The sequence below is a fragment of the Pongo pygmaeus genome, chromosome 4, assembly GCF_028885625.2.
Source record: "Pongo pygmaeus isolate AG05252 chromosome 4, NHGRI_mPonPyg2-v2.0_pri, whole genome shotgun sequence".
Lineage (NCBI taxonomy): Eukaryota > Metazoa > Chordata > Mammalia > Primates > Hominidae > Pongo > Pongo pygmaeus.
The window spans coordinates 153712417-153847500 of record NC_072377.2 but is presented as its reverse complement, the minus strand read 5'-3'; the positions used below and the strand labels follow the sequence as shown (position 1 = coordinate 153847500).

Sequence of the window (135084 nt, the reverse complement as noted above, 5' to 3'; positions counted from 1 at the left end):
AATAAGGCTGCAATGAACACGTGGGTGCGAATATTTTTATGATGTGGCTATTTCTATTTTGTTCTTTTTTTTTTCATATAGCATCTTGCTCTGTTGCCCAGGCTAGAGTGCAGTGGTGTGATCATAGCTCACTGCAGACTCACTCCTGGATTCAAGTTGATCCTTCTGCCTCAGCCTCCAGAATACTTTGGACTACAAGCAGGCACCACCACACCTGGCTAATTTTTTATTCTTTGTAGAGAAAGGGTCTTGTTATGTTGCCCAGGCTGGTTTTGAACTTCTGGGCTCAAGTGATCCTCCTGCCTCAGCCTCCCAAAGTGCTAGGATTACAGGCATGAGCTAACACACTCAGCAGCGGAAGTGGTAATTTCATTTTCTTTGGATATATACCCAGAAGAAGGGTTGCTGAGTTATATGGAAGTTTTATTTTTAATTTCTTTAGAAACCTCCATACTGTGTTCCATAATGACTCTACCAATCTACATTCCCAACAATAGTATACTAGGCTTCCCTTTTCTTGACACTCTTACCAACATTTGTTATCTCTTATCTTTTTGGTAATAGCCATTCTAACAGGTGTGAGGTGATATCTCATAGTGGTTTTAATTTGCATTTCCCTTATGATTAGTGATGTTGTGTCTCTTAATATACATTTTGGCCACTTTTATGTCTTCTTTAGAGAAATGTCTGTTCATATCCTTTGCCTGTTTTTAAATCAATTTATTTGTTTTTTGCTGTTTAGTTATAAGAGTTCTTTATAAATTTTGGATATTAACCCCTTATCAGGCACACAGTTTGCACATTTTTTCCCAGTCTATAGGTTGCCTTTTCATTTTGTTGATTGTTTCCTTCACTATAATGAAGCTTTTCAGTTTGGTGTAGTACCATTTATTTAGTTTTGCTTTTGTAGCCTGAGCTTTTGGTGTGATATCCAAAAATTCATTGCCAAGACCAATGTTAAGGGGCTTTTTCCCTGTGTTCTCTTCTAAAATTTTATGGTATCAGATCTTACATTTTGGTCTCTTATTCATTTTGAGTTGATTTTTATGTACGGTGTAAAATAAGGGTCCAATTCCATTTTTTTTTGCATGTTAAAATTTGTTTTCCCAGCACTCTTTTTGAAGAGACCATCCTTCCCTCCTTGTGTCCTCTTGGTGCCCTTGTTAAAAATTAGTTGAAAGAGTTTAAGAGGTATTGACATTAATTCTTCTCTGACTGGTAGAATTCAGCTGTGAAGCTATTTTGGTCCTAGGCTTTTCTTTGTTGGAAGGCTTTTAATTGCTTCTTCAATTTATTTGTTATTGGTATGTTCAATCTCTCTATTTCTTCCAATTCAATCTTGGTAGTTTATTTATTTCTAAGAATTTATTGATTTCTTTAAAGTTAACCAATTTGTTGGCATGTAACTGTTCATAATAGTCTCTACGATCCTTTGAATTTCGGAAGCATTTTTTGTAATGTCTTCACTTTTCTTTTTCTTTAAGTCTTTTTTTTCTTAGTCTACCTAAGGGTTTGTCCATTTTATCTATTTTTTTAAAGAACCAACTCTTAATTTTATGGATTATTTTCCTATAGTTTTTCTGTTCTTTCTTTGACTTATTTCTATTCTGAACTTTATTATTATTTTTCCTTCTAACAACTTTGAATTTAGTTTGTTTTTCTTTTTCTGGATAATTGAGGTATAATGTTAGGCTATTTATTTGGAATCTTTCTTCTTTTTTAATACAAGCATTTATTGCTAAACTTCCCTCTTAGAACTTCATTTGCTGCATTCCATAAGTTTTGATATGTTGTGTTTCCATTGTCATTTGTCTCAAGACATTTTTGAATTTCCCTTTTGATTTTTTTCTTTGAACCAATGGTTGTTCAGGAGCATGTTGTTTAGTTTCCACATATTTGTGAATTGTCAAGATCCTTCCTGTTATTGATTTCTAGTTTCATGCAATTTTGATCAGAAGCAGTACTAGATATAATTTTAATCATCCTTAATTTATTAAGACTTATTCTGTGGCCTAGCATATGGTCTATCCTGGAGAATGTTCCATGTGCACTAGAGAAGAATGTATATTCTCCTGCTGTTAGGATGGAAAGTTTTATATATGTCTATTAGGTCCATTTTGGTCTCATGTGCAGTTCAAGTCCAGTATTTTCTGGTTAATTTTCTGTCTGGTTGATTATCCGTTATTGAAAATGAGGTATTAAAGTTCCCTAATTTTATTGTATTGCTATCGATTTCTTCCTTCATGTCCATTAATATTTGCTTTATATATTTATGTGCACCAATGGTAGATGCATATATATTTATAATTGTTATGACCTCTTGATGAATTGACTCCTTTCTTATTTAATAATGATCTTTGTTTTTTGCAACAGTTTTTGACTTACCGTCTACTTTATCTGATATAAGCATAGCAAGCTCTCTCTCTTTTGGTTGCTATCTGCATGGAATATCTTCTGTCATTCCTTTACTTTCAGCCTATGTATGTCTCTACAGCTAGAATAGGTCTCTTGTAGACAGCTTACAGTTGGATCTTTTTTTTTTTTTTTTTTTTACCCACTCTATGTCAGCCACTTAATGTCTTATTTTTTCTTGAGATGGGGGTCTTACTGTGTTGTCCAGGCTGGTCTCAAACTTCTGTGCTCAAGGAATCTTCTCACCTCAGTCTCCTGAGTAGTTGGAATTATGGGTTTGTGCCACCACATCCAGCTTAATGTTTAATCTGTTTACGTTCAAAGTTATTACTGATAAATAAGGACTTACTCCTGCCATTTTTTAAATTGTTTTCTGGTTGTTTTGTAGATCCTTTGTTTCTTTCTTCCTTTCTTACTGTCTTAGTGATTTGGTGATTTTCTGTAGTGTTAAGTTTTTATTTCTTTCTCTTATTTGTGTATCTGCTGTGGCTTTTTGTTTTGTGGTTACCATGGAGCTTACCTAAAACATCTTGTAGTTGTAATAGACTATGTTAAACAGATAACAACTTAACTTTAGTTGCATATGAATACTCTAGACTTTTATATTCCCCCCATTTATATTTTTGCTGTCACAATTTACATCATTTTATATTGTATCTTCCTTTGTACTTTATTGTAGCTATAGTTATTTTGACCATTTTCAGTTTGAATCTTCATACTAGCAATTTGAAAGATTTACATACTACCATTATAGTAATGAAGTGGGGAATACTTTATTTCTTTTTTATTTCTGAGGGATAACTTTGTGGGTATAGTATTCCAGGCTGGCATTTTTTTCTTTCAGTACTTTGAATATATTATCCCACTTTTCTCCTGACTTTCAAGGTTTCTGCCAAGATATTCACTGATAGTCTAATGGGGATTCCCTTTATGGCACTTGCTGCTTTTAATATTCTGCCTTTGTATTTTGACATTTTGATAAAAATGTGCCTTTGGAATAAATTTGGTGACTTTTGAGCTTAATGGGTCTGAATGTCCATATCTCTCCCAAGACTTAAGAAGCTTTCAGCAGTTATTTCATTAAATAAACTTTGCATGTCTTTTTCTCTTTTCTCCCTTTGAAGTTCATAATCTGAGCATTTGCTCAATTAATGGTGTCCCATAAATCCTGTAGGTTTTCTTCACTCTTTAAAATTTTTCCCCTTTTTCTTCTAACTAGGTTTTTTCAAGAGACTTTTTTTTTTTTTTTTTTTTTTGTCTTGTAGGCCCTTTTCTTTTCTTTTTTTTTATTATTATACTTTAAGTTTTAGGCTACATGTGCACAACGTGCAGGTTTGTTACATATGTATACATGTGCCATGTTGGTGTGCTGCACCCATTAACTTGTCATTTAACATTAGGTATATCTCCTAATGCTATCCCTCCCCCCTGCCCCCACCCCACAACAGGCCCCGGTGTGTGATGTTCCCCTTCCTGTGTCCATGTGTTCTCATTGTTCAATTCTCATCTATGAGTGAGAATATATAGTGTTTGGTTTTTTGTCCTTGCGATAGTTTGCTGAGAATGATGGTTTCCAGCTTCATCCATGTCCCTACAAAGAACACAAACTCATCATTTTTTATGGCTGCATAGTATTCCATGGTGTATATGTGCCACATTTTCTTAATCCAGTCTATCATTGTTGGACATTTGGGTTGGTTCCAAGTCTTTGCTATTGTGAATAGTGCTGCAATAAACATACATGTGCATGTGTCTTTATAGCAGCATGATTTATAATCCTTTGGGTATATACCCAGTAATGGGATGGCTGGGTCAAATGGTATTTCTAGTTCTAGATCCCTGAGGAATCGCCACGCTGTCTTCCACAATGGTTGAACTAGTTTACAGTCCCACCAACAGTGTAAAAGTGTTCCTATTTCTCCACATCCTTTCCAGCACATGTTGTTTCCTGACTTTTTAATGATCGCCATTCTAACTGGTGTGAGATGGTATCTCACTGTGGTTTTGATTTGCATTTCTCTGATGGCCAGTGATGATGAGCATTTTTTCATGTGTCTTTTGGCTGCATAAATGTCTTCTTTTGAGAAGTGTCTGTTCATATCCTTTGCCCACTTGTTGATGGGGTTGTTTTTTTCTTGTAAATTTGTTTGAGTTCATTGTGGATTCTGGATATTAGCCCTTTGTCAGATGAGTAGGTTGCAAAAATTTTCTCCCATTTTGTAGGTTGCCTGTTCACTCTGATGGTAGTTTCTTTTGCTGTGCAGAAGCTCTTTAGTTTAATTAGATCCCATTTGTCAATTTTGGCTTCTGTTGCCATTGCTTTTGGTGTTTTAGACATGAAGTCCTTGCCCATGCCTATGTCCTGAATGGTATTGCCTAGGTTTTCTTCTAGGGTTTTTATAGTTTTAGGTCTAACATTTAAGTCTTTAATCCATCTTGAATTAATTTTTGTATAAGTTGTAAGGAAGGGATCCAGTTTCATCTTTCTACATATGGCTAGCCAGTTTTCCCAGCACCATTTATTAAATAGGGAATCCTTTCCCCATTGCTTGTTTTTGTCAGGTTTGTCAAAGATCAGATAGTTGTAGATAGGCGGCATTATTTCTGAGGGCTCTGTTCTGTTCCATTGGTCTATTTCTCTGTTTTGGTACCAGTACCATGCTGTTTTGGTTACTGTAGCCTTGTAGTATAGTTTGAAGTCAGGTGGTGTGATGCCTCCAGCTTTGTTCTTTTTGCTTAGGATTGACTTGGCGATGCGGGCTCTTGGTTCCATATGAACTTTAAAGTAGTTTTTTCCAATTCTGTGAAGAAAGTTATTGGTAGCTTGGTGGGGATGGCATTGAATCTATAAATTACCCTGGGCAGTATGGCCATTTTCACGATACTGATTCTTCCTACCCATGAGCATAGAATGTTCTTCCATTTGTTTGTATCTTCTTTTATTTCATTGAGCAGTGGTTGTATTTCTCCTTGAAGAGGTCCTTCACATCCCTTGTAAGTTGGATTCCTAGGTATTTTATTCCCTTTGAAGCAATTGTGAATGGGAGTTCACTCATGATTTGGCTCTCTGTTTGTCTGTTATTGGTGTATAAGAATGCTTGTGATTTTTGCACATTAATTTGTATCCTGAGACTTTACTGAAGTTGCTTATCAGCTTAAGGAGATTTTGGGCCGAGACGATGGGGTTTTCTAGATATACAATCATGTCATCTGCAAACAGGGACAATTTGACTTCCTCTTTTCCTAATTGAATACCCTTTATTTCCTTCTCCTGCCTGATTGCCCTGGCCAGAACTTCCAACACTATGTTGAATAGGAGTGGTGAAAGAGGGCATCCCTGTCTTGTGCCAGTTTTCAAAGGGAATGCTTCCAGTTTTTGCCCATTCAGTATGATATTAGCTGTGGGGTTGTCATAGATAGCTCTTATTATTTTGAGATACGTCCCATCAATACCTAATTTATTGAGAGTTTTTAGCATGAAGCATTGTTGAATTTTGTCAAAGGCCTTTTCTGCATCTATTGAGATAATCATGTGGTTTTTGTTGTTGGTTCTGTTTATATGCTGGATTACGTTTATTGATTTGTGTATGTTGAACCAGCCTTGCATCCCAGGGATGAAGCCCACTTGATCATGGTGGATAAGCTTTTTGTTGTGTTGCTGGATTCGGTTTGCCAGTATTTTATTGAGGATTTTTGCATCGATGTTCATCAGGGATATTGGTCTAAAATTCTCTTTTTTGGTTGTGTTTCTGATAGGCTTTGGTATCAGGATGATGCTGGCCTCATAAAATGAGTTAGGGAGGTTTCCCTCTTTTTCTATTGATTGGAATAGTTTCAGAAGGAATGGTACCAGCTCGTCTTTGTACCTCTGGTAGAATTCGGCTGTGAATCTATCTGGTCCCGGACATTTTTTGGTTGGTAAACTATTAATTATTGCCTCAATTTCAGAGCCTGTTATTGGTCTATTCAGAGATTCAGCTTCTTCCTGGTTTAGTCTTGGGAGGGTGTATGTGTCGAGGAATTTATCCATTTCTTCTAGATTTTCTAATTTATTTGCATAGAGGTGTTTATAGTATTCTCTGATGGTAGTTTGTATTTCTGTGGGATTGGTGGTGATATCCCCTTTATCATTTTTTATTGCGTCTATTTGATTCTTCTCTCAAGAGGCTTATCTTTAAGTTCAGAGACGTTTTCTTCTGCTTGATCTATTCTGTTGAAGTTCTCAACTGTATTTTTTTTTTTAATTTCATTCATTGAATTCTTCAGCTCCAAGATTTCTGTTTGGTTCTTTTTAAATTATATCTATCTTTTTGTTGAATTTGTCAGTCAGATCATGAGTTGTTCTCCTGATTTCATTGAATTTTCTATCTGTATTCTATTGTATCTCACTGAGTTTCCTTAAGATCATTATTTTGATTACTTTTTGGGAAATTTGTGAAGTTTAATTTCTTTAAGGTCGGTTACTGGAGAATTACATTCCTTTGATAGTGTCATATTTTCTTACTTTTCCATGCTTCTTGTGTCCCTGTGTTGATGTCTGTGCCTCTGATGAAATAGTCATCTCCCATTTTAGAGTACCTTTCATAGGGAAAGATTTTCACTGGCATATGAGTCCTAGGTTGGTCGTGTGTTGGCTCTGGTTCCAGGTGGGTGCAGTAGAGCAGTCTCCATGAGGTTTTTTTCAGTTGTGATTGACATCATTGATAACTGCAGCTGAATCAGTGGCTAAGGCTACAAGAGTTTGTAGCAGCAGTGGTGGCAGGGTCGGTTGTTAGAGCTCTCAGTGGAAAAGTCTTTGGGGGAGTCCTCTTGTTTTTTTTTCCCCACAGTGGGAAGAAGTAGCTGAGGGGATCCCTCTTGGTGTTGGGTCTGACACAGGCCACAGGCAGCCACAGTGGTTCTGTGTTCCAGAATACAGCTGCTTGGAGTAGCTGTGGAGTTTGGGTCCTGGCTTCAATGTCTTATTGTACTATTGTAGAACCTGTAAGGTGGGTGTTCACTCTCTGTGACAAGTGGATGAAGCCCTCGCACTAAACAGAGGACTGTTACTCTGAGGCACTCCCCAGTAGCTTGGGCCCAGGGGTCAGGTGTGTAGCTGTGACTCTGATGCTGGGGGTCAGGGCGCAGCACTGGTATGGCTCTGGGGGGGAAGGAGTGTTCCAGAAACTTGAGTCTAGAGCCAATAGGGTACAGTGGCAACTCAGGCATCAGGAGAGGAAGTAGTACATCATGGTGACTCTGGACTCTGCAGAGGTGGAACACAACGGTGGCCCAGGGTGTGTAAGTCCAGGTGCAGTGGCAGAGAATTCCTAGAATGGAGGTGCACAGTTGTGGCTTGGGCTCTAGGAGGTGGGGAGCAGTGCAATGATAGCTCAACACCTTGGGGAGGTGCAACACCTCAGCAGCTCAGACTCCAGAGGGCTGGTTCAGATCCAAGAAGATGGAGCTCTGCAGTTGCTCAGCCCAAAGGGTAGGGTGAAATAGAACAGCCAAGACTCTGTTTCCCTAGGGGGTACGGCACCACATCCGTTCAAGCACCAGAGGTGCAGCTGCTCTGGTGAGACCGTCTCTGGATCCCCAAGGGGCTTGGTGACACATGGGCTTGAATGCTGGGATTGTGGCTACTCTCCTGGGCTGACGCTGTGATTCTGAGGGGTGAGGTATGGGGTTGGTTAAGGCTCTGGGAACTCAGGTATGCTCTGCTGGCTCAGGCATGATTTACCCCTCCCTTATCCAGCTATTAGAGGGCAGGGATGTTGCCTACACTGCTCCCTGCTAGATGATTTCCTTATGGATTACAAGGCCAGCACAAAGAGGGCACTCAGTGCACAATTGTGGAATTAAATCCGTTGAAATCATCAGGCAAGAGGATCTACTTTCTACATACACGCATATGGTTGGGATGTTTTTTCTTTTTCACAAATGGGATCATATTGTATGCATTGTATTGCCAACTTTCTTTTCTTCTCCTTCTTCCTTGTGTAATAATGTCTTAGGGATCTTTCCTTGACTCTATGAAGACCCACTTCATTCATTTTAACTGCTGGATAATCACTCCTGTATTGATGGGCATTTGAGTTCCTTCCACTCCTCACTATTTCTTGTGGTGCTGCTGTAGGCTTCCTTGCACATGCTTCTTGCTACACAGGTGTGAGTGTTTCTCCAGGAAAGATAACTGAGCAGGACTCACTGGATGACAGGGCTCCTCTTTCCTGTCCCATTTACTGGGTCAGATGCTTAAAATCTACATTTTCCTGAAAGACAAGCTGAACTGAGGAGAAATTCCTTTCCCTGGGAGTGGTAGGGAGTGTCAGTCCTGGGCTTGTATCATGAACTTGGCACACACACAGATACACACACACACACACACACATGCATGCACACACACACACACACACACTTGATTCTATTCCAGCCTGCTCACTAGGAAACCTAATTTTAAAACAGGAACTAATTCATGTGTTTTTCAGCTGCATCAGGTCATTTATATTCTTCTCTAAATTGGTTATTCTAGTTAGCATTTTGTCTAACCTTTTTTCAAGGTTCCTAGCTTCCTTGCATTGGGTTAGAGCATGCTCCTTTAGCTTGGAGGAGTTTGTTATTACCCACCTTCTGAAGCCTACTTCTGTCAATTCGTCAAATTCATTCTCCGTCCAGTTTTGTTCCCTTGCTGATGAGGAGTTGTGAACCTTTGGAGGAGAAGAGGCATCCTGGTTTTTGGAATTTTCAGCCTTTTTGCGCTGGTTTCTCCCCATCTTCGTGAATTTATCTACCTTTGGTCTTTGATGTTGGTGACCTTCGGATGGGGTCTCTGAGTGGACGTCCTTTTTGTTGTTGATACTATTTCTTTCAAACATGGAACTAATTCATGTTAGCATCTTTTGTGGAAGCACACTGAACATGAAAGTCCTCATATTTGAGTTCTAGTATAGGATTTGTCACAAACCTTCCAAGACAATGTAGGATAAGGAACATAGCCTCTATGGTCTTAAATGGGTTTGGAGGAGATAAGGAGTAGAGGAATAGACACATTACTGTTCAAGGGCACTTTCAGTGCTAACCTTCCAGGGTGATGCTTTGGTTTTTCTGCTCTTGACCTCAGGTTTGCCCATAGGAGACACAAAATGGGGAGCAGATGCTTTAAAAGCCAGTCAGCTTTCCCGGGTGAGTCAGAGTCAGCAGCTTGGTGACCTAAGCCCTGGTCAGCAGCCCTACCTTCTTTCCTGAGCTACCACTGCTGGTTCCTCAGCTGACCCCTGGAGAGGGCATGTTTCACATCTCATATAGAAGAAAGTCAGGAGAAATCCTTGCCCAAGACTTAGTAGCCTATATTTCTGGTGACTGCCAGGCCCCACCACTACAGATGCCTGCTTTGGTGTTTCTGACAAAGAAGTAGAGCTGAGTGGTAAGGCAAAAGCTCTGTGGTCACACTGCCTTGGTTCTAATCTGGCCGGCAGACAGAACTGGAGAAAATCACTCAGACTCTTACTTTCCTTATTTTTAGTTGGGGGTGAACATTAAGTGAGGAATTTTCACATGAGCACATGATAAGGGCTCAATATGCATTTATGATTGTTGTTGTTAATGTCCACAACAAACACAGCTTTTAAGGTAACCAGTGGTGTCTGATGAATTCGTAGATAGATGCATGAGTGTACAGCAAGTTACAAGGCTAATATTCTTCTCATATTTCTGCCACTGGCTCCCTCCAAAATCAGTCCTCTGCTCATTCAAACTGAAAAAGTGTTCCCTAAACTAGCCTCAATACGAATCCTAGCATTGATAATGGCTCTTTCTTAATCTGGGATTGTCTTCCCACCTATTTCTGACTATGAAAATCTCATCCTTCAAGGTCCCCAATCACATGCCACCTCCTCCAAAAAACTTTGTTTTTCCCGTTGGGAAGTGCTAACTTCATTTTCATATTGAATATATATCTATATACTGATGATTCCCAAGTTTTTATTTTCCATAGAGACCTTTCCCCTAAATACCAGACTTGTGAACAGTTCCACCTCACCTACCCACTCAGCCAAGCCTGCTCTCCTGGCAGGCCTCCTCCTGACCCCCATATGAGATAGATCCAGTGCCAACTGTAACAATAGGAAAAACAAGCTGTTATTCCTACTGGGACACATGATACAACACTCAACACAGCATATAGAGTATTTTATTGCTTCTCACCAAAATGTGTCTGTTTTTTTCCTCACATACGAAGCAATTCTCCAGCAGACACCAACCAAGTGTCCTATAATTCAGTTCAGTTATGACACCATCTACCTGAAGATAGTGTCAGATCCCACAGTTTAAGAGCCCAGTCCCACAAAATTGCCCTCCACTTCAGGTGTCAGTCACAAGTCCCTGGTTGTGATCTGTACTTCTGACCAGCTAGCTATGAATCAAGGGTTCCCATGATCCTTTCTTTGTGTTTGATTAATTTGTTAGAGCATCTCACAGAACTCAGACTAACACTTGACTTACATTTACCCATTTATTATAAAGGACATTACAGAGGATGTGGATGAATGCCAGATGGAAGAGAGGCATAATGTAAGGTATGTGGGAAGGGGTACAGAGTGCCATGCCCTCTCCAGGTGTGCCACCCTCCCAGCACCTCTACTGATTCATCAACCAGGAAGCTCTCTGAACACTGTCCTTTTGGGGTTTTATAGAGGCTTCATTATGTAGCATGACTGATTAAATCATTGACCATTGGTGATTAGCTCATCTTTAGCACCCCCTCTCTTCCCCAGAGGTCAGGTCAGTGGGGTTTGAAAGTTCTAATGTAATCACATGGTTGATTCCCCTGGCTACCAGCCCCCATTATGAGGCTATTGAGGAGTCCACCAAGAGTGACCTTTAGAACAAAAGATGCTCCTGTCCTCCAGGAAATTCCAAGGGATTTAGGAGCTCTGCATCAGGTGATCTTGTCACTTAGGAAATCATAAAAGTTTTAGGAGGTTTGTCTCAAGAACCAGGGGCAGAGACCAAATATGTATTTCCTCTTCTTTTTTTTTTTTTTTTGAGATGAGGTCTCACTATATTGTCCAGGTTGGTTTCGAACTCCTGAACTCAAGCAATGGTCCTGCATTGGTGGCCAAGGTGCTGGGATTACAGGCATAAGCCACCATGCCCGCCATGTATTTCTTATTATATCACACTATTACACAACCTCTGTCAGTTCATGGCACCCCCAATCCTTCTAGGTGCTCAGGCCTTCTCTCATACCCCACATCTCATGCAACAGTTAATTCTGCCTCAACCTACAAAATAAACCAGAATCTCACCACTTCTCATCACCTCCACTGCTTCTACTGTTAAAAGAAAAAACTTTAGAAAAATTAAACTTAAGAGCATTTAATTGAGCAAAGAATGATTCACAAATTGGGCACCCCCACCCTTGCCCCACCCCCACCAGAACAGGAACAGTTTCAGAGAGCTCTAGGCTGCAACTTGAGCAGGCAGCATTTACGGACAGAAAACAGAAGTGAGGTACAGAGGCTGCTTGATTGGTTACAGCTCAGTATTTGCCTTATTTGATCATGGTTTGATCAGTTGGCCACCTTTAATTGACTGAAGCTCTGCTGCTGTGATTGGCTGAGGCTCAGTTTTGTTACAAAAGTATACACCCAAGTTAGTTTCAGTTAGTTTATGTACTAAATTAGGTTATAGTTTGTACCATAAGAAATCAAATATGGAGGCGTCCTTAGGCCAAATTTAGTTTAACATTATTTTTAAGAAAAGAAAAATAGCTCAGAACAATCTGAGCTGTGCGAGATATGCAAAATTTATCAGGCTCAGAGACCTGAATATGGGACTTCAGTAATGTCTCCTGCACCCATACCGTGGGTCCATTATTAAAGGCATTTTGCTCCTGACTAGCTGCCTCACTCATAATCTTCATTTTCCTGGAAGTTAATAACAATGTGTAGCCAATCAATAGCTTATGTTATTTTAATGTAAATTATTGGTAAATAACTTAGGAACTGCTGCTTCTTTTCCTTTAAAAACCCACCTGTAATTGTGGCTAATCCAAGCTCATATTCAAGGCAACTTGAATCTGTAATTCTGGGTTGCAGTCCTCAAACTTGGCTCAAATAAACTCTACTTATATTAAGTTTGCCTCAGTTTTGTTTTCCTTTAGGCCAACCCCCTGGTCCAGCCACACTTTTGCTTGCATTACTGCAATAGCCTCTTACCAGTCTCCTTGCTTCACTCTTGTCCTTTTCCACCCTGTCTATTTTCAACACAGCAGCTGGAGTGATTCTTTCAAATCATAAGTCATATCACTCTTCCACCGAAAATTCTCCAATGGTTGCCATTTCACTCAGATGAAAGCCACCATCCTTAAAATGATCTAGCAAGCTCTACATACCCAGGCCCCTGTTACCTCTCTGACTTCATCTCCTGCTAATCTCCCTGTGCTGCCCAATCTTCAGTCATCCTTTGGAACCCACTCCGCACTCTTCTCTACCCTGTGCTGTGCCCCCAGGAGGCTGGCCTCTACGGGCATCCTCCACAAAGCTCTCTTAATCTTTGGCTTCCAGTTATATTCAGTCATGGGAAGATGGAAAGTGAGAAGATGGAGTATTTATTCTGCTGGCCCCTTTCCATTCATGACCTTGGCTAGGCCATAGCTATGTTCCTCTATCAAAGACACAGCCCCTGGCCCTGGGCCCTGGCTGCAGCCAGCTCTTGCCAGATTCCACTAGCTACCTCTCCTTTTGTGCCTTCAGGCCTAAGGATGTTATGGCTTCTTTTTATTTCTAGCCCTGGAGTGCGTCATCATACTTGCTGGTTTGCCTTAAGCCTGCCTACACTTTTGTAATGAAGCTCTTTCTTCATTCTTTCTTTAATTATGACCTTGAATGTGTCTGCTTCCTACCTCTTTCTCACCATGTTCAAATCACACTCTCTTCTGCCCTTCCTCTATCATGCTGGGCACCCTTCTGCCCCAGGGCCTTTGCACTAGCTCTTCCCTTTTCCTGGCATGCTCTTCCCCTGGCTGCCCCTGGATCCTTCCCTCATGTCCTTTTGGTCTTTGCTTAGTTGTCATTTTCTCAGTGATGACTTCTGTCTCTCTGCCCTTCTGAAAACTGCAGCCCCTCTACTGTGGCAGACCCTTTTTTTTTCATAACACTTTCCACCATCTAACACACGTATAATTTACTTATTTATTATGTTTCTTTCCTTTCTCCTTTCACTAGAATGTGAAAGCTACATGAGGGCGATATGTTGTCTTTTTTCCTTGCTGATTATCCTCCAGACTTAGATAAATGCCTAGGTGTAGAAGGTGCTCAATAAATATTTGTTCACTGAACAATTTGTTGAAAAATGACATATTCTTATCTCTTATGGGATCTGTATTAGTTTCCTAGGACTACTCTAACAAAGAACCACAAACTGGGTTGAAACAATAGAAATGGATTGTCTTATAGTTCTGGAAACTAGAAGTCCAAAATCAAGGCGTCAGCGTGGCTGTACTCCCTCTGAAACCTGTAGGGGGAATCTTTCCTTGTCTTTTTCTAGTTTCTGGTGGTTTGCAGGCAATGCTTGGTATTCTTTGGTTTGTGGCTACGTAACTCCAATCTCTACCTTCATTGTCTCATGGAGCGCTCCTTGTGTGTCCTTGTCTATTCACAGTTTTTTTTTTTTTTTTTTTTTTTTGAAACGGAGTCTTGCTCTGTCACTCAGGCTGGAGTGCAGTGGCGCAATCTCGGCTCACTGCAAGCTCTGCCTCCCGGGTTCACGCCATTCTCCTGCCTCAGCCTCCCGCATAGCTGGAACTATAGGTGACCACGCCCGGCTAATTTTTTTTGTATTTTTAGTAGAGACGGGGTTTCGCCATGTTAGCCAGGATGGTCTCGATCCCCTGACCTTGTGATCCGCCTGCCTTGGCCTCCCAAAGTGCTGGGATTACAGGTGTGAGCTACCACGCCTGGCCCACAGGTTGTTTTTTTATAAGGATATTTTTATAAGATCATATTGGATTAGGAACCTACCGTACTCTAGTGTAACCTCGTCTTAAATAATTATATCTACAACAAGCCTATTTCTGAATAAAGTCAGATTCAGAGGGTGAAGACTTCAACCTATCTTTTTCAGGGGGACACAATTCAACTGATAATGGGATCTTTTCAGTTTTTCCCTGGAATTATAGTACCTAAGTTATGATTGCTCCAACTAGATTACATTTTTTTCTAAGAAAAAAGTTCAATTTTGTGTCTGAAATGGCAAACTGGTGGGTGGCTCTTGGGTTGGATTTGGTCTGCAGGCAAGTTTGTCTGTCCTGAGGTATTGGCCCACATAGTGCTTTGAAAGGTTTTTTGAAATAATTTATAAATATTTATTTATTTATTTTTAGCATTTTCTTAGAGATAGAGTATCTATATGTTGCCCAGGCTGGTCTTGGATTCCTAGCCTCAAGTAATTCTCCTGCCTTGGCCTCCTATATCTTATAAACATTTAAACGTTAGGAAGCTTCACTTACAAATCTGGATTTTTGGTTTCCATGACAAATGAGAAGGTCTGGTTACACAGGCCTGTCTTGCACCATGTTCCTCATTGCCCAAAGCCTAGCAGGGGCTTCTTCTTAGACAGAGCAGTGCCCTCCATGCCCCACAGGTACACCTCTCCCTGTTGTTGCCCCAACCTTGACGCCAATGAAACTGCTTTTGCAAAGATTATGACAGTGAGAGAAGTTTAATGTGACTGATTTCATCTTGCTTCTAGCCTCACAGGCTGGCTGTCTTTGCTCATCCCTAGGTGTAGGCCAAGCTAACCATGGGAGGAATTTAGTTTGTAGTTTAACTTTGAAGCAAGGATGATAACAGTCCCTCCCTAAAGTGAATTCCCTTGTTGTTTGGGGGCTGAAACTGCCTTTGTAAGACTAATGAAAAGCCATAAGATTAAGATTATGGGAGGGACCTGAATTCTGCTAAAATGTAGATATAGTTTCTATAATCCCTTATTGTTCAGGAGTCATGTGGTCAGAGGTCACAAGATTTGTGACTTCGCCAATTGCTTCTGTAGGTAACACCACTATTGTAGAACCTAAAATTGGTCTTTTGAGATGTCTTTCAGACTTTTACATTCTGGCAACTGACTGAGCCCACCCAGACTCATGACTCATGACTTCACCTGTCCTGTGTTTCCCATCTAGAAACAAACTCAGTGCCTGAAGGCTATTTTCCACATTCCTATGATTGCACCCCCAACCAATCAGCAGCACCCACCCCTCCCCACCTGCCCACCAAACTATCCTTGAAAAACCCTAAACTCTGAGTCTTCAGGGAGGTTGACTGGAGTGATAACCCTGGTTGTTCTGCATGGCTGGCCTCACATTAATGAAAGGTTTTCTTTGCTGCAATACCAGTCTCAGTGAACTGGTTTTGTCTGTGCAGCAGGCAGAAAGAATCCATTAGGCAATTACAGTGGGATCAGCTGCCACTTATCTCCTGGCCAGTTCACTCATTTCTATCAGCTGTGTGGCTCTTGTAGGCATATGAGCTTGTAACCCCTGAACACCAAACAAATATTAAGGGAACAACAGGTATTCCATAATGATGGCAATGATGGTGATGGTGGTGAGTTGAAGGTGGGTTGGAGCGCCACTTCTTTTTTTTTTTTTTTTTTTACCATATACTCTTGAAGCTTTCCCAATCTAGCTTTTATCTCCACTGCTCCACCAAGATGTCCAGTGGTAAATTCTCTGTGCACATCTTACTTATTAGCAGCATTTGACATAGTTAATCACCTTCTGCTCTTGAAACACTTTCTTCACTTGAATTCTGTACCATCTTATGCTCTTGGTGCATATCCTCTCACTGGCCACTCTTTCTCTATTGCTTTTGCTGGTTTCTACTCCTTTCTTATTCATATAAAAATTAATGTGCTTGTAGGGCTCATTCTTTATATATCCTCTGTATTCTATCCTCCACTTTCAACCTTAAGAGATCTTATTTGGTCTTCTAACTTTACATACCCTCTACACAGTGACAACTCCCAAATACTTACCTTCAGCTTTTAACTTCTCCATGAACTCCAGATTGCTTTGTCTACATCTGCTTGGATATACTAAAGGACTATTAAATATTACATATACAAAACCAAACTCCTGGTTTCCATTCACAAAGCTTCTTTTCTTCTAGCATTTAACATTTCAATAAATATTAAATTATTTCAGTTGTTCAGGTAAAAAAACTCAGAACTACTCAAAAGTAGATTTTTTTTCCTCTCATACATTCAATATATCAACACATCCTCATGGGTCTCTGTGATGGTTAATTTCATGTGTTCTCTTGGCTAGGTCATGGTGCCCAGTTGTTTGACCAAAGAACAAAATAGATATTGAAGGTATTTTTTTTTAAAGATAATTAACATTGACATCAGTAGACAGTGAACAAAGCAGATTACCCTCTATAATGTGCATGGGTCTTCCCCACCAGCTGACTGGGGGCCTTCCAATCAGTTGAAGGCCTTAAGACTGAAGACTGAAGTTTCCTGAAAAAGAAGAAATTCTTATCAAGAATTCTTGACTGCAACATGGGAAACTTGTGTGAGTCTCTAGTCTGCTGCTCTGTGGAATTTGGACTAAAGACTGCAATAGCAACTCTTACTTGAGTCTCCAGCCTGCTGGCCTGCCCTATGGATTTCAGATTTGCCAACCCTCACATGAGCCAATTCGTTAATTTTTTTTTTTCTCTTTATCTTTATCAACCTTTATTGGTCCTGTTTCTCTGGAGTACCTTGACTAATACACCCTTATTTCAAAATATGTCTAATATCTAAACCCTTTTCATCACCTCTACCAATAGCACTTTGGTTCAAGACATTATCATCTCTCTGCTGGATGTTACAATTGCTGCATATCTGGAGTTCCATCTATAGCCTATAAGCCAGGCTGACCCTTTAAAACCGTAAGTCATGCATATTACTCTTCTTTTTAGTGTCCTCCATTGGCTCTTACCTCATTCAGAGTAAAAGCTGAAGTCCTTAGATGACCTCTAAGGCCCTACACTGTTTGGTCTCCTGCTGCTTTCTCTGACTTCATCTCTGTGCCCTCGCCTACCTCACTAGCCTTCAACCATACTTCCTTTAACATGCTAAGCAAGTTCCTGCTTCAGGGCCTTTGCTCCTGCTGGAAATCTCTTTGCTCTAATCAATTCATCAGGCTACCCAGGAGCAGAACAGCACAGTTTCTTGCATCTCAAGGGAAGCAATGACTTTATCCAGAATGGACTATTCATTTAAGACCTGCCGCAATGTGTGTGTTAGCCAACTGCCTAGGGTGTAATCTCTGACAGATGGCCTGGGATCCTTTCAATAGTTGGTTTTGATCATTTATAGTCTGATTGTTGTTGTACCTGTGTAAGAGTGGTGTGCAGACCAGCCAAGGAGCAATGATAAGTCTGCGCATCTGTCAGCGTGTGTAAGTTAGAGCATGAGGCTTCTTGTCACTGCCTGATTTTCATGTACATCCCAGTTTTAAGTGGCTGTTTTCTAAAGAAACTCTTATCCTTTCATTGTGGGCCCAAGAAAACATTCTAATTCGTATTCAAAAACACTGTGCTTCAGTAAGGGAAACACATGAGAAACGTATGGGAAGTAGATACTTTAAATAGACCTGCACAGAGAAAACATCCTCCCCGGTGGCAATGTGATCAGAGAGACCCCATCCCTCCTGCACTCTACTCTCCGCCCCAGCTCTCATCTCCTGGGCTTTGTGTAAATGGTTAGCTGGCTCCAGAGGTTTCAGTCCTTCCTAGGCCTTTCTCACTGTGTGTCCTAGTAGTCATGGGAGAACCCACAATGTATCCCATGTATCAGAAACGTGATCCTTCTGGGCTGTGGAATCAACTAGACCTGGCTCAGTCTTGACTCTGACATTCATAAATGGTGGGAGAAGGGAGGGAGTTGGACAAGTTATACACTCCTCTTTATCCATTTCCTCACTTACAAAGTAGAAATGATGCCTACATTATGGGGCTGTTATGGGATTTGAATAGAATAATGTACAGTGAGAGCCTGGCCCACAGTAAACATTCAGTAACTGTGTCTCAGGATGAGTCAGGATGGAGACGGGAGTGGTACTTCAGAGACAGGCTGAAGAAAGACCCTGTCCTCTGGGGCGGGGCTGGTGTGTGAGGTGGATACTCCTGATCTCTGGTGGGAGTGACCCCTAGGCCATTCTTCACCTGGTCACCCGAGTGCTCCTCTCAGAATATAAACTTGATCTGGCCACTGCCGTCCTTAAAATGCTGGTGATACTGACCTCAAGTTCAGCCTCCAAATAGCCTGCAACATAGGCCCAGCAGGACCCCACCTTCTGTTGGCTCACACCTCCTGTTCTTTGGGCCTCTCACCAGGGTCCTTTCACCACTTTGCTCTAGTCATGAAGGAAACATTGGGTGAGCAGTGCTCTTTGAGCTTGGTTGTTAGAGCAGTCATGCTTCCGTCCAACCTTGCTGGCATTCAGCCATATTTTCTCCATCTCCTTTGCAAGATCTCGTGGGAGGTGTTCTGAAATTTAGCCACAGTGTCAACTGGATTCCCCTGCTCCACTGCCTATCTGAAACAGGAAAGAGGTTAGTCTTGTGGGACCAGTTTTGCTTGCATACCTGTAGACTTGCTGTATTTTTTTTTTTTTAGTTTTATTTTTAATTGACACATAATAATTCTACACATTTGTGGGCTAGAATGTGACGTTTCAATATATCTATATATTGTGTAATGAAGAAATCAAGGTAATTAGCATATCCATCATCTCAAACATCATTTTTTTTTTTTGTGGTGAGAACATTCAAAATCCTCTCTTCTATGTTGAAATATACAATACATTATTAACTATAGTCCCCCTACTGTGCAATAGAACACTAGAACTTACTCCTCCTATGTAACTCTAACCTTCTACCTATTGACCAACCTCTCCCCATCCTTTGATGTATTTGGTTTTCCATCCCCTCACCTGTAAAATGCTGGGCTTCATCAGGTGATCTCCTGGATTCTTTTCCTGCACGCCAGCAGCTGGGGGTTTGCGTGTTCCCCAGTAAGCAGCTGGCTCATTGATGCTGCTAGGTGGAAGTGAAATGCTGCACCCACAGCTCCAACTTTATCAGAGAGCCAAAGGAGGCCTTTGCAGAGAGAGACTGGGTGGAGATCACTGTAAAGGGGTGGCAGGTCAGTCAGTGTGGGCCAAGTCAGTCAGGGAGGGAGCAAGAAGAGCAGTCTTGATCTCTGGGATGTTCTCTGCCCTCCTCCCCCGCCCTGGCTGCCCCCACAAGAACCAAACTGTGTATCTCAATCCTAGAATGCGAGGAATGTGCTGCAGGCTGATAGGCATGAAGCGATCTGCTGAGAGGCAGGGAGGAGCCCTGTTCCCCAGGCCTGACAGTGCAGGAGCTGTGGGCCTGCAGGCTGGGCTGGGCTGCCCCTCCCACCCTCCCTGGGCCTCCTGCTGTAGCCGGGATATCAAAGGCTGCATTGTGCATTGAGCAGGCCTCGGTCCCTCGTGTGCCAGGGAGGAGGCGGGAGGAGGGACACCGTTGGGAGGCTGTCTCTTGCAGCACTCTTCTGGCCGGTGTTCCCAAGGGCCTCGGCCAGGGTAGGATGGTACACACATGGGTGGCTGCTTCTGCATCCCCAGGGAGCGGAGTCTGACCCGGGGCCCAGGTGAGTTTCCCAGGGGGCCCTTGGCCTGTGGCTTGGCCAAAGTGGATGGTCCAGTGGAGGCTCAGGGACCTGCTGGGTTGGAGAAACTTTTCTCCCAAAGATGGGGAGATGATTGTGCTTTCTGGCTGCCTCTCCTTCCTCCCTGGGTAAGGGTTTGTCATGTTGGCTCTGTAAAAAGGGAGCAAAGCCTGGAAGCATCTATTTTTTCCTGAAGAAAGAGGCTTTGAGTTTGCTCTGTCAGGAGCTGAGCAGCACTGCTCCTGGCTGCCACTCCCAGGGTGTGACTAAGCCCTTCCTTCCTTTCTTCCCGAGATCCCCCAGGACAGGAAGAAAGTTCAGGCAGTGAGTTCCTCTGTGGTCTATGGGTGGTCATAAACTTGGCCTTAGTCATTCAAGCCTATTTTTGTCAGGGTTGCTGTTACTGGAGAAAAACAGGCAGTTTCCTGCCTCCACCTATTACAGTGTGATTTGTGTGTGAGTGCGTGTGTGAGTGTGTGCATCAAGTTGAGGCAATGGAGAGTTGTTGCTCTAAGAAATTGTCAACTCATGAGAGAGTGACTTAGGGTGACCAGCCATTATGGTTTGCCTGGGACTGAGGAATTTGCTGGGATATGTCAGTTCCAGGCCAACCAGGCTGGTTGGTCTCCCTGAAGCAACCTTTTTGCTTTTTTTCAGAGGAGAATCAAGGTAGGGCCCTGTGTTCTCTTGTGTGGTGTTTATCAGGGTGAGTGGTGGCTTTGGGGAAATGAGGGGGTAGATTGGTGGGGGGAGGCTTGCTTGGGAGTTAGGGGAACATTGCTCCAAGGAATCATTCCTAACCCTTGTTAGAACTCTGTGTCTTCCTGGAGCTCCACCATGGTTCCTGGGAGAAGGAGCTAAGGAGCATCCTCTAGCTGAGGGCTTTCTACTCTCTGACAGTCAACTTTCTTCTTTAGTCTTATCACCTGGGCTTGTAGAAGGCACTTGAGGTCATTAAAGTGAACCCAAAACAACCATATTCTGCTTCCTGTGCTTGAAGTCTTGATCTAGGCACCTTGGCACCTACAGCAGGGAGTGTCCCCCCAAACGATGCCCTTGGCACAAAAGGCACAACTTTAGCTATGAACAATTTCACTTCTCTAGATTTCTCAGATGTAAACACTTTTCAGTCCCTCCCCCCTAAGTCCTATTGTCATTGTGCCCCATGAGAGCAGAAACAGCGTGGAGGGAGACATGCAGGACCACTGGTCGGAGATCAGGGTTCTAGATCTGACTTCCTCTAGCTCTGGTTAGGCAGATGTCATCTTGGCTACTCACTTGGTCTTTGAGGCCAAAGTGTCTGGATTTGATCTTGGTTCTTTTACTTGCCTGGACAACTTATTTAACTTCTCTGTGTTTCAGTTTCCTTATCTGTAGCTTTCACGACATGATTATGTCTTCTTCAGAGCTGTGGTGATTAAGTCTACATGTGAAATGGTGAAACAGTCTGGTGCAGTTAGTTGAGCACAATAAAATTAACCATTGTTAATTCCATTTTGATGACCCTAGTATATCTCGCTCTCTCTCTGGGCCTCCATTTAGTCATATACACAATTTTAGGGTTGTAAACTGCTGTGTAGAGGTGCCTCAGAGAGCTCTGCTCATGTTCCCTCATCCCTACCTAGAGCGGCTCTGCTTCTAGTTGACATCTGTCCTTCAGCCAAAGATTTCCTGTAGAACAGAGTTACGCAGCTCAAAACAAACAAACAAAAATATTGAAAAAGGTCAAAATTATAATAACACTATCATTCAATTACTTTATTCTTTTACCTTCTTTTTGCCATTGATTACTGGCTGGCACCCCGCATTCGCCTTTTCACCAAGAGTTAGCCTGCTATGTATCTCCCTTGAGACTTTTCATGCCATTCCCCCATATTATTCCCTGTATGTGTCAGGGCCTTTCCCTAGCGAGGCTGATATTGGTGTTGTAGGTCCGTGTCCAGTTGATCTGGATATTCCCATTCCAGATTCCCCTATTTATCCTAGAGAAAAAGAACAAAGTATGAGACCCATCCTGGAGCAACTTAATAGTTGTGTGACCTTGGGCAAGTCCCTCATGTTTTTTGAACCTCAGTTTTCCTGGCTGTAAGCTGTATCTAATGGTGGTATTTATCCCATGGAACTTTTGTGAGGATTAAATTGAATAATTCCTCTCATGGACTTAGTACAAGGTCTGGCTTTTGATAACCCTTCAGTAACTACAGGCTGTTTTATCCTTAGTTAATATGGGCCACTCCTACGTCACTTCCTCCTAATTCCTTACTAGCCTGGAGAAGTCTGTACTTATGTTTCCTGGGGTGCTTCTGCCTTGTGTCTGTGTAAGTGGGAGTTAACAGCAGACACCAAAACAGTGAGTCCTCAGGGCTAAGGGACACAGGAAAGGAGAAGACTCTTGATAGCACTGAGCTGCCAGACTGGTTTGCGTGGAGTGACACAATAATGAACGTTGACTCTGACTACTCCAGGCACCTGCATTCTTATATGTGGACTCTGCCTGCAGCATCTGTTCCCTGGGATGGCTCTCAACTGCTCACAGAAGTCCCCTAATCGGGGGGACTGCACATGGTGAGAGGATAAGTTCTGATCAGTTGCTGTCATCTCTGACTTCCCCACCGTATCTATGAGTTGTTTCTTGCCATTATTTAATAAGCTACAGTTGCTCACTTTGGATCACAGAGAAAGCCTTGTCAAAGTTTGTTGATCAAAAAACTTCTAGCACTTCACCCTTATTTTCAATGCCTGTTGGAAGAAATTTGGCAGATTTACACCCTTAAATAGAAGATGTGGAAGAGATACATTCACCTCTGCTGATCACTGGTGCTTGTAACTTTCCTTCCAACCTTTTTGATAAATGTGAATCATCAGTATAATAACAGGAGATCGAGGGTGAATGCTGATAATAGTAAATGATGCTTCACTTTTGAATTTTAAATGACTTGTAAAGCATTTAAAACTACTGATAATAGAAGATATTAGAATAGTTAGCCCACCATCTAGCTGTAACAAATTTTTGCATTATGCCATGTTATCTTCAGAACTTTATCTTTTTCTTTCTCTTACTTTTTGAAGAAATAAAACATCACAAACATATTTAGGGGCCCCTGGATATCTCTTTCCAATCTCATTCCCCTTCTCTCTCCACATAGTTAATAACTTTCATGAATTCAGTGGTTATGTGCTTTTACTACATATTCATGAACTCACAATCATTCCAAAGAATTGTTTTGCAGACTTTAAAACTTAAACAAAATGATATCATGATGCAAGTTTTTTTTTTGCGAAACATTATAATCTAAAATATATTCATGTGGGTAGATGTAGCTGTACTTCTAACATGCTATTCGTCCCAACAAGGAGAAAGTGGGTTTACATCATAAAAACTGCTGATGGTAGGTCTGTTAGGTCAAAAAAGAAACGAAAATGTGGGTACAGGAAAAAAAAACATGCAGAGAAATGTTTACTGTTTAGTCTTCTTTTTAAAGTTGAGCATGGTGGTGGGTGGATAGGAGCAAAGAGAGGCTGAGAGAGGAGAAATGAAGGTGAATTCTCATTTTCAGCAAGTTGTTGTGAGATGTTTCCCTGATCAGAGGCCCAAGACTTTAGAGTTCTGAGGTCAGGTTAATGTAGTGAAAATGGCAAGGTCCCTACCCATTGATTTGGATGGCCTCTGGCTCTTTTGCTAATTTGCTGTGTGATCTCAGTAAAATCACGACTCCTCTCTGGGCCTTTAGTTTCTCAACAGTAAAATTGGGAGTGGAACTAGGTGATCTTTTAAATCCCTTCCTTCATTCATTTTCTGCAATTCTTGCCTCTTCCCCATGTTTATCCCTCATATTCAATATGTCAAGATGCCTTCTCTTTTCTTGTTTTAAAATATAGCCTCATTCACTCTATGCCCTCACTTCTTATTGCCAGGGCCACAGCCCACATTCTCACACTCACCTCCCTGGATTTTCACAGCACCTCTTCAGCTGGTCTGCCTGCCTATTGTGCTTTTCTCTCCTTATCCTTCCCATGTTACCCAAGTAGAATTTTCACTTTTATTATACCATTGCCATGCTCAAGAATATTTCACACCTCACCATTGCTTACTGTATCCATTCTAAACACCCCTGCCTGCCTTAAAGTGCTCCCCCATCTTGACCCTACCATACTTATCTATTTTAGTCCCACAACTACCCACCTCCCCAGCATGCATAGACTGGCTTCTACCATCCCATGCGTGTACAAAGCTCATTCCCACCCTATCCTGCTTTCCTCTCACTTATGGACATCTGCCAAGAACGCAAAAAGCAAGCCATCAACTGGGGAGTAATATCCAGAACAAGTATATTTAAAAAAAAAAAAGCTCTTTCAACTCAATAATGATAAGATAAATAACCCAATAACAATTGCAAAATGTTGGAATGGACACTTCCATATAAAATGTATGTAGATGACTAATAAGTATGTGAAAAAGTGATTAACATCATAAGTCATTAGGGAAATGCACATTGAAACAATCAGATAAAATGGCCTACATACTTAGAATGGCCCAAATTAAAAAGACTGATAACATCAAGTGTTAGTGAGGATGTGGAGCAACTAGAACTCTCACACATTGCTGGTGGGAATACAAAATGTTACAGCCTCTTCAGAAACCAGTTTGGCAGTTTACAAATGAATCTCAATGTTTTTCTGAATTGAGGGTTAGTAACTTTTTCTGATCAATAATAATAAAAATAAAACTAGCTATATCAAAAGCAATTTATTGATTAATAACTGAAAGTCTAGGTTTTTTTTTCTGCAGATATTGCTAAATCAAGGTGTTCAGATGATGTTATCAGAAAGCTATCTTTCCTAAGCTCTGTTTTTATGGGTTGGACTCAATGTCAGGCAGGCTTTCTCCTTGTGGTGGGCTCCACAGCTCCAGGCTGTCATATTCATAGCTTCTAGTCCAGTGAAAAGAAATCTCTTCACTAAGTGTGCTGATGAGGGTCCTAGAGCTAATTCTCATTGGCTTAACTTTGACCATGTGGCCATGGCACTGCATAACCCAGTTGGATTATGCCTGAATTATGTGCTCACTTTTGGAGCTAGGGAGAGAGTCAGCTCCACATAGACTACATAGACTGGGTTCACATGGGTCACATGGCTAATGAAGAAGCCAGGGTTTGAGTCCAGGACTGTCTGATTGCCACTTGTTCTTAGCCACTTCTCTACCTGCCTTCAGTATTAGAAAACAAATGCATGCTGATTACAGAATATTTGAAAAATAGAGAGCTTGCTTTGGCAGCACATATGCTAAAATCGGAAAGATACAGAGAAGATTAGCATGGCCCGTGTGCAAGGATGACATGCAAATTTGTGAAGTGTTCCATATTTTTGAATAGATAATGAATGGATGCTAGGCTAAATACCTAGGTGATGGGATGATCTGTGCAGCAAATCACCAGGGCACACGTTTACCTATATAACAAACCTGCATATCCTGCACAGGTACCCCTGAACTTAAAATAAAAGTTGAAGAAAAACTAAAAGAAGGGTGGAGGAGGGACTTTATCATTCAAAAATGTCAATGTCATCAGAGAAAAAAAAAGTCATAAAAAAAGTGTATGGAAATGTTCCCAATGAAAGCAGGCTAAAGACATTTGACAACTAAATGTAGTACTTGACCCTAGACTGCATTCTATACTGAAGAAGAAAAGATGATAAAAAGGATATTACTGATATTACTGGGTCAATTGACAAAGCTGGAATTTAAATAGTAGATTAAAGTATTAATATTAAAACAATTATTAATCAGCAGCCTGTATTGTTAGCAGATTGTGTTATCATCTTTAATATACAAAACTTTTATTTTTCAAAAAGTTAATATTTCAGTTAAATAATATTTAAATGTGCCTATAAAAAAAGAAAAATTAGAATATTTGGAAAGTAGATGAAAGTATAAAAAAGATTGTTAAAATGACTCAGCAATAACTACCATAGACCTTTTGGTTTATTTTCTTTCAGTTATAAAAATCATACATTTTTTTCGAAGGTAATTTATTCTATATGACAGTTTTTTGTTGCCTTGAATCATCTCTGGTTCTTTTCCAAGGCCCAGCTCAAGTTTTCAAACTTCTTCATGTTGAAATATAACCCCATGTGTAAAAGAGTGCTGTAAACGGTCAATCCATGTGTAACTATTAGCTGTATTTCCTATTATAGAATGCATTCTAATTTTCCAGCTTCCTTATTGTTTCTCAGAGAGGGACCCTTCTGGTTCATGGGATGCGAGGCCTCTGGTGAATTGGCTTGAGCATTCTCACACTCTAGAAGACATCAGAAATACCCAAAGTGCGAATTAAAAACGCACACCTCAGAACTCTACTCCTAGATATTTCAAGGTGGAGTAGGTAGAGAGGGGCTCCAGGAATATTTTAAAATTCAGCTTTTCATAAAAATTTACCATTAACACATATACACCATAGAATACTATGCAGCCATAAAAAAGAATGAGAGCATGTCTTTTGTGAGACATAGATGGAGCTGGAGGCCATTATTCTTAGCAAACTAATGCAGGAACAGAAAACCAAATGCCACATGTTCTCACTTATAAGTGGGAGCTAAATGGTAAGAACTTATAAAGAGGAAAACAACAGGCACTGGGATCTACTTGAGGGTGGAGGTTGGGAGGAGGGAGAGAAGCAGAAAAGATCACTATTGGGTACTGAGCTTCATACCTGGCTGATGAAATAATCTGTATAACAAACCTCCATGATGTAAGTTTACCTAAGAACCAAACCTTCACATGTACCCCAAAACCTAAAATAAAAGTTAAAAAAAAAGAATGTTGAGGTCAGTAAAGGCTTTAAGAGGATTAAAAGAAATTTACCATTTATATGGAATTGTGCATGAAATCATGTGTACAGTGTGGTGACTTTTCACAAGTGAATATACTTATCTATATTGTTTTATACAGTTGCAATTCATTCATTCTCATTGTTGTATTGGATTTATTTATTTATTTAATTTTTGGGGGATGGGTCTTGCTATGTTATCCAGGCTGGGCTTAAACTCCTGGGCTGAAATGATCCTCTAGACTTGGCCTCCCAAATAGCTGAGATTGCAGGCATGTGCCACCATGCCCGGTTTGCTGTGTTAAGATTTAATTATATATTATATATACATCATTTGCTTGTCCATTCTAGTGTAAATTGAATTTGAATTGTAGCCAAGTTTGGGTTCTTATAAATAGTGCTGTTCTGAATATTTTAGTGGAATATTTAGTGGATACAACAGTTTCCTTGTATTTTGGGGATGCCGTAAAGGAGACCCATGTTCTACAGCAATGTTTTTGACATTTCCGTCTGTATCTACTACATTATGCTTTATAGGTGCACCATCTTCTTTTGGTCTTAGTGCATGCATATTTTCAGCTTGAATTGACACTGTCAGCTTTCCAAAGATAGAACTTCAGTTTATCTTCACACTTGCAGTATATTCTAGTTGCAGTATATTGTAGGTATTCTACTTGCTCTATATCCTCACAAACACTTGGCTTTATCTGTCTTTTTTTTTTTTCATTTTAGCCAGTTTGTGTAGTTGTGTTCCATTGTGGTTTTAATTTTCATTTCCCTGATGAGGTGAAACAATTTTCATATATTTATTAGCTGTTTGAATATTGTCTTTGGTGAAAAGTTTATTCAAACCGTTTGCCCATTTTTCTGGTGGGCTGGCTACCTATTTCTCAAAGATTTTTGGCATTCCTTATATATTCTATGTTTGAATTATTTGATAACTATACATATGTATGATCAATATTTTCTTGTACTCTGTCACTTGCTTTTCAGCCTCTTGATTGCATCTTTTGATTAACAGAAGTTTCTAATTTTAATGTATTACTATTTATCCATTATTCCTTTTGAGGGTAGCACTTTTTCCATCCTGTTTTGGAAATCACTGGCAACATCAAGTCATGCAGATATTCTTCTATATTTTCTATAAGATTTTTTTTGCATAGACATCTTTTTAAAAACAATTGTCTAAAAAATTCTGATACAGACAGTTCATATATCACATTTTGCAAAACCTTGCAATTTTCTGCCCTAAGCCTCACAAATCCTTAAAAAGCTGTGCACCCTTTCCCCAAGCCAGGGTCCCCATCCTTGACTTCCCTTCTTCAAGGTGGGCTCAGCTCACAAGCCCTCATTGTCAGGCTATTGTATTTTCTCGGAGAATTCTACAGCAGGAATACACTCACAAACTTGCCAGGGTCAGGTGTAAATGAGTGACGGAATAGGGTGGGGACCATGGTGGCTGGAGAACAAATGCCCTGCAGAGCGACAGCAACCACTTGGCCCCAGCTGACTGTTGCCATATGACAATGAGGCTCCTGGGCTACAGATCTTCCATGTTTCAAAACAAACTCAAGCATCTGGGTTATGGGAAACATTTCAATTTCTAAATGATGTCAAGCAGTTCAAACTAAAAATTCACTGTGTGGGCCGGAAAAAAATAAAGACGATGTTTGTGGGTTTGCTGTAGTCTACGGTCAAACTTTGTCCCAGGGAAGCAGGCTACTACTCCAAGTGTGGTCCTGGGAGCAGCAGGAAGAGCATCACCTGTGAAAACATCAGAAATGCAGAACCTCAGCTTTCAAATACTGAAGCAGAATCAGCATTTTATCAATATCCATAGGTGATTCATAGGTAACATAAAGTTTCAGAAGCACCAATCTAGACATATGGTTCTCAACACTGGCTCAAATTAGAATCATTTGAAGGACTTATTATTAACAAAAAATCTATGGCTGTACTATGGACCACAAAAATCTGAATCTCTAAGGATGAAGCAATATTTTTTCTTTTTATTCCCTTATTATTTTTAATTTTTGTGGGTACATATTAGGTGTATATATTTATGGAATACATGAGATATTTTGATATAGGTGTATACAGTGGGTAATAATCACATCAGGGTAAATCACATCGACTCAAACATTTATCTTTTCTTTTTGTTACAGACAATCCAATTATACTCTTTTAGTTATTTTTAAATGTACAGTAAATTATTGTTGACAACAGTCACCCTGTTGTGTTATCAAACATTAGATCTTATTTATTCTATCTAACTGCATTTTTGTACCCATTAACATCCCTACTTCTCCCTAGCACACACACCCTTCCCTGCCTCTGGTAACCATCATTTTACTCTTTATCTTCATGAGTCCAATTGTTTTAATTTTTTTTTTTAGCTGGGATGAAGCAATATTTTTAAAAGGCAACCTAGATGATTCAAATAGGCAGCTGGGGTTCAAAAGCACTAATTTAGATCAGTCCTTCATTTATAAGTGGGGAAAGTGAAAACTCACAAAGTGGACAGGTGAAATGTCTTGCCCAAGGTCATTGAACTCGTGTATGGAAAGATTTGATTTGTGCTCATTCTCATTTCTCATTATTCCCAAGCCAGTGCCTTTTTGCTGCAGTTGCTTTTGGTTCCTCGGGGCAGAACTGAAAAATGATCCTGTTCGACTATAGCTCATTGCTACCAGGTTTCCAGCTAAGCTGCTTAGCTTTCAGCACTGAACAGCTAACAAGATTTACTGGATGAAGAGCTGACAGGCCCCTGCTTCTGCCTATTCCAGCTGAAATCTACTTCATTCTTCATGTACATCACCCAGAACAGTGCTAACTGCTCCCACTGTGAAGAAATGGAAGGTCCTCAACTTGGGTGTCAAAATCCCCCTCCATAGGCACAGAATGGAGACACAGGCTATTAGCAGCAATATGAGAATTTAGGTTCAACATTAACCAGAAGTGACTGTGACTGCTCCACCCCTGTTGCATTCTTGAGCTGTATAATTAGAGGCACAGATCCAGTATGCAAAACTTGGTAGGCCTCTTTGGCTCTGATGCACAATTTTACAAGCAAATTAAAGGAGTGACTCACAAATAGTGGTTAAGCCAAGGTTCCCTAACTCTGCTTTTCAGGACCAGGTAATACTTATCACATTCTGACTCCATGGTACAGTTCTTGAACAGTTTTATGGAAAAAAGGACAGAAACCATCAACTAAAATTAATGTGTGAAGGACTTCAGTTTCCTTGTTGTATTTTGGGGATGCCGTAAAGGAGACCCATGTTCTACAGCAATGTTTTTGACATTTCCGTCTGTATCTACTACATTATGCTTTATAGGTGCACCATCTTCTTTCTTTTCAACTTTCTGCTATCAAAGTTTCCTCCTCCCCAGCCCTAGCCTGTGTCTTGATCTTCTTTCTTCTTCTTTTTACTCCACTTCTACCATTGTGAAGACAGTAACTTTTCAGAGTTGGGAAGAAAGACAGGCCTGACAGGACACTATTTAAGGGGCAGACAGAAGGACAGCTGGGGACAATTATACATTTCAGGGCCATTATAACCACACCCCAATTGTCTCCCTAATGATGCCAATGTCTGTGTCCACTCCAGCCCTTTCACTATCTGCCCCTATTGAACCTTAAGCCTTGCTGTAGTCAGATCTGTGATGACCTGTGTAGGCTCAATGTATATTGAGCACCTTCAGTGTTCTAAGCCATGAGACTTAGTTCGATATGTGAATGGGGATCTGCTTTTTAATAAGATGGGCATACCTAGGCTGCTGCTGGATTGAGATGCCATGTATGACAGTTCTTTGATAATAGCTTAGATAATTACAAGGCAATGGTGATAACAATTAGAATTCTTCCATGCCACTAATCCTGGAAAAAAGTTGTCACTTGACCAAAACTACTGCCTTGCTTATAACTTGCTTTCAGTTTCCTTACACTCTTAAGATGACCTTTTATTTCATCTTCTCCAGGTAAAGAAACTCCTTCCAAGGATCCAACTGTATCGAGTGAGTGTATAGCCTCATCTGAATACAAGGAAAAATGTTTTCTGCCACAGAACATTAATCCAGGTATCCAAATCCCAAAGACAAGCCCTATTCTTCCATGTTGAGTATTGCGATAACCTCTTTATCTCTCCCATCTAAGGAGCCCCTCCCTCTTTCCCTCTTGATGAAAAGATTTTGACTATGCTATTTGCTTGCTCACAAATCTTCTGTTGCACTCCATTGCCTACAAAATTAATTTTAACTTTCTCAAGCTATCACTCAAAGCTCTTCACAATCTGGCATTTATTAGGAGCTCCATACTTATTTGCTTTGTTGAAGAAAGTATATCATAAATTAGATTTGAAGGTGTTGAGAGATGAGGTAATTAAAAATATTTATATTCAACATGGTACCTCAAAGAGTTGTTCATACGTTGTTGCTGCTCAGAAAATCTTTGATGAATAAATACATGGGCTGCACGTGGTGGCTCTCACCTGTAATCCCAGCACTTTGGGAAGCTGAGATGGGAGGATTACTTGAGCCCAGGAGTTGGGGCCCAGCCTGGGCAACAGAGTGAGACCTGATCTCTAAACAAAAAATCAAAAAATTAGTCAGACACAGTGGCATATGCCTGCAGTCCCAGCTACTTGAGAGGTTGAGATGGGAGTACTGCCTGAGCCTGGGACGTCGAGGCTGCAGTAAGCTGTAATTGCACCATTGCACTCCAGCCTGGGTAACAGAGTGAGACCCTGCCTCAAAATAATTAAATAAATGAATACATGAATGGTTGAATGAATATGTGGAGGTCACTTTTACATACTATGTGATACCCAACATAGTACTTTATATGTAGTAGGTTCTGCGTAAATATTTGTTAAATAAGTGAATAACTAAATGAATATGTGAAGTGAGATCGGCTTGAGCAGAAGGGCATCTGTATGAATCTTTCAGAAGCAGAAAAAGTTTTGAAATTAATGTGAAAAAAATCTTATTCTTAATACACATCTCTCACGAAATCCCTTTTAAAAGACGTCGATGAAGCCCGCAAAGAGAAAATTGTTATCAGAGGAAACGTGCACCTGGGCAGAACTCTGTAACAGAAACTCTGAGGACAAACCTGTAGAAGACTTGATTTCTGTTGTACAGTAGATGGGACCATTTTAGAGGGCAATTTGCATGCCAAATAATCCTCACATGTTTTTCTCATTTTTGCTTGCCCATCGCTAGGTGGAAGCACCCAAATCTCCATTTAGCTGATGAGAAACAGAGTGTCAGAGAGGGAAATGACTTCACCACGACACAGTTAACATGTGGTGAGGAAGGGCCTTGTTCAAAACCACAACGCTCCTTCACCCTCCAAAAATATAGCTCTCCCTGTAATACAAAATATAGACTTGTGAAAAAGATTATAAATATTTAAAGGATCTAGACTGTGTAAATAGATATTGTACACATGTCATACCAGGTTTTCTTTTCCCAATTTCAGATGAGATCGGGCATGTTCAGGGTGGTATAGCCATAAGCCCAGTTTCAAATTCTGTCAAACTTCTTGGTTGACAATGAGAAAAACTTTGCCTTTTGTTTCTTGATATTGTGTCAATCTGCTTATCTGTCTGTCAGCTTGGACCACCCCTGAAAAAACCTGAATTACCATCTGTTGTTTTATGAACGCAGTAGAGTCAGCATTTTGCCTTATCAATGCATGAAGGCCAGTGAACAAAGGGTATCTGTAGGTGAAACTGAACTGACCTCGGGCTGAACTTGTCCATCTTTCAGCATTTTCCACCCTGATGCAGTTTCCAGGAAGGTCATGGAATGAGAAGGGGAGATGGCTGTAGCTGCCAACCTCTCCTTAATGCAGTACAGTTGCAGACAGAATCAGTCAGACATATTATCACAATTACAGAACTGACTTTGAGAAGGATTAATCTGTGACACAATACACTTCATGAAAACGATATTGAGCTTGACTTCTTCCCTGCTCTAGTGATGCAGAGGGTACTGTAGGATCCCACTGTGGGCACAGAGGTTCTGCTCTAAGTATCAGTTCTCACGGTTGAGATCTCAAGAGCAGTCTGCTTATTTAAGTCCAGGTCTTTTGAGTTCCATATACATAGATTCATGTGCATGGTAAGGAGATTCACACCAAAGGCCCTGTTTGTCAGTCAGCAAGGGCTACGAATGGGGATTTTGGATCAGATGTTGGAAGGATGGATGAGATGGGTTTGGTAGAAAGGAATCACAGAATCAGTTATTGCCAAGGTTAATAGTCATGATCACCTGAGGGCAGCCAGCCATGAGCAGTACTTGCTGGTAGTGGGCAGGTGAGGAGGGGCAACAGCTAATGCTTTTAATGTGTTTACTGAATATTTAATACATACCAGGCACTGAGTAAAAAGTTTTATATGCACGATGTTATTTAGGAAGGTTTTTTTTTTTCCCCTTGAGACAGGGTCTTACTCCATTCCCCGGGCTGGAGTGCATTTGTGTGATGTTGACTCACTGTGACCTCAGCCTCCTGTGCTCAAGCCATCCTCCTATCTCAGCCTCTGAGTAACTGGGCTACAGGCATGCACCACCATGCCCAGGCCACCATGTCTGGCTAATTTTTTTTTCTTTTTTGTCAGAAGACAGGGTTTTGGCATGTTGCCCAGGCTGGTCTTGAACTCCTGAGCTTAAGCTCTCCTCCTTCCTTGACCTCCCAAACTGCTAGGATTACAGGCATGAGCCACTGCGCCCAGTCTAGTAAACATCTTAAAACCCGTGTGGGATAGGTACTATAAAAGCCATTTTGCTAAAGGGAAAAGCCATGCATAGAGAGGTGATTAATTGTTTAGGGTGGCACATTTACTGAGGGGCAGAGCCAAGTCTTGAGCTGGAGACTGCGTGACCCCTCCCTGGGCTTCATCTTTGCACTGTACCTCCTCCTAGAGCTCAGCATGCCATGAGGATACCAGATGGAGGCCTGGATGGATGGGGGGTGCTGAAGTAAAAGGGGTTGCATGAGATTGGAGCATAAGCCTAGGAGGTACTGTGTGGAACAAACACCCACGTGAAGTTTACATCAAAGTCAGGTCATTTGGGAATGTCATAGAAGAGCTCATTTGCAGCCACAGCATTTTCAGGTTAAAGACAGGCCTTTTAAAGGTGGAAGTCCACAGCTGTCTTGTGGACTCAGGCCAGCATGATAGGGGTCATCTCTAATGTGCTGAGGAATTTGCAGAGGTCCTGGCAAGTTGAGGCTGCAAGTGAGACCTCTGTGATGATCTATTCCAATGCCTTCTCGGTTTATTGGTTGAATAATTATTAACAGTATTGCTACTTACTGTCTAAAGAAGACACAATGCAAAGTGCAATTATACGATGAACCTCCTCAGTGTGGCCTTTCTCGACAACACTATCCAAACGTATCCCCTGCCTTCAAGCACTCCATCTCTCTGTCTCTTGACCCCATTAATTTTTTTTTCATAGCGCTCTTCTCCATCTGAAACTATTATGTTTGTGGAATTTCTTGCCTAGTTACTCACTTACCAAGAAGAATACAAGCTCCATCAGAACAGGGACTGCCTGTTTTGTTCTCTGCTGAGGAGCCCGTAAAACAGCTTCTGGCTTATAGAAAGCTCTCAATAAGTATCTGTTAAATGAATGTACATTTTGGAGAAATTAAAGGTAGACTTTAATACATTAACTAATTACCCTGATAAACATTAATAATTGCAGTATCAGAAAAGTCAGGTTAGAGAAAATGTGTTTATGTGTAATGTGTTCATGTTTATGTGTATGTGTTAATGTGTAATGCACAAAGTATATGTCTATTACATATGATAACTTTGACACATAAGTACATTTCCTTAAATATGGATAAAGTCCTATTGATTGTAAACTTTCACAAGTCATTCACAGGGAGTGATGTATGTCCTAGCTGGTCCTGTGTCAGCACCATTACATCAGTGCCAGGCAGTGTAGGAATTAACCCTGTACAAAGCAGAAATAACCAACGTGAGCGCATCAACTCCTGCGATTCCAGAGTCCTCCTGGGTTCAGTATGTGTTTTTCCTCTAGAGAGGACCATTTAAAGGGGTGCTCCGAGGAGTGTTAAGACCACTCTAATCTGTAACTAATGAGGATACCAGTTGAGGGTTCAGGTGTAGGGGAAACTGTGGGCTTATCTAACTCTTTCTTCCTTTTTATTCTATTTTCAGCCTGATCCTTCTCTCTCTGTTCTCTTTAAGACCTGACACTCTCCTTCTGTGTAAAGAGCCGCTCCAGGAGGTGTGTAAATGGACCCCTACAGGAAGCTGCTCGGAGGCGGCTCTGGGCACTGGAAAATGAGGACCAGGAGGTGCGCATGCTGTTTAAGGTGAGCATGAAGGAAACAGGTGAATGCTGAGTACTGACTTGTATCAGTCTGCTACAGGATCCCTAGCACCTAAGACAGCATCTAGAACAAAGTAGGCCCTCAGAAAAAACATCTAATAGGTAGACTGAATGAATGAAAGATTCCGTGCACATCTCTGCACAGGAGTGAAGAGGAATGGGCAGGAACTCTGAATGAGGCAACTTGGAGTTGCTGAGTCAGAGAAAATTTGGTTTCAAATCTTCTATTAGTTGTGATCTTTGACAAGTTACTTAACCTATATAGAATGGGAATTGTTATAATACCTACTTCATTAAGTATACTTTTTTTCTAATGCAGTAATTTCAAATTCTTTTTTTTACTGATACAATATATATAGCATAAAATTTTCCATTTTAATCATTTTTTAAGTGCACAATTCTCTATGACACTAAGTACATTCATAACCTATCCACCTCCAGAACTTTTTCATCATCTCAAACTGAAATTCAATATCTATTAAACAATAACTCCCATTATCCCCATGTCTCAGCTCCTGGTAACCGCTAAGTATATATTTTTAAAGTACCAAGATTGCCAATCAAAAAACAATACCTTATAAATACTTGGGTGAGAGGAGGAAAAAAACAATAAAGTAAATAAACCAATTTCTCATCTTTCATAGTAGGTAGATAATATCTTCATTTGTTAAAACCAAGGAAGAATGGTATGATCAAATTATTTACAGTTTAGGATGTATTAAGTAGGAGGACTAAAGTCAGAAATGGAAAAAAGTTGTTTCAACTAGAGGTAGGGAAAGGATAATATTACTTTACATAAACTAATATGTTCTAGTTACTTTTTACAGTTTCTGCATGAATCTGGTACAAACTGAAGGAGAAAAGTGTTCTAAATGTCATGCAGCAAAAAAAGATAATGTCTGGTTTTTCAGGGGGAAAACGAGATTGTATGAGTAGAGAGCTTGGCATTGTGTTTGGTGATATGTGTTCCATAAATAGTAGCTACGTTTTTTTGAATTTTTATTTTATTTTTTTAATACCTGGAATTCAGGAACTGGGAGACACTGGCTGCTATTGGTACCGTAGATTTTCCTTTATTTTGAGTCTCATTTGGTATGGCAGGAGCAGGGTTGATTGAGAGAGCTGGTCTGCTGGGCTGAAGCTTGACTCAGACATACTTGTGGGCTACAGTTGAGGCTGGTGTCAGCTAGATCTGAAATCTAATCAAGGCTCTGCAACTTACTCCCTGAAGGTGACCTTGGACAATTTACTTAACTTCTCTGTGCCTTGGCCCCCTTGAATATACAACAGGGATAATGCCATTTTTCGTTAGATCTAAGATGCCATTGATTATAAAATGCACTGTTATTTTATGTACGTCCAAGAAAGAAAACAAATGCTGCCAATTATGGTTGATGACATACTTCCTTATCTTTTAGTTCAGAAGTGGTTAAATGTGATAAAAGCACATTTTGGAATGGCCCAAATACTGTCATTGCATTCTCTTCATAGGGCTTTTGTGGGAGTTAAATGACATATTGCTCATAAAGCTCTGGGTGAAGTGCCAGGGATGTAGTAAATTCTCTGTAAGTTGATTTTTACCTAGCACCCCTTCCCTAATGATGGATCTGGGGCCTCCTGGCGTTTGGTATGGCAGAAGGAACCCCAGAGTTCTGATTTTACTGAACTGGGGCTTTTCTTCTGGATTCTTCTATCTTCTTCTTCCTCTAAGTTTCCCTTATGATAGAGCTCCTGGAGTTGGTACTGATGACAGGACCTGGCCTGGTGGAGGGATGTTCTGATCATCACTTGTTATAGTCAACTCTGGAGGCTTGGAAAAACAACAGATTTAAGGGAAAACTAAGTCTGGGCAGTGATTCAGACCTGCTTTTTTTTTTTAGGTATTAAAAAAAAAACCAGGCCGGGCGCGGTGGCTCACGCCTGTAATCCCAGCACTTTGGGAGGCCAAGGTGGGTGGATCACGAGGTCAAGAGATCGAGACCATCCTGGCCAATATGGTGAAACCCCGTCTCTACTAAAATACAAAAAATTAGCCGAGCGTTGTGGTGGGTGCCTGTAGTCCCAGCTACTTGAGAGGCTGAGGCAGGGGAATCGCTTGAACCCAGGAGGCGGAGCTTGCAGTGCGCCAAGATTGCGCCACTGCACTGCACTCCAGCCTGGCGACAGAGCGAGACTCCGTCTAAAAAAACAAAACAAAAGAAAACAAAAAAAACTCTAAGAGGCTTATAGTCTTCCTGTCGCTCTCCTTGTGAGCATGTAAATTGGAAAGCCTTCCTGGGGGACAGTTGAGTGACTGCATTTTAGGATTGAAAATGTGCATATCCTTGCATTTGCAATTGCACCTCTTAGAAATACTTGTGTTAAAACAATTAAGAATGTGCACAGATATTTAGCTATAAAGATGTTTATGACAGTACCATTTAGGATTTTAAAAAATGTAAGCAATCCAAACATGAAACCATAAGAAAATGATAATAATTCATTATGCTAATGCAACAATGGCACATATAACCATTAAGAATGGTGTAAACTTTGTGATGATGTAGAAGATGCTTTGCAAAATATTGCTTAGCAGCAAAAGAAGATTGCAAAATAATTTATGCAATGTGATTCTATGTATGTGAAATAGTTATATGGAAACTTGTGTAGGAAAAAAGATTCAAATTTATTACATGAAGGTGTTAACATTGATGATCTTTAGGAGTAGGGACTAGGGATGATTATTTTTGTGTGTTTTGGTTTTTCTGTTTTCAGCTTTGTATTAATAAAAATAATCATTGGACATAGACTCACAATCAAATTTGCTTTCAGGATGCCTTCTATGAATCAGCGTCCTTTATCCTCCCACATACACTTTTTTTTTTTTAAACACAAAAAGTAGCATTCTCTGCCCATAGTTCTATTCCCTGGTTTCTTTTTGCTGCTGCCACTGTATAGCAGTATTATATCTGGAGCCTATATCAGTACACAAAGAGCTTCTTTCTTCTTTTCTGTGGCTGCATAATACAATATTTCACTTTATGGATAAATTGTACTCCATTTTAACCAATCTCTTATTGATGAATATTTAAGTTGTTTCCATTTTTTGGTGATGTAAAAATCAATGCCATAATCAAGAAATTCATACAGAGTATTTGGTCTATATACGAGCTTGCTAATGGGACACTTCTGTCATCCCAGGCTGACTCATTGTTTCCTTTATGTAGGACCTCTCAGCAAGGTTGGTCAGTATCCAGTCTCAGAGGGCTCAGTTTCTCATCACCTTCAAGACCATGGAGGAAATCTGGAAGTTCTCCACCTACCTTAATTTAGGTATGGTACAAAGCAAGCAGGTGGAGGATGACCTCTCCACAATTTAGCCAATTTGTAGGGCTTGACATGAAGGAATTGGCCTGGCTCTGGTAATTAAGAGAAATAGAGCCTTAAAAAAGATGGTTAACTTTTGAAATATCACAAAGTGCCTCAAACTAAATCTAAGGCAAATATTAACTATTATTCTAAAATGCCATATGATGAAGTTTGCTTTTTTGTGTCCAGGGAGATCTTTTTTTATTAGATAAACAATAAATTGGAAAACAGTTATTGGTCATCTACTAAGTTCAAAGTACTGAAATGGATGTGAACTTGGTGCTAGTGTGTGTGTTTTAAACTATAGGGAACTAATCTTGAGTAAGGTCAAAGTAGCTGCTCAACATAGTCAATAGCAAAGTTCCAGATGTTTTATTGCATGTATTTGGAAAAGAGTTAAAGAAAGAAATAGAGAAATTATCTGCTTATAGCAACCTAAGGCAGCAGCATTTTCTAGAAGGTAAAGAAGGACATTGGGATGCAGCATCAGTTCCACTGTGGTGGGAAATTGTTCACCTGCCTTCTCCAGACAGAACAACTTATAATGCGGAAGTTAAAGTGAAGCCAAACAAAACAAGAGGCCACCTAATTTGATGGTTGTTTTATATCTCCCAGAAAATGCTGGGCTCCATGCCGACATACACAAGGACAGATTTTGTGCAGGGGTGGAGGGTCAAGACGACTCATGACTGGAAAACATAAGGTATATCTTCTCCTCTTATGGTCTGGAGATCTGCTCTCCACACTACACATCTCCTTCCTGACCATCAGACGTCCTCACTATTCAAACTGTGCTCCATAGACCAGCTGCGTTGGCAGCACATAGGATCTGTTAAAAAAAAAAAAAAAAGGAGAAGCTCAACCCTATCTCAGAACTTTACTAAGCATTTGTAGTTTATTAAGTTCCCCATATGATTTGTGTGCACATTAAAATTCAAAAGTGCAATTATAGAAGATACATAAGGCCTAGATCAGCACAATGGACAGTCAGGATGGAAACAGACAGGCTTTTGCATCTTAGGAAAAAGAAGAAGCCTCAAGAGGAGTAATATGAGTAGTTCATGTTTATGGCCATGTTTAAAATACTATGTATAATTATTAGAGTTTTACGATTTACATAGTTTTTAGTCTGCTTTTACCAGAGAGATCTTCTGGGCATTGGAGGAGGGCAGGGTCAGAGCTGGTGGGTGGAAGCAAATCCTGACTCCTGAAATTCACCGAGGGGGAACCATGTAGAACCTCCTCAGCCACTGCATCATCAGGGGCACAGTAGTTTGAACCTCAGGTCAGGAGAACTTTAAGGGGGCACTAGGAATCCCCATAGTCAACACTGTAAACTTGGAGACCTCCATGGCTGTATTAGAAAAAGGCAGTTGGTTTTGGGCATCTCATTATGCATTTATGGAAACTCACAATATGTTGAAATGGTAAATAACATTTAGAAATGACTTGTATTTCCAAACAGATGTTGAGAAGACTCAACTCATTCTAGAAAATGGCTAGCTTTGCCTCTTATGTTGTTTTAATTTCAGTTAAATGGCAGGTTGGGGCTTGTGGTCTGGGAATCAAGCTCAGGAAGGAATTTTCTCACTCTCTTCTGTGCTCAGCTATGTCAGAAATCATTTTGTTCAGAAATCTTGTTGGCTTGACTTCTTAGGCTACGTATCCATGTGTCTGGAACATCTCCTCTTTGACCACAAGTACTGGCTTAACTGCATATTGGTGGAGGATACAGAGATCCAAGTGTCTATAGATGATAAACACCTGGAAACAATATACCTGGGACTCCTGATACAGGAAGGTGAGTGCGGCATAGGGGTAGAGATGGGATCTTATTCAGATATTTGCTACCAGAGGCCCTGAAATAAGCAGGATGCAAAGGGAGGGAAAAATCATTCAAACATGGAATATTCACAAATGAACCCACCTGTTATAATAGTACTTCGAACATTCCTCTGAGTTCAACACTGACATTACACGAACAGCTGTGCTGGTCAGTCTCACTGATTGATGTTAGAACTGCTTGGAGAGTTTTACTAAGATACCCATGCCAGGGCTCCACTTAGGCCCATTAAATCTCTGAAGGTGGGGGCCCAGGTATTGGCATATTTTGGAAAGTTTTCCACATAAGTCTAATGTCTACTCAAAATCGAGAAACCCTTTTCCAAACACGTGATAAAATTTGATTGTAAGATAAAGTTGCAAATGTTGCAAAACTTGAAGTTTTTTATGAAATTGAGGAAAGTGATATTGAGGAACCTCTTGGAGCACCTCTTGATCTGTTTATAGGTGAGAGTCCCATCAAGGTTATCATCTACCAATTAACAACTATGAGGTGGATAAGCCTGATGACATCACAGACACGTGGAGAGAGCCAGATGTGCATATGATATTTTTGCAAAAAGGATTCTTCTTATGATTGCATTGCACAAATATTGCATGAAGGAAAGAATTTAATATCATGCTATTATAAAACTTATTGGAGTAATTATATTCACCCAAACTAATTTAATCAATTCTTTTTTGGTTCTAATTTTAATCATGAGGTTGCAACAATAAATGAAATTCTATTAAATATAAATATATTTTCATAAGTTTTCATCTCTTTTTCAAGATAAAGTCCCACTTAAGCCTTTTTCTCATAGATTATTAGAAATGTTGGTGTCTGTTTTAACTGAATTCCCTCTCAATGGCTTTTTTCTTCCTGATATCAGTGTTCCTGGGATCATAAGGCCTCTTTTAGTGTCTCCCCTGTGAAATGTCTACTTTACTTCCAGGAAGAAAAGTACTCCAGCTCTGGATAGAAACATTACTTTGTGTGATAATCCATTTTTACTCCCTGCTACTCCTTAGAAAGCCATAGCTTTTCTCATTATCCACAGGCCACTTCTTCTGCAGAGCCCTGTGCTCTGTGACTCCACCAGCTGAGAAGGAAGGGGAATGCTTGACACTTTGCAAGAATGAGTTAATCTCAGTGAAGATGGCAGAAGCAGGGTCCGAGTTGGAAGGCGTGTCTTTGGTGACAGGTCAGCGGGGCCTGGTACTGGTGTCAACCTTGGAGCCTCTGCCTCTCCCTTTCCACCAGTGAGTAGCCATCTGCCTCCTGGGAGCAAGTCCCAGAGCCAACTGAGGTCTGCACAGAACAGAGTAGGCATGCTTTCAGATATGGGCATCCATAGTGTGGAGGAGAGAACAGATTCTGGGTGGGTCTTTATCTTTCTGTCTTTTTCTTTTCTTTTTTAACAACCAAGAATTTTAACAATCTGATGAAATTGGAGACAACTCTAAATTTCAGATGGGCATTGTACCTAGCAGCAAATATACCATATGACCACCAATGTAGTGTTTCTCCATGTATGGACGGGGGACCACTTGTCTGGGCCTCCTTAGACTCTCTTGGGGTTGAGTCTAGGAATCTGCATTTTAAATAAACTTCCTAGGAGGTGCTTTTCACACTAAAGTTTAAGAAATACTGCTGGAAGATATGATAAAATTAAATATACAGATTGACAGTAAACATTACCCCACACCATGGACCTGTGTGGCTCTGGCAGAGATCTGACAGTTCAAATGTAAAGGGATTGTTTGTTAGTTATTTAACTGACAAACTACTTTCGGAGCCACAAAATATCCCAGGTCCGCTAACTTCTCACGTTTTCACAGGTCCTGGTAGAAAGTAAGTTCTCAATAAATGTTTGCCATCATTTAAATAAGAGAAAAAACAATACTTATCATCATCATCATTATTCTGATGGACTGTTCTGTTAATTGTTGCAATTTTTTGAAATCCGTGTTTGCAAACCCCATGTTTTCATTGGCAGGTGGTTCCTAAAGAATTATCCAGGAAGCTGTGGCCTTTCCAGGAAGAGGGATTGGACAGGCTCCTATCAGATTGGTATGGCTGAGTCAAAAACATAGTATTGTTAGGGAGATAATGTTGTCCTGCCTCTCAATTTTATCTGCAGGTTTGGAGTCAGTTGATGTGAATTTCTGTCTCGTCTCTGCTAGGAGCTGGATTTAGGGAAGCCAGTTTCTGTCTGTGCACATGGTTTTCCCTGCCTGTGAAATGAGAGGTCTCAATCCAGGAGGCAGCTACAAATGCCTGCAGGTGTGGGCAGGACACACAGATGCTAGGGGGCCTGGATGGAAGGTGTTAGGGAATGGCAGGAATAATTAGGGATTTTAAGATATATGAGTGAAAAAACAGGGCCAAATTAAATGTTTTGTGAGCCAAATGCGGCCTGTGGGCTGCCTGTTTCAATCTCTGGTCAAAACATTTTCTAATTTCCCTTAGAGTTTTGTAAAATTAACTTTGAATTTAGGAAGAGTAGAAATGCCTGGCACATAAGGGTACTCAGTAAAAACTTGTTGAATAAATGAATTATACACACACACACAATTTAAGTAATCTGTATGTGTGTATACACATACATATCTGTAAGTACTGTAGATCCATATCAACTGGATAATGAAGTCAACACTTTTTAGACATCTAGAAATACCTTCTGTTCATCTTCATCTTTAGAACTCCCCTTCACCCCCCTCCCACACACTCCTACTACAAAGTACAATTTTATAAGTGCTGAGCCCAAATAACACAAAAAAAGAAATAGAAGGATTATGGAACCCAGACATCAGATCTAATAAATTACTGATGACAAACAAGATTTTCAGCTTCCTAAAGCAGTACAGACTTGTAGTTAGAACGCAAGGGTTTGAAGTCTGTTCTGGGTTCAGATTCTGGCTCCCTGACTTAAAACCAGTGTGATCTTGGCCAATCCACCTGCCCTATGTTGCAACTTCCTCATTAGTAAAATGATACAATAAAACCAACTTAAATGTTGTTATGAGAACCAAACAAAATGACATCCATAAATCACTTTGCACAGTTTCTCTTACAATGTAGATATTTAACACATGGTAGATCCCATCAACCCACAAAACAGTGAGAATTTCTGATCTTGAAAACACAATCTAGAAACTTGACCAAAAATGTCAGAAAAAATAGGCTAGTAGTTTTAGCAGAGAAGCTAAAGCAAATGTGGAAACTGAGGCACATAAAAGCCTTTATCTCCACCAGGGTAGGATTAATGGAGAGGCTAACCAGCAGCCTGAAGACTTAAGCTCTAGACCCAGTTTTGCCATGCATAAGATCCTTAGACAAATCTCATACCCTCTCTCTCCCTCCATAATCTGGGAAAAGGGGATTCTGATAGTTTCCATGCCCTTTGAAGCTCTTGAGAAGACCTGAGAAAGTGAGTGCAAATTGTACTTTGTAAACTGGACAGAAAAACATTCATCAAAAGGTCATTGCTAGATCCTAGGTAGGCAATTTATCAGATTGAGTACCATAGTCAGAAAGGGAGTCTTTTAGATCCTTCTAAGTCATTAGCAGCTTTCTATTCCACCAGTGGTAATGAGGCTAATGTTTATTGAGGGTTGACCAGGTACCAGGCATTGTGCACTGTATCTCTTTGATTCTCTTTAATATTTATAAGCAGCAGGTATTCCTATTATCCCCATTTTCCAGTTGGGGAGACTGAGGGTCATAGAGGCCAAAGGAGCTGGAAGGACATGGAGAGCTTCTCTGGTCAAGTGCTTCTCACACACTGGTCTGTGGATTTGTGCCAACCATGACAAAGCATTTACATGACAGTGGCAAAATCAGACAAACCAGGACAATACAGTGAGCTTTCCAGTTTCCCATAAGCTATGTTTATTCATTTTTAAGGCATATCCACTATCTGAGAATTTTTTTGTGTTTGTTAAAACATCTTTTCTTTGGTAAAAGTGGATTGTAGTTCTTTTAAAAATATGTCCTAGTTTGGCAAAATGAAAAGCCAGTTGTCCTGAGTCATTCCTGCCAATTTTTGGGTGGGGAAGGGAGTGAAATGTTACTGGTCCTTGACATTCTAAAGTCTGGGAACCCCCCATTTTCTATTGCATTGGAAGGTGATGGGAGGCCCAGCTGTTCATGTCTTCTGTAGCTGATCTGTGTGCTATTTTCTACAGGCAGAGGACGCTGTAAGGCCTTGAAGGGTTATGAGCCAGGAGAAAAGGATGAACTGAGTTTCTACCAGGGAGAAAGCATTGAGATCATTGGCTTTGTCATACCTGGGCTTCAGTGGTTCATTGGAAAGTCGACGAGTTCAGGACAAGTGGGCTTTGTCCCCACCAGGAACATAGATCCTGATTCTTATTCCCCAATGTGAGTATTGACAGTGAGCATGTCCTGGAGCTGGGCTGCCTTTCCCAGGGGTCCCTCCCCTCTTTGAGCAGATTTGCAGTTGAACTTTGAGGATGCCCTGGTAACATGGAGCCACAAAAGCACATTCTGACACCAAGGTTGATACAGAGAGTGATAGAAAGGAGAGAATGCATCAGTTCAGTTTATTTTAACAGGTGGTCACTGAGGACTTCCTCTGTGCAAGGAGGGAAGCAAAACTCCAAGACAAAGGGTGTGCTGTTAGGCACTGAGGGTGTGGTTTTGGTACTTGGATCCTGCTACCCACCCTGTCTAACCACAGGTCCCCTTCAGAGGAAGGGCACACACAGGGAGCAATAGATTGGCAGCATGCTGATCCCACATAGGGCTGGGAGGTAGGTCCCATGTAGATCTTCACTCATTCTGCTTTCAAGCTGAATGCCAATGTATGACTTCAGCACTGGCTAGGAGGGCAGAGTGCTTTTCTTGCTCTTTTCTGCCTTTAATCCAGAAAGGCTGGTTCTGAGGAGCAGACCCATCTGCCTAGCCAATCAGGAGAAGGTGACCAGCCTGCTCCACCCACCCTGTCATGGAAGGACAGAGATATGGGGTATTGCTCCATCTTTTTGGAGTGGGCTTCCGATGTGGGGTTAGGAAACAGTAGAAAGCCTGGGCTCAGGAAGTATACGGGGAAAGGGAGAGTTGGCTCCTAACATTGACACAACATAGCTCCCCACACTGGGAAAATGTGGCCCAAGAAATGTCTAACGATCTGAACAGAGACTGAAATTTTTTCTCCTGTGGGAAATAGCCAATGAAGAGAGTAGACCAAGGGGCAGAAGCTCCCTGTAAGCCCTGCCCTTCGTGGGGAGAGGAGGAGACAGAAGGTTATTTTTTTTCTATGTAGAAATGTGGGAGTCCAAATAACTATAAACAAGGAAGACCACTCACTGAGCTCCTGGAGAGGTATGGAGAACTATCGGGACTTGTAAGGAAGAAAAGGATATCAAGAGAACTTCATGAAGAGGGTGACGTGTGAATTAAGCTTTGCACAATGTAAAATATTTCAACAGATGTTGATGGGAAAAGAGGTCATAGGTAGGAAAGTGAGTCAATGCTTGAAGAACGACTCATGTAGTTGGGAGGAAGTTACCAGAAGGGCACTGGTGCAGCAAAGGTGGGTCCATGCTCTGGAAACCTGGGAATGCCTGTGTCAGGGCCCTCTCCTTAACCTGGCAGAGAATGGGGAGCCACTGCATGTCTCTGAGCAAGGGTGACATATTATATGACTGGACCTTTTCTCTAGGAAATGAAACCTGGCTTTGGGGGAGGCATGCATCATCAGGGGGAATCTGGAGGCAGGAGACCAGCAAGAAGCCTAGGGTGGCACCCAGAAAAGGATGAGAATGGAGAGGAGAGGCCACTGCTGAGGACCAATTGACAGGAAGTCAAAGATTCCAGGAGCTTTACAAATATGGATACCTGTGTTCTGCTTCCAGAGGCTGTCGTGTAACTGGTCTGGATGGGGCCTGGGCAATGATATTGATAAAAGCTCCCCAGGTGTGGCTGGTGGGCAGCCAAGGTGAGAACATTGCTCTGAGCCACCCCTTCATGTTACCACAGGGGGAGCTGAGGACCCCGGGGTGAAGGGGATGAACCCAAGGCCTTCCCTCTGGAACCTTAGAATCCTGACATTAAATCCAGTGAGCTCTCGTTAAATGTCCTGGTGATTTTAAATCCTGATGTTAAATCCAATACATTCTGGTGAGAAGTCCCAGGGAAAGGGAGAAAGAATAAAGAGGATGGAAAATAGGAATGGGGGAAGAACCCTGGAGGATGCCTCCATTTACAGAGCGGAGGAAGAGAACGCAGAGAGGAGACAGAGGAGCCACAGAAAGGAAGAAACAAGCTGCGGGGGAGGCGGGGCTGACACCTGTGCTGTCATCAGAGAGGTACAGCAGGGCCAGATGAGGAAAGGCCTTTTGGACTGGCCATTGGGAGGTCTTCCGGAAGCACAGTAGCTAAATGGCTTACAGAGTTGCGGAGTCAGGCTGCCCAAAAGGCATTCATGAGCATGTGAGTGCAGCTTGTACCTCCACTGGCTTACCGGCTCTGTGTCTTTGGACATATTCATTTATCTCTCCATGCCTCAGTTTTCTCATCTGTAAAATGTGTAGAATGTTAGCACTTGCCTAATAGGATTGCTGTGACTTTAAATGAACTAATAATACACACAAAGCCCTTAGAATGGTGCGTGGCACAGTGTGTGTGTGTGTGTATGATCCACAGGCACTTGTTCTTGTTGTTTGTGCCATTGCCATTGTTGTGGGTGGTGATCTTGAGAGGCAGTTTTGATAGGATATTGGGGACAGGTGTCATTTTCATAATTTATATTTGGACTTCTGCACCTCACGCTAATTTACCTCAAATGACAGTAAGTCAGCACTACTGAGTTAATTCAGTCATCACATTTTCACTGGCTTAGTTGTAAGGGGTCCTCTCACACTGAAGAGCAGCGTCCTCCGTGCTGTGTGAAGTGGACTATGACATTCTCCTGTGCCTGGTCAGTTGTGGGACCCAATGCACCAGAGATTGCACAATTGGTACAGAAGGGGAAAATGAGCCAGAAAACAGGGAGGGGTGGCACAAGGAGAAGAGGGGAACTGGCTCCTTGCATATCCCCCAAAGCACTGTCCAGATATCAGAGCTCCTTGAATCACAGCAACCATGGGTTGGGTTTTGAGCTCAGAGGAATGACCCAACTCTGCGCAAGCAAGCAGCGGAAGTCTCTGCATGCTGCCTTCCAACTGGCCACTGGGTGTCACTCTTCGTCTATGTTCGCTGGGTGTCAGGGTCTGAGAAGTAATTCAACCTTTGCTGAAGTCTCCATCTTCTCCGTGTAGGTTCTCTTTTTGTGCTTGTATGTTACTCCCTAAAGTATGTGTGTATACTTAAGTGCCTAAATTAAAAAAATAAGTAAGACTGATAAGTTAATGTACTCAAAACCAGAAAAAAGAACATAGGAAAAAAGCTAGTATTTTATAGTATTACAGTTAGAAAACATTCTTTTGTTATATCCCCTCTTTTATTCTTCATATTGCTTGTGTCTTTATAATTCAGTTTCTTGTGGAATCTATTTTTGCTACTAATAATTTTGGTCTCATAGCCGTTTCTTTGCATGATGTGTCTACATGTAATATATTTTATTACATATTGACAGCAAGTTGTCCACTTCTTCTTCATAGAGATCTATTTTAGTAGCTATTTCAGTGAAGATCTGTAGGTTACAAATACTCTCAGTCCTGAGTCTTGGCCTTCTTAAATATATATAATACTTAAAATATACTCTTGAATGATAATTTAGCTAGGTATAGCATAACATCTTCAAAGTTTGCAGGAAAAAATAACTTTAACTATAAAATTGCAAATCCATGTTGCCAGGGCCCTGTCCATTTTGTTAGTCTTTTCAGAGAATCATTTTTTCTTTTGTTGACCATCTTTATTGATTTTTGTTTTTATAATGATACTTCATTAATGACAGCATTTGCCTTGATTATTTTCATCTACTTTCTTTGTTTTTATTTCATTAATTTATGATCTTATCTTTTATATTTAATTCATTCATTCCCTGAAATTGAGCTGTCAATAGTAATTAAACCAAGAAAGGAGGTGTAGGAGAAATAGAGAACTTTAAAAGACCTGTAAGCATAAAGAAATGGACATCATGTTAAAAATGATATTATTTTTATTTATTTTGCTCAGGACTTGGTGTGTATCTTCAATATGAAGATTCATGTCTTTCTTCAATTCTGGAAAATTTTCAGTCCTTCTTCTTTGAATATTGCCTCTCTCTCATTCTTTTTAGTCTCTCTTCTGGAATTCCTATTAGAGGTACGTTGGACTTACTCTATCCTCATTCTTGCTTAATCAGTTCTTTTACATTTTTTATCTTTTTGTCACACCAGGCTAAATTCTGATTGATTTTCTTGACATGATCTTCAGTTTCACTAATTCTCACCTCTGCTATGACTAAACTTGCTGTTTAACCCACTCATGTAGTTCTTAATTTCTGTGCCTTTATTTTCCATTTTCTAGGATTTGTATTTTGCTATTTTTCATATATGGCTGTTTCTTCTCACAGTGTTCCATCTTTTCATTGTAGCTTCATTTTTTCTTATTATTTCACCTTTGTAATTGTTCATATACATTCTTCTTCAGATTATTGTCATTTCTAGTTTTTTGTAGTGTTAATATAGTTATTTGTACATCTGCTGGCTCTCTTTATGAATAGTTCATTTTATTGCACGGTTTGTATTTTTGTTACATGAACTAATTTTCAACATTTTAAAAGATGGGCTTTATATGGATCCTGGGCTGAAGAAAACCTTGCTGACTAGGTTTTGCATTTGCTTCTCCTGGAACCTTAGGGAGTAATGATCCAGGACTGATTTTTTACTGTTAATTCTTGGATCGTGATACCAACACCAGGTAGTGTAAATTCAGATCCCACACGTCCCAATGGCATAAGCCTAGGTGTTTGATGTTTTCCAGGAACTCAAATAAATGAAAAGTGTGTTCTTAGTAGGTAGGAAGAAATTTTCCAATCTGCTCTTTACAGCAGTTGAACCCTTTCAGACTCCAGGGAGTTTAATTTGGCTCCCTGCTTCAGGCAGGTCTAAATCACAGCTCCTGTTCTTGGGGTGGACATTAGAAGGTCAACCCCAGTTCTGAAGGCCAAAGTGCCACCTGAAACCAACAGGAGCTCTGGGCCATCTGCTCTAACCTGCCAATCTGGGTTTGGTTTTTGCTTTTGTTACTGGCTTCCAGTGATTTCCCTTTCTTTCTTTAAAGAATGTACTAAAATATTCATCTTTGTTACAGATTTTTCTATAGATATGGGGGAGAGTGGCCCTTTTAGAGCCCTTTAACTTGCCATATTGCCGGAAGTTTTACCATGTTCTTCTAACCCAGTTTTCATGTTTGGAAATCTCTAATGCAATTTGTCAAGCTTCTTGGCCTTTCTCTAAATTCTAAATTCTCTAAGTTGTCCTGGAACTCAGGACTTTAGCAGATGCTGTGAGGCAATGCACACAGAGGTAGAAGACCTCAGTTTTAGTTTCAGCTTTACCACTTTCTAGCCTTGCAATTCTTAGCATGTCACTGAATGGTTCTGAATCCTTTTCTTAATCTACAAACATGGATTAAAAAAACCCGCACCGTAAAGTTGTTATAAACAGTAAATGAAATAGTAAATTTAGGAATACATTGTAAAATTTAAGAGATCTATAAAACTTTGGGCTCAATTTATCCCAATTGAATTTAGTTGTAGATTTCAATTACATGCTGTTTTGAGATTAGAAGCTTCCGTGGTGTTGGGGGGAATCTGGCGATCAGCCCAGGGAGATGGGGGCCCAGTAAATGTGGTGCTATTAATAGTTTTCTCATCATGGGCTTTCAAACTACATTTACCTGAGTTATGGGGACAAATGGTAATGGCTGATTACAGTACCCCCATCCCATCCCCTCCTTGAACAATGCTTTAACTAGAGAAGTTCTTATGTCCTGCTCTACCACTCCCTATCCACCAACTTCATTTTGCTGTGCCTCAGTTTATTCATCTGTAAAAAGGATAAGAGTAGTACCTGCCTGGTATGGCAAATGTGTGGATTAAATAAAATAAGAGTATCTGGCTCTTCATACCACTTCCTCCCAAAGTATTAGCTATTATTAACTCCTGGGCTTCCAAGTTAATTTTGTTTTAAAAATGGGTTCTGACATTAAAACATTCTCTATTTAGAACTAAAAGTGGCCTAAAAAATTGTTCAGATAGATGCAATCCAGTAGCTTCTAAGGCACTTCTAGTTTTTAATTATTTAATTCTGTAACAAATCTCTAGTAAGCAAATTAGGCTTAACAGTTAGTTTATACAACAGCATGAGTATCAAGATCTCTATTGTTTATAATCATTTCTTTCAGCTCCCCTAATCTTCCTTTTACCCACTTCTTTCCCTTAGCGATTCCAATCCTCTTAATGTTGACTAAACTGTTGTTCTATGCCATGGAATCAGACCTTAACAATGGTGAAAGATTCCTCTGACTCTGGTCAGATTTTCTTCATTATTCCTCTAGATTGTGTCACTTGTCCCTCACTTTTTCTTGAAATAACCTAAGGACAAATAAACTTTTTTAATGGTCCCTTTTCAACCCTTCCATGTAGGGCAATCAATTCCTCTTTCTTCCACTAAAAATGGGTACCATGGGATCTCAAAAAATGGGTACAGGTTGAGAGAAGGGGCTTTGTTTTTCTTGGGAGATGGGGTTTTAAGAGGAGGGGTGTTTTCATCCCCACTTTGACCTACTGGACAACCACATCCCTCAGTTCTCCCAGCATGATGTGCTAATAGCTCTTCTTTTTTGGCGGTATAAATACAGTATGCAACGGTGAGATGAGGAATCTAATTTCATCTACGGGCAAGTGGATTGATGGCTTTTCTGCATCCTCCACTACATCCTAGTGTGGAGAGAAGAGGAGATGGAGTCTGAAGCCTTGCACTAATCTGTCTCTATGTTTTTTGCCCCGATGCAGGAGCAGGAACTCTGCCTTTCTCAGTGATGAGGAGAGATGTTCCCTGTTGGCCCTGGGAAGTGATAAGCAGACTGAGTGTTCCAGCTTTCTCCACACTCTTGCTCGCACTGACATCACATCTGTCTACCGGCTCAGTGAGTGTTGGTCCTCAGACACCTTCAAAAGCCTGGGGTCCTCAACAATAAGATAGTGCCCCTAACCAGGAATAGAATACCCCTAAATTCTAATCCTATCCATAAATTTGGGTGGCCATGACCACTATTCTGTTGAGGATCTGAATCATATTTGCTTAGCAGCATTTCATTTTGGATTTCAGGTAATTCTGGGGTTGCAGGGGAACTATGAGACATGATGAAACCAACTCACCTATATCATGGGTGGTCAGCTGTACTGGGTCTTCCCTCCTAATCTTGGGGAAGGAGAACTTCCTGAGTCCTGGCTGAGGTACCTTCTAGGACTGAAGTAGGCCCCCAGTGACACGGGTGGGGCTGTAAATGTTACCGCTGTGAAAAGGCCTTAAGAGATGATTTCTTGTCTCACATTACAGATTGGGAAACAGGCCCAAAGGAATTAATGCCTGAGCTAGGATAAGAACTGCTAGTCAGAGCAGTCCACTTTACCACACTGCCCCCGACACAAAATGACTTTGAGTTGTTGGGTGTGTTAGTCTTGGGTGTTTTCTGTGTCATGGAAACAGATCTCAACAATTGTGAAAGATTCCTCTGACAAACTGACTAGTTTTCAGCAGTGTCTGAAGGACTGACTGACTGAATGAATGATACTCATTTCCTTTGCTTTGAGAAAGGCCTACTGCTCTGTGTCAGGGAGTATATTTTCTCATTGATGGTGACTTGAGGAAGAATTTTTGTTTCTCCCATCTCTTTGTTGATGGTGACGTTGTGTCTGCTGTTGTGTAGCCAGATTAGATGATCCATATTTTATGGATACAGCTAGAGATTCTGCTGAAGGGGCCCTCAGGCCATCTCCCAGGAGTACAGCAGGGAGTTGAGAGCTTTGTCCGTGCAAAAAGAGTGTTTGTGAAAGCACTTGCCTCAGGCATCAGCACCCTGCCCTAGCAGAGCTTTCTTGCCACAAGCCACAAGCAGATCATATTGCCTTATGAGGTTGAGCGGGAAGCTAGAGCTGTAAGCACTGCCCAGTAGGTGGGAGTCTGCTGTCTGAAAATTGAGGTGTACTAGCAGTGTTCCTTGGGGAGAAGGCCTGGGCGCAGACTTGGATCATGATTTCTGCCAGCTGTTGGTCCAGTGGTGGGGAGGATGCAAGAGGAGGCCCCAGCGAGCACTTGACTCTCACTCAAAGATCAGGAGTGTAGCTCTGCAGTGTGCAGTCTGCACCTTATGGTTGTGTAGGCTGCCCTAGCACCAAGACAAGCAGCAGGAGAACATCTTGTTGGTAAATTGCAGCTTCCCCAAGGCTTATACCCTAGGGAAGGATGGCCCTTTGTAATTCTTCCTCCTAGAGAGGGGACACCATTTTGTAACTTGCGCATCACTCATACTCTTGGTGTCCTGGCCAGAAGAGAAGAGGTGGCCCAAGAGGGGCATGTACCCCTCCACATCAGAGAGGCCAGGGCACTTGAACAGCTCTCCTTAGCCAAGCTCTATAGCTCTCCATCTTTAGCTGCAGGGCTTTCTACCCTCTGGGGGTTACAGATCTGGAGGTTCTGCAATGACATTCTGGAGAAGCCCTCCTGGAGAACAGCAGGAAAAGGTTTGATTGGTGAGGGGCTTGCTGGTCCTCAAAGTTCACTGGAGAACTCAGGGTGGTGGCACAGACAGTTGTTACTTCTCTGCTAAGAAGAGGTAGAATCTTCCCTCTAGCAGCTGCCATCCTGTGGAGTGTGAAGCTAGCCTTCACCTCCACAGTTCCACTGTGGTTGCTTTAGCCAACAGTGGTCACTTCTTCACTGCCAAACCCAAGGTGTCTTCTTGGTTCTTACCTAGTCCGGTTGCACTTGGTGGCAATAGGTGGGTATGTTTTAAGTCACCTTGGCCTCTGTAACCCCCTTTTCTCTCTGACTGTGCCTTTTCAGTCTCCCTCACTGGCTACTGGCTGCCAGTGGGTTGCCCAGGCTTATTAACAAACTCCCCCTCCCTCACTCCCCTACTGCTTTTCTTTTCCCCCAAATGCCTCACCTGTGTGATTACATTTAGTCCTGGGACTCTGGCCAGCAATTTGTGACCTGCTGTGGGTCACAAACCTGTGTTTGCAAAGTCTCAGTTTTTCTCCTTGGCTCCAGACCTACATCATTATCTGCCTAGAGCTCCTACAGCTACCTCAAACCCCAGAGGTCTAAAACTGCACTCCAGATTCTCCCATCCTCTACTTCAGTCTCAGATGCATCCTTGCTCCTTTTTATTCGCCCTTCACTTCTGGCCCCTCGCCCCTGCCACTTTTAAAAAAACAGTGTCCAGCCCAGTGGACACATGTAACCAATGTCTGCCAAGTGAATGAATGATGAACGAATGGAGGAGGCAAGAAGGAAAGATGTGATACATTTGGAAGTGGGAGGCAGCACCATGTGCTCCCACATGCTCTGTGCCGGAAGTTGTGTCCTGGCTCCATCGTGAACTCGCTGAGAGATTTGGGAGCTGCATCTCTCTGATCTTCAGATTCTATCACAACCCCCACTGTCCCCACCCCCCACCCCCCTATGGTACCCACACCTCTTGACACAGAGCCTGTGTTTCCAGCTTTTCTTCTCGGACTCTGAGTTTCACGTATACCTTGGTTCCCAACTGTAAAGTGCATGGGTTAAACAAGATGATTAGGCCCCTGCAGCTCTTAAGATGATGGTGAAAGGATAATTCTGCCCTGTTCCTTAATGATGACTGAAGGTCTTAAACACCAAGTCTCCTAAGAGGCCACTGGTCTGGGGTACACCTGGAGGCATGGGCATGTGGCCCATCCTGACCTAACACCAGACCTGTTCTTCATCTCTACTTAGGTGGGTTTGAATCCATCCAGAATCCTCCAAATGATCTGAGTGGTGAGTAGCGATCATGCTGAACCTGACATTCATCCTTGAGGACAGCACTTCTGTCCTCTTGCCAAGAGCAGCCACCTTAGGTGCAGGTGCCCAAGGTTGCTCAACTTTGCCTGTCCTTACAGCATCCCAGCCTGAAGGCTTCAAGGAGGTCAGGCCTGGCAGAGCCTGGGAAGAGCATCAGGCCGTGGGCTCCAGACAGTCCAGCAGCTCTGAGGACTCCAGCCTGGAGGAGGAGCTCCTCTCAGCCACCTCAGACAGCTATCACCTGCCGGAGCCTGATGACCTTGATGACCCGGAACTGCTCATGGACCTAAGCACTGGTCAGGAGGAGGAGGCTGAGAACTTCGCCCCCATATTGTCTTTTCTGGATCATGAAGGTTATGCTGACCACTTTAAAAGTCTCTATGACTTCTCCTTCTCTTTCCTCACTTCTTCCTTTCATAGCTTCTCTGAGGAGGATGAGTTTGTGGCCTACCTGGAGGCATCAAGAAAGTGGGCCAAGAAGAGCCACATGACCTGGGCCCATGCCCGGCTCTGCTTCCTCCTGGGCCGGCTGAGCGTCAGGAAGGTCAAACTCTCTCAGGCCAGGGTGTACTTTGAGGAGGCCATCCACATTCTCAATGGAGCATTTGAGGACCTGTCCTTGGTGGCCTTTCTGTACATCAATTTGGCTGCCATCTACCTGAAACAGAGGCTGAGACATAAAGGCTCCACCCTGTTGGAAAAGGCAGGTGCCCTGCTGGCCTGCCTGCCTGACCGTGAGTCTAGTGCCAAGCATGAACTCGACGTGGTGGCCTACGTGCTGCGACAGGGGATTGTGGTGGGCAGCAGCCTGCTGGAGGCCAGGGCCTGCTTTCTGGCCATCCGCTTGCTCCTGAGCCTAGGCCGGCATGAGGAGGTCCTGCCCTTTGCCGAGCGCCTGCAGCTCCTCTCTGGACACCCTCCTGCCTCTGAGGCTGTGGCCAGTGTTTTGAGTTTTCTGTATGACAAGAAATATCTTCCACACCTTGCAGTGGCCTCTGTCCAGCAACATGGTATCCAGAGTGCCCAAGGGATGTCTCTTCCTATTTGGCAGGTCCACCTGGTCCTCCAGAACACAACCAAGCTCCTTGGCTTTCCCTCCCCAGGCTGGGGTGAAGTTTCTGCCTTGGCCTGCCCAATGCTCAGACAGGCCCTGGCTGCCTGTGAGGAACTAGCAGACCGGAGCACCCAGAGGGCCCTGTGTCTCATCCTTTCCAAAGTGTACCTCCAGCACAGGTCTCCTGATGGTGCCATCCACTACCTGAGCCAGGCCTTGGTGCTAGGGCAGCTGCTGGGTGAGCAGGAATCCTTTGAGTCTTCTCTCTGCCTGGCATGGGCCTATCTCTTAGCCAGCCAGGCCAAGAAGGCTTTGGACGTGCTTGAGCCACTGCTATGCTCCCTGAAGGAGACAGAGAGTCTCACTCAAAGGGGAGTCGTCTATAACCTCCTGGGACTTGCACTCCAAGGTGAAGGTCGGGTGAACAGGGCAGCCAAGAGCTATCTTCGGGCCTTGAACAGAGCCCAGGAGGTGGGAGATGTGCATAACCAGGCAGTGGCTATGGCCAATCTTGGCCACCTGAGCCTTAAGTCCTGGGCTCAGCATCCAGCCAGAAACTATCTCCTGCAGGCTGTACGACTCTATTGTGAACTTCAGGCCAGTAAGGAGACAGACATGGAATTAGTACAGGTGTTTCTCTGGTTGGCCCAAGTTCTGGTGTCTGGACACCAGCTGACCGATGGCCTTCTTTGTTATGAAATGGCATTGCTGTTTGGCTTAAGGCATCGACATCTAAAGAGTAAGTATGTCCCATGCTGCTGGGAAGCTATAGAGAAAAGTGTTGGAGCAAGTTTTATCCATTTCCTATCTAAAGTCATCTCATTCATGTCCCTGCTTTGTGTTCAGGTCAGCTTCAGGCCACCAAATCCCTCTGCCATTTCTACAGCTCTGTGTCCCCAAACCCTGAGGCATGCATCACCTACCATGAGCACTGGCTGGCCCTGGCTCAGCAACTCAGGGACCGGGAGATGGAAGGGAGGCTGCTGGAGTCCCTGGGGCAGCTTTATCGGAACCTAAACACCGTCAGGTGAGTCAGGGTCAGGAACTGTCCTAGAAGCAGCCCTCCTTCCTTAAGGAGAAACAGTGTTCTTTCCCACAGGAAGCAAGTCTAAATGTACATGGTACAGGTGGGGCTTTGTGCAAAAGAGCAAGGGCTCTGCAGCCACCACAGTGCATCCATCACTTATTAGTGGTGTAGCCTTGGGCAAGCTATTTAATTTCTCCATGTCTCAGTTTCCTCATCAGCCAAAGGAAGATAATAATAGCGTCTATCTCAGTGTTATTGTGAAGGATAAATGAGTTAATGCTCATAAAACACTCATAACTGTGCCTGATACATAGATAGGTCTCAGTAATGTTAACTATGCCACTATTACTTGTGTGTTTCTATAACCACCTATCACGGGATCATGGCTGAGGCTGCATAATTCAGAGAAGTGGCAGTTATACCAAGGACAGAGGAACCTTCAGGAGGTCTTCATTACTGGGGGCAACTGGTTTTAAAGAAAGGTCACCCCCACTGAAAGCAGGGGTGTAAAATGTCATGGTAAAAAAAAGTTTTATTGGGAACTTACCTTTAAAATGAAATTGTAGATTATGAAATGAAGTGTGTTTTCACCTTTTAGTTAAGAATATTTAGATTATAATTTCAACTTTGCATTAAGTCTTAGAATAAACATGGAATAAAAGGAGTGTTGACTTTTTGGCTTAATTGTGCTGACAAAATGATGTAACAGCACAATGGAGCATTCTTTGTTTTGTGATTGATTTTTTAGGACTACCTTAAAAATCCTCATTTTTGTAAAAATAAATCAAAACTTAACAGTTTAACCCAAATGCCTCCTTTAACCCTTTGGTATTCACATTATTATCACTTGCAGATTTTGCCATCTTCTGTTGATTTTCTCTTCATTGTTTCTTCACTGGTCTAATACTGCTTCATCCTCATTTGCCAGTGGGCAGACTGAAGTTCTGCTCTGTAACAAGCCTTAAATTGATTCCATTAAATCCTGTGTGGTTTGCAAGATCTTCAAGTTCACTTTGCAACAGATTTGCCTTGCAGTATTGCATTCATAATTATAAATGTCTTCTAAAATAGAGCATTCATAATAGCTTCTAAAATCGCTACTGTTAAGCAGAGAGAGAGGTGGTTGAGGAGAGGGTAATTAAATGACTTTTTTTTTTTTTTTTGCATTTCTAAGCAACATGGTAACTGTGTGCACCTGGACAATCAGATAAGGAATAATCAGATAATGAATTCCACTCCCCCTTCTCTTTCTCCTCCAGTCTATCTCCCTCTCACTCTCCCTCATTCTTTCCCTCTCTTACAAGAATCAGGTATCCTCCAAACCTCCTGCTGTCTTTGCCTTCAGTCCCAGGGAGGGAGCTTTGGATCCATGCAGCGTGTGAGGAGTCAGGAGGCCTCAGCTCCACCCTGCTTTCATTCTAGGACACACTAGGAGTCTGGATGCTTCTGGAGAAGATCCAGAAGGCAGGCTTGAATTAACTATTGAGATGACATAGTCATATTCTCATGGTGAGGTATTGTAGGACCGGGCTCTGGAAAAGTTAGATTCTAAGGAACAGGAGCAAGAGTGCCAAATATGTGTCAGGCTATTGGCACCTCTGGCTACTGGGCAAGCTCAGTCTTAAATATTCCCAGACATCACCTACCCCACTGCCATCCTTTATTCACCAGCTCCGCACTCCAGATGCCTAAACCCACTGAAATATTAAGGGGGGAAGCCAGAGAGAAGGCCCTGGTTGCTGTCAGCATGGACCACAGAGGCCTTAGTTAAGATAGGATGCAGAATCATTGTCCTGATGTGATGGGGATGATGGAGAGGAGGTCAGGCGTGAGTCTACAGATGGCCCAAGAAGTTACTGGAGGGAGTCAGAAGCCACAGAGCTGGGAGAAAAGCAACCAAAACTGGATTAGGGCCAGAAAACCTGATCCTGCCATGACCTAATAACGTGTCCTTAAATAAGTCACTTTTCCTCTTGGTCTCTTTCCATCTGTAAAGATAAGTTGAATCAGATACCTTCCAGTAAAACGTTGAGTCTGGGACCAGCTAGCTATGCTATTCTGACACTGAATATTCATACTAGAATTCCTGCTGCCTCCAAAGCGTATTGAATTTTTGGTGCAGATTCTTAAAGTTGTGGGCTTTCTAGGGTACCTTTGAAATCAGAGACCTAAGCTTTTAGGGTTTGAAAGACTTTGTAGAATGTTCAGAAGGTCTTGTGGGCAGACATTATGTCTAGCACAGAGCTTGGCGTGGAGGAGACATACTGTGCATGTGTGTTTGGGGTAGCCAAGTCATTAGTGAGTAACTTAGTTCACTAGCTCACAGCCCTTGAGCTGAAGCTATATGCTGACATGGCCACTGATGATTATGACAGAGAATGGTGGAGCTTTGTGTGGGGGAGTCCCTGGCTTCTTTGCTCAGGGCTCAGGTAAGGAAAGAAAGGTGTTTGCAGCTTGGAGGCAGGCTCTTTGGTCTTTAGTGACAAGCACAGTAGTCACAGTGCCGTGAGTGGAAGCTCAGCTGCCCATTCCAACAGCCCTTTGAGAACACTGGCCTATATAGTATTAGCCACAGAACACAGTGTGTCTTTTCTTAAGGATTCTCCTCTGATAAAGAACCAAATTACATATAGTGAAGTAGAATATCAGAGATTTGATGTTCTATTTCATTAGGAACATAGTTTTTTCTAAAATTATGTAGTTGCTTAAGATTAAAAAGCATTACACCTTTTTAACCAGGCCAAGGCAGGTGGATCACTTGAGATCAGGAGTTCAAAACCAGCCTGGCCAACATGGTGAAACCCCGTCTCTACTAAAAATACAAAAAAAGTTAGCCAGGCGTGGTGGTGGGTGCCTGTAATCCCAACTACTTGGGAGGCTGAAGCAGGAGAATCGCTTGAACCTGGGAGGCGGAGGTTGCAGTGAGGCGAGGTCATACCACAGCACTCCAGCCTGGGTGACAGAGTGAGACTGTGTCTCAAAAGAAAAAAAAAAAAGGATTACACTAGTATTGAAGTTTATAGGTGAAAATAAAGGTCCCCTTCCAACTTCCCTTTCCTTGATACTTTCCTGAAATAACTACTTAAAGATTTTTGAATACACATCAAGGAATATTTCATGCATATTAAAGATTGTATATGATACATATTTTCTATCTTAGATATTAGATATATTAAAATATAATATGTACATGTTTTAGTTACATAAATGGAATCATGATAAAATGTCTATTACATAATATACTGTTCTGTTCTTTGCTTTTTTTCACTTAAAAATATCACTGTGAAATGTCAATCCAACATTTTATCACACTATGGGAGCCCTTCCATTGTGTCAGGCACTGTGGTAGGTATTGGGGAATTCAGTGGTTAGAAAAAACAATCTAAGTACCCACAAACAGAGCAGTCTGCCCTGTGTAAGTGTGAGCTTGTTGCCTTTACAAGTATTCAAACAGAGGCCGACTATTCAAAAATTATATAAAAGAGTTTCCTGAATTGAGCTGGATCTGGAACTACTTACTAACAGTTTTATTGAGGTTTAATTACACACCATAAAATTCAGCCTTTGAAGTCTGAAATTTAGTTTTCAGTATATTCACACAGTGTGTAACCATCACTGCTATCTAATTTCAGAACATTTTCATGGCCCCTGAAAGAAAGCCTCCTCATTACCCACTCTTCATTACCCAACCTCACTGCAACCCTGGAAACCACTAATCTGCTTTCTGTAACTATGGATTTGCCTATTCTGGACATTTGATATAAATGGTATCATACAGTATTTGTCTTTTTGTGTCTGGCTTCTTTCACTTAGCATAGTGTTTTCAAGGTTCATCCATGTTGTCACATGTATCAATACTTCATTACTTTTTATGGCCAAATAATATTTTGTTGTACTGATATGCCGCATTTGTTTATTCATTCATCAGTTGATGGACATTTGAATTGTTTCCACTTTGTGGCTATTATGAATAATGCTGCTGTGAACATTCATGAACAAATTTTTGTGTGAAGAAGTGTTTTCAGTTCTCTTGGGTAGACCTAGGAGCAAAATTACAGAGTCATACCATATTTCTATATTTAAACTTTTGGGGAACTACTAGGTTGTTTTTAAAAGTGGTTGCACTATTTTTCATTCCCTTTAGCAAGGCATAAGGGTTCCAATGTCTCCCATCTTCACCACCACTTGTTAGTGTCTGTCTTTTTTTAATTTTAGCCATCCTAGTGGGAGTGAAATTGTATCTCATCGTGGTTTTGATTTACATTTTCCTAATGACTAAAGACATTGAGCATCATTTCATGTGCTTCTGGCCCTTTGTGTATCTTTGGAGAAATGTCTATTCACTTGTCCATTTTTTAAATTGGGTTGTTTGTCTTTTGATTTTTGAGTTGTAAACATTCTTTATATATTCTGGATACAAGTCCTTTATCAGATATGTGATTTACAAATATTTTTTCCCAGCCCGTGGGTTGTCATTTCACTTCTTGATCCCTCATAGAGTGAGCTGGGAAATATTCCTTCCTCTTCTATTTCTTGAAAGAGTTTGTGAAGGATTGGAGTTAATTCTCCCTTAAGCATTTGATGAAATTCACCAATGAAGACTTCTAAATCTTGACTTACCTTTGCAAGGAGTTTGTTTTGCTTTTGAAAATTGCTAATTCAATATCATTAGTTGTTATACGTTTATTTAGATTTTCTGTTTCTTCTTGAGCAGTTTTGGTAGTTTTTGTCTTTCTTGGAATTTGTCCATTTCATCTAAATTAACTAATTTGTTGGTATACAATTGTTCATAGTATTCTTTTATAATCCTTTTTATAATTTCTATAAAGTTGATAGTAATGTCCACTTTAATTCCTGAGACTCTTCTCTCTTTTTATTCTTGATCAGACTAGCCAAAGATCTGTTATTAAAAAAAATTTTCAACAAATTAAATTTTGGCTTTATTGATTTTTTTCTATTCTCTATATCATTTATTTTTGCTCTCATCTTTATTATTTCCTTTCCTCTGTTCGCTTTGGGTTTACTTTGCTGTTTTTGTCTAGTGTCTTAAGGTGGAATATTAAGTTATTGATTTGAGATTTTTTTATCTTTTAATACAAGCATTTACAGCCATAAATGTTCCTCTGAGTATTGTGCCTACACCATTTTACATATTTCAGTATGCTATGTTTATTTTCATTCATCTCAAAGTAGTTTCTAATATCCTTTGTGATTCGTATTCAGTTCATTGGTTATTTAGGAGTATGTTGTTTAATTTCCACATATTTGTGAATTTTCCAAATTTCCTTCTGTTACTGATTTCTAATTTCATTTCATTGTGGTGGGAAAACAAACTTTGCATGATTTTATTCTTTTTACATTTGCTGAGATTTGTTTGGTGGCCCAACATATGGTCTATTCTGAAGGATGTTCCACGTAAACTTGAGAAGAATGTGTATTCTGTTGTTGTTTGGTGTAGTCTATAAATATCTTTTAGGTCTAATTATAATTTTTTATTTCCTTGGTGTTCTTATGTCTAGTTCTTCTATCCATTATTGAAAGTGTGTTATTAAAATCTCTAATTGTTGTTGAGTTGTCTATTTCTCCCTTCCATTCTGTCAGCTTTTTCTACATGTATTTTGGGGCATTGTTATTAGGTGCTGCATGTATATTTATAATTGTGCCTTTCTGATGGATTGAGTCTATTATCATTATAAAATGTCCTTCATTGTCTTTAATGACAATTATGGTCTTTTTATCTGATATTAGCATAGCCACTCTAGCTCTCTTTGGTTACTGTTAACGTGGTCTATACTTTTAGTCTATTTGTGTCTTTGAATCTAAAGTATGTCTCTTGTGGGCAGCATATAGTAGAAACATTTTCTTTCCTCTCCATTCTTCAATGTCTTTTAACTGGAGTGTTTAATACATTTACATTTAATTACAGGTAAGATAGGATTTATGTCTGCAATTTTACTATTTTTTCTCTGTGTTAATAGCTTATATCTTTTTGTTTTTCTATTTCTCCATTACTGCATTCTTTTGTGTTAAATAGATTTTTTCTTGTATACTATTTTAATTTCCTTGTTATTTCTTGTCCTGTATTTCTTTCAGTTATTTTCTTAATGGTTACCCTGGGGTAATAATTAGCATTTTTTAAAAATAAAAATCTTAGCAGTTTCCTGGTCATGCTCACAGCCCTGCACTTGCATGTGGTCTTCTAGATTCCCAGGAATATGTAAGAACTTTTAAAACTTTTTATGGACATCTCATTTCCCAACTTTTCCTCTCGTGTGTGTGTGTGTGTGTGTGTGTGTGTGTGTGTGTGTGTGTGTGTTTGACCCTTTCTTGTTTGCTCCAAATGTTTTCACCACCTAAGGCAGTGATCATATTAAACAATTGCTGATGATTATTTTTGACATATGCCTCAGGGAAAAGGCTGTTCTGCGCTGAGTGAGCTCTGAGTGAGGTTAAATGAAAACAAGCCCTGTAAGCAGAGGCTTCCAGGGAACTTCCAAACAGATCAAACAGTAACAGTTCTCTGGGGATGGAACTTTGGGGGATTTCAAGCTCATTGTCTCCTTCAGTGGTTGCCAAGTTGCTGGTTTTTCCAGCTACCATTATTGTGAGGCTGTTGGTTTTTAAGTGTACCACAGAGCTAGGGACATGCAGAATGTCTCTAAGGCAAGTTGAAAAGCAATGAAGCTCACTTTCGTAACAAGTTTCAGCCGTTTTCCTGAATAAACACTCCTTGCAAACCTTTGGTTAATATCCAGAGTTCTGAAAAATTTTATTTAGATAATTTTTGTCTGTTTTCATTGCTTTTATGGAGGAGAAAACTTTTGGAAATTTTTATTCCATTGTTCTGTAAATTGATCTAGATTAGGATTTTTAATTTGAATAGTTTATAGTTTTAAACTCTGAGATTCCTATTTGTACAATTGGGAAGAAATAAATATCCACTTTTGCCTTACCACTAATATGAGTGATATGGAATGGAAGATTGGGAAATACTTTAGGTGTCAGAGGAAACCCCTGTACACATAAGGTCATTGTCCCTTTGCAGAATGGCCAGTTCAACAAAGAGAACATGCTGTAATGCTATATTTATTTAGCATGTATAAATCACCTTCTCCTACAGAACGCTTTAAAAAAATAAAAGAACAAAGACCAACTACAGACACAGATAAACGGGTGTTTCTATGCACCTGGGGGTGGTTACTGTAATTTAGCATTAAGCTTCCTGGTAGCTGAGTAAAAAGGGGAAAGCTGTATGAGGTTCTCACTGTCTGACAAAAGAACATAAACACATGTATCTGTTGGAGCAATTTTTTTCCTGGCACAGATTGCTTAGGAGGAATTTATTAAGTGGGTCTTGAAGTAATGGACAGATTTCTTCAACTAAATTCCCCTCTAGGGATTTGCATTCTCACAAAGCTCAAAGCCACAGCAAGCATGAACACAGCAGGAAGTGTTCATGGAAGAAGTGGCAGGCTTCTGTAGGGGGTGGTTTGGAGGGAAAGGAGACAATGCTTTCAGCAAAGGATGGGGGTGATCTGTCAGGGAAGACTTTATCAAGGTGGTAGCATTTGAGGAGGCCCTTGAAGGATAAGTAATATTTTGAAAAGTGGAGAAGGGTAGGTTTTAGGTGGAGGGAATAGCAGTAGCCATGGAGAGGTCAGGACACATTTGAAAGACATTTTGTAGATTTAACAGACAGGTTTTGGTGATCAGCTGGGTAGTGACATGGTTTCGCTGTGTCCCCATCCAAATCTTATCTTGAATTATTGCTCCCCTAATTCCCATGTGTTGTGGGAGGGACCTGGTGGGAGGTAATTGAATCATGGCATGGTTTCCCCCATACTCTTCTTGTGGTGGTGAATAAGTCTCATGAGATCTGATGGTTTTATAACAGGAAACCCTTTTTGCTTGGCTCTCCTTCTCTCTCTTGCCTTCTGCCATGTAAGATGTGACTTTCACCTTCTGCCATGATTGTGAGGCCTTCCCAGCCACATGGAACTATGAGTCCATTAAACCTCTTTTTCTTTATAATTTACCCAATCTTGGGTATGTCTTTATCAGCAGTGGGAAAACAGACTAATACAGGTGCAAAGAAGACTCAACTTCTTCCCTAGAAGGAGATATGGAGGTTGGTGGGCATGGGGGCGGGGGGTTGCAATGGGTATCCAGACCTGTACAGTGAACATCCATAGTGAAAATTATGGCCATAATAGCCTTCAGTGAGCATGCCTTGTTTACTAAGCCATATGTAAATCTCAGGATCACCCTGTGACGTAGAAAGAATTGTGGAAATTGAGAACTAAAGAAGCCAAACAACTTGCATGAGGCTTCCTGGCGGGGATTGATATCCAAACAGTGTGTATCTAGGGCAGGGTTAGCAAGCTTTTTAAATAAAGAATCATATAGTAAGTGTTTTAGGCCTTGTGGGCCATATGATCTCCGCCACAAGTACTCCACTCTGCAGTTGTAGTATGAAAATAGATAATACATAAATGAATAAATATGGCTGTGTTCCAATAAAACTTTATTTACAAAAGCAGATTGAAAGCTGTATTTGGCTCATGGGCCATAGTTTAACAACTCCTGATCTAAAATGCATAGTCTTAAGCACTCTATGTATTCTGTCCACCCAGCCAGTAATTTTTGCCCTAGGCAAAAGAAATAGGTGTGGAAGGCTATAGAGTGAAACCTTGTAGAATTGTATGGAGGGGCCTCGTTTTTCATCAGTCTGTCCCCTGCCTGCCACAGAGAGTCCAGACAATTTCACCAGTTGATTTCACTGGCACTAGCTCAGATCCTTGACTTCTCAATTTATGATCTCATGCTGCCTTTTTACTGATTTTAATTTCTCTTATTTGAAAGATTTTCTCTAGGGTTTAGAAGTGGGTTATGGTGTGTGTGTGTGGGGCGGGGGGGTGCACAGGTAGATAGTGAAAACTTTGTCCCAGCCTTCAGGTTTTTACTCTGGGACACTTTTCTGTCCCTTTGTCTAATATCTGCAGGATCATGCCTTCTCTGCCTTCCAGGGAACAACTACAGAACTTAGTTTGATAAAGGTTTGCAATCTCTCAATGGGAGGGATCTTAGGGAGTCTCGTCTTCTATCTTGAGGTGACACAACACAGACTGGCCTTAGAACTGAGCCAGATGGGGTCCATGAGAACTCTGTGGCTCTATTAAATCTATTAAATCAATTCAACAATTTACCGAGCATTTACTATTGCCCAGGAACTGTGCTAAAAACTGAACAAGGGTGATAATAGTCCATGAGCTCACAATGATAACAGAATAGTACAGAAAATAAACATATAAATAGCCACTAAAGTTATCGTATAAATTGTGGTAAGTGCCACAAAGGATGTGCATATTATTATTTTTAGAAAGAAGGGATGCCTTGCATGTAATAGGTCCTCTCAAAATAATGATTAACTCTTTGCATGTGAATACAACAGTAGCCTAGCAGCCATTGCTTCTGGCTTTTATTCTTTTTTTTTTTTTTTTTTTTGAGACAGAGTCTCACTCTGTCGCCCAGGCTGGAGTGCAGTGGCGCGATCTCGGCTCACTGCAACCTCCGCCTCCTGGGTTCATGCCATTCTCCTGCCTCAGCCTCCTAAGTAGCTGGGACTATAGGCGCCCACCACCACGCCCGGCTAATTTTTTGTATTTTTAATAGAGACAGGGTTTCACCATGTTAGCCAGGATGGTCTCGACCTCCCAATCTCGTGATCCGCCCGCCTCAGCCTTCCAAAGTGCTGGGATTACAGGCGTGAGCCACCACGCCCGGCCGCCTGGCTTTTATTCTTATATTTATGCTTCTTATTTTTCTGGAACTGAAAAAAGTGGTACATTTTAAAAAATATAATTAATATGTTAATCCTAACACAGAAGCAATTCTTTTCTCATTTTTGTTGTAAATAAGGAAAGAATTGCTTTTCCTGAAATGTCATCATCTGATCACAAGGCTATAATGTACACTACCACCCCAGTTTCACACATGAGAAAACTTTGTTCGAGGTTTAAAATAGCTTATGTCTTTTAAAACTTCAGGATTTTTAAAGTGGTAAATGAAACAAAAGTCTTCCCAAGTGCTAATATCTGAGCCAGAAATTAGGCACTGCTTGAGGGTGTAAATGTAAGGGTTCTGGGTCAGACTCTGAGAGTTAGATCCTGGTTTAAACAGGGCTTATTACTTGGTCCAAGATAGTTAGCCTTACCAAGCCTTATTTTTTTTCTGTTAGTAAAATGAATATGGTAATAGTACTGATCTCTTGGGGCTGTTGTGATGATTACACGAGATTTTGCGTGTAAAGCACCTAGTACACACTAAGTGCTCAATAGATGTCAGGTAATAATACTACCATTGTTACTATTATAAGACAAAGCAGCTGAGAGCTCAAAATAAGGCTTTAGAAACGTGCAGGAAAACTTAGATACGTTTCAAAAAACAAATCAAAACAACAACATCCTTCTGGATTTCTTTATTTGCAAAATGGGCTAAGAATTCTAATGGCTTGGGGTTTCTATGCGGATTAAATGAGAAAATGTATGCTGAAAATATACACCCAACACCTCACACAGAATCAGCCCTCAGTTTTTGGCCATCTTTGTCATCAAAACAGGACAAGACCAATTAGTGGAGGCTGGGCTTTGGCCAGAGGTCAGAGAGACTCATCCAGGCAGGGCAGGGATCTGGGAAGCCCCAGCAGGGGGTAGTAAGAGGAAGTCTGGAAATGCAGGTGTATTGGGGTCACTTGGCCATGGGCTCATGGCTGATGTTCAGGCATGGAAGAAGAAACAAAGACAGTCCCAGAGACTGAATTTGAGGACAGGAAAAATGAGAGAAAGAGAAGAGTCAAGATTGGAAAGGAGAGGAGATAACATGCCGGAACACAGGCACAGGAGACTCAGAAGTACACAAGGCTGATGCAGTGCTGGCCCACCAGCAGTGCTCCATGCTTCTTTGGCTTTGGAAGCCAAACCAAACCTAGAGTCTGTGGGTGGCGGCTGGAGGAATTGGCATGCTGGGCTATCTGGTACTCAACTGGTAGGTGACACTGCTTGGCCACTGGCCGATGTAAAGTAATGGGGGTGAGTGGTGATAGGAAGGAACCAAGGAAGCTGGACTACTGCCCAGTTTTAGACCACAGAAGCACTTGTTTTTTTACTGGAGATCATAGATCATGTGCAAGTCTTGGTGAGAGTCAGTTGTCTTTGGAAAATCTTCCATTTGCAAGGTGTCTCAATGGTGCTGTGTGAGCCACTAGGTCTCTGTAAGTCTTGTCTTCCCCTGATGGGGCGTTTCTTGGAAAGAAATAGAGATCTCCTCTCTTCCACAGTCATAATGAACTCAGAGGGAGAAAGTGCCAGAAACAAATGCTGGCTCTGTCAGTTGGCCTGTCTGTAATAACCTAAATCTTGTTCCCTGAAGGTCTGGAGAAAACAACTATAGTAGCCCAAGGGCATCCCAGGACAGTAAATGGGAATATAAAAAAACAGAGCAGGAAATAGGATGAGGATGAGATTTATGAGTCTTGTCTTCATCAATTGCTCCAGTGAGAGTGAGGAGAGTTGTGGAGGCCAGGCCTGCTGAATCTCAACCCAGCTTGAGTTTGCAGGGTACAAAAGTGGGGAGAGAAAGGCAGGGCTTCCTATAGTGAAAGATGCCTGTGGTTACTGTAGTTGAGCTGAGGAGGGTGGTGATCACTGCAGCATGGTGTGGAGTTTTTCAGCTCATTGTATTCTCAGAGGAAGTTTCACATTTTAAAACTTGAGAAAGGGTGGCCAGCGCCCATCAGGATGTCAATAAATCTCATGTTAAGAGCAGGGAGGAAGAGAAAACTTGAGTTTTTTCTTTCTATTTCTTACAAGGGCCAAATGCCTGGCACGCTCTCCAGAAGGCCAACAGCTGCCTCATTGCCAATAAGGATCCGGGCCTTAGGAGTTGAGAGCAATGCTTGTTTCCCTCATGGTGCACAAAGGGGCCTGGCGGCTGAGAGGTCCATAATCAAGTGGTAACCACGTTTGTTGAGGACTTTCTACTTAAGTGTCCACAGACGTGGTTGATGATGATCAGTGTTTCTGGGAAGAGTTGCATGGTTTACTGCAGTGGTTCTCAAACTTTGGTGTGCAGGAGTGTGACCTGGATGTGTCTTAGGAATTCAGGTTCCTGGATTGCAACTGTAATGAATCTTTTTCAGTCAGTTCGAGGTAGCTCTGGGGGATCTGTGCTTTGACTAAGCTCCCTATGAAATGCTAATGCAGGTGGGCCACAAATCATGTTTTGGGAAATATGAGTGTTATGGGAGAAGTCCTAGGCTGCTACTCAGAAGAAGGGAGTTCTGGCCTTGGATCTCCCCCTAATGTGCTGTGCAAACATATGTAAGTTATTTCCAGTTTCTGGGCTTGTTTCCTCTATAAAATAAGAAGATTGGACTAGATCAGCAAGTCTCAAGCCAAGCTGCGCAACAGAATTACATGGAGAACTTAGACACAGTGCTTGTGCCTGAGCCATATTCCGAGAGCCTGGTGCTCAGGCTATCATGACGTTGCAACACACTGGGAAATAGTATGGCAGTGTACACGTTTAAAATGCTTCCAGGTGACTCTAGTTGTTGCCAGGACTGAGAACTACTATCTAGATGATGCACAGTGTTCCTTCCTTGTTTTTGAATACTGAATCGTCTGTGAGAAAATGTATTACCTATGTCTCATTTCTTCATTGGTCCCTCCATTGTCACGGAGGGAGAGTTTTCTATAAAATACAATTTTCCAAAAAATTAAAGTGCACCTCATTAAGCACCAGCCTGTTAAAACTTTCACCCTACTTTGATTTTTCTTTATAAACAAAACATCAAAATCTTTTTGATGATTTAAAGTTATCACTGTTGTCACTCATTCATGCATTCACTCAATAGTTATGCATTTGGTGTCTGCTTTGTGTTAGTAACTGTAATAGTTCATTCTCATGCTGCTAATAAAGACATACTTAAGACTGGGTAATCTATAAAGGGAAGGATGTTTAATGGCCTCACAGTTCCATATAGCTGGGGAGGCCTCACAATCATGGCTGAAGGCAAAAGAGGAGCAAAGGCACATCTTAACTGGCAGGGGAACTACCCTTTATACAACCATCAGATCTCATGAGACCCACTATCATGAGAACAGCAGCATGGGGGTAATGGCTCCATGATTCAATTACCTCCCACCAGGTCCCTCCCACGACATATGGGGATTATGGGAGCTACAGTTCAAGATGAGATTTGGGTGGGGACACAGCCAAACCATTTCAATAGCATAACACCAAAAAAGGTTATAGAGCAGTAAAAGGGTTGATGGACCATGCATCAGTAATAATAATAATTATAAGTGATCTTTAAACATTCATCAGGTGCCAAGGACATAATAGGCACTGTTCTAAGCACTTAGTTTTATCTCATTTAATCCTCACAACGATCCACTCAGGTGGGCACAATTATAGGTCTATTTTACAGATAAGGAGACCAAGGCACAGAAGAATCCTGTACTTTCTCAAAGTCACACAGCTAATTGGGGTAGAGCTGGGATTCAATCAGGCCCACCTCCCTGTGTGATGTGGGACGTGGCTGTTCCTGCTCAGAGCTTCTGTTTCATTCTGTGCTGAGTGGACCCTGAGGCCCCTTTGAGCCCTCGTACCTCACAAGTTCATGTCTGTCCCCAGGTCCCTCAGGAGGTCACTCACATGCATCAAGGAGAGCCTGCGTATCTTCATTGACCTGGGGGAGAGAGACAAGGCTGCTGAGGCCTGGCTTGGGGCGGGGCGACTCCACTACCTCATGCAGGAAGACGAGCTGGTGGAGCTGTGCCTGCAGGTAGGCCTCCTGCAGAGCTCTCTGGGAGCTGTTGACTTGGGTCATCTGGGGAGGCAGCTGTACTCTCCAAATCAACCAACTGGAACCAGAGCGGGATGGTGTTCACCCTAAGCCCGTGGAGAGAGGGTCAACACTGGGCTGCTCCCTGAACACATGGTGGAAACCAGGGTGGTCTGACAAGCTGAGTACAGACAGCAAAGGGCCAGTCGCTGAGACCCATATACATGTGTGCACCCTGGGAGGATGTGAGGGGAGACTCACATATCATCTGTAACGTCACTTGTCCCATTAAGTATACCTGTCTTTCCAAAGCTCAACATACACCTTGACTTTAGGGTTTTGCTGCAGTTTGAGGCAATGTTGGTGTGTATGTGTGGTATTAACAATATTATTCTCTTATTTTTTTGTTTGTTTGCATACTTTTAGTATCAGAGATGTGGTACAGTGTAGTGGTTAAAAGCCTGGGCTTTGAAGAGAGAAAAGCCTAGAGTCAAATCCCAGGGTCATCACATATGGACTGACTATGTGACTTTGAGCTTGCCATATGACATCTCTGGGATTCAGTTTCTTCATGGGGAAATTGAACTCTGTCTTTTAGCATAAGGATTAGTAAAACAAAAATTTATATATCTCACATGCATAGTAGTAAATGCATAGTAAGCATTTATGAAGTGGTCAGAACTTATTAAATGTTTAATACATGATATTTTAGTGTTTTATTACTATCTGTACAATATTGACATTAAATACTGTGATGATATGTAAGATGTTTAATTCTACAAAAATATACCAATTTTTTTCTTTCCCATGTTTTATTTTCTTTCTTTTTACTTCTCCTTATACTAGCACATAAACTTGCACAAATTCACTTCTACTGAGACTTAATAGCTGCATAACCCTGATTGCATGCTTCCTATGTACAGGAGACTTTGCTAAACACTTCACTTGCATGACGTAGTTTAACCCTCATTATAAACGCAGTAGGATTTTCCATTATAATTTCCATTTTACAGAAGAAGCTCAGAGAGGCTGAGTAATTTGCCCAAGGTGATAAAACTGGTAAGTGGTGGAGCTGAGAACTGCACACAGTGTGACTTAGAGCCTTCACTCTCAGCCTCTACGCCATCTGCCTTGTGATTTTAGGGCTGAAAGGGTTTCTGGAGAGCAGACAATTCAGTCTTCTCCTTTCATGTTGTGGGAGACTGAAGCCCAAAGGGCACTGTTCCGATTGTGCATTGTTTTGGTGGCAAAGCCTCCTGACTCCAGGATTCCATCTCACTGCGCCTCTCTCTCTCTGTAGCTGCCCATGCAATAACACAGCAACTACAGCGTCTTGCCCCAGTGATGAAATGTTCACTGGCCAGAACAGGTCCCAGGCCTCACCCAACCCCAGGCTGCCACCTAACTGATGTTGTGCAGGGTCATTTCCATGGAAGTGAATCATTCTGGACCTGAGGCTATTTGAGGTCCTGTAACTGTGCTGCAGGTGCAGCGGCATATTCTTTACTCTTCAACTTCCTTAGCACATTTGGTGTAGATGAAATCCAAAATAGCTTGCTAGAGATAAAGAAGCTGTGGAGGCTAGGGTACTGGGATGGAAGACACCAACATTTGTTTGCCACTGACTATTGGCGTGAAGCTGGGGAGGTTCTGTTTTCTTTCTGAGCTACACTATCTCCATCTGGAAAGTGTAAGATGTTGAACTGGATCACTATTTTTCCATTTCAGTTATTTACATATTAAGTTCATGGTTTTGCTATATACATGTACCTTCTATACCATTGTTTACTTCTTTTTCTTTGACTCAACATCAAATCAACGTAGCTTTCTTTACACTTAGCCTTATTCTACACAATACTATCTAGAGTTGCAGGTTGGATGCATTATTAGTTTTTTTTTTTCTAAAACACATTAAAATAAATACTTAACTGGTAAAACAAAATGTTTCTCTATATACTGTTAAAAATAATCTAGCACCACCAAAAGCAATCTCTCATACCAGGATGGGGAAATGCCAGACTGGAGAATGTCTAAAGTCCTCTTACCAGCCCTAGGAGTGTGAAGACACTTAGGATTTGGGGGACTTTATCAGAGGATTAGTTGATTTAGGTGGTCTGCATCTTAGCTCTGCCAGTCCTGTGGAGGTCGGGAAGCCCTCCTCTCTGCCTTTAACAGCTGTCTCTGTCCCACCTAGGCAGCCATCCAGACAGCCCTGAAGTCAGAGGAGCCTTTGCTGGCTCTCAAACTTTATGAAGAAGCAGGTGATGTGTTCTTCAATGGGACCCGCCACAGGCATCATGCAGTGGAGTACTACCGAGTAAGTCCAAGCTGTGCAGTTTGCTGAGACAGGTCCTGGCATGGGCATGGGAAGGGTCAGACTGGACTTCGGCCTGGGTTCCTCTTCTCCTCTCTTGCTTGTATTTCATTTTTCTTTCTTTCTTGTCCAGTGCCCACCTACTCACTCTCTCTTCAACCTAGTGGGAGCTCAGGGAAGGTTCTGATAAACTTAGTCATTCTCAGGCTTGATAAGTTATCCTTCTTGGGATAATACATCAAAATAATTGAGTCCAGGAGTTCAAGACCATCTCGAACTCTTGGGTGCATGGTACTTTACAGTCTGCAGCACACTTTTGAGTTTACCAGTGTTTCTCATTTACTACTGGGGGTGTGGTGGGAGATTATTTAAAGGGTTATGTAGATGAATGCTTTTGTTTGATCATATTTTTAATAAGCATGTGTTAAAATATATTTTTTTAAATTAAAAATATATAATACGAGCTCATCAAACCTATGATTTCACAGATATTATTGCGAAGGATGAGGCAAGAAAAAGAGTTGATATTAAGAATAACACAAATTAAATGAATGTCCAGATATTAAGCAGATATGTCAAAAATTGTGATTGTTGTTCATCACTGACTGAAGTTTAGGAAGCCTCATTATCTAATTTGATCCTAAAATTTTATTCACTCAGATATTCATTTATTTATTTGTTCAGTTGTTTATTCAGTCATCAAATGCTAGCAAACACCCAGTCTGTGCCAGGCACTGAGCTAGGGGTGGGGGAAGAACAGGGAACGCGTCTCTGACTGTTGAGGGGCTTATTTTCATATGCATTTTGTAGATGAGAAAACTAAGGTTCAGAAAGATGAAGTGATTTGCCTAAAATTCTATCATGATAAAAACATAGAAATGACCACTTTTTGAGATATTCCCGCACTATGCATGTACTCATGTGTGCTTCATAGATAGCACCGTGGATGCTAGGGGAGCACACACCTGAGAAGGGAACGACATTCCACGTGACCTTGGGAAAAGCCACTTCCCTTTCCTACTCCAGGTTTCCCCAATTATAGGAGGCCCAATGCCCTCTACTTCTTCTACTTTAAGATCTGGGCAAAACATCATGAGCAAGGATCAGGAGAGAGAGATTTGAGTAAAGGCACACAGGGAAACATGGCTGACTCCCCTTTGTTTTAGTCCACTGCCATTCCCCAACCCCTGCCTGTAGAAGATAAGTCTCCTAGCTATGGTATGCACTGAGGATTCCTATCTAGACTAAGGTTCCTTGGGCTTCTGTTCCTAGGCTGGAGCTGTTCCTTTAGCAAGGAGGTTGAAGGTGGTGAGAACTGAGCTCCGGATTTTCAACAAGCTGACAGAGCTGCAGATTAGCCTTGAAGGCTATGAGAAGGCTTTGGAATTTGCCACCCTGGCCGCCAGGCTCAGCACAGTCACAGGTGGGTGGTCTTCACTATTGGGTGTGTTGAATGAGAGCGGTGATTAGTCAAGGATAGACAGCAAAGCAATAACACCACAGGCCCTGGAGTCAGACTGTGTGGGTTCAAATCCCAGGTCTGACTGTCAGGGAGACCTTAGTTAAGCAAGTTGCTTAACTTCTATAAGCCTCAAGCTTGTCATCACCAAATCAGGATTAAAAATAGTGCCCACCTCATGGTAGTTGTTATGAAGACCAGTGATTATCCATGTAACAGCCACAGCACAATGTTGGGTACATGGTAAGTCCTTGGTAAGTGTTGCCTGTGCCACACTAATTATTATATTACAGTTGCTGTTGTTTCCCAAGTGTAAAGTAAATGATATTTTATTCTCTGCATAGGCTATGTTCCCATTGCAAAAAGACTGTGCTCTAAATTTTAAATTAGTTAATTTTTAGTCAAAAGTGCATTTTCCCATGAAGCTAAAATGTAAATGAAGGTCAGTTTCCCATTACCCTAACTCAGAACATAGCTGAATATCTTGTGTTTATGTCAAAAGCTAGTGGGAAACAATAATAGTCATCAGAACAGATAAATGGCAGAATAAAAAAGATTTAAAAACCCCTCATCTTGAATGTTGGTGTTTGAAGAAAAGCAGGTTTGATTAGAGAAGGCTTGATTAGATGTAAGGGTAAATGTAATATTCTGTGATGATTTCAGGAGGGACTTCTGGGTATTTTCAAGGGCATCGGATGTGGATGATACCGGACTTTATTTTGTCTAACTGCACTCTTGAGAGAGCCTTCCCTCTTTTCCCTACCTTTTTCCTTATTGCATAAGACCTCATCTGAGTGACTGTGTGCTAATCTCAGAAAAGGCCTTGGAGGCCCCAAGCAGCTCCTCTGAGCACTCTTTATCCCTCACTGGATGGGAGCTGAAGGGAGGTTGTATGCATCCTTTATATATGTACTTCCCCTGTGGCTGATTTTTCCATATCAGAGAATTTTCTCTCTCTTAGATTTTCTTTTTTAATTTTGGCTTTTGGCTCTTTGAAGCTTAAAAGTGATATTTTTAGATGGTATCCAACAGCCACCTTGCAAATATTCCAAAGACATGATTGTAAGCCTTTGTTCCCTGTAAAAGATTGCTCTGTATTAAAACAAATCCACCAAACAAGTCATAGACCCATTAGAAACCAGCATTCTAAAGCATGGTTTAAGGGTGAACAGGTGTTTGTAGCTTATCTGAGACTGACAGTAGGTAAAGGGGCCAAGGAGAGACTGCTACATGGTGGTACCCAAGATAACTCTCTGAAGAGAGAGACTTTTGTGTGAGGAAGACATTTATTATACAGAGTGATTTATTGTAATTCTTAGCTACTCCATCAAGCTAGACTTGTCACCATGTCCCATTAAAAGGGTTTAAGAAGAATTCTTTCTCAGAATCCTGCATTACAGTAGCATCTGCAATAAGGAGAAAATTTTCTTCCAGGAATCATTCCAGGAAACCTTGACCCATCCTCTACTTAGTCACTCTTATAGAGCCCTGCGTTTTCTTTTGTAGCATTTATGACACGTGTAATGTTACATTTGTTTGTGGGATTATTTAAGGAATGTCTGTCATGTGAGACAATAAGCTTTATGAGTACAGGCACCTCTTCTGTCTTATTCCCTATGCTCCAGCACAGTCCCTGACATCTAGTAGACCTTCAAAAAGTTTTATGGAATGAATGAGTGAACAAATGATGCAAAGTGTTGGTTGTAGGGTATCTCTCTCAATCTTCCAATTCTTAGGAGATCGGAGGCAGGAGCTGGTGGCATTTCACCGCCTGGCTACAGTGTACTACTCCCTGAACATGTATGAGATGGCTGAGGACTGCTACCTGAAGACCCTGTCCCTCTGTCCACCCTGGCTGCAGAGTCCCAAGGAGGCCCTGTACTATGCCAAGGTGTATTATCGCCTGGGCCGACTCACCTTCTGCCAGCTGAAGGTAAGAGCCAGACTTCCAAGATTTCCTGACAGCCACCACCCAACCATTCTCCTTCCTGACTCAAAGACAATGAGGAGCCTTTGCGGTGGAGCTGAGAAAACCAGAGTGCCAAGATGAGGAGTCTTGTCTCATAGGGTGAGGAGTGGCTTTACAGGGGACATGGAAGCTCTTTCCACTTAACCCTGCTGAAGATCGCAAAAGTGCTCCCATCTTTGCTGAGGAGTAGACCATGGTTCCTCTTTTTCCTTGCCTTGCCACCATGTCTGTGGCTTCTTTATCTGTCAGATACTATAGGCACATTGCCTGTGAGTCTCTCAAGGGCCTATGGAAATATACAAGACCCCAAAACAAAAGAACTATAAGATCTAAAATGAAGATCAAAATGAATACTTAAGAGTATGTCCATAAAATGTTACAGACCAACTAGTCAACTGCAACTCATTTCTTATAAAGTAATGTAAAGCTACATTTTATGAGAAATGTGGGTGCATATTAACATGTTTGAGATAACGAGGTATGGGGCCTTTAAACTAAGTATACTTAGATCTTAAGAAGGCTTTAGCCCTGCTTCTCTTGCTTGCTGAATCTAGAACTTCTTTTTTTGCTTGCTTGCTTTTTTTTTTTTTTGGGACAGGGTCTTGCTGTGTAGCCCAGGCTGGAGTAGCATGGCTCAATCTTGGCTCACTACAGCCTCTGCATTTGGGGCTCAAGCAATCCTTCTACTTCAGCCTCCTTAGAAGCTGGGACCACAGGTGCACGCCACCACACCTGGCTAATTTTTGTATTTTTTGTAAAGATGGGGTTTCGTCGTGTTGCCTGTCTCAAACTGCTGGACTCAAGCCATCTGCCAGCCTCGGCCTCCCAAAATGGTGGGATTACAGGTGTAGTAGGCCATTATGCCCACCCCAGAACTTCTAGAGTTGTGTTGGTTGCAAGTCTCCGTTACAACCCTGACCCTCAAACTGTGTCCCTAGGATTGGCTTCCTTTTACTAGAGGTCCCTGTCCCCTGAAGCACAACCCTTAATCTCTTAATATAGTGGCTTCTGAGTCACTCCTGTGTTTGGCTCCCAGGGGACCCTCAGGGCAGCTCTACTGTCCTTTTCTTATTTGCCAGGCTTTTCTTCTGGCCTGAATTAATTACTGACTTATGAGGGTTAATGGAAACCAGGCAGCCTTTTTGAGTCTCACCCAAAGAAGCATCTGTTTCTCATCTTTACCATGTAGGGAGGGCCAGGGGGTAGTGAAGCACCCTCTAGCCATCTCGCCTCTGCCCCACAGCTCCCAGTAAGTGGTTCAGGGACAAATTGTGTGATCTGTTCATGTCAACCAAGAACTCCACGGATTGTAAAGGGAAAAACTCAGTTCAAACTTCCTTTAGCAAAAAAGGCAACTTACTGGCTCAAAGAATGTGAAAGCTGAGCTACAAATTTAACTGCAGATAGCTCTGGATCCTGTTTCTCAATCATCATCAGGGATTTCCCCACCTCTCATTGTGTTCCTTGACTCTGTATGTTTCTACTTTGCTTTGTTTCTTGGCCTTTTCCCCTTCTAGCTACTGGCAGGTTCAAGTCCACCTCTGAACCTGCCACTTCAGAGGGACTATTTTCCTTATTGAGAGACAGTGGAAAGTCCCAGGGAGTGGCAGATGTAGGCCAAGTTTGGGTCATGTGCACATCCCTGAAGCACTGTGCCTAGGGCAATGATGTTTCATGATTGGTTGAGCCTCAGTAAGGGACCACCTCTGTGCCTGGAGTGCAGGGCACTGTGATTAGCAATGCCCCAAGGACCACAGTGGAGGGAGAGAGGAGCTCCCTAAGGACTCAGGAGATGGGGATTTGATGTTGGGCAAACAAACAAACAAACAAACAAACAAAAAACAAAAAAAACTAGAGTGGCCAGCACAGCCTCCTAGCCTGTCCTGGAAGTGTTTGCTAATGCTGTCTCTTCTTTGCCCCCATACCACGGGGTTAGGATGCCCATGATGCCACTGAGTACTTCCTTCTGGCCCTGGCAGCAGCGGTCCTGCTGGGTGACGAGGAGCTTCAGGACACCATTAGGAGCAGGCTGGACAACATCTGCCAGAGCCCCCTGTGGCACAGCAGGCCCTCCGGGTGCTCCTCAGAGAGGGCGCGGTGGCTGAGTGGCGGTGGCCTGGCCCTCTGAGGACAGCTGTCCTGTCTCTGGACATTTGGCATGGCCAGACTCTGACCCCACTGCCCTAGGCTCTTAAATACTCATTGGGAGGGTCCGAGTCATTACCTGGCCTAGCCCCCTCATTTCACAACAAGAAGAATGAAGTCCAGGAGGAGAGGGGCTCATTGCAGGCCACAGAAAGATTTGATGGTGCAACGATGAGAATTCCTGGTTCCAGGCTTTGCATCTGGAGCCTTTACCAGTTGACTGTTGCCTTCCACACAAACAGCCTCTGAAAAGCACTTTCTCCATACATAATTCTGGAGAAGATGAGGAATCTTGCCCTCCAGGAACCTTCCTTCCTCCCCCAGTGAGGAAATCAGTCACTGCACTGGTGCAAAGGCAAGCAGATTGGAATTTGTGCTCTTCACCAATTTTCTCAGGGAAAGACCCCTTCCCCTTGCCAGCAGAGGAACCTGTAGTTTTTTCCATTTCTTTCTTCAGAACCAAAGTATGTATCACTCCTCATGCTCACAGGGATTGACAGGAGAGAATTCACCAGGATCTTAGGTCAAAAGACACAGCCTCAGAATGGCCAGATGGATTGCACGAAACCTGACTTGGATTCACCATCTTCCTCCTGCCATAAGGCTGTGCTCCCACATAACCTCCCAGAAGCTCCAGGGAAGCTTTCCAAGAACCAAGGCTTGGAAATTGAATGTTAAGAAAATTATGACATAAATTACATATAAATAGTGTATATGATTAAATATTGTCCAGTTACATTTACACACACATTTTGTCTCATCCACAATGGGGTCAGATGAGATGGAGGACTTGAAGGATGGGTGAGAATACCAATACATGTCATTTTTTTTTTTTGAGACAGTGTCTCCTCTGTTGCCCAGGCTGGAGTTCAGTGGTACAGTCAGGGCTTACTGCAACCTCAGACCCTGGGACTCAAGTGATCCTCCAGTGTCAACCTCCTGAGTAGCTGGAACTACAGGCATGTGCCACCATACCCAACTACAAGGCATCTTATTGATTTCAGGGCAGCTGCTTTACAAAGCATCTCTATTAATGACCTATCACTGCATAGCACACTGAGTGGCCTAAAACACTTATAATCTCATGGTTTCTGAAGGGCAGGAAACCAAGCATGACTTAGCTGTGCCCTCTGGCTTAGGGTGGTTCACAGGCTGCAATCAGCCTGGGCTGCAGTTATCTCAACTTCAACTAGAGAAGGATGGGCTTCCAAGCTCACCCACACAGTGGTTAGGAGTCAGTTTTTTGCTAGCTGTTGGCCAGAGGCTTCCTGCAGCCACTTGCCACGTGGGCCTCTCCGCAGGGCAGTCACAACATGGCACCATGCTTCACTAGAGGGAGCAAACAAGAGGAGCAAGAACCAGAGTGAGCATGAGAAAAGGGAGTGACTGTCTTTCTATAACCTAATCACAGAAGTGACATCTCCTTAGTCTTGCCTATTCAATTCATAATAAGTGAGTCACTAGGTCTAGCTCCCACAGGAGGGGGGTGTTTACCAACAGCTTGAATACCAGATGGTGAGGAATCACTGGGGATCATTTCAGAAGTGACCTACCACAGTATCTGAGTTCTTTGATAATGAAATCAGGAATTCTCTAATTTCAGCAAACTGAAAATATAGTCCACTAACTAGCAGCATCAGCATCACCTGTGAGATTGTTTGAAATGAAAATCTGTGGCCCCACCTATGATCTCTGAATCAGAATCTCTGGATCCCAGAACGCTGACTCGTCCAAGCTTTCCTGGTGATTTTATTACACCCTAAAGTATGGGAAGCACCACTGCAGGGCAAGAGCCCTCAGATAGTGTGCATAACTATTACTTGGTGAGGTTGTTGAACATGAACTTCTTGGTTTCTATCTCTAATAATTCTGATTCAGTAGATCTGGGATGTATCCCAGGAACATGCATTTTTAGAAAGCAACTCAAGCAAGCCTGATGCAGGTGGTTCACCCTTGCTCCTTTTGTGAACCACAAGGATACCAGCCATAATTCCCGGCATCTGATGCCCATCAGCTTAGCTTTTATTATCAGACCATCTGCCCTTAATTTCTAGCTTCTTGGGCTGACCAGATGATTGGTTGTATGGCAGGGTGAGATGGGAGTGGTGAGTTGAGCCGCCATTGCATCTTCTAGTCATCAAGGTTGTCTACTCATTGGCACATATTTTCTCTTAGAGATGTGGTTGGTTGTCAAAAGACTGTCTACTCTAGAGAGTGCTCTCCAGGAAGGAGAAGCTTCTAATTGTCTAGTTAGTAAAGTTATCTAATCCACTACCATGCAGAATAGATGTGGTTTTGCCCCCACCACAAGCTGTAAAAGCCCCAAGCTGGGAGGGATGTTGTGGTTGAGGCTATTCAGTCTAATCTCCCATGCATAGTCCTTTTGACAACATTCCTGGGACACAGTCAGGGGCACACACATTCCAGAACAGTTACATATCGTGTATTTGAAGAAGGCTCACACAGCCCTGGAAACCATGCCACTGGCCATTCCCCATCTGACTCAGGTTGCAGATCCCCTCCCTTTTCCCACTGACCACTCATTCTCCTCTGGCCAGATTTGTTTCTGTTTCTCTGAAAGAGGCAGTTCCCATAACTGCATGAGGCTTTTGATATTGGCCGGTGGGTGAAGAGTACAGAGGGATGTTACTATACTTAATTTTATTCTTCCTCTCCCCAGCAGCCACATCTGTCCTTGGCTTCCATTGAGCTTTATAATCAGTTGAAACTTCTGTGTCTTCTGACTTGAACTTCTGTTTGGACAGATCTTTCTCAATTGCTGCAAATATGCATATGCATTTGCATATGCATACACATACACACACATATGTGAAGAGCGTTGTTTCTATCCATGTTACATTTCATTGGAAATTTTAGCTAAAATTTCCCAATTCTGTGCACTTTGATTTACCTCTAAATCTGATGAATTTACCCATAACCAGGTCAGTTATAAAAATGTTTATCATGTTTCCAAAGACAAGGGTAAGACTAATTTTTTAAAATAAGAAAAACATTGTGCTATATAATTGCAATTACTACATTCTATATGTAAATCACTTGCTAAAACTCTTTTAAAAAGTGTTTAAATATTTCATTTTGAAAATGTGGGCCAACTATTCCCTTTGGAAACATGTTGATGCTGTCTTTTTTTCATGATCCACAGAGAGTAAAGTGGTGATTGGATCTGGTCTCTACTTAAACATTTAAAAAAAAATAAGTGTATCATAGCCAAACATAATCTAGTTACCCTCTTTATTCTAATTGTTCCCTCAAATCTTATATGGGCTGTGTGACTGCTGGCTCCTTACATCTAATCTAAATAAAGAACAAGGAGGGCATTGCAACATTGTGGAAAACCCTGTAACATGTTTTCTCAGCTTTCAGGTATACTAGTTCCCTGTCCAACAGTATTAACATTCTGAAATTCAATATTGCTTTTGTCCTTTTCTTATTTGCTTTTCCATTATTTTAAGATGCCTTTATATTGTGCATGTGTATATATATTCGTGTGTGTGTGTGTTCATTTTCTTCCTCTTTGTAAATATAATGCACCTCATTTGGCAGAAGTTTATTTGAGGAAGGGAATATGCAGGAATGGAGGGTGTTAGGGTGAGGGATCAGGAAGCCTATCACTAAAGGGAACCTGTATTTTGGTCTTGATTTTGATATTAAACTGCAGTGCAACCTTGGGCAAGTCACTTAACCTCTACACATCTCAGATATTTGTCCTCTGATAAAAGAACCTCACCTCTGGGTTTTTCAGCAGTGCTATTTTTATACTGTATGAACAGGATAAGAAATAGTATTGGAGACATGAAATAATATATTTTTATAGCCCAATTATATTCTTTTTACAGGTGAGTAAACTGAGGAACAGAAGGGTAACTTTCTCCCAGACACGTTGGTAGTTAGTGGCAAAGACAGCGGTACTTGAGGCGGGGTCTCATGACTCAAGGATTTAGTTGCACAAATGACAGGATTTCTGCTGTTCAGGGCTTCCTTCACAGTTGTATGTAAGTATGTACACGTGTGTGTGTGTATGCATGCATTTATCACGATATGCACCAAAGAGCCTTTACAAAACATTTTCTAAATTGATTTACTTCTTTTACTCATATTAACTTATTTTTATAAGGGATGACTAGTCTATATAGAAGAAAAACTTGTATTGTTTTCCATAAACAGAATTCTGTAAATAATGGCAAATACAATGAAAATAAAACAATGCATTAACTTCAAGCTAGGTCCTGTTGCTCATTGCAAGCACCCAGCCTAGGCTTTATTTGGCATTGTTTGAAAACAGAGAGATTAATAAGTGGCAGAGAGTGTAGATGACAGACTAGACCATCAACAACCACTTTGTCCTTGCACACTCAGAGAAATGGAGTAAGCAGGGAAGAGGATCCTTCCGATGAGGGTCAGTGTCATTCAATGCCAGGTTTGGGCACACATTTTGGGGAAGTGGGGATTCAGCTGGGTGACAGGAAAGGGGCAAATTATATATTATGTAATATGATTCAGTATCAGAAGCATTGTGATCGGAGTTAGTTACAGGATGTTACGGGCACTGAGGGGAAGGGATTTTACCCAGACAGGGTTACAGGCATCAGGAAGCGCTTTCTGGAGGAAGTGATATCCAAACTGAGTTCTGAAAGGGAGACTTACTTAATTCTAACTGCAGGCCAGCAGGTTGGTATTGACAGACAGTGCATGTGTCAAGCAAAGGTCCAGAGGGTGGACTGGGGGTGATGTTTTCTGAGAACAGATCACTCTGAGTGCAGTGAGGCTGGAGCAGATTCAGGGAAGCAAAGAGGGTTTGGATTCTACCTGGAGGTTGAGGGGAAGGTGTAGAAGGATTATAAGCAGTTGAAAGAAACATGGTCAGATTTGTGCTTTGGAAAGATGATTCTAGAAGCAGCATGAGACTAGATTAGGGCAGCAGTGGAGAAGGTAGAAAACACATTAGGACTTGGCTATTGCAACAAAACACTCCAGCCTTGATTCAGATATCAACTCTTTTCCCCACTAATGTTCTGATACCACATTGGATTTAGTTGCCATATTTCCCTATGCATCTCTGGTCTATGACGGTTTCTGCCTTTCCTTGTTTTTCATGACCTTGTCAGTTGTGGTCTCTTTTCCTCTTTTAATTGCTCCCATTGAGATGTGTGGACAAGCGGCAAAGAAGGAAGAAATTCAAGGGAATGGGCTCTGCACTCACTCAGGTGGCAGCTCAGGTGGGGGCAATGTAATGTGTTTTGGAGTTGGGCATACTTGGGTTAGAATCTGTTTCTTACTAGCTGTGTGACCTTCTGCAAATTAATTAACTTCCCTGAGCCCAGGGCTGTCAGAATTACATCAGACTTATTTATGTCATAGACAAGGAAATGGCTAAAGGAAATCCATCTTTGGGGGCATGTAAGCCTTGACATTGAGAAGTGCAGCCAAACCTAGAGGTGTGGCCAGGCACCCTGGTCCTGCATTCAGGGACACTTGGGTCTGAAGCTCTTTCTCCTTTTCATCACTGAGTGACTTGAGCAACTTACTTTACCTCTTTAAGCTTCAATTATTCCTCTGCTCAGACTTTTAATTGAGACGAGATGTATGGATGGCTTGGTATGAATATCAATTGGTGGTAGCTGTCACAATGAAGCAGAACTGAGTAGATTCTTAATAAGCACATCTATTCCTGGGTCCCACACCGTTAAGTGGCAGGGTGTGTATGTTAGGGTTGCTCTTTGCTACTGGGCCTTTCACTTGGCGGTCTTCCCTCTTCAGTGGGACAGCATGTATTTCCTGATATGTACCCCCTCACTCTCCCAACTCTGTCTGATTATTCCAGAACTCAGGGGACTTGAGGATGGAGGCTGCTGGAAGTGCTGGCTCTGGGAATGTGTACTTCGTTCACCCTCCTCTAAGGGGTGTCTTCTCCCCGGAGAAGCAGAGACAAATGGCTGCTTAGGGGGTGGGGATTCTCCCCAGCTGCCATGGTGCAGGATCAAGAATAACATGCGTGGCCAGGACTGCACAGTGGGGCTGCTTGGCTTGGCTTCCCAGTAGAGACTGTGAGGCAGGTGAGAGGGAAGGATGCTGTGCTTTCAAAATGATTTCAAAAGTGAGAACCCAGCTGCCACTTCTAGTGCTGCCTTTGACTCCTTATCCAGGGCATCACACTAGCTTGAGGGATGAGGCTCTTTGAGATGAACTTCCAGACAGGGTAGGTGAGAGGATGGTTGAAGTCACATGGCTAATGAGAAGACAGGCTAATCCATTGCTGTCCTTTTCTGTGAGAAATCCAAGAGTTCCAGTAGGGGGCAGTGATGTCTTCCTAAATAGTATATCATTGGTAAAGAATGTATTTAATATTAATAGTTCTGAATCAGACTAGGGTAGTGGCTTTCAAATCCTTTTTTGTTGTTATGTTCTTGTTGTTGTGGCTTATAGTAAGAAATGCATTTTATATTGTATCCTCGTGTGCATATGTTCGTGCATATGCAACAACATAGAGAAATGCACTCTGATACATTCTGTTTTGTTCTATTCTATTCATTTTTAAAAACATTCTATTCTAGTTAAAAAATATCAAATTTATGACACACCAAATGAATTTCTCATTCATTAACCTGTAGTTTGAAAAGTGCTGACCTGGAGGGTGGTCTCTAAAAAAGTGCAGGAGGGCTCTAGCCTTTGTTCTTTTCTATGTATTATTTGATGGCTATCTTACTTCTTTTTGAGACCAGAGAATGTGTACATTTCAAAATAAAAATTACAGTTAAGGTTGAATGTGTTTTATGCATTAAGTCCCATGCAAAACCTTTGTGATGACTCTCATGTAATCACACAACATTTTGGTGTAGTTACTATTATTTTTATCTCCACTGAGGTTTAGACAATTGATGTGGCTTGTCTAAGTCCACAGTTAGTGGTGATCGATGTGAGATTTGAACTCATGTCCTCTGATGCTGGAGCTAGGAAATGAAACCATTATATTATATTGTGTTTCTGTCAGGTGACACATCTCTGAGAGAAATGCTATCACTAATATGATTGTGAATAGGAGCATTAGATTAAAACTTGTTTCATCAGCCTGAAATACTGGGCTGAAATCAACACAATGATTCTGGTGTAATTGAATCAATCAAAATTGGTTACTTTAGAACAGGATTGGAGAGAACTGACTTTCCAGGAGGTCTTGAAAAAGAAATACTGGTGTTATTGTTGACCACAGTCAGGTAACTTAGCCTAGAAAAAAAGAGAGACTGTATTTCCCAAATGGAAAATAGAAGGAGGAACAGAAAGCTTTGACCTATAGTAGTGATTGGTCAAAACAAATTATAAGATCTGTAAGTTATGTTTTGAAGAAGATTCCAGGTTGGGAGTGAGGTGAATGAGGGAAACTTGCAAGAGACTCCAGAGCCAATCATAGAAGACTATGGACATCTGAGGAAGGGAAGCAGCCAGGTGGAGTTTCGTGGGTCTCACCCATCATGGTACCCGAAGCTCCAATGGTGGTAGCAGAAGGAAGATCATGAACAGCCTACTTTTGACATCATAGAAAAAGCTATTAGGAACATCCTTCTCCTCCAAATATGTGTTGCAAAACAAATAGCCTGGGAAGAGCCCATGTTCATGTACAGATGCTTTGTTTCTTATGCATAAATGTTGGTAGTAGCACTTTTTTTACTCACTTAGTATTCAGGAATGCTTAATTGTCTACTTCCCTAACCTTCCATTTTACTGTATTTTTATTTAGGGTCACACATTTTACTGTTATCTATGAAAAGGATTTTGAAAATAGATACCTCGCTTCTGTCTTTTATTTTAACCTTTCAAATCTAGCGGACCATATTTAAACATGATCTGTATGACTCTCAGCTACTTGATCTTCCTTGCACGGGCCAAATGTGTGTGAAGGTGACTTTTTTTGTTATTGAACTTTCTTGCACATAGAGAACTTCTGATGTTTGTTCATCTGGGGATATATCTGACATCTACTTCATAGAGACATTCATAGGAATGCCCCTGAATTCTTTGAACATTGTACCAGACAGCAAGCAGAACATTGTACCAGACAATGGCTACATCTGCTTTCCTCCCCAGGGGAGCTGCCATGGGCTAGGCTGAAATAACAGCTGCATGGTAATCCTGGTGACCAAAAAGCTACTTATTCATAAAACAAAACAAAACTAACTTTTGTCTGTTCTAGAACATGTAGCTTTGGGGCTCTAGTGGGTGGAGGGAAAGGATAGCAAACAGAAAGATTACTTGGAGGATTTTCATTTCCGGTTGTTTTACAGTCCTAAGAGCTTATATAAACTGATATTCTGATCCTCTTCCAAGTCCTGTGGCATTCTTTTCTTTCTTTCCAAGTTGTGTAAAGTCCAGCTGTCTGTTTCTCTCTCTGTCTCTCTTTCTCTCTTATTTAGGCAGGGTGTCACTCTGTTGCCCAGGCTGGAGTGCAGTGGTGTGGCCATGGTTCACTGCTGCCTCGACCTTCTAGACTCAGGTGCTTGGGTGATCCTCCCACTTCAGCCTCCTGAGTAGCTGGGACTACAGGCATGTACAACCACGCCCAGCTAATTTTTTTTTTTGGTAGTTTTTGTAGAGATGGGTTTCCACCATGTTGCCCATGCTAGTCTCAAACTCCTGGGCTCAAATCATCCACCTACCTCAGCCTCCCAAAGTGCTGGGGTAACAGGTGTGAGCCATGGCACCCAGCCAGTTTGTCTCTTTTTTCTTTTTCCTCATGTCCTTAGCATCTCCCTTTTGCTTGTGCTCATTTGTCCCTGTACTTTTCCTTCAAAGCACTTATCATAGTTTAAAAGTGTACTTTATGTGAGTATTTTTTTTTAATAATCCATGTGCACCACCTAGATTAGAAGTTCCATGAAAACAGAAATATTATTTGGGTCACTCAGCTCTGTATTTCCAGAGCCCAGCCCAGTGTCTGATGCATGGCAGGCTCTCAATAAAGATTTGTTGAATGGGTGAATAAAAAAATAAAGAAATGAAATGTTGGACTTGGGTTTTGACCTTTAGGGAGAAAGTTTTAAAACTATAATATAACTACTTATTGCTCATGAGTGATTGAGAAATCAGGTGATAGGGCTGCTCACATATATAGCAGGTATTCAGCAAAAGTTTATTGAGAATAATAAGCATAATTTTTGTTTGTTTAGAATAAGTTGCTATAGATGTGGTAGGTCTTTTCTTAATTTTTAAACAGATAGTAGTTTGACCAGGGATAATCATGGTCTTTTACTGAAGCTGTAATGATCGTTGTGCTAAGTAATTTACCCACAGTATAGGATTTGATCCTCCAAATGATCCTCCAAAGAAGGTGACCTTATCTCCCCTTTTCAGGTGATGGAATCAAGGTTTAAAGTACTTCAGATGTTTGCAGAGATTCAAAATCAGTTTTGTCTGACCTGGAAAATCAGTGCTTTATATAATTATGTAATTCTGATACATGTTTTCTCTTTCAGAACTTAGGATCTTCAAGATAAATATTTCTCTTTTGAACATTTGAATGTTTCCCTTTGTCTTAAGGAGGAGGGATGATAGAAAATCTAGAGGGCAGGGACCTTGGTTTATATAAGCCTTATTGCATCAAATATCACAGGAAATCCCTTCAGTGATGAATGTTCTATGGAATTAAGAGCCAGGGGATAGGCAGTACCTTTAAGGTATTTTGAGGCCTGAGTGGTCCAGAGTATTGTTTCATAATCCCAAGTCTCTTTCCTTGGGAAATCATAAGTTCATGGTATTGTGGGATGTGGATAAAAACCTCATCCTTGCTCTTGAGTATCTGTCAGTCTGTTTGGGGGAGATTGGATGCATATATGCAAAGAACTAGGAAGAAAAGTCTGAGTTTAGCTCCTTTGGGACAGAGGAGGCAGACGGTTATCCATCTATTCATCCATCTATCCATCCATCCATCCATCCTTCCATCCATCCATTCATTTATCCAACCAGCCAATTAACCAACCAACCAACCAACCAACCAACCAACCAACCAACCAACCAACCAACCATCTAACCACCCAACCACCCACATACCCAACCAATGAATCAACCAAATAACCAATATTCAACACCTCTTATGTGCTAAACTCACAATCCAGTGAGCAAGATAATGACAGTCCCTGTCTTCATAAGTCCTATGGGCTCCAGGGCAAGTCAGAGTCCTCTGATAACTTACCTATTATTCTTACCATCACAGCTTAAATTTGAGCACTTTTACCTCAAACACTGTACTAAAGGTTACACTCTTATTATATCATTGACTTCTCTTAATTTCTCCTACCTGCAAGAAGTAATTGCATTGTATAATTATTCACATAACACATGTGAAGAAATGAGTTCAAAGAGATTAAGAGATTAATTCTTACCCAAAGTCCTGTAAATAGAGAGTGGCAGCTTCAGGACACCTGTCCAAGCCTTATCTATATTGCAAGTATTGCATAAAACCTCAGCTGAAATTTTGATAAATTTTATGGAACTTAAGCTAGATAGATCTTGTTCACCTGAACATCCTGTCTGGGATACATGGTAGCAGACTGAACAGCTCCACTGCTTATCGAATGTGTGACCTCAGGCAAGTTGTTAAGCTCTTAGTGCTTCATGTTCATCATTGGCAAATGGAGATGATAATAGTACTTATCTCATGGGATTGTTGTGTGGATCAAATGTGTAAATATATGTAAAGTGCCTGGCACATGTTATATAAGTGTTGGCTATTATTGTTATTGTGTTGACAGATGTTTCAGAAGAGTACCTGTTTGGGCGAAGAAGTTAATGAACACTTCCTTGTTGAACTTGTGGGGTTAAGGCATACTTAGAGGAATGTAATCTGGGCTAGATGCTTGGCTATTCAAGTGAGCATGTGACAGTGATGGTCTCAGTCTGCCTCCCTTGTCAGAGCATCATCTGTAAATGATTGCCTCCATCACTTACCAAGCACAGTCACAGGAAGTTGTGACCTCCCTTTATTGGAGCTGTCATTTTGAACCTATGTTTAGTCTGGCAGATATTTTGACCTCTGTGATATGTTGCTGAGGGTGTTTTGACTCCATGCTTATAAGTACAACATTAAAAACATCAATAATAGCTGAATTTTTATCAAGAAAGTATTTTCTTAATTAATGCTTACTCAATCATTTTTACTCCAAGATAAATGTTCAAAACAATTTCTACCTTTTTCCATCTTCTGTTTTATCAAAATCATTTTATGGAGATTAATTCTTTTGCATTTGGAATTTTACAATGATGGCTTATAATTTATTGACAATAATTTATTTGGGTCAAATTTTAGCTTCTGCCACTCTGAATTTTCCATTGTAGTTTTATTTCTACTAAGTCAAATTTTCCTGGTTTAAATTTGATTGATTTGAATTTTATTGGGATAATTTGATTTCCCCGTGAATGTTTGCTCATTAACACATTCTTTGTGTAGGTTAGCTGTTGTCAGTTTTATTTTGAACTGATTATTTCAATCAAAACGGTGAGGCACAAATGCCTAATCACCTTAAGTGTCTATGGAAGCCAGGAGTGAGGCCAGGTAAAGGCAGTCCAGACCAGATCTAAATGAAACGCTGTGGGCTAAGTTTTCATTCACAGAAGGTGGGCAGAGTGGCAGATCAGGGGTAACTATCAATGATTCAAACTTCAAAGAAATGACGAGATACAGAGGACCAAGGTTAAAGTCAATGATATATGTGAAGCATGATGATTTTCCAAACTATACCCAAACCCTATGAGCTGTGCATGTTATACCCAGCAGTTTAATCCTGGAAGACTCTTGGTGCATGTTGCAGGGATGAGTTAGCTCAGTGTGATGTAGTCAAAGAGCAGTGGAATTAGGGTCAGGTGATCTGGGGTCTGAACCCAGTTCTGTCACTCCTTGTGTATACTGGGACAAGTCCATCTCCCACCTGAGGTCTCAGTTTTACCAATTGTCAAAAGATTGCTCTAAAAGTTCATAGACCCCTTCGAAAATCTGGAAAAAAAAAAAAAACCTATGAAATCTCTTCTTGGAATTATGTATACACACCCATACACATAATTTCAAAGGGCTCATGGACCCTTTAATGCACGCCCAAGGATGATGAATTAAAAACCTCAGTCTCTGTAATCTGTCAGGGCCTGTCCAGGGTTGACATGCTAGGGCTTAGGTGGGTGTTATATATGTATCCTCCAGGTGATGCCTGAGAACTGACACACACACTGCTTATGGATAAAAGTGGAGACATCCAGAAAAGCAGGATCTGGAACCCTTTGTATGCATTGTTGGTTTCTTAGTGTTTTCATTAATATTATGAATGGTTAAGAGCATAAAGCTTTGGATTATGCTACCTGGGTAAAAATCCCCACTCTGTGCATGACCTTGGGCAAGACACTTAACCATTCTGGGCCTCCATTTCTGCATCTATAATATGGAAGTATTAATGATAACAACTTCATAGGGCTGTTGGATGAAACAGCTAAATGTTCAATTGTTACCTCTTATTACCTCGTGATTGAATTCGTGTTCTGATAATTTTATGTCATACAAAGTGGCAGCTGGTGGGCTTTGGAGACCCTCTAGCTCAGCTCTGTTGTTATTATATGAAAGGTGAACCAGAAAAGGGAAAGCCTTACCCACGGTCACCCAACACATGTTAGGGTTGCTCTCTGACACTCCCCTTAGACACCAGGAAAGTTGAGCCACCATGACATCATCAACATACCAGCTTCCAGTGCAAGAGGAGGCTCACCTCCATGGATAAAGTCCCATGTGATGATCTGCCATGTTTGTAGAGTTCTCTGACACCAGCTGTTTCTGTTGTGAGTATAGAGTGATTCAGGGCAGGTTGGACACCAGTGAGTATAATTTCTACAAAAGCAGTTTGCAAGAGCCTCTCATTCTACCTGGAAGTTAGTCACACTGATTCTAATTACAAGGCTTTCGTGACCCCAGCTGACTGGCCACCCCTCCCAGAGCAAGCATTTCAACCACCCAGCTGCAATGTCTGGAGACTACTTGATGTTACTACCACTAAAAGAACTGGAGCTCCTGGGGGAAACCCTTCAGATATAACCACTGCACTATCTGACAGAAAGCAAAAGCTAAGTTGGAAGCCCACTCAAGAAACTTCCAAAGACTCCTGGGTCCTGGGAAATACAGGATGAGCCCATATGGCTAAAGTTAGCTTTGTTGTTGAGGGAACTGTGGATTTTATTGCTGGCGGGATGGTTTATGTTGCTACTCCCCACAAAGAAATTGACCCTCTTCTTCAGAGCACAGCAAGGGGTACACATTACCCTACTGAAAGCACCTTCTTTGCCCTGCTGGTTTCAGCTGCAGGAAGTACATTCTTGCGGTATATTCACTCTCACATCCAGTGTGGTATATGGGAAAAAAGCTTTTGTATGGAGAAGAAAAAGTCCTCTACATATGTTAATTTCTACCCCATGTGTAGTTATTGGTCTTTTGCTGTGAATGTTCCTGTTGTTTCAAAGGGTCATATTAAATGTTTTGGGGCTTCTGAGGGATTGGGGTTTTGACAGTCCCCTGGAAAGTGTCAACAGGTGTTCAACAAGTGATCTAATTCTGGGTTTTGGGAAATGAAGTTTGTGAACTTGGCTGGGACCTCAGGGCTTGGAGTCAGATAGCTTTGGGATCTTGGAGACATGACTTAACCTCTCTGGGTCTCAGTTTTCTCACCTGTCAAATGGGTTATCCTAGAACTTGCCTTATAGAATTGCTCTGAAAGTTAAAAGAGATAATGTACTTAGAATACTTAACTCAGGGTCTTGATTATTGCAAATATTTAATATATAATTGCTATTATATTTTGTATCCTGTGTACTCTATAATAAATAACACAGCTAATGTTTACTGAGCATTTATGGTGTATAAAGTATTGGATTAAATTCTTTGAATGTATGATTTCATTTTCTGTGTTCACAACAACCTCAAGGGTGGTATTATTAACATACCCATTTTATAGGTGAGGAAACGAGGTCTTGGAGAAGTTCAGTAACTTGTTTGAGGTCCAATAGCTTGTGAGTAGCAGGGGCAGGATTTGCATTCAGTTGATCTGGTCCAACGGCCCATGCTGTTTGCCACCAAGCTGCTCTGATCTCCTTTTGCTCCTGACTTGGCTTCATCAGCATGGTTGTCTTTAGGTTAACCTGGTCTTCCCCTCAAATCCTCTCCTGTGAACCACTTGGCAGCACAACATTGTGTAGGTATGTGTGTTTGTTGACAAAGGCCAGCTTGCTTATGATGGGAGGTGTGAACATTTACAGCAAACTAAGGAAACTAAGGCTCAGAGAGGCATATATTTGTACTTCTAAAGAGGAACAGTTTGTCATCTTACTATGAATATATTTTAAATGACCAATGTCCTAGTAGGAGAAAGGAACTGCAAGTGCAAGCAGAGACAGGAATAAATCAGAGAAAGAACAAAACAGAGCAGCCTAGTGCACCCAGAGCATACCATCATGAAACCTACTTTGGGGCTATCTCAGTTTCCCCAGGATGGTTCACCTATGAGAGAAAGCAGGGAAAACTGGCTTAAGGGAGCTATATTTTGAGTGAGAGGAGAGGTTGCTTGGAAATGACTCCTAGAAAAGAAGCAGCCCCCACCCCATCAAACACACACACATGCACACAAACATGCACACACATGTGTATCCCCACACCCCAAGAACTCATTCTTTTCTGTTATGTATCTCATTTTTCCCCAGCGCAGATGGATTGATTCATAGGGACATTTCCCAAATGTCCTGGTTGCTATATAGTTCTTCTCTCTCAGTTCATTCCAGCTGCTTCTGAGTACCAGATTGTTGAAGCTCTTGGGTCCCTGTGACTCACTCTATCCTGGGTCACTCTTCAGATCCCCTTGAATGAGTGGTTCCAGTATTCATGTTCTGGAAGGTTGGCATAAGATTTTATCAGACTGTCTTATTATCAGTGCAAACCGGACAATACAGAATTGTACCAACATCTGCAGCAATATACATAGGTGGTCTGAAAATGTCAACACTTTGCAATCCCCAAAACTCACATGTAAGTCCTTCCTTCAGAGTGATTTTTCAAGGTACACAGTTCTGCTGACCAAGGTATAGCTCCTGCCAAAGGATTCAACAACTATAATGTGATTTCTGGATGTGAATGAATTCAGATATTCCTCAGCCATATTTATGCTGGTTAAGGTAGACCTAGGTTCAAATCTTGTCTCAAAGTGCTTAGTATCTGTGTAGCATTAACAAATCACTTTATGTTTCTGAGCTATGGCTCTTTCAACTGTAAAATGGGAATAATAAATACCTATATAGCAAAGTTGTTGTAAAATTAATGAATTAATATGTCTAAAGCAGTTAGCATGGTGGCTGGAATGTAATAGGTCGTTAATAGATTATGGCTATTTTTAAAACCCATGACTTGAGCCTGTAATCTTGGAAAAAAGACTCAAAAAGGGAATTCAATGACTCCGAAAGGAACTCAAAGAAATATAAAGAAAATACGTTAAAAAACAATGACAATAGCAAATTCTTCCACAATCCAAGACAGTGTTTTGTGTGTGTTGTGTGTGTTATATGAGTGTGTGGTTGGTGGTTGTTTTTTTATTTCCTTCATGTTTGGGCTCAGTAGGGCACAACTAGACCAGATAAGGGAAACATTTTGAGTGAGAGAAAAGGTTGCTTGGAAATGACATCTCAAATCCAAAGAAGAAAGCAAAGCGATAACCCTTGAACATTAAAGTTATGGGGATCATGTTTTTGAACCATGAGATGGAACAAGTGACATAACAAACCACCCCAAAAGTTTCTGATTTAAAACAGCTTATCATCATCTGTTGGTCTGATGGATTGACTGGGCTCACCCGGGCAATTCTTGCTTGGGTTCTCTACTGTGGTTGCAGTCCAGTAGTGGCCAGAGCTGGAGTCATCGAAGGCTCCTCTGGGCTGGGCATCGAAGACGGCTTCCTCACGGGGCTGACAGTTGATGCTTGCGGTTGGTTGGGAGCTCAGCTGGGGCTGTGATCAACTGGAGCCATGAGCCATGTCGACTCCATTTGGCTTGGCCTTCTTACAGCATGGTGGCTGAGTTCCAAGAGAGTGCATTCCAAGAGCTAGCATTCCAGGAGATTAAACGAGGAGCTGCAAAGCTTCCTATGACCTGGCCTCAGAAGTCACACAGTGTCACATCTGCTGTATTTTATTGGTTATACAAAGCCAGCCTAGAGCTGGTATAGGAGGGGATTACTCAATGGCATGAGCACTGGGAAGCCTGGTTCACTTGGGGCTATCTTGGGGACTAGATAGTAAGGCAGCTTTACAAGACCAGATAACACTCCCATCTGGGGTAGGATTTTTGATAATGATTTTCATGTCCGTGGGAGAAGGAGTAAAGATGATTTGTTACCCACTTTTCATAAAATCTAGCTTGTTCTCTTGAATCTTCCACCACTCAACTTCTAGCCTGTGTGCATAGAGTTTTTATTACCCAGTGAGGCCAAAAGAACCCAGCCTTGTCCTTAAGACACGCAGGAAAGATATTAGGCAAGTCACCTTCTCTGTCTCCAAGTGGGCAGATGATATGACTCTCTGTCCTTGGCCAGAGGAGGTGCAACAGCATTCTCGGCACTTCCTTGTGGGTATCTGGAGAAGTGGCCAAAGTGGAGATGGCTCACCTTTAGGTGCACTCACTATGTAAGCTTACTCTGGGCCACAGAGTGGAGATTTTCAGATGAGAAGTTTCATGATCTAGAGAACACACACACACACACACACACACACAAACACACACACACACGCACGGATTTTGAATGAGGCCTAGAGTGAGGACATGACTTGGTCAGCTTCCCACACTTGTTAAGTGGTGGGAGAGTGACCACAATTTTGTTCTTCTCAATCTTAATCCGATGATCTTCACTGAATCACTCCACCACACTCGTTATAAGGTTTCCCTTTGTTTCTGTAGTCATTCTTGGCACTTAGTTATTTCAGTGTTTGTACATAGTGAGACTCTCTGAAAATGCTATAGGTGAGAAACCCAGCCAAATATGTGGAAGTCTTATGGAATATGCCCAAGACTATAGATGTAAAGACCATACGGGTCTGCTGTGGGATAGAAATGTTAGCTGGAAGCTCAGCCTGATCTCTCCTAAATAAGGCCTGGGAGAGTTTCAACACCTTATCTCCTCAAGTTTACTTAAGTACTCAATAAATAGTTGTTAGATTCCTTCTATGTGCCTGGCACTGCCCCAAGCTCTAGCAATAGATCAATGACAAAAACTTATAAAGTTCTTGTCCTCTTGGCACTTACAATCCAGTGAGAATATTCCTGAACATTCCCAATGGTGACAGATAGAACCAATCTTTGTTCAGAACAAAGACCATTGGCAAAAATGTGCTTTTTCTTTTCTCCCCACAGAGGGGTTACAGTGGTTAAAATATAATTTAAATCAAATTAAATTTAGAAGCATTTGATTTACACATTTCTTCTAAAGTGTGAGACTAATAAGGTGATTTTGGAATGATCTAAAATAAAGTATTTCAGATTAGAGAATTAAGCATAATGAACTACCATGAAATACATTAGCTGGGGAATTAATATTTCGTTTTCCAAAAATCATTTTAGAAACAATAGCTCCCTGGCATTGAACTGGAGTCTTTGCAAACTCTGCCTCTCCTTGGAATTCTTGATATGACCTCATATTATTGCATTGTTAAATAATCTCAGCATTTTTTGGGTGTAACTGTTTTAACAAGTTAACACTTGATACTGTTTATACAACGTGTCCCTTGGAGGAGCAAGACAGAACAGGACTGGGAGATTACAGCATGGGAATGGGATTTAGGCTTGTCACATTTGGTTGACTGAGCAATTCTTATGCTCTGATTTGGCTTATTATGATGCCTACAAGTCACCCTAACAAGTGGCTTAATAATTTGTCAAAAAAGGTATCTGTCATGTAGTCAAACCTGTTGTGTATGAATAATCTAATTGAAGTTCACTTTTAAAATGATAATTCAACAAGCATTTATTAAGAACTTACTGGGTTCTAAGCGATGTGGTTGATAGAGGTTGCTACCCTGGCGGATCTTAACTCACAAAGGGTCAGAGAGACAGCAGAAAAATGAGTGCTATGATAAAAGTAAGACAAGGAGATGTAATAGGGAGTGAGTGGGGTTACCTTGGCTTTCCAGGGCCTCCGTTTTCTCACTAAGTCTATCATTAAGAGCTGGGACCTAATGGAAGATCTCTAAGGTTCTTTTAGTTCTAACATTTAGTAATCACATGATTTGTGCTATTAGGTTTTAAGAACAGTCACTAGCAATGTCTGTTTTCTAATTAGCACAATATTTAATTGCTTTCTGATTTCAGATACATTTTTTTTCTCTTGTTCTTACAAAAACCCTGTAGAGATGAAGAAGCTGTGGTTTAAGGCAGTTATGTAATATACCCAATTTCACATGGGCAGTAAAATAGGCTATTAAGCAGGGCCTTAGTGAGTGAAAATTGATTATAATTGGATCAAAACAGCCCTACTTAAAGAAGTTGAACTAATGAGTTCTAATTTCCTTTTAAACACCAAGATTGTGCATCTATGTGTTTTTCAAAAATCACCCTAGAGATGATACTCTGTAAGTCTCATGTCAGAAAAATGATCGAGTGGTATCTATAGGTTACTTTGCTCCCAGCACAGACATGAAGTCTTTTGAGCCCTAATGGAGATATGATAGTGGGCCAAATCTATATAAAAATGACATTCCACACATTGAAAAATAAAAGTGGCTATTGCTGCTGGGAATGCAAAATGAAACAGCTGTTTTGGAAAATGCTTTGGTAGTTTCTTATAAATTAAACATACACTTACAAAATTATCCAGAATTGCTACTCCTAGGTATTTATATCAAAGAAATGAAAACTTATGTATACAAAAGCCTATACACAAATGTTTAGAGTGGATTTATTCATAGTTGCCAGAAATTGGAACAACCCAATGTCTTCAAACTGGGAAATGGATAAACAAACTATGGTATATTCATACAACGGAATACTACTCAGTAATAAAAAGAAATGAGCACCCAATACATGCAACAACTTGGAGTTACATCAAATGCATTATGCTAATTAGAGGAAGTCAGACTTAAAATGCTACATACTGTATATCATCCATATAGCATTTTAAAAACTACAGGATCAGCAAACAGATCTGTGCTGTGAGTTGGAGGAAGAATTGATGAAAAAAGACACAAGAAAATTGTTTGAAGGGATGGAGCTGTTCTATATCTTGATTGTAGTAGTGATGGCATTGAATGCATTTGCCAAAACTCATAGAACTCTGTAACTAAAAAAGAATGAATTTTATTATATATAAATTATACCTTCATAACAGGGTACCCTCAAATGAGTAGTAATATATTTTTGCGTGTGTTTTGATTTTAAGTGCTTTGAGTGAATAATTTTTTTTTTTCAGAAAAGTAGCTCATTCTTATTCAGTGTTTGTTTTCTGAGGATGTCAAGTGGAGTCAGAACCAATAAAAGTTCTATCAAGAAGAGTCTCAGTTAACCAGATTAGCTTGCCCAGATTGGTGGAACCATGAAAACCAGATCAAAAATAATGGGAGTAATCTTCCATTGCTTCCATCCCTAGGATTCACTTCCTGTCCTGTTTTATACACTTTGTAAATGGTACCTCTATAACCCATTATGCTTTTTGGCATCATTGCTCACTTTGACTATTTGCAGATTACAAATTATTTGAGGTCAAAGAAGTGAGTGGAGTACATAACCTTCAAGGTGAAGCAGGAAGCAGATGCCTCCTTCCGAGTATAAGTTCTCTTAGGTCAGATACTGGGAACAAATTTGTTTACGGCACCAAGCACAGCTCTTTGAGGGTTGGAATACCCACTAAACATCTAAGCAAATGTGGACATTTACCCTTCAGGGATACATGCTGACAAATTCCTTCCTATATGCCAACCTGAAAGACCAACCTTGGAGATATATGAAGCATTGCCCAGTCCAGAGTGAGGCAGAAGACTGAGTCAGGGGTTTCGACTTAGTCAAGGAATGCTCAATTTTCACCTTTTCCCTCTTCCTGCATACCTTCCTCATGAGTCATGAGCCCAGACAAGGCCCCAGAGTTTTTCCCAATATAGTTCTTCAGGAAGTCACTATAAGTCAAGTGGAGTTGGTATTTATATGGCATTTGTTCCTTTTAAAATGTATTTTTAATTGATAAATAATAATTGTATATATTTATAATGTATAATGAATAAACTGAAAAATTCAATAGGAAGCTTCAACAGTAGGTGCAATTAAGCAGAAGAAAGAATAAGTGAACTAAAAGACAGTACACTTGAAATTATCCAGTCAAAGGAACAAAAAGAAAAAAGAATAAAAGAAGTCTATGGGATCTATGGGAAACCATCAAGAGAACTAATATTTACATAATGCAATTTCAGAAAGAGAAGAGAGAGATAAAGGGACACAAAGCCTATCTAAAGAAATAATAGCTAAAAACGTCCCAAATCTGGGAAGCGATATCAATATTCATGTACAAGAAGCTGTATGCAGGTTCTTTTCACTTTGAGAAACAGAAGGTGAAACTCAAACTGGCTTAAGTAATTTTAAAAAAATGTATTGGTTCAAGTGACTTAAAAACCATACTGGTTCCAGGAGCAGGTTGATAGTACCTCAAAGATGTCACCATCTCCTGGATGTGCTTTCCCTGTTCATTCCTAAGCTTTATGCAGTTTCAGGGTGGTGACCAGAAGTTTACATCTTATCTTCCCTCTCCCCTGGGTTTGACCGGAACAGAAAAAAGAGTGTCTTATTCCCTAGCACTTTGGACAAAAGCTCTGGACATGATGGCCATTTGTGACAGGGAAGTAGAATACCATTGTTTGACCAGTCTGGGACATCTGAATTCAGGGATAGAAAACACAGACAGGGGCTAATGGGGTGCGGAGTAGGGGGAAGGAAACCCCAACATAGGAAACTACATTGCTGTTACTGGAAGGGGAATGTGCACTTCAGCAAGATGAAACCAATATGCAATTCAGCTCCCACATATGCAGAACTGTAAAAAAGGGAGCTGCATTTGGTTTCTTGGGACCTCCACCTGGATAAACTGAGTTCAGGGGTTCAGCATGCATCTAACAGGATGCTCCTATTCCCAGTAAATTTTTTCTTGGTGCTCCTTGCTATCTCCTTTTGAGCTATTTTCATCCACTCAGAACCTGGTCTGTTCCCTCCATGACCGTATCTCAGGCCATAGGTGTATTCATGACACCCAGGTGCCCCTCTTCAGAGAGACGGAGAGAGTGAGAGCTTTTCAAAAGGAATTTGTACTAAAAATGGTAAGTGGAAATTTGAAAAACAAACAAACAAACGAATGAAGCAAAGTAACAAAAATACAGTACTCAAAATGCTTTTAACAGGACATGTTTTATACAGCATGTGCTTTAAGCCAAATTAAAGCCTAGCCACAGATTAGATCCCAGAAGGTGAGACTAGCAGGAGGTATTTAAAACACCTGCTAGTTCTCCCTCTTTATCCCATAGATGGGACACTGAGGCCCAGGAAAGGGAACACCTTGACATCAGCATCAATGTCAATGCCAATGCCAATGTCAATGTCAGAGCTGGGCCTGGAACCAACATCTTCTGCTTCCAGACATGATGCCTCTGCTGTGTCAGTCTCCTAAAGTTATGTTTCATAAGGTCCACTGGTGTTAAAACAGCTCATTTTTTATTTTAAAAGTATTTTTAAGTAATCTATATGAACAAATAATGAATTCTCATGATTCCCAAATCAAAAATTAAACAAGGAATAGCATGCTCCCATTCCCCTACCATAGGCCACATTTTAAAAATTCTTATTCTTAAAATGTGTATTCTTCCAGGGATATTTTGTGTGTATAAAAACAATTCAGTGACATACTCTCCCGCCATTTTAAATATTATAGCATACTATACACTCTGCTTTGTACCTTGCTTATTTCAAAATGTATACCTTGGAAAATCTTTCATATGACTCTACAAACAGTATCCTCATTCATTTTTACAGCTGTAAAGTATTTCCTTGCATGATGGGAATAACAGTTTATTTAGCTGGTTCTTTAGTGGTATCAATTTGGTTATTTTTGATACTGTGCTACTATAAACAATGCTGCAATCAATAACTTTATACACATGTCATTTCATGTGATTGTGATTATATATGTAGGAAAAAATCCACAAAAGTGAAATAGCAGAATGCTAAGGGCATATGCATTTGTTGTTTTGATAGATGCTGAATTGCCTTTCATGATGCTCTTGTCAAGGTATTCTCCTACGATGCCGAGAGTGCCTTTTTCCTCAGGCCCTCCCCAACACAGCCAGTTACTAATGTTGTCTTTGAGTGTTTAATAGTAGTGAGATGGTATCTCAATGTTTTAAAATTTAAACTACAGAAATTAAAAAAAATACCGGAATCCTGTTTCCAGAGTAATTTTTATTATCACTCAAATGATAGTAATATCCTCGCACGTGTTTCCACCTTTTTTTCACCCCAAATTCATTATTGACATCATTCAGAACATACAATATCTATTTCCTGAGCATTTATCAGATTTTAGGCACTGGAGATAAAGCCCTACCCAAGAAAGACACACTCCCTGTCTTGTGGGGCTTATAGTCTAGTTGGAAGGCATTTAAAAATAGACTATTAGCTTAAAGAGTGTTAAGTGCTTTGAAGAGTACAACAGGGTGATGTAGCAGAGGGAACGCCTAAAGTGAGGTGGGGGCACGTTAGCCTGTCCCTCTGCCTCCTCCCCAAGATCCGTGATCTTTAGGAGCAAGTAGGATGAAGTGCAAAGTGAGCAGAGTGCTCTCACAAGTTTACTATTAATAGTAGTGATTTTTATTTATTATTTTTGGCCTGAACTGACCTGTAGCTTTGGTATTATGTAGACGGAACTTTAAGATCACCATTAAGACCGCCCCGGAGACGCTCAGCTAGAGGCAGAAAAAGCCATTCCAGTTCCCCTAATGGGCTAGTGCTAAAACATAAATGTCAGTCTGGTTCCTGAGGACATGAGCCAGAACTCAGTTAAGAGTACATTATCTTCTCCCTTTCACTAAGCACTCAATAAACAACTCATTGTCTAGTGCAGGCTTAGAAAATCCTATTTGGATTTGGAACGTAGTCCAGTTTGCATCGCATGGGTCAGGTAGTGGGAAAAACACGGCTCAAGGGATCAGGTAAAGGGAGCTGTGTTTCTGCTTCTTCCCTCTTGCTGTCCGGGAGACTTTGGACAAGTAGTAGTGGGAGACATAAAGACTTCTGGGCAGGAAGCTTGATTAGAAGCATGAATCAGCTTGCTGCAGTTCCGACTCTGACCTGATTTGTGGGTCATGGTGCCCCTCTCAGAAACCAACCAGGTCCCCACCATGGGCTTCAGTTCTGATTTAAGTCTCATCTCTTTGTATTTAAGTCTCAGCTTCTTTGAGACTGGAAACTTGCTTACCTTTTCCCCTATCTCTCCCTTAGGCTCTGGTCCTATTGCTCTCAGAACTCTCAGAACCTTCATTTTTCTTGCCGAGGCCTCTGACCACTGTTAGTGACCAGGCATGCAGTTCCATGTGCTCAAGACCCAGGGAGTGCCCGTCTCCGTCCCATCTTGCTGGATCTCTGTCGGATTGCTCTCTCTCTCTCTCTGGCTGGCACTCCATCTGTGTATTTCCTTGGACACCATCTTCTGTTTCCCAGAAAGTCATTCCCCCATGCACATCTGGCCAGCTTCTCCTGACCCCATCTTGGAGGCACTGAGAGTTTCTACCTTCCCCAACTCTTCTGGCCCATACCATGTCCAGACTTAGCAAGTGGCTTCTAACTCTTTCTTGAGCAGTGGAACCTACTTTACATGTGAACTTTTCAGTGGAACTCCATAACAGAAAATGGCAAAACAATAACAACGACAACAACAACAACAAAATAGCTTATTTAGGCCATTGAAATCTTCCTGGAAAGAAACACATCACTGTTTGCTGAACCTAGGAAGCACTACAGAACCCCAGGATCCCTCAAAATGTAGTTGGAAACTCTAAATTAGGCAATTCAGTCTGTCCCTTTCTATTTTCTAGGCAGCTCAGACAATTAGGTGCCTTGCTAAGGTCACACACTGAGACTAATAGAATCCAGTTTCTAGAATGTGTTACCCCCAATACAATGTGAGCTCTTCAAAGGGCAGAGACCTTCTGTGCATGTGTCACTCCTGTATCCTCCCTGTGTAGCACAATGGCTGGTCCATAGTAGGTGCATGAGCAACAGTGGCAAATGAATGAACAAGTCTTATGGGCCATGACCTAAGGAACAGTCAATAAATGTTTATTGAGGACATTTTATGTGCCATGCTCCCTGTCCTTGGCTCTGGGAATGGAATAGAAAAGGCTGATAAACATGGTTTCTTCCCATTTGGACTTAGAGATAAGCATGGACCTGAAACAAATGATCACAAGTGGTTTATGAAATAATTGCAATGTGCCAAGCTCTGTAAAGAGAGAAGATATGGGCACCTGAGAGGGCCTGGCACCTCATCTAGAGCATCTGAAAGGTTCCCTTGAGAGAGTGATGTGACTGGTAAGTGAGGACAAGTCAGGGTTTCTAAGGCACAACTGGAGAGAGAAAAGGAGCTCCACAGGGAGCAGGAAGCCAGGTGTGAAGGAGCACAGGTGAGAAAGAGATAGAGAAGGGGAGAGAGAGAAAGAGAGAGAGAGGGAGAGGGAGACAGAGAGACAGAGACAGAGAGAGAGAGAACCATGTGTTTGCAGAAGCCCTTAGAGATCCAGGTGCCTGGGTGGGAAGAACCAAGGGGGCAATGAGAGGAGGCTGTAGACTGTAGAGGTGGGATTAGCCCAGACGGCAGATGGCACAGGGCATTTGGGGTCTCAAAAGTGGCAGGAGATCCATAAATCAAAACATAGACCTCCCAGCTGTCTTAGTAAATAGTCTTGTTGGAACCACCATTTGCTTATGTCTTGTCTGTGGCAGGCTTCATGCCACAGCAGCAGAGCTGAGTAGTTGCAACACAGACTATCTGACCCACAGTCCTAAAATATTTACCACCTGGCCTTTTACAGAAAGTTTGCTGACCCTTGGACTAAAGGAACCATAGAGACAAGAGGGCAGAAGCCAGATGGGCCTCAGAGCTGCCTGCTAGAGTGAGGTGGGGAGTAGGATGGAGGTGGGTCCCAATCCCCAGACCCACTTGTCCCCTCCTAATGCCTCGTCTGTCATCTAGGCTATGGGTGTGGCTGAGGCTTTGTGAGGAGAGGCTCTGACCTCAGCTGCTCAGCTGCAGGACTCCTGCCAGACTCTGTCACTCCTGCAGGGAGGGCTGTCTCTGCCTGGAGCCATGGGTTGGGCAGGAACGGGGCAAATTCTCAGCCTCCACCCGTCAGTTGTATGCACTGTTCCCTAAGCCCTCCGCACTTGCCAGCTTCTGAGCCTCTGTACAAACTGTTCTCTCTGCCTGGGGTGGCTGTTTCCACCTATCATTGCCCGTCAAAATCCTTTCCACCCTTCCAGGTGAAGTTTAAACACCACTTCTTTCAGGGAGCTGGCCCTGATTATGGCCCCTCCTCCCCGTCCCTGCCTCCTCCTCATCCAGGAGGAATGCTCGCTCCTCTTCTGGCCTCCCATAGCCCTCCATCTTCCCCTCCTTTGTTGTAGCGACAGGAGCAAATTATGAGTTCCTGGAGATGTGTTAGTCCATTCATCCGTTCACTCCACAGCTATTTATTGAGCACCTACTGTGCACCAGAGGTTGTGGACAAAGTCTCTGCTTTCGTAAGAATCAGAGAGAAAAAGCAACTACCAATAAGTAAATAAACAAATGAAACATTTTCAGGCTGATAAGGGCTAAGCAAGAAAAAAAAAATCTCATGTTTGAGAGTTTTGGGGTGGGGTGTGGGTACACCAGGTTAGGCAGGTCAGTCAGGGACGGCCTCGCTGAGGAGGTGAAATTTGAGCTGAGGTGTGAATCAGCTATGGAAAGAGCTGGAGGGAGGGCATTCCAGGTCGAGGGGAGAGCAGGTGCCAAGACCCTGAGGCAGGAAAAAGCTTGGTGTGTTTGAGAAACAGAAAAAAGTCTGGTGTGGTGGGGCTTCAGTGAAGGAGGAGAGGTATGAAGGGGTCAGGGAGGCCAGTGGGGCAAGATTGGGTCAGGCTTTGTGAGCTCTGGTGAGCAGTGTGGGGTTTTGTGTGTATAGGAAGCCACTGGACAGTGTTAAGCAGGGGAGAAATGCCCATTCCTTCAGCTAAGTGCTGAGAATGCAAGGAAGACTGGAGATGCTCCCTTCCCTCTAGACGTGTATGCCCTGGTGCAGGTGCCTTTCCCTGATGAATGTCATTCAAGCACAAAGCCTGGTTTCCACTTTGCAGATGCAGATATTTGATTTGCCAGGTTCCTCTCACCCCTCATTGTTGAGAGTGTAGTTCAAAGCCTTCTGTGGCATCAGCTGGGAGCATGTGAGAAGTGCAGATTCTGGGGACTCACCTCAGACCCTTGGATGAGAATCTGCAGTTTTCAACAGCCCCCATTGATTTGTGTTCATGTTAAACTGTCCTAGAAGCAATCAAGGTAGACAGTGATAGATTCTCACTAACCAAAATGAGAAGACAGTAATGAGTCGGATGCTAGCTCAAGAATTTATAGTGGAGGCTAATAACCTTACATCTGAGCTTCTCAAAACTTTAAAGTGCATATATGTCACCTTCGAATCATGTTAAAATGCAGACTTTGGGTCAGTAGTTTGGAATGATACCCCAAACTCCACATTTGTAACAAGCTTGAAGGTGATGTTGATGCTGCTGGTCCCAAAATCTAAGCCTCACATGACACTCACACCGTCAGTCCACTTGATTTTTATGCTTATCCTGTGATGAGTTGCTTTGTCTCATTATGTGAATCAGAAAACTGAGCCTTAGGAAGCTTATGTTTGAGCTGTGTGACCTTGGGCAGGCGGCTAGACTCATTTCCCCATCTGTAAAATGGGGTTGGGGGTACTTCTGCCTGCATTAGAGGACCGCTGGGGAGAGCAAATGAACTAAAGCACATCCTGGCACACAGCAGGGACTCAGTATTTGGTCATTTGTTTATTTTCTAGGACTTGATCTAGGTTTTCAGTCTCCAAAGCTGGGGTTCTCTCTCCCAGGTTAGTAGAAACTAGGGGTCAGCTCAGCTAGAGGATGAGGTTAGGAATGAAAATACTTAGCAATAATTGAATATGGGGGCCGTCGGCTGGCAGAGTTTCCTCAGAAGTGTGGTGAGTTCACTTCTCCAATTCTAAGGATATTTGTACTGGAGCTTTGCCCATCAAAGCTTCTTCTTCCTCAGACTATGCTGGAGGCACACAGGCATGTCTTTTGGTCTCTTCTTTTTCCCCTCTAGACCACACGCTCACACAGCTGTCCTGACAATAACCATGACCTCAGACCCATCAGAGTTCAATTGCAAAGACCACAGTACCCTGTGCTATTCCAGGCATGGCTTCTGGAGGAAAGGCCCAGATTTCCAGTTGGCCTCAGGTGACACAATGATGACTGAGTTTACAAGCTTCTATGGCCATTTCCATTTAAACAAAGGAACAGTATGTTGTGCCTCCATTCACTGTCCTCTCAGCTCCAGTTTTTGAGGCTGACATTCCTGAAAGTGCTCCAAATCCTGGGGATAGACTCAGTCTGTAGTTCCTTAGTAGAAATAATCTGTACAGCACTTAATAATTTATTAAGCACTTAATTTTATTTCATGGCTTTCAAAAGGACATAGCAGATATTATCCAAATTGCAAATGAGAAAATTAAAGAGATTAAGTAATGCTCTCAGTCACTCATACAGTAACTGCCTTCCAACTCTGAGTTCATTTAATCAACCTATATTTATTGAGCAGCCAGTATGAAGAGGCCCTGTGCTGGGCACTGGAGAGAGAATATAGAGGAAAAGCAGGCAGGTCCTTGCCTTCATGGTGCTCACATTCTAGTGGGGAAGACCTAGTTAAACAAATAATCACCCATGTAAATACAACAGTGCCTCTATGATAAGAGCCAAGGAAAAGAGGTGGTATTGCTTTGAGAGCCTAATAGAGGGGGGTTTGACATAAAAGAGAAGGCTTCCCTGAAGCTACTGAGCTGGGATTTGTTTTTTTTTTTCTTTAAGTCTTCCTCTTTACTATAATTTTTTATTTTATTTTATTTTATTATTATTATAGTTTAAGTTTTAGGGTACATGTGCACAACGTGCAGGTTTGTTACATATGTATACATGTGCCATGTTGGTGTGCTGCACCTATTACTTCGTCATTTAGCATTAGGTATATCTCCTAATGCTATCCCTCCCGCCTCCCCCCACCCCACAACAGTCCCTGGTGTGTGATGTTCCCCTTCCTGTGTCCATGTGTTCTCACTGTTCAATTCCCACCTATGAGTGAGAACATGCGGTGTTTGGTTTTTTGTCCTTGCGATAGTTTGCTGAGAATGATGGTTTCCAGCTTCATCCGTGTCCCTACAAAGGACATGGACTCATCATTTTTTATGGCTGCATAGTATTCTATGGTGTATATGTGCCACATTTTCTTAATCCAGTCTATCATTGTTGGACATTTGGATTGGTTCCAAGTCTTTGCTATTGTGAATAGTGCCACAATAAACATACGTGTGCATGTGTCTTTTTAGCAGCATGATTTATAATTCTTTGGGTATATACCCAGTAATGGGATGGCTGGGTCAAGTGGTATTTGTAGTTCTAGATCCCTGAGGAATCGCCACACTGACTTCCACAATGGTTGAACTAGTTTACAGTCCCACCAACAGTGTAAAAGTGTTCCTATTTGTCCACATCCTCTCCAGCACCTGTTGTTTCCTGACTTTTTAATGATCGCCTTTCTAACTGGTGTGAGATGGTAGCTCTTTGTGGTTTTGATTTGCATTTCTCTGATGGCCAGTGATGATGAGCATTTCTTCATGTGTTTTTTGGCTGCATAAATGTCTTCTTTTGAAAAGTGTCTGTTCATATCCTTCACCCACTTTTTGATGGGGTTGTTTGTTTTTTTCTTGTAAATTTGTTTGAGTTCATTGTAGATTCTGGATATTAGCCCTTTGTAAGATGAGTAGGTTGCAAAAATTTTCTCCCACTGAGCTGGGATTTGAAGGATAACCAGGCAGGGCCCTGACAAAGACTTTTGTTTTTATCCTAAGAGTACTGTCCAGCCAACTGAGGGGCTCGAAGATGGATGATTTGCACAGAAACTCCCTTAGCACTCATCTTAGTCCACTTTTTTATCCTTGCCTTAGTCTCCTACTTCCCTGGGACATACTTGAAGACAGAAATTAGGTCTTAAGTGGTGAGACCCAAAGAGACTAAATCTGAGCTGAGTAACTCAGTCAAGGCCCTGGCCACACATGCCATCCTCAGTGAATGTCCAAAGAATGTATGCAGCAGGGGATTGAAGGCAAAATGCCAACATTCCAAACAGGCAGGAAGGTGAATGATTTATATCATGAACACGCAGGTCAGTGCCTGAAAATGAGGACAGCAAGGAATCTAGAATGTTCCATCTTGGGCACCCTTTCATGCAAAATCAGAAAGCCTTTTCCATTCCCAAGGAATAGAAGCTGGTAAGGTATGGACTCTGGTGTCTGAATGCCTGGGTTCAAATCCCAGCTCTTCTACTTAGCAGATTCTAAGCAAATCACTTCTCCTCTTTTCCTCTTTATCTGTCAAATGGAGAAGATAAGATCTCTTCTAAGGATGTTGTGAGGATTAAATAAGATGATGTCAGTGAAGTGCTTGACACATGGTGAGTTTTAGTAAGCAGTCATGATAGCATTATTAGGGGTGCTGGCAAAGAGCCTGGGCAATTTCACAGCGTGAGCCCCTAGTCTCTCACTTGTATGGGTGAAGACCTCCTGTGAAATATGATTGGCTGCCTCCTTCAGATTTAGTTGAAGAGTGACCTTGTCACTGCCCTAGTGGAAAAAAATAAAAACTCCTGAGATTGACATCCACAGGTTGTCACCATGGGGGCCCTGCCTGAGTTTTCACCCTCGTTCGAGATCACTTGCATGTCCTGCAGTACCTGCTGCTATTCCCCTAAAGCATCATGCCTTTCTATGGGAGATGCTCACCTGTATAACTGCTCACCTGGCTACCTCCTAAAGTCACATCCTTATGAATCCTTTCCCAGTTTCCCCACAGAAAGTATTATTCATTCAATCATCAAGTATTTACTGTTGGCACATCTAATATGTGCCAAGCCTATTGGAGGTATTAAGGACATAGTGATAAACACAGGTTCAAAATTCCTGCCCCTGTGGAGACTCCATTTTGTTTTGGAGAAACAGGCAATATGCAATATGCAAATAAATAAACAAGGTAGTGTCAGATACTGAAAGAATGTTTCCAGGGAGAAAACAAAGGTGACATGATAGAGACTGCCGGGGTTCGTGTAGAGAAGCTACAGGGGATGATGAGATGACTGGGGAAGACCTATTGAGGAGGATGCATAAACCGAGACTGACTGATGAGAAGGAGCTAGCCAAGTGAAGTGATGGGAAAAGATTGTTCCAGGCAGAGGGAAGAGCAGGGCAACCCAAAGCAGAATGAAGGGCAGTGGGACCAAGCAGAGTGAAGATGGTGAGGATGCTGTGAGTGCAGCTGGAGAGGCAGGCAGGGGCCAGGTCACACCTCGCTCTGAGACTCCCCCCGTGTTTTGAGATAACTCTGTTGCAGTCTTTTCCACATTGGCATATAATGTGGGCATTATATGTGGACCAGGCTTTTTTTATGTCTGTACCCCAAGCACAATGCCTGGTTCATAGTCAGGACTCACTAAATGATGATTGAATAAGAGCCAATTTGAGACAGGGCCTGAAAGTCTGGAATGGATTTTGGGTGATGCAGCATGTCTAAGGCAGTCTTTGCTGAATCAGCACCCTTGATACACTTCTCTCCAAGTAATTTTGGTAGTAACTGGGTATATGCCCAAAATTTGAAAACAGTTCCAAATTACAGATTTGGAAGAATTGCCTCTGACTGAGATAAGCATAAATAATCATCTCTTCTGGAAGGAGGCAGAGCCAGACAGGAGGTGTTCTGGAAACAAACATAAACTGTTGATCAAATTCTAATTAATTTCATAATAGAAATTGTAGCTGAGTATAAGTGACATAAAAGGTAAGACGGAGACGTGACCTCCCCAGAACTAGAATAGGCTGGTGGGACAATAAACACTGGCAAAAGAGGACCCTGGGAGAGGGAATCTGAGGGCTGAGTGTGATAATTGGAAAACAGACCCAACAAGGATGAGACAGCAGCCAGGAGCAAGGGTCTGAGTCACCACTGAGGAAATATCGAGCCACACGCAGCTTTTCCTACCCGCCTAGTGAAAACCATTTGCTCAAATCCTGTTCTATTTCAGGAAGTGCCAGCTGCATCATAGGAAGTTCTGCTCTTTCCACATTAGGAACAAGAGTCACTTCTCTTTGCTTTTGGGTGTTCACAGGGCATCAGTTCTGGAGGGCACAGGGTTATTCTGCCACTCAAATAAGGTAGATCAGTACAGTCTAATCTGGGCAGTTAAGCAGGCTGCCTTCCCTCAGACAGAGAAAAGCTGAGGTTGAGTTACCTCCATAAAGGATGGCTTTCAGTCCCTCTGAGCAGTCCTAAAGTGTTCCTGTGTCAGCTCAAAGAGAAAAAGTGGCCAGATGTCATTCACTGTCATCTTCTCCTCTTTTCCATTCTGGCCTGGGAGAGGAACATGGAAACCCTGGCCTCACCTTCCTGGAGAGGAAACCATGTGCAAGGACTCCAGAATGTTCCTCCTTTTCAGGCTGAGGCTTCTGTGTGTTCTCACAGCCAGCTATTTCCCGGGGACATTGCTGAAAGCTGCCTTCTGAGGGGGATTAGGGGCAGGCAAATTGCAGGTGACCTCAGTGGGTGAGAGAGGGTTTCTTCTCATTTATGTCCAGGCCTGATTTAAAGAGTTATACTTGGTATGTGGTGAGGTTTGCCCAGTATGGGCTGCAGACACTGAGGATTTTATAGGACAAGGAGTTCTTGTCGGGTGGCACTGGGGATTTTTTTCTTCCTGAATTCCATATTACAGCATGTTATCTAAGGATTATATTTGAATTTTGGGGTGTTCAGTGGTTTCCACTGAATTTTCTAGGTTTTATTAGAAATCTCAGCATATTTCTGTTACAAGACCCATGACACATGGAAAATGAGTGGATAGATAAAACAGAAAAAAAGGAAAATTGAGAGGGATCACCACATCTGCCACTTTAAGATGGATTACAGTTGTTTTTCATCCAAAAGTTAAGTGGATCAAATCAGTCTTCAATTGTGGTAAAGAGCAAATCCAAGAGTTTATTCAGATGTTAGTTTGCTGATCTGCAGTCTACTGTAGGAACAGAGACTGGGTTTATTTCTTCTGCCATTTATTTGCTATGTGACCTTGGTCCAGTAGCTGCCTGTCTCTGGGTTTTAGGGTTGGATTAGATAATGATTTCCTAAATGTCATGACTGTTTAACACAACATTAAAAACAATTAAATCATAGAAAGTTGTGCCTGATTGAATTCTCCTTTAATCTTCTTGATAAAGGAAAAAAGAAAGTCTCAGTGTAGAGTTAAAATATCTTCAACACCCTTTCAACACTTCCTGAGCTTATGTTTTTACAAAATGAGAACAGGCTTCAAGCTCAATCTTACTTGGACTACAAGTGTCTTTCTAGATGATACATATATTTTTTTGAGATGTTATTTCGCTCTTGTCACCCAGACTGGAGTGCAATGGTGCGATCTCTGCTCACTGCAACCTCCGCCTCCTGGGTTCAAGCTATTCTCCTGCCTCAGCCTCCCGAGTACCTGGGATTACAGGCACCCGCCACTACGCCCAGCTAATTTTTGTGTTTTTGGTAGAGATGGGATTTCATCATGTTGGCCAGGCTAGTCTCAAACTCCTGATCTCAGGTGATCCACCCGCCTCTGCCTCCCAAAGTGCTGGGATTACAGGCGGGAGCCACTGTGCTCAGCTGATAATTTAATCATATTGTTTTGTCTTTGTTTTATTTATTTTTATGATTACCTTTTATTTTAGACAAGTGATTCCAGTTTTCTGTTTATAGCAGTGATAGAGGGCTTTCTCTGAAAATAGATGTGTTTATGTAGATGAGAACACTTGAAGACATATATGAAAGTGTTATTGACATATGACAAAAACTGTGGGGTTGGTACCTGAATGGTTGGACTTTGGGAAACCCTGGTCTAGGTGACCTCTAAATGTTTTTCTGGCTCAGAGGACTTATAAATATGAATGCCCCAGTTTCAGCACAGAGCACACATTGCTGGCTTCCAAGCTGTCTTAAATGTAAGCTCTGTGTGCACAGCAATTGTATGTGGCTTTTTGGCCACTGAATCCCAAATGTCCAGTTCAGTGGGTGGCATGTGGCTGGACTTCAACAAATGATTCTGAAGGAATAAATGCATGACTCAGGTGAAAATAAGATATGACATCCCTTTTATGTTTGGGAGCAAAAGAGAAGAAAACCTTTGCATTTCAGACCCTGTTGGGCCTGAAACAAGAGTGTGGCCTCAGCAAGTATAGGTAGGTGCGTGCGCATCCATACACAGCAGAGGACTTGGGCAGTCCTTATGTTACCATTCACTGCTGTGTGACTCTGGTAAGGGCCTTAACCTCTCTGAGCTTCAATTTCCTCATCTGTTAACACACACACACATACATGCACACACACACACGTGCACACACACACACTTTGTGTTTTAAATGTTTACCCAAGTTGAATTTTTATGATATCATTGAAATTTACAGAACATATCTAGTACTGTTTTATTTTAAAAAGCAATTTGGCCTTTGATATCTTAGATTCTCTCTGGAAAAAGGCAATATTTAACTAATAAATAAATGAGTACATACATAAATTAATGTATTTCCCTTTTATTTTCATTTTCAGTTTTTCTTGTTTTCAAATCTCATTGGCTCTTGGCTTGGAGTATTTTTAAATTGATTGGCTGTTTGGTTCAAACGATGTTTAAACAAGCTTTGGCGCGAGCTGCAGACCTATTGTGCTTGCTGGGTTGAAGTTGGGTGTGCCACCTAACTGCCTTGGCTAAATGACAGTTTAAATACAGCCAAACAGTTGGTCCTGCTGGGAGATTCATTGGTGGGAAGATTCCACAGAAACAATGCCCTGGCTCAGACATTCCTGCCCCTGCAGGGGGATCTGAGGGACCAGGTGGTCTCCTCAGGTCCAGGGGAGATTGCCAGACTCAGGGGGAGCCATCACTGACCTTCATGCAGGTGAACCTGTGTTCTCTTTCCTTCTTCCCCTGGGGCCCTAGTTGGCTCTGATTTCCAGCAGTAGTTTGAAGCGGCTGCCTCTGAAACTGGAGATGGTGAAACACAGGCAGAGACTGGACTTTCTCATCAGCCTCACTTCATATTTCAGGTGAAGGCTTGCCTTTGGATAGAGGCAGGAGAAGGGGTTTGAGACCATCGTTCAGACAAGGTCATCCCTGCTTCCTCCCTCCAACTCCAGCCATTTGGTTGAATTTATTAGCCTTTTCTGAGGGCAAAAGACAAACAAAATAAGCAAAAAGGAAAGCAGAATTATGTGCAGTGCAATGAAAAACCTCCCAGTGATTCAAATAGCGTGAATAGTTATTACAGAAAGAGGAAAGTGACAGGGCCATTGTGATGATGAATTGAGACAATGTGGGTAAAGCATTGGAAGCTGTGTCCCACCTGTAGGAGACACTCCCTAAACTATAGCTATTATTATTTAACCCTCACATGGCAACTGGCTTCTAGTGGGTCTTAGTGTATGTTTGTTGATGAGCTCATGATAGGATTGGCTGCCTTAGGGGGAGGGAGCTAGAGGAGTCCAGGCTGAAGATGAGCATTGTTGAGCTATGATATTGATACTCCCATCTAACATCAGAATAGAGATGGAAATAAGCTCAGAGACAGTGCTGTAGCTCTGCCCCCATCAGGCCAGCTGATGTCCTCAGGGCAGGGTGGCATTGACTGGCTAGACAGCGGCTGACTGACTTTCCATTGGCCCTCCCTTTTCTGCATAATTGATTTTGAACTTAGGATATGCCTCAGGCTAAGATATTTGCAGCAGCCCTTTAATAGGGCCATAGTTGGAAATGGTGAAGCAAGAGACTGTCCCCCTATTTGGCACGCATTTTTAGAGTTTTTGAGGTTTGGCATGAGCATCCAAGGAGCCTCCTCCTGACCTAGTGGAATATTAAGACAAAATATAAGGTCTCTGAGGCTGTGTTGCCTTTATTTTCTTTCCTGACCTAAGAGAGTGTGTGAAGCTAAACTGCCAGAACCCAACATTTCACTCAGTCTAATGAACCTGCAGGGGGACACTACTTAGGTTACTGGAATAGGGAATGTATTCCCTGTTCCAATCAAAAAAGACCCCCTCCGTTGGGATTCAGAAAAAGACTTTCCCTCCCTTATCCTCCCTTAGGATATTGGAATAGGGAAGTGAATACATTCCCTATTCCAATATCCTAAGGGAGGATATTGGAATCCTAAGGGAGGATGAGGGAGGGAGAGTCTTTTTCTGAGTCCCAGTGGAGGGAGTCTTTTTCTGAGCCAGGTTTGGTCCAATATATTTACTGTTGGACTCTCAGTGGCACGGGCCGTCCACATGATGAATAAAATCTCTTAAAGTTCTCCAAGCAAATGGCCTTTACATTCAGGGTAACTTAGGGGACATGATTACAAAGGGGAAGGAGTCTCAGTTAGTGGCAATTGCTTCAACAGGTGTGCTCTAGAGGGGATCTAGCTCCACGCAGGAGCATGAGTTGTAAATGAAGGCACTCATGTTTATGGAGGCCCTTTTTTGTGTCCCAAAGTGTGCTAAGGCCATGGTGTGGAACATTTCTGTCTGTCCTCTGAGCAACACTGTGGCAGGTGCAGGATAGTAGATCTCTGTTGTTTATGCTCCCAGGCAGCCATTCTCACCTCCCCACAGCCCCTGGCTTTCCTTTGGGAGCCTCACCCTTAGTGTTTACCGTTTTGTTGGCATGGTAAACCAAGATGTATTCCCCTCCCATTATGATGCCTGAAACTTTCTTCAAACCTCCCTGGGGAGACAAGGGAAAAGATTGGAATCTTTTGCCCAGGACTTGGAATCCTGAACCTATGTGTGAGAGCTGATGAAATGCTCAGGATGGATCGATTACGCCCTGCTTCCTGGACCAGTTTGCTGCAACTTCTGCTGCCTGCTTCGAGTTTGTTTTACACCTTTTCTTCCTTATTGTGAGTTGTCCCATGCCCTCTAGTAAATTTCCTTTTAGGTAGAGTCCTTGGTGGTCTGAAGTTCAGGTATATCTGACTCAAAGCTGGTGAACTTATTATGCAATATTGGAGCCTCTCCGCTTTCTCCCGGGCCTGAGGTTCTAAGAGGCTCTGATTCTGAGAGTCTGAGAATGCACAGCTCTAAAACGATATGATTAATTACTTTTCTATTCTTTTAGAGCTGGTCAGTGTTCACAATTGCAAATCTCTTTCCCAAATGAGCTGTCACTGCCTGAGCTGTCAGCTGAGGGTGTGCGAGGGCTTTTAGACTTTGAGCTCAGCTGACAGAACACAACTCTCCCTGCAGGCTCCATATTGTTTGGCCACTACTAGCCTAGTCTGCTCACTTGTCCATAAGACTCGTTGGGACTTACCAACCCCTAGGAGGTATCTACAAACCACATGGGAGAAATATGAATTTGAACAATGAAGTGAAGAAAACAGGAGCTTGGGCACTGCTTTAAGAGGTTTTGCCCTGTTGGCAATCCTCTGGAGGTGGCCCCAAGGGTCTATGCACTAGGCAAGTGATGAGCAGGGCCTCATGACACCTCTGAGAAATGCTTCATTGTGTAAATTCAGAAGGAAAGATTAGAAATTTCCCCCCATATCACCACTGGGAAAATGGAAACAGACATTCATACTTAAGCATATAAAAAGTAATACTTCCTTGATGTTATTCTTCTATTCAACAAAGTAGATAACTTAAATTGTGGGAACAGACACACCTAATGTGAGACTCAATAAGTTACTTTTCATTATAAACAAAAATTTAGCCCACTACTTTCCAAATTGCTCTATGCCAAAAATATTGCTTACCTCAAGTTTATCCTATGGGCTTCTTCAGTAAGGGAGCTTGCCTTGATCCATCTGCACCTGGTCACAGTGGCTAACACAGAAATTTTAACTTTTTTAGTGGTGGAATAAGTTTTTCAAACAACAGTTTCATGCAGGACTATGGTATACAAAACAGATCCGATGGAGCTGTTCTGCTGAAGTCACCTCTGATATGCAGCATTCCCCCTTAACCCTCCTACCTGGGTCCCTGAAAAACCTGAAAAAAATCACAAGACTTAAGGAGCCATTAGAAAACTGCTGGCTCAGCACCCAATTTGAACAGAATAGGATTCAGTGGACATGGGGTGAACATCATAGGATTCAGTGGACATGGGATGAACATCACAGGATTCAGTGGACATGGGATGAACATCATAGGATTCAGTGGACATGGGATGAACATCATTTGTAGTAGGAAGTTTGCATTTTTTTTTTCTGTCTCTCTTTCTTTCTCTCATCCCTCCCTTTCTCCACCCCCAATATATAGCAGAGGGAATCAAAAGGATGGTTTTTCAGTGATCTTCAGAGACGAGGTGAGAGGGAATCTTTGCGACCCAAATAGGTGGCACCTAGGTTGATGTCTTCACTAGCAAGTTATGGATGTGCGTGTAGAGTCCTTGGTAAGATGAGCAGACATCAAACTAGCTCCTTAAAAAAGGGGAGGCCTTGCACAGGGTGGGCTGGAGCCTGGTGCTGGTGGTCCCAGTGGAGCTGAGGGTCTGAAGGTGGAGCATGTCCAGAGACATCAGAAAAGGCAGGTCAGTGCAACCTTTGAAGTGGAGGACCTAGGCAAATAGGGCAGAAGGCAGGAAGATGTAGAGCTGAACCAAGTGAGAGATAAGCTCAAGGCAAATACTAAGGATGCTGTAGATTTACAGGAACTGGAGGGAGAGGCAAAGAAGTCAGTGAACAGGTGAGAACACAGGCTGAAAGACAGCCAAGGACAGAACGTCCCAAGCTGAGCTGTCTGCAGCCTGGGGCCTTTCAGTGGCGCCTGGGCTTCCCCAGGGCAGCGTTGGATACAGCTTAAGGGCCTTTGTACCAGGAGGAAATCTGGTTGAGAGTCCTTCTGCTTTGTGTCTGTCCTGTTTGTCATGCTTCTGGGGTTTTTTGGATCTCTCTAAAGAATATACCCATTATTGGAGGATCTGAATTTGTGCTTGGGGCTGGGGAAGCCAGAAACCAATCCAGCTGATGTCTGTGTGGTTTCATGGCTTGTTAAGTCCCTTTCATATGATCTCATTGCTTCTCTGAAGTATGTCAGGAGGGTCCGTATGATGAATATTACCTGGCATCTGATGTCACAGGGCACTGATTATGCCAACACTGCTTATAGAAAGCAGAGGACTAGTGAGGCAGGGAGAGAATTACAGTCCAGACTTGGAGTGGCTGTGCACGTGCAGCTCATTGCAGTCATGCATGCGAATGGCCTCCCACATGCCCGGCCACTGGGCAGGACGGCGGCAGTTATGCATTCCATTAGCAATAGGTCAGACTGGCGTTGGGCTAAGTTTCCTGGATCATGCCACTCAAATGTGTCATGTGTACTCCGTTGTCATAGCACATTGCTCAGGAAGGGTGATCTGGGCCAGAGGACACACACTGGCTGCCCCTAAAAAGTGCTGGCCCCCAGATGTTTTTTTTCAATTAGGTCTGCATCAGGTTTAAAATTTTGAATGCGTGCCAATATTTAAAAATGAGAAGATTCCCTCAATATTTGCATTTCTGGTTTTCCTAAAATACTGGAGGGTCTTATTACATTGGTTTTTGCAACTGCCTCCTTTCCATGAGTCATATGTTCTCCACATGTCACAGTCCCCACCCAGCCTGCTTTACTTTTTTACCTCTCCAGCCCCATGGGCACTAGAGTTTGAGTCCCTTGGCTTAGGTTGTTGTCTTATTGCCACGTAGAACTATGGTTGGCAAACTGCTGTCCGTGGGCCAAATGTGGCCCGCCACCTGTTTCTATAAATAAAGTTTTATGGCCGGGCACGGTGGCTCATGCCTGTAATCCCAGCACTTTGGGAGGCTGAGGCGGGTGGATCACTAGGTCAGGAGTTCGAGACTAGCCTGACCAACATGGTGAAACCCCATCTCTACTAAAAATACAAAAATCAGGGGGCAGTTGAGAAGCAGGGTGACAAACAAGGGAAAGTGGGAAGGGAGCATGCCTGTAGTCCCAGCTACTTGGGAGGCTGAGGCAGGAGAATCGCTTGAACCCGGGAGATGGAGGTTGCAGTGAGCTGAAATCATGCCACTGCACTCCGGCCTGGGTGACAGAGCGAGACTCCTTCTCAAAAGTAAAAAATGAAAAATTAAAAAAAAAAAGTTTTACTGGAATGCAGCCACACTCATTTGTTGACACATTGTCATTGCCTATACTACCCAGAGTAGAGTAGTTGTGGCAGGGGCCATATTGCCTGAAAATTCTACAGTATTTATTGTGTGGCCCTTTAGAGAAAATGTTTGCTGAGCTCAGATCTAGACCATGGCCAGAGGGCTGACTTTTCACTACAGAATGGCCCACAAGGTATTTTCTAAATAAAGGTTTTCTGCTTTCAGAGGAATCCTTTTTTTTTTTTTTTGAGACGGAGTCTGGCTCTTTCGCCCAGGCCAGACTGCAGTGGCGCTATCTTGGCTCACTGCAAGCTCTGCCTCCCGGGTTCACACCCTTCTCCTGCCTCAGCCTCCCAAGTAGCTGGGACTACAGGTGCCCGCCACAGCACCCGGCTAATTTTTTGTATTTTTAGTAGAGATGGGGTTTCACCGTGTTAGCCAGGATGGTCTTGATCTCCTGACCTCGTGATCCACCCGCCTCGGCCTTCCAAAGTGCTGGGATTACAGGCGTGAGCCACTGCGCCTGGCCAGAGGAATCCTATCACTGTTCTTAAACTAATTTCATTACTTTCCCTTCAGGCTTTATTTATAATCCACCAAAATGAGAGGGGAAGTTGGTAATCTATTGTTTTCCAGGCCTGGGTTATTATGAGGCCATACAATGTCAGTTTTAGTGTCAGGGCAGTCGGTTTCCTTTTATTTTTCCCTTGCCTGCCATATCCATGGGGAAAGAACAGGACAACCTAGAATTATTGGCATCCTGCATTTCTATTTTTGTTTGTTTGAGACGGAGTCTTTCTCTGTCACCCAGGCTGGAGTGCAATGGCACGATCTTGGCCATTGCAACCTCCGCCTCCCAGGTTCAAGCAATTCTCCTGCCTCAGCCTCCCAAGTAACTGGGATTACAGGCGCATGCCGCCACGCCCAGCTATTTTTTTTGTATTTTAGTAGAGACGGGGCATCCTGCATTTCTATAGACTCTACCTCTAACCCACAGGGAGAAGCATTGCTATTGATATGATTATTTCTGAGAACAATATCTTACATAGGTACAGTGGAAGTGGTTAACTCTTTCACAGTGTTCCTGCACTTTTCCCCACATTTCCTTCTCAAGGCTATCTTGCAAGGCTTGCTGATTGCCTATTCAACTACTCTTCTTCCTCCCGTCTTCTTTGCTGTGGAGCCCAGCTCTATATTGTGACAGAAATGACAGGATATTGCTTTGCTATCCTTCTACAGGGCCTGGAGGTGGTCACATGACCCTGTTCTGGCTAATGACAGAAAAAGGAAGTCTTCAGAGAGGCTTCTAGGAAATAGTTTCTCTTTCCTAGAATCTACTGCATATAGTGCACTATTGCAATAGTGCAAGAGAGATCCCCTATTCCTTACTTTCTGTTTCTAGATGTAGCTTTGTGACATTTGGATGTGATACTTGGCTTTATGGTAATGGGACGTGATATTTGCAGCTGTGGCAGCCATCTTGGGCCAGGTTGGGAAATGATTTGTGGAAGACGGTCAAAGGGAGGGTGAGAGATAGGAAGATCCAGAGCTCCTGGGACATCCCTGAGCCTGGAACCATCTCCATTTGGACAATTCTTATTATACTAATGAGAAACTAATACTAATAAAAACTTTCTGTTAAAACCACATAGGATCAGACATTCTGTTACTTTGCAGCCAAAAGCATCTTAATTCAAACAGTTGGGTACTATAACCTCTAGTTTACATAATTTTAAAACATTTAGCAAAAATGCTTATAGTTCTTACTATGTGTTGGGTACTGTCCTGAGGGCATTCTGTGTATTAACTTATTTAGTTTTCATAGTGATACTCTGAGACAGGTATTATTATGCCCATTTTACAGAAGAGGAAGCTAACGCCCAGTATGCTAAATACTGTATGAAGTCACACACCTGGTAAGAGGCAGAGCTAGGGTTTCATCCTGGGTTGTCTGGCTTCAGAGGCTACGGGCTTAATTGCTATGCTGTGCTCCCTCTCTAGTAGATAGGAAATGGTTTGCCCCAGGTCACATGACACAGGTATTCTTCCAGCACCTGGTGCCACCCTTCACCTGGAGCAGACACTGGAACAATCTGTGGACCCACCCATCCATCTCCTCACCAGTTTGCTCTCCACGGCTGTCTTTCTTCATCATCCTTAAGCTCGTTATAATCCTGGATTTTAGTGGGTGCTAAAGCCCAGGACTAGATTTGAAGCCTCTTTTCTGCCCACCTACTGCTCTTTCTTCCTCCCTCCTAGCTGCAGGCATCAAACTGTTGCTGGCCAGGTAAGCACAGGAGGAGGATACACGAGAGCAGGTCCCCTGTGCTGTGTGTCCCACCAAGGGGATATTGTGTGGTGGCCTTGTGCACTGGGTTTGGAGTCAGATAAAGTTAAGTTCTGCAACTTCTAGCTGTGTTAACATGGGAAAATCCCTTCTCCTGTCTGAACCTCAGTGTCCTCTTCTGTACAATGGGATAATAATGACCTAACCAATAATGTTCTTTGAATGTTAGATGAGGCATACCATATAAAATGTTTAACGAAGAATCTGACACCCAGAAATCACCCAATAAGTGAAAGATACTGTTATGAGTAATATTACTTTTTCAATTCTCATTATCACTATGTTTGAAGTCGTTTGTGAGCTAAAATATCTGGAGACCGCCTGCTCTGTGTGAAGTGGAGGAAATCTTGGGGCATCTAGGAGGGAGGGAGAGGTGCTGATCCAGGAGTCAGAATAGCAGGATCTTAGCTCAGCTGTGAGATCTCAGTGGCTGTAAAGGGTGTGTGTTGCCTGAGACGATCCCCAAGTGCCTTTCCCAGCTGGAATAGACCACATTGTGATATGCACCAAACAGATGGCCTGCATTCTCTGTAGGAGCCTGAACAGCCCAGGTGCAGCTACCATCATTGAGGGCCCTGATTCGGTTGTTTCTCCAAAATTGGCCAAAGCTGCTAGCAGGTTTCTGTCCCATTAGCCACCAGTATGACCAGTGCCTGGTGTCTGGCACGAGGTGAATGGTTAATAAGCCTGAGTTAGATGAATGAATGAACTCCAGTATGTGAGGGAGTGGTGCCTGTGACCCCTGAAGGTGGAGCAGGTTTGGTTTCTTTTAGTATAAATATTTAGAATATGACCATGATTGCAGTTTTTGGCAAGAGTGAATCACTTACTCATGGTCATGGCCTTGAACCTAACCAAACCGCCAGCCAGCACCAGGATAAACTGCACACAACCGCTGGCCTCAGCCAAAAGAAAATTGACTTTCTATTGACCCATGAGACAGGTCCGGTTTTTTTTTTCTTTTAAATTTTTTACAAACAGTACAATGTCTGGTAAATCTGACCAAACCAGATACCTCTATTTATTTTTTTCTAGGACCTTGAACTGGAACAAAATTAGACCCCACATAATCCTTATTTATGATATTACTGAATATGTGCAAATAGTAATGATGTTAACTAACATTCATAGGGCAATGCTATGTGTATTATCTCATGTATTCCTCAAACACACCTATGAAGTAGGTGCTATTTTAATTCCCATTTTACAAGCAAGGAAAAGTTGACAGCTAAATAACTTTTGCCAAGGTCATGCGGCCATTAGAAGGCAAAGTGAGCATTTTAATCATTTGAATCCAGGTCCACTTGATTCCCAAGCTGGTGCTCTCAGCTCTCTGGCTCTCCTGTGTGCTCAGCATCAGCGACAGCTGCAGTTTATTGGGCATACATTGTGAGGCAGTCACAGGGCTGAGCATTCTTCACACATGAGCTTGGTCAATCCCTCCACAGTACTATCAGGAGTGCACCATTGTTAGCTCCATTTTAGCGATGAGGAAACAGGGATTTCATGAGATTATTTAACCTGCCTGCCATCTGTGGATGGTGGTGTTAAGCTCTTCATGTGGAGTGGTAGAGCTCAGCAAACTCCAGGGCAACAAAGAGTGGGGGACTTTTCCAGTGTCACACAGTTAATCAGTGGTTGAGCTGGAACAGAACTTCATTGAAGACTTTTCATTCACTGCTAGGAGAATGTTGTAGTTAACAGTGGGAGGGGGACCTGCTATAAGGTCAATCTGCTGTGTCACTTGCTCTGGTGGCAGGAAAGAGTTTAGTGGATTAGAGCATATACTTTGGATCATACAGACCTGTGCTCAGGGCCACCATGGGAAGGAGCCTTCCTCTCCCTGAGCCTCTGTTTCTTCTTCTGTAGAATGGAACAATAACCATAGGCCTGCCTCTTGAGTTTGAAGGAGAAGAAAATGAGAGAACACACATTAAATATCTGGCACAATGACTGCCATGCAGTTAATATGGAATAGCTGTTGTTGTTATGTTGTTAATTGAAATGATCCATGGTCCAAAAGAGGCTTGGAAACACTGCACCACATGGAGAAGGCTTGAAATCCACTTCGCAGTGACTGACTTGTGATAGGAAGGAGATGTAAAGGCTGAAGAGTGTCTATAAGTAGTACACAGGCACTTGGGACACACAAACACATACACACATACATGCTCCTGAAACCTGCACGCACATGTACTTGTGGCATATGTACACTCATACACACGTGCACACACATGTACACACAATATACTTGTACACACATGCTCACATAAATGCACCTGCATATGCTCTCACATGGACACACATATATGGACAATATACTCAAGGCATCTATGTTTTCATACATGCATCTGCAACCCACACACACATGCACTTGTAACATACACATGCACACACAACATACTTGTGGCATACAGATGCTCTTATACATGCACACACATGCATGGACACATGCGTCACACACAATACACTTGTAGCATACACATGCTCACATGCATATGCACACACATACATGCACACAGACATGCATGTGCACACACATTGCATCTGCACACACTCTCTCCCTTCCTTAGCCTGGTGAACACCTACACATCCTTTAGCTCTCAGGCCAAAGGTCACAGCTTTAGAGCAGCCACTTTGACCCAGGCCAGGACACTCAGGCTGAGCTATCTTGGCACCTAGCACCTCCATCTCTCATCCAAAATGTCCTCTCTCAGCCCATGGGTACTTCAGTCCCAGGCTCTGTTGCTATCACTCTAGGGAGCTTCAGGGTGCTCAGGGATCCTCCTCAGCTTGCATCTCATTGCTTGTCATTGAATAATTGTAATAAGTTGCTTAATTCTACAATTCCTGCTAGAAGGCCAGTTCTGTGAAAGGCAGGGATAAAGCTGACTCTTCTCCACAGATCAGAATCATTTGATGCAGACTGGCACATAGTATGTCTTCAATACATAGATGCCACTGATTGAACAGAACCACCAGGATCTCATTTGCATGCAAGCTGAAGAATAAGCTTATTCATATTGGGGTACCCTGCACAAGATGTCTCATATGGGGTTTTTAGCCACGGGGTCTCTAATGATTTGGAGGCTCACTCAGAGGAAGCCAAGCCTCAGAATGCTGTATAAATTGGTAAAAAAAAAAAAAAAAAAAAAATCTAATTTTCAAATGCATTCCTAGTCACCAGGAAAACACATTTTGAGGGAGAGAATGTCTAACAAGTCTGAAATGTAGACAGCTCCTTATTGCTTCTGACTGCACTTTCTCCTGGGAGGTTAGGGGACACCAGCAGTTGCCACGAGTAAGACTGACCAGTCACTGTCTGGGCTGAGGCAGACCGCTTTCTTTATTTTACAGCAGTAGGGAGGCCCTTCTTAGACATAATGAAGGCAGAGGTTGATGGGCAGATGGAGATGAGAAACACAATGCGTGGTGGTAAAAAGCAGGTGGCTCAGCTTAGAGTCATTTATTTTAATTCATTCATTTATTTAAGAAATAGTTCTGGGCACTTTCTAAGTGCCAGGCACCGTGTTAGCTGCTTGGGATATAGGAGAAAATGGGATAGACGTAGTCCTTGACCTGGGGGTGCTCAAGTTTAGCTGGGGAGGTGGACAAGGAAATAGGAAACAAATATGCAGTGTGATCAGTGCTCCAGGGGGATTCAGAAGAGGAGCTCCAAGGAGAGTGGTGCTGGCTTCTGGAAGAAGGGATGTCTAAGCCAAGATCTGGAGGATGAGCCAGGCTAGGAGATGGGGAAATGTGGTATGAAGGAGGAGAACAGTCAGTGGGCAGACCTCAAAAGGAGAAACATGGCAGGAGTTCAGAGTGGCAGCAGCGGGGTGGGGGTGGTGGCAGGGAGGGCAGGGTCCCGTCATGCACAGCTCATTCCTGAGGACTGCTCCCTAGGGTGATGGCAACAGAGCCTATGACTGAAGAGCCCATGGGCTGAGAGTGGACAGTTTGGATGAGAGATGGAGGTGCTCACGGGAACTGGGGCTTTGCATGAGGCTGCAGGAGCCTGGTGGGAGTGTCTCTGGGGAGCAGTGATGAGGACCCAGCTGCTGCAGGCCTGGGTACTGGGAATGTGGGTGAAGGAGATTTGCTGTTCACTGCTTTCTCCCCTGGCAAATGGACAAGGAGGCCTAGATGACCGCTGAGTCCCTCCCAGAACTGCTGTCTGAACACTGGGAACTGTGTGCCTCCCTCCCTCCCACAAACCACCCCATGCCTCTGTCTCCCTGGCCCAGCTCTTTCCATCCTGCAGTATCCACTCTGGCTGCCCCAGGCCCCCTTTTCTCTATCACTACCCAGAAGCTGCATCACTGTGACCAGCTCATGTCACATCTCCGGGCCTCAGTTTCCATATTAGTGAGAAACTGATGGGAATAATAACACCACCTACTTCTTCAGCCTTGTCTTCTGCTCATTACCCAGGCAACCCTGGCCCGCTCTCACTACCTCTAGCTCACGGGGCTCTTTCTTGCCTAGAGTTCTTTGCCTTTTCCTTCCTTCCAATCCCTCTCCCCACTTTTGCCTTGATAATTATTCCTCATGTTTCAAACCCAAGCTGAAACGTTGTTTCTTCAGAGAAGCCTTCTTGAAGAGGGGCCACCACTTGTATTCTACATGAATGCTCTGCATATTTCCTTCCTGACTCTCACCCCAGTGGTGAACACCTCGCTTTTGCATAATTTCTGAATGTCTCCTTCCCTCCCTAGGATATAAGCACCATGGGCAGTGGAGATCCCTGACATGCTCATTGCTATGTCTTTTCACCTGGCACTGTCCCAGGTATAGATTAGGCACTGGGCCATGAGATGCTGAATTAATAAACGACGAACTCAATGGGTTTAATACTCTCCACACATATGTAAGTTACTAATTATACTCAAGCCAGACCTCTAAACTAACTTAAGTTCAGTTTAATAACACTTATTTATTAACTCAGCTAAATAACTGATTGCAGCTCAATTTGATAAGCAGACTATGACAAAATTATAGTGAAACATGGCCCCGGCCACTAGAGGGAGCTGGGAAGCCATAAAGCCGGGTGGACTCTAGGACCCCAACCCCCTGTAGAGAGGTGGACGTCTAATGTTCAGTCATTTTCTATTCAATCCATTCTCCAAAGTCTATAGACTGTTATGAGTTGGAACGCTAGGGAGAGCTGGTAGTTCAATCTGGACACTGAGGCCCGAGGGAGAGTGAGTTCCCTCTGCCTCCCAGGGCTTCATGGCATAGACTTGTTTCTAGCCATGGCAAACCTCTCTCTCTCTCTTTTTTTTTTTTTTTCAATATTTCTATTTTCTAGTATGTAGAAGAGATCACTGTAACTTCTGTCTGTCCATATTTATTGACTTTATACTATGCACTGGGCACTGTGTTAGGTGCTAGACACTCTGATGTACAAAACAGGCCCCTGTCTCAATAAGTCCGTCGTCTAGTTGGAAAGACAAATGTCAAAAAATACTACATAGCTACCAACTGTGACTGGTGTGAAGGAGAAAGACAATGTTTGGAGACAGATAATAACAGGAACACCTGATTCATTCTCAAGTTCATCCTGAGAGGAAGAGCCATGTAGCAGAAACCTGGAGGCTGTGCAGGGCTGGCAGAGGGACCAGAAGAGCAGACCTTCTGCCCCACATGGCTCTCTGGCTTGCCCACTGCTGCTGGGCGAGTCGCGTCTCCCCTGTGGCCTTCTGCTTTGCCATCTGTGTAATTGTGCACGCATTTCAAGCCTGAGGTTTTGATTAGGAGGGGCTTGTACCTGAGCTATCTGGGGCAGCTGGTGTGTGGCATTTGCAGCTGGCGTCAAAGGAGCCTGGGGTCCAGCTTTTAAGTGAAAGGGGGCTTCCACATGGATGGCCTCACACTGAGCAATGGGCCAGGAGCTGTGGGGCAGCTTTGTTCCAGGCATAGGAGTACTGCAGCTTTAAGGCCTAGCACAGGTATGGCTCTTGGACTGCCTGCATCCAGTCACCTGGAGAGTTGCTTAAGTAGAGAGATTACTGGGCTCCACCCCCAGAGATAATGATAAGGCAGCTCTGGAGGAGAGCCCAGGAATCTGCATGTTAATGTGCTCTCTAAGTGACTCTGATGCATGCTGAGGTCTGGGAACCATTTCCCTGGATCGTCTTGTAGAAAGGATCTGTGACACAGGCTTTGAACTGGCATTCATTGTGTGCTCTATGTGTATTCCAAAAGAGTTGTGGTTAAGCAAAGATATTTTACAATTCAAATCATATCCTGAGTATACTTAGGGCTCTCACTTTAAAGAAGCTCCACTTGTAATGTGAATTTCTATACCAAAGTATAGTTCTTTGGTTCTTGTGTGTTAATTTTCCTAAATGATGGGCATACCTAACTATATACTTTGTGGACTGATTAATTAAATAATTAAGTGAAAACACTTGAAATCCAGCTTTGTATGTTGTGGGAAGTCAGGGACCCTGAACGGAGGGACCGGCTGAAGCCATGGGAGAAGAACGTGGATTGTGAAGACTTCATGGACATTTATTAGTTCCCCAAATTAATACTTGTATAATTTCTTATGCCTGTCTTTACTGAAATCTCTAAACATAAATTGTGAAGATTTCATGGACACTTATCACTTCCCCAATCAATACCCTTGTGATTTCCTCTGCCTGTCTTTACTTTAATCTCTTAATCCTGTCAGCTGAGGATGATGTATGTTGCCTCAGGACCCTGTGATAATTACGTTAACTGCACAAATTGTAGAGTATGTGTGTTTGAACAATATGAAATCTGGGCATTTGAGAAAAGAACAGGATAACAGCAATTGTTCAAGGAATAAGAGAGGTAACCTTAAACTCTGATCACCGATGAGCTGGGTGGAACAGAGCCATATTTCTCTTCTTTCAAAAGCAAATGGAGAAATATCGCTGAATTCTTTTTCTTAGCAAGGGACATCCCTGAGAAAGAGAATGCGCCCCTGAGGGTGGGTCTCTAAAATGGCGCCCTTGGGTGTGGCCGTCTTCTATGGTTGAAACTGTAGGGATGAAATAAACCCCAGTCTCCCATAGCACTCCCAGGCTTATTAGGAAGAGGAAATTCCCACCTAATAAATTTTGATCAGACCGGTTGCTCTCAAACCCTGTCTCCTGATAAGATGTTATCAATGACAATGGTGTCCGAAACCTCATTAGCAATTTTAATTTCACCCCTGTCCTGTGGTCCTGTGATCTTGCCTTGCCTCCATTTGCCTTGTGATATTCTATTACCTTGTGAAGTACGTGACCCACACCCTATTCATACACTCCCTCCCTTTTTGAAAGTCCCTAATAAAAACTTGCTGGTTTTATGGCTCAGGGGGCATCACGGAACCTACCGACATGTGCTATGTCCCCTGGATGCCCAGCTTTAAAATTTCTCTCTTTTGTACTCTGTCCCTTTATTTCTCAACCCTGCTGACGCTTAGGGAAAATAGAAAAGAACCTACGTGACTATCGGGGCAGGTTCCCCGATATTGTAGAAAATCTACAGCCTTCATTTCCAGAGAGGGGAGAGGAGAAGATCTGTGGCAGAGGCACAAAGAATTAAATTTCAAAGCTCAGAGTTAAGCTCCTTCAGGATAAAGCATTTATTTATTGTCAGGTTTATAATCACTGCCCATCTGGGACAGATGAGCCCTGGCCCAGTGTCCCCCAAATGCAGCTAAATGTCTAATGCCCTTGAATTTGTCATTGCTGAGGAGGCTTCAATCCCATGGCTCCTGCCAAGGACAACAATCTGTGGGGTTGGGAACACTCTGATCCCCCTCATTCTGGGTTGCAAAAGAGCTCGGGTGGAGATATCTTGAATCATGGAAAAGTCTTGGCCCTTGGCAAGGAATATTTCATTCAGAGCCCTTATCTCCTTGACCTGCTGCTCCAGTCTCCTGGCTCATCTACAATTTTCCCATTTGTAGGGCAGTTGCAGGCTGGCCCAGGGCAGACCCAACGGAGGGCAATGGTCCTTAGAGCTATGGCCACCCTGATGTGGATGCCTGGTGAGGGGCTTGTGAACAGAGAAGACTAACTGTGGAGATGCTGACCCATTTAGCTTTTACCTGTCCCAGGATGGCTGGAGATCTCTGGGAGAGAGAGAGAGCTAATGAGGACTCAGTTTTGACCAAGGCAAGGTAAGTAAGCACTAAGGTGACAGGTCTCTTTTCTCTGTTGGCTACTCTAAGTCATGCCAAATCACTGACCCAACCTCTTGGATCAGAGAGAACAAGCAACTGGATTTAGGGCCTAAAGATGCCCTATAATTTGCATTGGTGGAGAGGAAGGAGATGGAATTCAGAGGGACTTGGGAGACAAAATAAAAATGACAGAAACAGGAGATCAGTAATAATGGAAGAAAGGACCCATGGAAGAGAAGAAGGGAGAAGAGGTAGTTATAAATGCTAGAGAAAAGCATTGCTTTTAGTGTAATTCTTCGTTGTACATATGAATTTTGTTGACATGTACACTTCATGTATACTTCATGTGTGTACATGAATATTATTCACTCTCTCTCCTTTGACCTCCACTAGAGCTGTAAGACAGGCTGGTCATTTCCGAGTTACCGACTGTATAGTAAAGATGAAGCAGACTCCCTCTCTTGGCATGGCTCTCTCCTTGAAGCCCCACTGTGGAACTCCATTAAGAAGCCACCAAGTTTGCTTTTGGCATAGGTCACCCAGAGCCACTGCCACTCCTTGGCAGGAGAAGGGGTGCTGGCTTCCTGTGACAAAATGAAAACTGTGGCCAGGGTACATTAATCTATTGATGCATTCATGAGGCATCAGAAGGAAAAGATAGGAGGGGAGAAGACTCAAAAGGAAGTTGACAGTTGCAAGAGAGCTAAGGCCTGTGCTGCGAATGTCTTATCAGGAATCTTATTCAGTTGGTCATAGGACAAGTGACAGAGCCTGTGGAGCAGACTGGGCAGCTAGCTCAGGACCTGCAGGAGTAGTGATCACAGAACCTGTTTCAGTAATCCCCTGCCATTGGGGATGAGAACATGGTTCCTGGAGTCAGACAGAATTGAGTTCAAGTCCCTGCTCTGCCACTTTCTAGTTGTGTTCTTGGACAAGATACATCATCTCAATGGACTGTAACTTCCTCTTGTGTAAAGTGGGAATAATAATGACTGTGAGGACTAAATAAAATCAAGCTTAAAAAGCACTTCACACAATAGTAACCACTAAATAAGTATCAGCTGGGGTCATTATAATCATACTGAGTGCCATGGGTGGGGTGGCTTCTTTCCTTTTGCTTTTAAACATGCTCCTCTCCTCCAATTGGCAAATTCTTCTCTTGACTCCAACATTTCTGGGCCACCATTTTACATCTCTTCTGCCTTCCCCACCCAAGTGAATTTTGACATTTTTTTTGGTCTTGAGATTCCATTTACAGAAGAACAATTAACCTCGTTTTTGTGGACAAAGGAACTGAGTCTTGGAGATGTGAAGTAACATTGTTAAGTGGCTCACTGTGCCAGCACCATTACTCAAACCCAGTGATGGGCAATATGCTCAGCCACTGCCTTTACCAGGGATGACAGACTTCACTAGGGTTACAGAAAAGCACAATAAATGCCTTGATAGGAACATGCAGAGGGAGCTAGTCTCATGCACACTGTCAGAAAACTTCCCCAGGGGTTATCCAGGCTGCCAGGGATCCGGGATTTTCACAGTGGAATGCCAGGGCTGGAGGGCCTTCAGGGATCATCTAGGCCAAGAGTTTTCCAACGAGAGTCTGAGGGATGCTTGAAGGAGCCTGGCACGTGAGAGTTTTTTCAGTTGCAAGAACTATGTATTCATTATAATAAATTATGAACCCCAAAGGTTGTGCTTTTACATTTACGAGGTGATCATTTCCTTTTACAATAAATACCTGCAAAAAGCAATATTAGGTTAAAAATAGCAGCTGTGGTGCTTATGTATGGCAACTCATGATCCCAGAAATCTCATACCTGAAGTTTGAGAAACTGATTTTGTACAACTTTGTTATTTTGAGGAAGAGAAACAGATGCTCAGAGAGGCTGCATGACTTGCTCAACGTTATAGAGTCACTTAATGGCTGAATTTTGTCATATAAAAATGTATTTCATTTTCCCCAAATCCTAAGATAAGAGGAAAAGTGATACATTAAGTTTGAGTTTCAGGAGGCGTTTGATAAATGACTTGCAGTTCTGCCAGCAGCCTGATTCTCTGATTAGGGTCTGGCTGATGCTTTCCTGTTCTTTCAAATTAATTTTTCCTTCCAGTCTTTATCTGTCTCCCAGTTCCCCTGCAGTGGTGAGACACTCAACTTTGGAGGAAGAGTTTGTGGCTGATGTCCTTTTGCTCTGCTGGCCCCTCGATCAGGAGGTTGGGTTCTGAATGTCAGTGCCCTTACCTTCTGGTGAGGAGGACAGATGCTGGACTTTGAGTCTCATGGGCTCTGCTCTGCCTCCAACTTGTGGTGTAGACATGAGGCTCCCCCTTTCCCTGGTTTGCCTCCCTTGGAGGGCTATTATGAAGGGAAAATGAGACTGGGTATTTCAGAACCTGAAAGCAGTGCCATCAAAGGGGTTGTGATCAGATCAATGTTCTCCTGTTTAGCAGCGTGAGGCACATGAGCCGTGGCTGTGAACCATCTGCACTGACCCCATAGCACTGCCAGGGCTGACCCTGCTCCGACCCAAGCCCAGAAACAGCTTCTATTCACTCCTCAGCTTGGCCTGCTCTTTCTTCGAGGAAAACACTGCCATTCAGAAAATACTATCCCATGTGGGATTTTATTTTGATTTTTACAATAAGCCTCAGAATAATGATTATTATTCCTTTTTTAGTACATAAGAAACTAAAGTTTAGACCATGAAAGAGTCTGGCCCAGGTTACCCACCTGGTGGGTGGCAATGCTGGGATCCTGGCTTTCAGACAAGTGCTCTTTTGCAGGTACCTGCAAGGTTGCCAGCCATCCTGCTCAAACTGAGAGTGCACCCCTCCTTCATTCCTGCATTTGTCATGCAAATGTCCTGAGGTCTTCAATTTGTGCATGGGGAAATAGATGTGGAGGGAGAGGAGAAATGGTGATGCATGCCTGTAAGCCCAACTACTTTGGAGGATGAGGCGAGAAGATCACTTGAACCCAGGAGTTTGAAGCCGCAGTGAGCTGTATTTGCACTACTGCACTGTCGTCTGGGCAATAGCGAGATTGTCTGAAAAAAAAATTTGGATCTTGTAACTATATTAGGAAAATCAGCTCTTTTCATACAAGGGGACCTGTTTGTGACAGTTGTAGGCAATATCATAGGCAATATTTTTCATTAGAAGCTGGATTTCTAGAAGAATTCAGGCAGTATACATTCTTTGCATCTCATCTGCTCATCCAATTACTATTATTATTATGAATATATATTTGTAGTAGTGAAGCTTCTGACAACAGAACCAACAGGATGTATATCTACAGGCTACAGATATTTCTATCTCTGCCTCTATTTTTATCTCTACCTCTATACACAGAGACACAGAGAGAGATTTTAGGGAATTTGGTCACTTGATTGTGGAGTTGGCAAACCCAAAACCTGCCAGGTTAACTGGCATGCTAGAGACCCAGGGAAGAGCTGATATTGCAGTTTGAATCCGAAGGTGGTCCACTGGCAGAATTCCCTCTTCCTTGGGAGACCTCATCCTTTTTCCTCTGAAGGCCTTTAGCTGATTAGATAATGCCCTTCTACATGACTAAAGGCAAATTGCTTCACTCAAAGTCTACAGATTGAAGTGTTGTTCTCATCTAAAGAATCCTTTCAATGCAACATCCAGATATGTTTGACCAAATAGCTGAGAACTGTGGCCTAGACGAGCTGGCATCTAGATTAACCATCACAATGTATAAATATATAATATGTAGAATAACACAAACTAATCTTTACTGAATATTTATTATCAGCAAGGAACCATTATTTCATTGAATAATTCCTAATTATGATTATTGTACAGTACTTGATACATAAATAGAAATAAATTCTGGTTTCAAGTTTAGAAGGTAATTCAGAGTAGAGAGAAGGAAGGGGGGTTGGCATCAGGTAGACTTGAGTTCAAGTTCTGACTGCCAATGTCTAAGTTGGGCAAGTTACTTAATCCCTCTAAATCTCTTTTTCCTCATCTGTGAAACAGAGTTAAAAATAGTGCTCACTTCATCAACACAGTGTGTGCTTGATACATATTTATTGACCAAATGAATGCTGAGGGAATCTCTAGAGTTGTTAAAAGATTTAAAGGAGATAATTTATCTAAAGCTCCCATAAGGTGCCAGGCACATGAGGAGAAGAGAGTTAACTGAGCTGCCTTTATCTTATGGTTCTTTTCCCTCCTAACATCTGCAAACAACAGAGTCATGGCTCGCTGCTGCTGGGATTCACATAACAGGGACTCAGGGAAAGGTGTGGTTTTCTGGGAGGTCTTGCTTCTAAAGGCCAGGATTAAACAGAAATCTCCCTGGCCTGAGTCAAGGGCTGTTTTTTTCTTACTTCCTTGGCATCCCTCTCAGGGCAGCCAGTTCTCACTGCTCCAGAACTCCTTTCTTGGAGCTCTGGCTGTGACTGGGCTTGGCAGGGAGCAGTCTCTGAAGAACCAGGTAATGTGGTCTGGAGCCTGGTGAGTTTCCTACATCTCTGCCAGCACACTCTGCTCCTCTTTTGCAACTCTGCCATCAGCCCTGCTTCACAAAGCTCAATTTACTGCCTCTGCATAGAGAATAGCTGCCTCCTCCTCCTAAGGGATACGACCTACCCTTAGAGACTCTATCAGTTAGGCTAATCACTCCCATTTATTCTGAAACAACTTGTACTGTGTATGGGATTAATTAATTATGAGGACATCAAGAGTACTATAAAGCGCTTTGTATTCATAATTGATTCATCATTCAATAAGTATTATGGTGTACTAATGGGTGGAATCCAAGCTCTGACACTTACTGACTGTGATCTTGATCAAATTTCTATTTTTTTTATTCATAAGTTTCTTTATCTGTAAAATAAGAATAATACTAATGCCGTCTTAAAAGGGTTATTAGGATGTTGGAGTGAATTAGTATATATAAAACACATAAAAACATATCTGCACACAGTAAGTGCTCAATAAATAGTAGCAATTCCTATTCTCCATAGACTTTATTACAGATTGGGACAAGTGTTCTATAAAAGCCAACAGGATGCTTTGACACAGACACACATAGTGGGCCAGGGAAACAACTTAGAAGTGCAGGTAAGGGAAAGGCTCACTGAGCTGGTAATATTAATTTGAACACTGAAGGATGAGAAAGAGAGGGAAAAAAGAAATAATAAGGAACAGTATGTATGAAAACTTTGAGGCCTCAAATAACTTGGCATATTCATGAGATTAAAAAAAGGCTCATGTGGCTGGAGCAAAGGGAAGGAAACAATAGCAGCAGTTAACACTTACAAAGTACTCACCGTATGTCAAATGCTGTCTGGGTGGTTTATTTATGTTTACTTACCCGATCCTCAATGACAACCACAGGAGGAGGCACTATCATAGCCTAGACTGGGTCATGTCATGACCATTCACACTTCATACCTTCTTGCTGCCTATAGAATTAAGTGCAAACTCTTATCTTGGTACATCAGATGCCTCGAAATGTAGTTTCAACATAACTTTCCCATTCTATGTCTTTTTTTTGTTTTGCTGTCTACCTTGAAATTAATTTTTACTTACATAAGTAATACATAAATATACTTTTCTTGTAAAAACTTTAAACAATATAGTAAAGTTAGGGTTCTCCTACTCCACTTCTATCTTAGGTACCTCACAAAGGAAATAATGCTATTAGTTTGCCATAAATCCTTCCAGATATTTCTATAAATGTATCGATTTATATATAAACCTAAAGATTATATAAAACTATAGAATACATATGCAATTGGTTTATTATTTTTAAAGAATAAACATCAATCAAACACTACAGGACATATTGGTCTGCAACTTCCTTTTTTCCTTCAGTATATATTCCATGTTGCAGATTTATGTCAACTTAAAAAATTGCTGCAGAGTATTCTGTACTATTTCTCAAATAGTGAACATCTGAGATATTTCTAACTTTTTGCTATTACCAATAATGCTGAAACAAACACTGTTATCAGCTAGGGTCTAGTCAGGAAAAGAGAAAACCTTCTTAGGCACTTCAAACAGAGGGGATTTAATGCAGAGAATTGGTCACCAAGGGGATAAGAGACTTGAGAAGCCAAGTAGGAAGATGAGGCTATTTAGAGACTAGGAACAACAGGAAGATGTGACCCCCCTCCTACAGCTGGAGGGCACTCCTAGGAGGAAGTGGTGTTGGCAGAGCACAGAAGTCAGGGCAAGCTAGGACTGTGAAAGGTGCTCTGGGACAGAAGGGAAGAAACACCTTAGTTTCTCTTTTCCTCTCTCTAGCTTTTCACCAGTGCCTCCCATTGGCCAAATCTGCCCAGAAGCCAGTGGGCAAGGAATCCTGGGAATATAGTTCCCAGCAATGAACAGAGCAGGGAGTGCATTTGACAGCAAAGTGGCAACAGATAGCTTTATGAATACCTCTTGGTACAATTGTTTGTGTTTTTCTAGCACAGGCAATGCCAGGAGTGGGGTTACTCAATCATAGGATCATATACCTTTTAATTTAGTACATGCTGCCAAATTGCTCTTCAAAGTGGTTGTACAAATGTACATTCCCACTAGCATTGTATGGGTGTACCCATTTTCCAACCTTTGCCATCACTCAATATTAACAAATGTGTTCATTTTTGCTAATATGATTAGTATCTACACTTATTTCACCCTCCACACAGCCAATCGTCCAGGCAGGTCAAGGCCCTGGGGGTGCTTGCATTACTCTATTCCAGTCCTAGGAAAGAGTCAAGACAGGGCTT

At 42.1% G+C, this 135084-nt stretch overlaps 1 protein-coding gene, 1 long non-coding RNA gene and 1 other non-coding gene across 5 annotated transcripts; 2 read left to right on the top strand and 1 right to left on the bottom strand.

Annotated features, from left to right (window-relative positions):
* Positions 1-16021: 16021 nt before the first annotated feature.
* LOC129036970 (uncharacterized) lies at positions 16022-20364 on the bottom strand. 2 transcript variants are annotated; one of them, XR_008502702.1, is made up of 3 exons: positions 19379-20364; positions 18686-18982; positions 16022-16914 (listed from the first exon to the last, which is right to left on the bottom strand). It is a non-coding gene; the product is annotated as an uncharacterized LOC129036970 (long non-coding RNA). The 2 variants fall into 2 exon arrangements; XR_008502703.2 differs by having other exon boundaries at positions 18686-18978; positions 19379-19763.
* On the top strand, positions 19893-82523 carry SH3TC2 (SH3 domain and tetratricopeptide repeats 2). 2 transcript variants are annotated; one of them, XM_054488709.2, is made up of 17 exons: positions 19893-20082; positions 30906-31004; positions 35153-35280; positions 38504-38609; positions 40303-40446; positions 41528-41729; positions 42467-42540; positions 44658-44853; positions 51437-51570; positions 54405-54446; positions 54569-56263; positions 56371-56551; positions 70247-70397; positions 72592-72714; positions 73984-74134; positions 75907-76103; positions 78076-82523. In XM_054488709.2, exons 1-17 carry the CDS (start codon positions 20031-20033, stop codon positions 78265-78267), a joined length of 3867 nt encoding a protein of 1288 aa, XP_054344684.1. In that variant the 5' UTR covers positions 19893-20030; the 3' UTR covers positions 78268-82523. The 2 variants fall into 2 exon arrangements, with proteins under 2 accessions (XP_054344684.1, XP_054344685.1); XM_054488710.2 differs by lacking the exon at positions 19893-20082 and having other exon boundaries at positions 30905-31004; positions 35123-35280.
* LOC129037611 (U6 spliceosomal RNA) lies at positions 25364-25466 on the top strand. The gene has a single exon (XR_008502856.1). It is a non-coding gene; the product is annotated as a U6 spliceosomal RNA (small nuclear RNA).
* Positions 82524-135084: the final 52561 nt, after the last annotated feature.

What these genes read in the sequence shown, in the direction of transcription:
- SH3TC2 (XM_054488709.2), top strand. Translation starts at nt 20,031, where the DNA reads ATGGGTGGCTGCTTCTGCATCCCCAGGGAGCGGAGTCTGACCCGGGGC. An exon ending in GGGACTCCTGATACAGGAAG is followed by an intron (nt 40,447 to 41,527) that starts GTGAGTGCGGCA and finishes CATTATCCACAG; the next exon opens with GCCACTTCTTCTGCAGAGCC. An exon ending in AAGGCATCGACATCTAAAGA is followed by an intron (nt 56,264 to 56,370) that starts GTAAGTATGTCC and finishes CTTTGTGTTCAG; the next exon opens with GTCAGCTTCAGGCCACCAAA.